The following is a 144,179-nucleotide window of genomic DNA, read 5'->3' on the forward strand; positions in this document are numbered from 1 at the left end:
ACTGACCTGCCCCAACATGTCCGGCGCGATGGGGAACGTGGGCCAGATGGCCGAGTACACCCCGAAGAACACCAGCCAGAGCAGCATGCTTCCCCAGACGGCCAGGTGACTGAACTGCCAGGAACAGGGAGAGAAGCAGAGTCAACACATGGCACTTCCTCCAGTCACCCAGCCCAGAAGTGTTCCCCTGTTCAGGTCTCTGTCGGTCTCACTCAGGCCTGTCTACTGCTCTTGGTTTTGGGCCAGTAGCACAGGTTGTTCAAACAGCATAAACCACTTCTCTTTAATCTTTGCTTCATAACAGGGCAGACAGATACACTTCTCAGCCAATCTATCTTATTTGAAGCTCTGAAAACTCATCAGATCTTCCTTGGAACCATGATTTCTCTCATCTAGTTCCTGTATCCTGTCATGCACATGCCAGATTCAACACATAAATCAAGGCAGCAATTTTCAAAGGAGCAGGTTAAAGTTCACATGGACAAATCCCTTATGGCAGTGTAAACATACAAGCCATAGCCATCACTCACCTTCCATGGAGGAAGATTCAGTGTTGTGTAATACACTACCACAATCAACATCTACTGATCAACTTTGCGCTTTTTTTGTTTTAAAGGTGTTCTAATTGATTTACAGATATGCAATGCAGTTTCCAGCTTTACTTGTTCTTTAGTCTGTAGACTCACTAAGAGAAAATAAAAGTGCTATTAAATGACCAAGAGTACATCCAGCACAAATTTCTTCTCAGTTGCATTAAAGAAAGTAATTTTTCCTACACACCCAAACTGTTTTTCTGTTCAGGATGTTTAAGTTGTTTTACTTTTATACTGCAGTGGATGGAACCAGTAATTTCAGTTGTAACAAGCAACTGAGCTCATTATTGGCTCCAGCTCTTTTGGATGCCAACAACTCCTGTAGCTGATGACTTTGGCTCCAATTCAGAGAAGTACCTGCATAAATCTTAATTACTAATTACATGTGAGTTCAGGAACATGGGAATGAATTCACATACTGGGCGCTGGTGGACACAGCGTGCTTGTTCAGCTCTCGTCTTTATACTTCCTATTGGATGACTGTGTCTGTTGACTTTTTGAACAGTATGTCTGAGAACCAAAGAAGTGTCTGAGTATTGTGTTCTGCTTGCTGTGAGATAGATACAAACTTCTGGAAGAAGGAGAAGATCGCTCCTAATCTGCAACTGCTGAACATCCTCCAGCACAGGCAGTGAAAACAAACAAGCAAGGAGCCTGCAGCACCAGTGCAGACTGGCAGATAGCTGGGATCAACTAGAAGCTACCTTACAGTAGAAGCATTCATATGACAAAATGTCAGAGGCAATGGAAAGAACACTCTTCTAGGCACTCTCTGAAAGCTGGAATTTTGTTCAACCCTGAAAGTTGCTGGGCTAATAATAAGCAAGACATGGGATAGGCCCCTTCCTGGAGAGACACAGTGGGCAGGAAGATTTGTTTTCAAACTTTGTTATTTATTCTGTTTCACCCAGGAGATCTGACCAGCAACTCCTTATTTAAAAACAAACAAACAAGAAACAAATGAACAAAAAAAACCCAGCTCCAAACCCCCACATAACAAACAAAAACCTCCAAAATACCACATACATGCTTGATTCAGTTTTAATGTGAAGAAAAGAAGAAACTGAAGGATTTTTTTTTTTAAACACTCAGAGGACAAGAGGGATTTTATCCTTTCAGTCTACTTATTTTTCTGAAGACTAGGAACAATTCACATCAAGATTCTGACTAGAAGCCCTGCCCCAGTGAGCAACTGTAGTGCTCAGCTCCCCAAAGATCAAGTACTGCAAGGCTGCTGCAAGAACTCATCTTTAAGAAGAGTCAGCACCATCACTGCTTTCTGAAAAGGACGTGATACCTTCTTTTGAGCCACAGCCTTCCTCTCACACAAGTGGACAGAAGGCTCAGGATAGCTTGGACTTGTGCTTCCCTAGCTCCTGGACTTCATGACTAAAACCAGTAAAAATAAAAGCAAGCAGAGAAACTGATTTCAGACACAGCCTTATTTTGTAGGAAGTGTATTTATGCTAGTGAAATGACACCTTTTTTTTTTTTTGTCTTGCTCAGGTTTTTCTTTCCATTTTGCTGCTAGGACAGGTTTCAAGTTTTGCAGCTCTTCATACTTTCCAGTTCAGCAGACTTTGCTCATTTTATGTTGTCTTTACCTTCTTCTCATAGTTGTCCCAATCATCTCATTATCTCAGGCTTTTATCTGCCCAAACTGCTTTAAAAGAGCTTCTGTGCTCTGGAAGAGCCCTCCTTGCCCTGCTTGAAAATGTTTCTTACACAGTCACCCCACCAACATCTGGACTGTTGCTTCTCCACTGATGTCTGCATTTACCCTGGAGACTTCATGTGCAAAAGCAGAACTGAGCCCATCAGATGTATTAAATGAATAACAGAAGACAAGAAATCAAGGTTCTTGCATAAAAGCTAGACAGAGTGTGTGGCTCTTCCATGTGCCCTGCTTACCTGCAACAGTTCCCACAGTGTGGTAAAGCAGTGATGGAGAAAGCTCTGTGTGTTTGGGAAAAAGCGTGCTGCGGTGCTCCACACAGGCCACATGTAACATGAAGCTACTCCACTTAACTTCAGCGGGTAGATTTTATTATGCATCATGTTACCACTTTTATCAAAGCCTTTCTTTCCACACTACCTACTGGATATACCAGGCTCCCAAACACTTTGACTGCATTATTTACTTAAAGCTGTCTGCTGAAACTGTCATGTTCTCCCAAGTGGCAGTGTCCCTCTAACTCTCTAGAACAAATTGCCTGTAACCAATCCACTTGATGATGGAGAAGCGGCTTAACTCAGTGTTGTAAATGTAATACTCTTCAAGTAACCCAAAGATTCTCTGTGTGTTGATTCACTCACAGCTGAAAGTACAACCAACATCAGATTCCAAGATGATGAAAATCACTGTTCCAAGCAACCGGACAGGATTTAGAAGCACATATGAAAAAAAGTTGATTCTAAACACAACTGTTGTGTGAATAATAATTATTTCTCTACAAAATGCCAGTGTTATAGAACTCCAATACCTACTAAATATTATGGTATCTTTTAGAAAGAAGTTTAGAAATGAGGGGATCATGATTATCCATCCCCAAGCAACTGAAAAGATACCCATCACCTGTCCAGGGAAGAGGAGAGAAGAAAAACCATCAAACAATTCACAACAAAACAGATCTAAACAAGCTCACATGCCTTCAATGCAGACTTGGATACATGCTTTTCTGGTGCACAAGGGATTAATTTAAGGATTTTTGCATTTTAAAATGTTGATACACAACACAGAACTAATGCATAAGCAACAATAAAAAACACCCAGATTTTATTTTCAGATGAGAGAATGGGGCAGAAAATATTAGCATCTCCCTAACAATTAAATGAACTGTACAGATAGCATTTCATCTTTAAAATTCAGAACAGATGTCAGCTCATTGATCTTCACAATTCCCCTGGGAGGAATGAAATAAAACATTTTACAACTAACAGAAGCAATGAGGTTAACAAGATCTAAGCCAAACCCTCCAAAAAAACTGGTAAAATAAGAATATGTGTCCTCAAAACATCTTAGTCTTGACGGCAGAGTTTCTTTGTACATCATGAAAACTGGATTCCCATAAAGTATCTTACTGATGTGGAGAAAATGGGACTCCATCAAAATCTTAAAAATTAGTGTTTCAGAGGGGCTAGGGGAAAGAAGGGGAGAAAGGTGTTGAAGGTTCAACACAGGAGCCCTCCCCTCCCTGTCTCTCACACTCTTCAGAGCTCATTGCCCTGCTGGATTCTGTCACCTACCAGTAACAGAGCATTTGCCCATTGCAAGTAAACACCTCAAATCAAGGAACCAACATAACTAACATCCTTATTACACTAAGTTTCAAAAAAAAACAAAAGCTCAACCAGTGTGAAGCCATCACTAGTTTTTTTTACCTGGTTCAAAGATGTTCTCAAAGCCCAGTAGTTTATCTGTGGGCAGACACCTTTCATTCCCTATTGCATTAATTTTGAAGGAGCTACAGAGTACAAAGGACTATTTTCTTGATGTATTTTCTTAAGCTATTACAGTAGTATGTTGATTTCATGCAAAATTTTCTCATTTTTAAGTAGAGATGTTGACAACACACTTTCAGTGTACTCTTCCCACTTCTGTCAGGCTGCCCGTTTTCATTACAGATATCATGTGATCTACGAGTTCATTCCTCTCACATTCTGTACTTAGGGAGCTTAGCAGTCTATCCTTACATGAAAGATCCAATTAAAACTCTGAAGTACCAAATGATTTTTAGTACTTCTTATCTGTATTAATACTCACTAGGGAGGAGGGCGTGCTAAAACAAAATAAAAGATACTGGAAAGTACTTACTCTAGTCCATGCAGTTGTTTCCAAGCCGGCTTTCAGACAAACAGTGACTACAACATACTGCAAGGAAAAAAAAAGAAAGAAGACAACTTCATTACTAACACACTCAAACTCCAAGGTGTTCATGGCCCAATCTCCCCTTTACACCTAAGAAGCTACTACCATTCAGGTAGCAACCCAGGAACTTGGCAAGGAATGGGGGAAGGACAGAGCAGAAACTATTGTTGGTGCATGTCTGGGAAAAGAAAATTAAAAAGGAAGAGGGAGAACCATGCATACAGCATCAGACTGATTTTATTTTACTCACACACTTTCTTCAGGTTTACACCATTTTCTCATGGTAAAAAAAAAAGGCTGGAAAGAAATTCTACCATTCAAAAATTGCTAGGATACACAAACTTACAGTGTAAACTATGTTTCCAACAAATAGATAGTCAACTCCCTGTCCATTTGTGAATACTGCATCTGAAAGAAGAAGATAAGAACAATCACATTTGTTATCTGTTTAACAACAGAATGGGCAAAAGAACACGGAGATTTTCAGGAGAAAATAACTGGTCCCAACCTTTCCTTTTTGGACATCTAAAAGCACTCCTAGAAGCTGTGAGGTAATGGTAATGCAAAAGTTGTGCTCACCCAGGTCTCAGACACGGTGCTCAGATAGAGCACATATCCATAGTCCTGGTTGCCAGAAGCTGGCCTAGAAAAAGGGGAAGTGCTCACCAGACCCTAACATGTAATTTGCCTGTAAGAGCTGAGGTATGTCAGTGTCACTTTTTCTGTTGCTATATCTGTACTGTACTGCCTATTGCCACCTCTAACAAAACTTATTATTTGTGTGCCTGTGATGAAAAAGCAGTAAAACACCAGCTGATTTGTGGTGAAAGAGAGCTGAATTAAGAAGAGCAGTGAGAGTTTCATCTGTAAAGGACACATATAAACATCGACAGTATCTCACTGGAGATGAGTTCAGTAACTGAGCAGTGTTCAGTCTCCACCCACCCTGTCTCTATCAAGTGTGCACAAGGGTAAGTACATACATGTTAAGCTATCATTTGAAAGTGCCAACCTTGGCAATACTTCAAAGGTCATTTAGTTTCTCTTAGCCCTTGCTGAACCAAACCAGAACACCACGAAAACACATTCAATCACCACACGAATGCCAGCTGAACTCATGCAAGAGTTTTCAAGCATTACTCAAGCATAGTAAGTACTGCTATTTTCACACATTTCAAGACAACTACTAGGGAACTGCATGAACAGCAGGGACAAAAAGGCTTAAGACAAAACCTTGGACTCATTCCTAAATACATACTGCCTAGCACAGTGACCTTCTACCATGACAGTAACATTTTGTCAGATTCATTTGCAAAACTTGATCTGACATTGTTAAACAAAGGTTGTGTACTCCAGGATCGGTACATTTTTAAGCCTATAAAGAAGAGTTCCTGACACCCTGATTTCTGTGGTGAAAACCCTGCCCAGCTTACAGGTAAAAACCCCCTATATATTTAGTCAGTGCAGTTAACCCAAGCTAATTGTTTTGTTTTGCTTCTACCGTGGCTGCTCGTGGCTATCTCCAAAGAACTGACCGGCTCTGAATATTTTCCAGAAGTTGCTAGCTCTGTATCCCTGCTTTCTTTTCAATATTAACTACTAAGAAACAGCAGCAAATAGACTAGTGACTAACAGTGCAACTGGAGCTACAGCCTGAGACAGCTGGGCTAGGAACTGGCATGGTTTCTAGCCACTGGCATCTCCCTCAGCCCAGCTCCTCCCCAGTGGCTTCAGGCATTTACCACATCATTCACAGAGACACACCAAGATTTAACAGTCACCCTACTCTTCCCTCTGGTGTCAATGAAAAAGGTGAAAAGCACTAGGGAATTTAGTCTTCCATACCCAATGAACCCTGCTGGTGCCAAAAGGCTGAGTCTGTTAAGAAAAAGGCATACCTAAACAGGTATCAGTTCTGATAGAATAAGCTGACATGACATGGCCATGCTCTAGTGTAGCATCACAGTGAACACGCAAGTAATTGAACAAATTTTCCCGTAAGTCTCAACTTTTTGAGGTTATGTTTCAATGCAGTAAGTTAATGCCTTTATTTTTCAGTGACTTCCATTACCTTTCATTCTGGGAGGCTACATGGTCCTGAAAGAAATGATGCTTGTGCTAATGAGAACAGCAGGATGCTCAGTGAACATTCATTTCTGAAGCTATGCAAGTGCCCATTCATGGACTACATGTACTTCACATTCTAAGGAGCTTGAGAGGTTAAGAACCATCCCAGTGTGAATGGCCCATTTTTGTCTCTGGCACTGAAATCCTTCTTGCACTTGGAAATGCAAAGAAATTTGAAAATTCAATATTCGTTCCTCTCTGGAAAACAAACTAAGCAAAATATTCAAAGGAACTCAGGAAGGTACCCTTTGAGCTGGTATTTCAGTCTTATAATTCTAATTGTGGAAATGAAAAGCACATTATCCTCTTAGGAACTAGAAAAACATCTATGGAAGACTATGTAATTTTAACTATAAACACTACAGATGTCAACCTGAAGTTGAATTTTAAAAAGAGCTATTCAAGATTAACATTTGTCATAAAAACCAGTGTAACAGAACAACAAAACTCCTCAAATCAAAACAAAAACCAACCAACCATAAAAGCCCCTCTCCCATGAAACTGAACCTTGTTTTAGCCCACGTACGGAGGAAAGGGAAGTCCCTTTCTTGTACGGTCCATCAGCCAGCGTGTGAAGTTCCCACTGAGGATATGATACTGACATTTTAATCAGCCAAGTAGAGAAACATGAATCTAACCCCCACAAGTACCTTTACCATCATGTCTCTGACATGAGCATTCATCTTCCCTCCCTTTCCATTTCTTTCACCTCCTCCCCAGTTAATTCATTCTGGAGCTGAGGTTTTCTTAAAATCAGCATTCTCCAGGAAAGAGTTTCACTTGTGAAAAATTTATGATTTTAGATAAATATTCTCTTCTCCACCACCCCTAAATTCCTCACTTGACCTAACCCTATTTCTTACTACCATCAAAGAACAGACTTCCCATGGTTTTTCTCACCCACACAACTATATTGGAAAGATAGGCAGGAACCATATGGGATTTACTGGTCCCTGAAATACCATGCAGTTTGTTAGCCTAAAAAGCAAGACTTAATAACCCTAATATGTACACCAAAGAGTCTAATTTCCCTGACATCTCTGACTCTTGATCCAGTTTACTTCCATTCCAGCCAATTCTTTTGTACAGTACTGCATTATGGAATGGGAGAGTTCCAACAAGATATAAAGCAAACAGTTGTAAGGCAGCTGCTGTAAGAACATTATTCAATAAAATGCTGAGATCTCAACACACTACCAAAAAAAAAAAAAAGAAAAAAGGCATTTTGTGAAACATCATTCAGTATTTGGGTAAGACTTAGCAAAGCAGTAGTTTCATTTTTCACCTATTAAAGTCACTGTATGAACAATAATTATTTTAAATTAGAATAATTTCTGAAAGCCACTAGACAACTCTCCAAGTTCAGCAGCTAAAGACCATTGAACTGTCTGGCAGCATTATTTCTTGGGGCTTGTCATGACCCCCCGTTCTGCAAACACACTGGTTCTGTAAGACTGAACATCAGTTACTGACGTAAGAAATAACGAAGCCCTTACCATGCTCCAGCACTTTCAGTGGAAACCAGAAAAGAATGATGGAATGGATAAGGGCATTGATGCAGTGACCCCAGAAAACCTGAGGGAAAACAAACCAAGCCATCAGTAAAGTCCAAAACTCTTGACCTCTCTCTAACTCCTAACAAACACTTCATTGTGTAGTTTAGAGTCAGAAAATGTTTGTCCTGAAGTGAAATACCTAAACTTCTGCAGGATCTATTTCCTCCTACAATTTCTGTTCTTTCACAAGAAAACACTGGTCCAGTTCCATCATTTTATTCTACCAACTTAAAACATACTAGGCAAGCATGCTTCAGCTTAAGACCTTTATTGAAATAAGGCAGACAGACGGAGTCAATTTTGTTTAATTACCTCAAAGAATCATTTTAAAAGAGCGATTCAGTATTATGAAATGTTCTGTTTTCTTTTAATGGACAAATATTTTGTGCTCCACAGTTTTTAACTTGCAGATAATGCCATTTTGCACAAACTAGAGCTTTATGTACTCCACAGTTCCCTCTGCAAACAAAGCAATCATACAGCTTCCTTGATTCAGGAGTACATTTACATGTGCTTGTTACGGAAAAGACAGAATACCAAATGCTGGCATTTTCCAGCATCTAAATAGCAAAGTGTAGTAAATGTGTTCTTCAAAACTCACAAGAGCTATACTAACTATGAAAAAGTGCCCTTTTTCATACGACATATGACAACACATATGTTAAATTAAATCCAGGAGATGTCATTGTGACTTATCAGAAGCTGTGAATTGAAAAATCATAATTGGATATGAATCTAAACTTGAATCAAAGTTTATGGATATTTCAGGACCAGTTTCAGGTGAAGTCACAGCAGAAAATCCTTATTTATAAACAAGGATGTTTTTCATTTAAATAAAAAATAATCCCTTGGAAAGAACTGGGAGGCTGAACAATCACTCTCAGTGGCTAGCATAAAGCAGAAGTAACAGTGTGAAATAAGCTATTTTCTGACATGAAAAATCTGGAATATAAGAATGCTTATGTTTGTTCCTAAAGTAACAAGGTTTCCCTTACCCTTGTGTTGAAACCATCTGCATTTTGAGTGATTTTGTATAGCTGAGGAAATCTAAGCATGCTATCTTGAGTACATGATCGTTCAAAAATTCCCAGAGTAAAGGGTGGCAGCGCTGTGAAAATCTGCAAGGAAAGCAAATACTAATTGAAAGCAGCTCTTAGTTTTAAGTGTATCTCATATAATGTTTCCATATCTAGACAACAGCAAAATTCCCACAGACTTTAGTGAAGACTTACTACTACCTACCATGTTATTTGACATCATTTTCAATGGTCCAAACATTAATTTCACCAATTTGTAACTGTCAAATATTGACTTATGAATGAAAGAAAAATGACAGAAAATTCATATTATTAACCAGTAAGCTTAAACCTGAGAAGTTAAGCACCATTAGTTTCTGATGTACCAGCTAATCCAGTGAGGGTCAAACACATCAGACTAAAAAAGGAAAGACAACACGTATTTTTACAAAACACCCTTGTGGGAATAGGTTCCAATATAGCTGCAGTTGTAGCCATAATTAGATATGCAACATGCTTAACCAGTGCTAAGTTTACAGACAGAGTAAATGTGGAAATCACATTAAAAAAAAAGAAATCTACCAAGCAACAAAGGCCGTTCTTTGTTATTGTACTTTGGGGATTCCCCTGGCAGGCATGAACTGATAGGAACAAATTAACTGCAGTGTGTGTCTGTGCTATGGGCAGACGCTTGGATGACCAAGCCTCGGAAGCTTTCCAAGACAGGCAGCAGGACACTCTGCCAGAAGCAGAGTAAATTAGCCTCCACTGACTTTAACATTGCTGCTCTTAAAGTATTTCCAGGATCCGAGGCGGCTCATTTAAAGGCATCTTGGGTATCCAAGTTTCTTGTAGTCCACAGTGCAGGCAGAGACTGAAAGTAACACCAGGGTGCAAGTCTGAACACTAAACTTCATTCACTTCCTTTTACATTAACAGTTTATATCAGAAACATCGCTTTTAATCCTATACATACGTATATTTTTAACAGTTTGAGAAGGGTTCTTGAAGTTAAAGAGGCAGCTTGGAGTTATGAACTGTTTCTAGGGCGTGTGCACATTTGGAGAGGGTGGGCTTTGATTCCCACCAGCAGCAAGCTGGCAGCTGGGGAGCAGACAAAGAACAATGTGGAAGAGCAGAGACAAGTGAGCATCAGTAATTACAACCCTCGGTCCAGTGGGAATTGTGTGCCTTTGGTCATGAAGTGATAAAGCAGATGGCTAAAATGGCAACAGGCTGAGGGTAGAGAACTGAAACTGAGAGCACTGGTCCAATATATTCCAAAGACGACCATGTTCTCATACAGCTTTAATGTATTTCCCCAGGTTTCTTGTGTTTATTGGGGCATTTACATTTTCACTTGAAGTAAATCTTCTAGTGGTTTTGATTACAAAGGCCAACCTCCAGTGTGAACCAGTGCAAAATCAGGAATTACAACGCTACTATGATTTCACACACTTTATACTTTAATGAGACTACTAATGAAATAAAGGGTTAATCTGCACAGAAGAGAATGACTTAACTAAAAGCACTTCAAAATCTAAAACCTTCAAATCATGAAAGTCCCTAATATCCTACTAGCACTTGATTCTCCATGAGTCCACACAATCAGTTCTAATTTTAGAAAATACCAACCTTAAAAAACAAGGTTTATTTTCTGATTACAGAAGATGAGTTTTATCCAGAAGCTTTAGGTAGGGTAGATAGATTAATCAAATGAGGTTTAAAGATAATAGATGCAAATATCTAAACATGAATGACAGAGACTGCATAACAGTCAGGAAATTAGGGTGAAGAGAATCAAGGCAATGATAAATCCTTGAATAAGTATCTTCAACTAGGAGTACGAAATCTTATGGAATATGGGGGCTAGTGCCATCATTTTTAAAATTAATGTGACAGAAGTTAAGTGTTTCCATTAATACCACTCAGTGATAATTTGCTGGCTTTTTCTGTATTAGCATATATTTGGAATGAGCTTTTTTAAAGAAAAAAATTAAATTCCCTCCTTGCAAAGAGATTCTTCAACACTAATGGTGTCCTAACAGCTTATAAATCCAGGCACCAGGCCACTCGTCAGTAACATTACAAAGGTACCACTGTCGAAAGCACCAACACAGGTCTATGGTATGCTACAGAACTTGGTTCCAGAGATCCTTCAGACTTTAATCTATGTGATTGATTTAAAAATATTACTGATTAAAGTAATAAAGTCGTATGACACAGTGTGGCACCCTGCAGGCCATGTCGAAAATCAGAAACCACTCCCAGACTGACATATCCTGCTCTCATTTCAAGTGCAAAATGCTGGTGACACAGTGATGCAACTTCTCTTTCTGTACCTAATGGAGCACAAGTCAACCCAAAGCAACTGCGTAACACTTCTCTCAGCATCTAACTCTACAGGGACTGAGAGAAAAAAGATTATTCAAAACTCAAAGATTAGGAGTATTTTGAGCATGAGCTGTCAGCAAAATATTCAGTGCAAAATACTGAAAATTCTTTCAATGAGGAAATTAAATTCTACCTAAAATCTGCAGAGTTTTATGCAGGTTATATTAGGCTAAACATCTGTTTTCAAGGTGTTCTCCCAAATTTCTTTTTGCAATAAGTGTAATTTTAAATGATTTTTTTTTCTACCTAAGAGTGGATTCAAAACGGCTTTTACAAACAAACTCACCTTTCTCGACACACATCTAGGACAGTTACCTGTGAAAAATGGAACACAACAAAATAATACAGCAGTCCCAAGCACTATCAAGTCAAAACATGTAGCACTTACCACATTATACAGACCAATGCACCATCGTTCAAATAAGATCTGCCCAGAAAATCCATTAACGAAAGCGAACCAAAGCTGAAAAAGACACAAGTTACAAAAAGCTTTCAATTACTTCTGCAGTACATGCCTCCATTTACAGCAGAGGAGAAGGATGTGGAGTACAGACCACCATCTGGTGACAGATGCTTGTCATGCTCTAAAAATAATTATCAGCAGTGCCAGGCAATTATTTTCATGTACTAAATTTTAAATACTGGCAGAGTACTCCTTGTTTAAAATAAAATACTCAGGCTATGGAGCAACTTGCTGTATTTACATCATAACTCTAAAAAAATAGATGGCATCAAACTATTACAAAATCCTTATCACTAGCTAATTAACATGCTTGAATCCAGAAGCCAGCCTCATTTCCATCATGGCTGGTAGACCAGAATTTTCAAGATAACTGCATTTTGATGGATGCTCTGCTTAACTTGTGTGGCATTTTTGCAGTCCCAGAATTCCAGTGATATTTCCTTGTCAGTTACAGGATCATGATTATATTATAATTTTATTGTCTAAATGATGCAAACATTATTATTTAATAAACTACCTATTTTGCAATTAAAATTGGAAGAGGTTGCAAAAACAGGCTGCAGAGTCTTTATCCTTTAACAAGTTTACAAATGCAACTGGGCAAGCCCTGAGCAACCTGCTTTGCATTTAATATTCACCCTACTTTAAACAGAAGGTTGGACTAGATGGACTTCGAGTTGCCTTCCAGCTGAGGGAATTCTGAAATGACACGATCCCAGGAAACAGCTTTAAGCTTCAGTGCATAGGTAAACTTTTCAGCATTTCCTTGGATGCAGCTTCTTTGAGCCTATTAATCTTGCTTAAGCACCTTTTTGAAGCACGAACTGCTGTACTGGGTTGGAACAAAGTTTCTTAGTGGGCATTGAAAGAAGCTTAGGAAACAATATAACAAAGAAGGGAAGGAATTATCATTTTCCAAGTAAATTGGAAACTGGAAGAACAATAGCAGTTTAAGGGCATGCTGAAACAGTTAGCATGTGAAATCATTACACTTATTAGATAACAAAAGATTTCTGTGAATTTCTGGCTATAGTCGCTTATAAAATCCACAGTAGACCATGTTACTTTGTTCAAAATTAATTCAATATTGCATGTGAGAACACTCCCTCTAACCACCCTCCTTCAACATATTTTGTGTTGCATTTACTTTACAAGTCCATGTTGCACTGGATGCACTAGGTATTTCAGAGCAGTCAAGTGACAATCATGTCCATTCCCTTCCCACTCCCTGAGAGCCTCTGGCAGTGAGTGCCAGGTATCTTTTCTGACACCATTCTGTCACTCATTTGGCAGCACTCTCCTACCAGCATCATTTATTCTCTGGCTCACTTGTGCAGTATTAGTGGCCTAGCAGAACACCTCAGAAAACAAGCAGTTAGCTGTACATCATCTGATCTCTGCTCTGCTCCCACCCAAAACGGATATAGAATAATCAGGAAAAAAAACCCAAACGAGAAGAAAATGAGAGTGCATCAAGACCTATCACTGTTTTCATAGATGCAATATCTAAACAGACCAGGACTCTAACATGGGACAGAGGCAACTTCATGGAAGATTAAAGTATTTACAAGATTGGAAAGAATAACAAATGGCAGTTCAATTAGGCACTGCTGCAAGACATGAAATTCACATGCTACACATATGAATTTCACATGCTACACAAAAGGAAAAAGTGAAACCTTTTCACACAATGCACAGCTGGTCTATGGAAATGTCTGACAGATGATGCTGTGGATGCAAAAGGCAATTTGAAAAAAATCACAGAAGGAAAGCTGGAGACCAGATGAGTCTGCCAGAGTACTACCACTGTTCACAAACCAGAGACCAAGTTAGCTGAATTCTTATTTCTCTACAGCTGTTCTTACAGCTATTATATCACCATTCTTGTTTAAAATTAATCATCATTAATCATCAGTTCTAATGCACTCTCAGTGTTCAAGTAAGAAACAATGACACTGATTGCAACTCATCTGTTTATAGCTATGCTTTGCACAGTAGGTCATCTTTTTAAAATTACTTCCTGTAATTTTTCAAACCTTCAGCTGCTCTTTCAAGTAGGGAATTTCTATTTATTTATCACTATATTATTCTGAAGTTTTCACTTTTTAATACCAGCTGCCTTCATGCAGCTTCTAGATTACAAGTGTCCTTGTAAGCTTTCTGAAGGGCCAACAGCTTCATTCCTTTAGCACTTAGCTGAAATGCACCAGCCTAGTATAAACTGCAAAATATTTTAGGTTTCCTTAAAAAAGTGCCTCTTTCTTTCCCATTGCCAAACACTCGTTCAATTAAAAAAGCCTTTAAGCATTCACCTCACCAGCTCTGTCCAGAAAAAGGACAGAAGACACACTCTACATCCCAACTTTTTATCATCAGTTCTATTGTATTGATACCATGAAGGAATACTCATAAAATCTTGCTCTGAGGACACAATTAAAGGCCGAAAGCAGTGCACTGGCCAGTCACACTCTCACCCTTGCAGTATTCCAGCCAGTTCTACACATCAGCACTGCAAAAGATACATATGAAACATTTTTGGTACAAAGCCTAAGGTCCCAAAAAGAAACCACAATTTATTTGGGGTGTTCAAGTTAGGAACTCAAGAGCTTCTTCTAAGAAGAATCAGAGCTTTATAAAAGCATACTCCTAGATATTTAGCAATAATGATATAGGCATTTATCATCTCCAGGCTTGTTGCAATTAATTGCAACGATGAATGAGGGCAGCAGTTCTAGAAACCATAAATAGCTCACAAATCAGAAGCCTGTCTGGCTTAGTTGGCAACCTGACTGTGCTCTGCTCAGTTTTCTAGATCCCACTGGGTAAAGCAAACTTCAAAGGCTTGGTAGCAAATGATGAGGCCTTTTATAACATTGGCTCGTGCTACTTAGGGAACAACTGCTTTCTGAAATCATAGCTTCCCACAACTAGTCCTCCAGCAACAGACATAGCTGATTTTCCATTAAAAGGGTAAAACAAAGCAGCCACACTTTCAGGCAAATCTAACATCTTGGATTCTTAGATTCACATTTCCCAACAAAAATATTAGTAATAATGATGACAGAATCACATAAAACTTGGGTTGAGCAAAACTATTAGGATGCCTTACAGAGCAGCAGCCAGACTGTCAGAGTCCAAGTGAAAAACACTCACTCAACAGACCAATTCCTTCTACTCAAGATGTACTGCCCTGCCACAACTGCATGGTGCAGAATTCACTAAAGACCCTGCTAATGCCACATTGAGATGAATCAGTCAATAGGAGAATACTGAGATGGCTGTGTCTGACTGGGGTAAATAGCTGTCACTGTCTTGAGTCTTCTGCAGCATCTTTCAACACTGAAAGAAATTTCTTCTATAGGAAAGTTTTCTCCCTATTTCAAAGGCTGATACAATTTGGATGGGCAAGAACTGACATTTACAAAGCTCAGTGTCCGGCCATTCCAAAAGTCCAGTTTCAACTATTTTCCTTTCAGCAGTATCCACGCAGGTGAAAATTAGAAGTGAGAACATTTCCAACACTTACACAAGTCTTCATGCACCACAGGCTCCGAACAGAGGGCAAAAGCTGTTGCTTTTACAACACACTGAAAAGTAATGGCTATGCTTGTTTTTTCCAGAGACTCGCACTACCAAATGCCAACTGACAGAAGGACTGTGGGATACTGTCTCATACTTCCTCAATATCTTCACATCAAGAGTATATCAGACACTCTGCATAAAATACACATTTATTTTTAAATTAACACAAGCCATAAGCTGCCATGCATGGTTTAAGGACCAGCTGTTTGTAGAGGGAGCATGGTATACCTCAGGGTCAGCAAAGGAAAAAAAAAACCCAAACCCTCCACCTCAATGCTCATGTTAACAAAATGTACTAAATATATTTGAAGTTGCAACAAGCCATGCTTGACTCAGACTCAGCAAGCTGGTAGGAAAACTTGCCAAGTCTGCCTGGCTTGCCAAGCTCCGGGGGTTTGCAGGGCTCAGCTCCAGTATTGCTATGAACAAATGGACCCAAAGTTATTAAACCTCTTTTCTGGCTGGAAAAAAGAAATCTTTTCGCTTTAACTATTACCTAGCTGCCAAAAAGCTGGAAAAGCTTATTTGTAACTCAGCTAAAAAACATGTATTTTTCTCCCAAGAAACAAGAGGTCCAATTTAAACGTAAAGAGATTCAGACCTAAGGCTGAAATCTGGGACGATACATTGTTGTGCTTTATTATAGCAGATATTGCAAAGATGTCAAACCAGTAGGTACTGTGCAAAAAGAAACTGGAATGTTGCAAACTGAAAACTAGCCCATGTTTCCTGCCTTGAAGTGTGGTTGCATTCTTTAAATAAGAAACCCCACTGCTGAAGCACTCGATGCCAGCTGTGATGTGGGCACTTTGCCACTAGAGAAAGGGGAGAGGGGAATAAATCAGAGGTCAGCAAAAGCCAACAGATGGTAATACTTGGTTAATATTGACTTCAGCTGCAGGCAAACTGAGGATCTCAAGGTAGAACAGTCCCACACTGCTGTTTTGAGCTACACAGCACATCCACCTGCTCTAGAGTGTATTTTGAGAAAAGATCAAGTGTTATTTTCAAAAAATATTCCCACTCGAGCAAGTTGGAAGGCAATTTTAATTGCATTATTGCTTCATGCATAATTACTGCAAAATTAATGCCCGAAATAGTAGGAACTAATTTATTTAAGTGCTCTAAGGCACTGGGATAGCAAATCATCTATTCTAAATGTGTATATTTATGAAGGCTTGATAATAGACAGCTTAACGAGTACTAGAAATGTTTTCCCAATTCTGCTAAAGGGCACAGAAAGCTAATGTAGTCAGGGTATCAACAATTGCCACAGGCACCAATTATAGCCAGACTGGATGCCTTTACTATTCAGAAATTAGTTAAATTCTCAAAATACCATCTCTCAGCACGCACACATTTTGCATGTTCTTACCAAATAGGCTCATTTACAGTTTGCCCAATAAAGCAGGTTTGTGTGTCTACTGTGCAGTTCATTAATAATGTATCCTGATTTAAAATCTCTCATTACAGATGTCTCTCTCAACACCAGCCTCTTATTCCTGCCCAAATGCTCACAGCCTTAAAATAATCCCTTCATTAGAGAATGTACAGCACCAATTTTATAATATAGGCAAAGTGTGTTAGTAATAAGATTTGACAGGGTAGGCATGGCTGTCTGAGACTCACTTCATTTTCTGAGGAATATTTCCCCTGCTCGTTTTATTCCCCCCAGTGTTTATTAATTCTTTGCTGAAAACAGATCGATATTTTACAACTGAAAAGCATTTGCTCTAGGCCTGTGCACTCCAAACAAGTGCCTGTTCAAGGTTAAAAATCATCTCCAGTCTTCTCTGCCAGTGTTAACAATTATTTTCAAAGTTTCACGCTGCTTTTGTCTCATTAAAAAAACCCTGTGCATTGACTGCAATGCTTTGTCATATAGATACTAGGGCAGCCACTAAAATAGAAATTTCCTGGCTTTAAACACTGACTTATTAAATAAGCCTGAACAGCTGTTATTTCTCCTATTCTATTTCTTCTTTTCCTGACTTCATATAGTTTATATTCCAGCATACTAAAGAGCAGAGATTTCATCAGCTTCATCTTTCTCTGTTTACAGAAGAGGTATTGCAGAAAATTTTACTCCTTCCTTATAAAAATTGTTTTTGTGCTCCTCTTCTCTAACTGATCAGATGCCAACATCCTTCCCCCAAAACACAGGTAACATTTAACAGGAGAGGCAGGCACAGAGCAGAATAGAAGGGGGAGAGGGCAAGAGGAGCCTCACACCACACTTAGACTCACAATTCTTAACATTTCAGTCCTCAGAATAATTCTGAGGACTTGAAAATTAAGTAAGAATTAGCAAAGATCCGGGGGTTTTCCTCAGTGGTTCCCATTAGAGAACAATCATGCTGCTTATCCCAGGAGTTTAGAGCATTGTGGAAAATACCGCACCTGCAGATGACAATGCAGCATACATCAAAGGACCTTGCCGCTAAGACATAAGAAGACTGCCTCTTCCAGCAACATTTGGTGCCAAATACACTGATAAATATGTTTAAAAACATGACAAACCATAGCAGGCCATGTCAATGCCTTTTGTTGGGCAGCGGTTTACTTTTTTTTTTTTCCTGGAGTTACATGAACACCAAAATCAGTGTGCTAAATTATCCTATTAATGTGTATGTCACTGGTAAAATGAGATACAGCCCATTAGAGCACATTTAACAGAGCTGTAATGTGACTTTTTTTCTAATCTTATGAAATCAAGTAGAGAAAAGGCAGGCTATTTCTGCATCTCTTTTGGTGCAAAGTATTCCAGGGACTTAATATTTGTCTAGCACACTAATTGCTGCAGAAGCAAGCCTATGATAATGCGATTAAAAATGGCCTGCCTTGCCAGAGGGCAGATGTACTTGCCAAAAGATGTGGTTAAACTTAGCAATTCTTCAGAACATTTCCCTTTTACCAATATAGACAGCTCTATTCCGAATTTATTTTTCATCCTTCCTTAAGTTTTCTGAAGAAAGCTGACACTGCTACACTAGGATTTTCGTATGTATATATGGGACACCCTTGAAGTCACAGGACTCACAGAGTGACTTATCAAAAATCAAATCAAAACCCAACATGACTCAGTCAAGCCCTACTAGGATGCAAAGTTTCAGCATACCTGCATGGCCAAAGGGGTCTAAACCCACAGCTAGAGCAAGGCTACCAGCACTGATGATGCTGGGAAATTGCCCATCGTTATCCTACAAAGCAGCCAGAGTGGCTGGCAGCCAGGCTGAGAGGAAACAAGGCAGGAGCCTTGTTGTCCACATCCTCCTCCCATCCCCAGCTTGAGGAGTGAGGAGGGCTCAGCTGCTTGGTTGGCAAGCTGGGAACATCACGCCAGGCCACACTGTCTGCTGCTGCCGAGCACTGGAAACTCGTGCTATGGACTCCCAGTGCCATCAGCCTTCCTTTACACAGCAAACAACTGTAAAGAAGGGTTTCCACTGACATAGACATCGTCCTTATGCACACAGCAGCAGTGGCTGCAGGTTGGAGTCAATTCAGTCATGTTAACATGTCTTTGGGGGGGCTGTTTGGTAGTTTTTTTGCCTCTTGGATTTACTTCATCAAGTTCTTTAATTGCCCTTGAGTACCAGCACATCACTGTGGAATTGAGAAGTACAATATGACTACTAATAGCTTAGGGTATCTCCTCAGCACATAATCATGACAGACTGGTATTGATACAAGTTTCACAAATGTGTAATTGACCCATATCACACACACAAGATAAGGACATGCTCTTACATGGTTTTAAACGATCTGCTGGCTTTTCTGAAGCTATGTGGTATCTTTAACCACCAATAATGTAATAGAAGTGCTTTGGATTTTTTATTCTTAATTTGTTCTCTAGTACTGAAATAAATGAAAAAAAGACAGAAATTTAACTGTTTACACTGACAGGTGAGAAAATGTCAACAATTTCAGGTAAATGATCCACCTGAAATTCTGCTTAGCACTTGGAGTCCACTAAGAAAATATATGTCCTATAGCAAGAAAAGCAGTATTTGAAATAGAAGATTAGGGAATTGTGGAAGAAAAGATGGTACTACTATAACCCAAGTAAGGGCAATGGAAAGAAAGCACAGAAACAGCTACAAAAACCATCAACCAGTCTGGTACTGGACGTAGAAGCAGAAGGAAAGCCAACAAAACACACAGCACTCCGTGAGTGAAGCTGGATAATGCCATGAGTCAAAAGTGAGGCTAAACACACCAAGGCTCTTCACACCTGGGATGTACACTAGGGCTCACTACACCTGAATAAAACACATCACCACAGAATGTAGCAACAAAATATTTCCACACCTTTCACACCAAAACAAAAACAGACGGAGACCAGAAGCTATAACACAAATCTGGCCCTAGAAATAAGCACAGAAAATGCAACACATCCCACTGCTACCAAACACTCTGTGTATTTGGGGAGAGTGGAAATGTAGTAAAGATTTTTTTGACTGTAGAAGCATTAACCCTTTAGGTGTAGAAGGTATCAGGAAGAAGCAGGATAGAAACTGAATTACACAAAGAAATGTATAGAATGGTACAATTCCTTTAGAAAATGGTACCCCTTTTGCTCTGAGTTTCCTTCATCTTATAGCATTGTGTAGCTGGCAGTTTCAATTTAACCTATATGTAGAGTAGAGTTACCAATCCACGTCCAAATGCATGCATTTATACCTGCATATGAGCAATGAGCAATGGGATGAAAATTAATAAAGAAATTAATATTCCTTTAATGTACTTAAAATATAGTTGTGCATTCTTATTTCCTGGGTATGAACCTATGCAATGTGTTACAGTAATCAAAATTATTTGAGAATTTCCAAGGACAAGATGCAATCCCAGTACTGACTGAATAAAACTGAGAGTGACCAAGACCATGACTGTTACTATTCAGCTCCTATTTTATAGGACATTTCATTTCAATTCTTTCCCTTCTTACTTTTATTTGCAGAAGTCCCTTATGTTACAGTTATAAATGCAGGTTCACAGACTTTGCTTTTCTTGTCACCACATAAAGGAATCCTTCTGCAGAGCTGCTGAATTAAGTGTAATAGGAGCAGTTCTGTAGCAAGGTCATTTTAGGTCTGGAACCGCAGTCCCCTTAGGATTCCCTGTTATGGCTACGTGAAGGGCCAGGTTTCCCTTGCAAGTCTGTTTTTCCCCCCTTCCTTCCTATGAAGTAAAATTCAGTCTCTGTAAGACCTTGAATTAAGCTACTTTTATCAAGGAAGTTTATATGAAGTTTCCTGACAGCTTGGAACCCAAGCAAAATAGCAAAATTAGCAATAGAAAAGCCAGACCACAACAGAAACTGCAGCTCATCTTCTGTCATACTGACAAGAGCAAACCTTTACAGGGGTAATCCCAGGAGCAGCCCCATGTTTCTCATTACCCACAACTCTATTAGCATTTCAGCACAGAGACATTCTTCTAGCCCAAAACTACGAGGACACACGATGCAATCTCCAAAGCTTCTCAGTACTTTTATTGCACTTGCTCCATTTTTATTAATACAACCATTTTCTTGGTCAGTGGGACAATCTAATAATAGACAGGACCTAGCATTTTCTTTTTGACACAGCTGCTTTTAAACATGCTACCCCTTCCCTTAAGCTTCAAAATTAGTACAACAAAAGATCCCCTGCTCTCCTTGCCTCTCTTCTCATGTAGAAAATACATACAATATTGGTAACTTAAGGCTACATTTATTGCTTTATGTGCTGGCAAAAGCTCAAAGAAGTAAGTACTAAACATCTTTTGCCAAAATACGCAGTGCATTGTAAACATGTGCAATCACTTCACTGGTAAATTACCTATTGATGTACTTCTCACTACAGAAATAATGTTTGAACTTCTTTAGGAAGGCAACAAGCTAGCTTTCCCTGCAATACGTACAAAGACATTCTTGGTGTGTCTTTAAATCATTTGCTGTATCTTCTGAGAGAGCTGTGTACAAAGAAAATCAAAGTAGCTAGGAAAAATACCTTAGTGGAGAAAAACCTATAAGCTCACACACAGGAGCAAAGCATGCACGTGATTCCCAAATTCAGTCTAAGATTTCATTCCGTGGCTTTAGGAAGGTATTGCACACTCACTCACGACATCAAGCATGCAGAAAAGACTGCTTCTTTTTATGAATGTCTCTCCTACAAAGGCTGGGTAATAAAGGAGAGACTATGGCAGACTGATGACGTTTGCTACAAACCAGTTCTTAGTTTCACAGCATTTTGCAAATTAATTTTTAACGAGAGAGAGAGAGTTAACTTGCACCATCACCTTCTTGCTGGGTGAACTCTTCAAGACAAATGACCACCAAATTGCCTCCAAATATGGGTCAGGGATGTATGTCTGGTTTCTCTATCTTTTTAACAAGTTCCTCAAAACCACAGTAAAATTACACACAATGAAAATCTGAGATGACACTCACAAGAATAAAGTCTATAAATGAGGTATGAGGTTTGAGCTTTGGCAATGCTCTAAGGAGCAACTCTGAGAATGAAGAGGCATTTGCCAACTTTTACACAACACAGAACAAAAATTATGAAGAAAAACCAGTTACAAGTTTACTTACAAATTAGCAAATACGTATAAATCATGAAAGATTATTTATTCGAGACCCCAAAGATATTTTTTATTTATTCAAGACCCCAAAGCTATTTTGGACACCAAATGAATTTATAACCCAAGTAGAATTTCCACAAACATACCTAGGTTAAAGAAAACAAGTGCTGCTAGCTCTAATACAGCAGAAAATGGGAGGCAGGGACGTGTACAGAAAGCACCCATGCCATGATTCCCTTGATCTAGCTGCAGTACACATCCCTACTGCTCCAACAGCAGCTGTACTTCTGAACTAGGTTCAGGTGCATAAAAGCACCTGAAGAGTACAAGAAGGGATAAATAGATGTGTTCAATTTCCAAGCCAGAAGAGTTAAATGCAGGGGAGATGTATATTTATTACCGCTTAAAGAATTCTCGGGACAGTGAACTCTTCAGAACACAGCAGAGGCTCTGAAAGACATTCTTCTGTATAGAAACCATGTATTATGCAAAAACTTGTCCAACTAAATCATAGTTATGGTTTCCCCCTTCTTGCCTTCTCCCCTCGTTCTAGGTAGGAACGGAATACATCTTCAGAAAAGTAGCTCTTGCAGGTGCAGAATGTAGCCATTCAACACCTGAGTGGAGACCTTTAAAAAAACCCCAAAAGAACCCCAACAACAAAAACACCTTCACAACACTTTATTTAAATGGAAGGAACCAGAAAATAGGACTAATCAGCTGTATGGGGAAACTTCTGTTCATGCCATCTTTCCTCCTTGGAGTATGTAAGAGTGTTCCTAAGATCTTGGTTACTGAGGAAAGGATTCAGCTCCCTGAAGGAGCATCTCAGTTCCACCAAGAACTGCAAATGCTAACTTGGCATAAGAGCATCAAGACAGTCATATCCATTCAAACAAATGACCCACCACAGCCAGGCGCCTATTTTTAGCAGTGCATTCATGCATTTCAAGCCCTAGGGAAGAATATGAACCACAGAGTTTCCAGGTACTCACCAAGTATCTACAAATATCCAGCTCTGTGGATTTTCCAGGTCTCCTGTGCCTTGCCTATGCAGTAATCTGCATAGTTCTATTCCTTTGTGCCTTTCTTGTTTACTCTTAAGCCCCTGTAAATGTCCTGCAACAATTATCTTGTTTTAAATATGATTTAACCTGCAGGTTTATCCATGAGAATGAACATGAGTTGGTGTTATGTGTGCCATACTGTGAACTTGCCATATCAAATGAATGCTCTTTATTTGCTGTCCAGGTGCTTTGCTCTTCATTTTTATAATCATGGGATACTCAGAGTCCCTGGTGCTCAAAAGGAGTCATATAAGCTGATTTCTTCAGAGAAGCACCCTGTTATATGAAAAATTACCCAAAAGTAGACCTGGCAATTCCTCACTTCTGGTTGCATCCTCCCTTCCATCTCTGGTTGCATCTCTAACAGTAGACAGAAGGGAAAGCTTGTATAAGCTTCCATAGAATCTAAGTACACATGGTCTGTGGCCTGTGGTCTGTTTCTTGGTAGATACTTGAAGTAGAGCTTGAAGTCTGGAAACATGGAAAACAACTGCACTGTACTTCTGGGGGCAGGATGGTGATTTCAGCTGGAAGGTGAAATAACTTCTGCTCCGTTTCAGAAGCATAAAAAATATTTTGACCTTAAAGAGGGCATGTTGATTGGGAGGTAATTCAGATGATTAAACCCAAGCTGCTGTGGCCTTTACTTAAGGAAATATTTCCTAACCTGTCAAATCCTCTTTCCCTCAAGAAGAAAATATTCAGTAGTCTTCAATTAGGACATTGTAGTATCTGAACAAAAGGAACATGTGTTCATGCTAAAACCTGATACTTATAAGACAAACAAGGCAGAGGATAACTCCCCAGGAACGATGGAAGGCACCAAGGACCAAGCATTTGTATGTCAGCACATTGCGAAGGTCTTCCAGCCTCATGCAGCCCAGGAAAATTAGAAGTGTCATACACACAGTGGCTCTGAGATTGGAGCTTTTCCTCAGTGTGTTATTTTCAGGGGACTAAAACCCCAACTTTGAATGGCAACTTCTGAATGACAAGATCACTGATGCAAGTAACCACTTGCCATCTTAAAATGATCTGAAGAGCTAACATTACAGCAGTGAAAACGGACTGGAGAGTGTTTCTGGAGATTAAGCAAGATGAAGTTTTGGGTTAAAAGCTTTAATTATATTTATAATTTACCTGAAAAACATGTAGATTACTAAGGTAAGAAAGTCTGACATGTAAATTCTGGATTTATTTCTCCAGTAGTGGCTGGATGTGGCTGTATGTAGTGGTACATTCTCTGTTGTTAAAACTGAGTGACTGAGACAGAACCCAATGTAAAGTGGTTTAAAGTTTCTTCTAATATTTGAGTAGTGCAAGTGTCATAACAAGCTTTTCCCCCACTTTTCAACCTTCAGAGCTGAAATCCCCAAACAGTGAAGTGAAGGCTATTTCTGACATCCTCTTTCCCCTCATATAGTCATTCAAACTATAAACAAATGTTCCCTTGCCTGCCATACCGGCTTGTCTACACAAGGAAGTTACAGTTGTTTAACTGCGATGGGATTGTAAATCCACTTAAATTGGTTCCAAATGTTCTGTGAATGCTCTAAGCCTGATCTAAACTGAAATGAGAGCCCAGATAGTTTGCTCCACAGATTTAAAACCTGCATTTAAAATTGAGTTGATTGTTGTGCTGCAGTATGGAAGACAATCATAAATGAAATGTCAAGTCTGTTGTGATACTCTGTCTGGAGTTGATACGACTCTTTCCGAGAAAATGCTCCTGAGAGACTGAAGACTGGCAGAGCCCTATGTAATACAAGGGTGGCTTGCTTTGTCCAGTTCAAGATGGGTCTCTGGTGTCTTTTGAGGAAAAAATAGCTATGCTGCGTTTTTCAGTTCTTCCAGAGAGCTGACTACCAGTCTCATGGACAGACTGGCTTGTGTCCACACTCCCCAGTGTTAGCACTTGGAGGAATAGTAGGTTGATTGTCTTATGGCCCTTTGTACTTGGTCTGAGTAGGCCACCTGTATGGGGCTTTTTTACAAAACTTGAAAGTTCTGGAAAGAATGAGGATTGTGTTTATAGAATTAGTGAGGTCCCATGTTGTGGATATAGGGCAAGATAAGAGGATATTTGAGGGTACTAAGCCTACCAATATGATTTAAAGGACTACATGTGTTGAGGGTGACAGTTCTCAGACTAGCTGTGGGCCATATGCAGTGAAAAGCATTTCATAGCTCAAATGGTTTTGCCACTGGATAATCTTTCTTATGACTAGATTAAAAGACTACTTCTCTTACCTCTTAGCACCATTGTTTAGGAAAGAATTTTTTTCCCCATCCTGGCCTCAAATCTATCTGGGATACCACTCTGTTTTGTATATATTGGTTACCAGCCCAATCTTCTCAGAGCTGACAAAAATCTGTTGTTACACCAAAGTGTTCGATATTGCCAATTAACCAGCTTTTTGACATGTTGAAATTTGTGGAGAGGCAATCCCTCTACTTTGACTCACTGGTGTCCTGTTCATAATGTTCCTTTCCCTTCCTAGCCAGGAAGGTCCTAAAAAATAAACTTGTCAACTGCTGCTTTATCTTCTGTTTCATATAAAGGCTTGCATTGAGCCCAATGTTTTGAACCCGCCTAAAACTCATAGTCAAAAGTTCTGGGCTGCCCCCAGAAGTACAGTGCAATCATTTTACATGTTTCCAGACTTCAAGTTCAGATACCAAGAAACAGACCACAGGCAAGAAAACATGTAATTAGATTCTATGGAAGCTTATACAAGCTTTGCCCTTCTGTCCACTGTTAGAGATGCAACCAGAGATGGAAGGGAGGATGCAACCAGAAGTGAGGAATTGCCAGGTCTACTTTTGGGTAATTTTTCATATAACAGGGTGCTTCTCTGAAGAAATCAGCTTATATGACTCCTTTTGAGCACCAGGGACTCTGAGTATCCCATGATTATAAAAATGAAGAGCAAAGCACCTGGACAGCAAATAAAGAGCATTCATTTGATATGGCAAGTTCACAGTATGGCACATGTAACACCAACTCATGTTCATTCTCATGGATAAACCTGCAGGTTAAATCATATTTAAAACAAGATACTGTACTCAAAACTGATGTGTCAGATTTTCCCCAAGGAATAACAGAAGAGGAAAGAGAATATTGGTAGTTACAGGCTTTAACTGCACTCAGTGTTAAGGTCTCTCACATGAGGTATAACACACAACCCACAGAAAAGTTTTGTTTGTATGGAAATTTAAAAACCTTTTGAAGTTATTTCTAATACAACACAATTATTTTTCTCAACACGGCACTAGGATTAGAGATATAACCAACAATTTCAGTGTTTTATAAAGCTGAACCATATACTGTGAAGTAAATCCATTTCTGCAAAGCAATTTGTACCTTGGTTAATTAAAAAAAATCAAGGCACAAAAGTACACCACAAAAAGCATATTGCAAGCTATTTCTCACGACTGAGAGGTCTCCTACTTGCCATAGCCATGGCAGACATATTTCTCTTAGCCTGCTCTGCATGCTTTACCATCCACATGACAAAGTTAGGGATATTACAAGCAAACTGTAAAGATTCCAGTGTTCCAAAAAGCCACCCAAGACAGTTGTATCACAGCAGAGTGAGTAGCTCGCCTTTTCACAATTACATTTTTAGTAATTCCTCCCACACCTTATACCAGATTAAGACAAAAACAAAACCTTTGTAAAACTGGTAACACCTATAAAATGATACCATAGTTCACGCTACAGTATAGTAATATGATCAAGTTACTTACATTTATGGAAATCTTAAAATAACCTCTTAGCTACACACAGCTTAGTTGTTGGTATTTGAAGGCAAACCCAAACCTTGCTCATTAAGACCTTTGTCTATAGAAGTAGTTAATTAGATGACCTTCCTCACTATTAAGAATTTTTTTTAATTTTAAGGTTTGAAGGTTCTAAAGTGTTATTAAGATCACTACCTTCCTGTCAGCATCAAAATACAAAAGACAGGGAAACAGCAGGGTTTACACCTCTGAAAAGGTGTGGTTCTTTCCTACCCTGGCACCTGGACTGTATAGAAATTCATCTGAGATAAAAGAACCAGCAAAGAGAAGGCACCTTCTCTCGTCTACAAAAATTAGGATCTAGAAGTAGTTAATCAGATCACCTTCAGTGTTAAAATACTTCAAAAGGAAAAGGGCTTGTGCTTAGCTTAGAGTGAAGAGTGAACAGAAGCTTTTGGCTTTTTTTTTCTTTGTTTTTTAAGCAAAGCAGACTTATAAGCCTTCTGCAAAGAGTTCTATAGTTGAATAATTTAGCCCATGGATGATGCTTTATTAATGGCATGCTTCAGACATTATCACCGGAAAACTGGATAGAAGCCCAGATGTCTGGTTTAAGACCATTTTTATTTCCTACATTTTCAAAACATTGCATGGGGCTTTAGCTGCACGACTCAGATGAACTTAATGAGAGTCATGCAGCTATGCCTGCATATGTTGCTTTGAAAATAGAGAAGCACTGGTTTGGGTCCTGCTTTTCTGAAGCTCTCCCTGGAGTGATTTAAAGGTGCTTTTTCCTCTCAGTCTTTTCTCTAAAGGTCTTCTACACTTCACCTCACCATGCCTGACAGATAAAGAGCTGAAAACTTTGGACACCTCATGTTTTTGAAGACTCCAATGTTCTGGCCTTGTGCGGTACCATGAAACCAAACAGTAAACTGCCAGGCAATTAAATTCAGCCCATCGTGTGTATGTGCTCAATTTAATTGCAATGGGTTACTTCAAATCAGAACAATGCTGGGGGCACTGAGCAGCATTACAACTTGGTATCAACATATGTCATTTATTATGATTGATTACCACTTACTGTAAACCATTTTAATACCCACACATGATCAAACTTAATACAGGTTATTCAGGTTCAAATCAAAACTTCAGTATATATATTGTATTACACACCACACATCTCTATTGGAAAGCCATGCCGTAAATCATACATTAAGGAAAAAGAAAACCATACATGATACATATAATTTACAAGCTATTTAATAAAATAATTTTGCTATATGTCTGTTGAGAGGCTCTAAGAATAATTTTACTGCATTCTCGTATTTTCAAATAGCTGAAAACACAGATTTTCTTATTTTCTTTTATTTTCTTTAAGCATGAGTATTAATCTTTCCCTTTCTGAGTTTATGAATTGCCTGCTAAAGCAAGGGCCCAGCCCAGTCAGCTGGCAGTTTGCAAATCTGCCTTCAGGTCCAAACAGATTAAACCCGGTAAAGAATCAGGACTTCACTCTAACCTCTCAAATCTGCAGTGACATTGCAGCAGAAGAGTAAAGGGAAATATGAAGACTCACTTTTACATTTTCAATGCTCGTATTTTATAGAAATAAATTATACATGACACCATGTAATACTTAGGTTTTTCTGAGAGAAAGAGCAAGCAACACAAGCAGAATCAATTCAGGGAAGCCTAGATGAGAAAACACATCAATAATGTGAAGAAAAGAGATCACCTGTAGTCGGCTAGCAGGAATAACTTTAGAGAACAAACAACTGCAGTTGACTTTCCTTCATATAGGAAAGACTGACATGTACACCAACACTAATGATGCATAAGCTACGCTTTTGAATTGTATTCATAATCTGTGTAATAATTACAAAAGCCATAACCCCCTAGAAACACCCTCCAAGATCCTCCTGATCCTGACCAGAAGTAACATGATAGAGACTATCCCAGGCACAACAATGAGCTTACCTTCATGTAAGGTTTAGCTGGAATGGCATCATCTTCAAGTTTCCTGCATCTCCTAAGACACCCCGCACCGCCCCCCCCCCCCCCCGGGTTCTAGAGAGACTCACTCTTACCGCACACACAGTACATCTTGTGTCACCCTTATGACAATCCATCATCCTTCAGGAATTCCCTAGCTGTCAGTTTTGGATATTATTAACTAAATTATTTAATGCACTGAAACACTATGGAGTAAGATCTTCTTATATTCAGGTGCATTAGGCTTTTGAAAGAGACTGGGTTTAAGTACATGTCCAAAAACAGGTTAGAAAGACAGACAAACAGCTTTGACAAATAATGTGTCACCAGTGCACAGAAATCTGAAAAAAGTATGAAATTGCCCCAATTCTTCCCCAAACAATAAGTATGGTATTTCCCTCCTAATTTAAGTGACTACAGTAAGCAAATGGTACTAAGGGTCAGTTTCCTTGTGTCTACCAATAAGATGGCCCTTCAATAAAACTCTGTCTTGCAACATTAAATCAATGCCATCTCAAAAACATGCATCCTTCCTAGAAAAAACCAAAATGCAGTATCTTCAAACTCTTCTTGACCTTTTTGTCAGCAGTTTACCTTACACTTTATATTACTATGTAAAGCAGGCATCAGTACAACAAAGAAGTGACCACAAATTATTTGTTGCTGAAAAAAGTTGTCATTCTAGGAAAAAAGGAAACAGTGAGATGGCCGAATTTTTTAACTTTCTTTTCAGCAACACCAAGTAGGAACATTTCATATTCATACCACAAAGGCAATTCATTTTGCTGCATTGGATCAATTTTCCTAAGGCTACAGATATCATTTGGAAGATTTTATTCGTACCATAAAATTCAGTAAATAATTCCTGTTTCAGATTTTGGGAAACAACCATCACAAACTGAAATACTGAAAATATTAATTGCAGTACCCTTGTTCTACTCTATTCCTTTTAAATTTTCATTAGCAACTGATTTCTTTTAAAGATGAGGAATATGGGAATTACCAAGTCTGACACACAGCAACTATAGTCTCCTGTTGTACATACAATGGGGATTTCAAAATAGTTTGGGAGCAGGTTTAAGCAAGAGTAATGCAAACATAGAAATAGCTCCTCTTTGAGAAATACATCAAGGATATAAAGAGATACGTGCATCCAAGGGATTCAGTTCAAAATGCTTGTCAGGAAATAGCTGAAATTCACTAATCATTGATAGAATATGCTAAGCTATTCATTTTCAAATGGAACTGTGCTGGACTTCCAGCTGTTTGAAACACTAAAGAGAGACCTGTAAGTTTGTTTTCATTTTGGCGCTATTACTACAACTTGTTCAGGTTTTTTTTTCTCTACTCCTCTTCCCCAACATAGTCAAACAGCTGTGACTGACAACTTTTATAAAGGTACCTTTCTGCTTTACAGCAGACATTAAACATTTTTACGGCTGGTAAAGCAAGACACCTTCAGGTGGTGCACACACAAACATGCACATTAAATTTAGAAAGAAGCCTTTCATGGTTTGGAGGGAAAAATCCTACAAGTGCGAAAAAACAACATGTGCCTTTCTAAGACAATGCCTTAAACCTCTAATTCTCTGATGTAGTTGCAAACAGTCTCAGAGGACACAGCAGTGAGCACCTGAACAATGCTGGTATTACCCCAAATTATTTTTCAGGACTTCCTAGAACAGTCTGGCAAAAACAGGTACTTCATGATTTTGGGGACACTGCTGCATGACCCAGGCACTCAGTGGGGAAAGTGTACAACCCTCAAAATTTGCACCAGCTCTTCAAGTGTTGACAAGAGTTAGTAAGACTTTTTAAATTTAATTTTTTACAGTGTTATCTCACGAGATTGCTGTCAGTACCAAACTGCACAAGGCAATGCCGGGGGAACTTCATATTTGCAATGGAAGCAGGAACTATTTAAATGCAATACAATAGCCATTTTTAAGGATATCATTCTTCATATAGTGTTAAGCAGGCAGTCATCTGCCAAAACTGCTTTTTGAAATGAGATAGATACTACAGGAGCTTATGTGACTGACACCAGTGGGGGAGGGAGAAATAAGTGAAGCCTGGCAGGTGAAGATCTGTTTGTCCCCATTTATTAGAATTAAATGGTAATTGCCTCTGTTCAAACAGAAGAGAGCAGATATTTGCTGCCCACCAGATTGGCTTCCAGCTATACCTCCAAATGGAGAAATACGATAATTAAAGTTTTATCTATCTTCATAATTTTTAACGTGACAGCAGATGTAGGAGTACTGTTAGACTTTATATTATAGAAATGTATGCAGCAGCAACTTTCCTTACAAACGAGAAATTTAACTATGGGCTTGCACACAACCTCAAGTGGAGTTTATTGTACCCAACATTTGTATCATTTATTGCTGCTTTGGGGCTGCAATAAAAATGTGCAGATTCGCATTTTTGTAAGAACAGAATAAAAAATTTAGTAGTGAATCTCAACTGGATACCAGTGTGGGTAAAGGGAGCACCTGAAACTTCTCATGACATGATTCCCCACTGACACACCAGTAAAACAAGTAGGAGGACAGAATCAGTCGACACAACCAGAACACCCACCCAAGAAACCAGAGTCAGTCACCAACACTCAGATTATGATGCAGTTAGCTACATGAAGAGTAACAGGCAATGACCAGAGGAATTGTTTCTCAAGAAGAGAGCTCTCAGGAGATCATAATTTACTGATCTGACAACCTGGTCTACAGGGAGCAAAGTCATAAAAAAAAAAAAAAAAATTAAAATCAAGCTTATGGGTAGACAGACTTTCACGCTCCTGAGTAGTTCTCAGTGAGCATGGTTATCCTAACAGTGAGCAGAAATAAGTCTCGATCACTAGAAACCATGTAGGTACCAGCCGTGTATTTGGGTCCCAAAACCAGCATGCTAAGAGTTGCATTATTCTGTGCATTATCCTTTTTAAAAAGCAAACAAGGTAATGACTTCATTGCTGAAGAGACAACAGCTGTTCTCCTCAGGACCGGAGATAGGTTAAAAGGGAGAGCTTTGTGCCCATCCAACAGCCACCTCCCCTTCCCCAGCCAAACCGGGCTTTACAAACCCCACAGAGACTCTTCACAGACCACCAACACATACTCCCCTTCCTTCACCAAGTCCAAGAAAGGAAGGTTTGACAGGCTTACTTGTAACTTTTTACATTCCCAAAAGCCAAATACGTAACTATTTCCAATCCTAATCCGTATTTTAAAATGTTGCACTCTCATGCCTTTCCTACAATGCTTTCTCAGCAGTATCAGTCCACTGGAAGAGAATGGCAACTCTCATGTCTCGCATCCCTTGAAGAACTATCCTGGTTTTAGGTAACATTCCTGCTTCTTCACCTAGATTTACTGCTCCCACCTTCTCATTTCAACTGAGCATAAATCAGGAGCTGCTTAAAAAGTAGTAGTAACTGCTTCCAGAGAAGTAAAGTCTGCCAGAACTTTCCCTGCTATCATTTTATCACTCCTCCATTGAATAAATAGCTTGTATTTTAGCACAAACCAGCTCCTCCTTGTTGCCCAGATGGCCTAACACACATTCTTAAAGATTTTCACATACATACACCCCACAAATCACACACCATAAAATCCAGTAGTTGCGCATGTATTTTGCTAAAATGACAGTCTCTGATGCCTTCTCAGTTTTTGAGAGATCACAGCTTCTTTATGTACATGACCAACATGTGACTGACATAGGGAAAGATTTTTTTTGTTCGAAATGTTTTTGGGATCAACTACCACTTTTCAGCTTCCTTCCCTCTTCTTCCTCAGGTCTGTGCTGGAATGTCTTTGAGTAACAGATACCCAGACAGTCCAAAAGTGAAAAATTGGTTCATTTTAAGTCTCCAAGCAGTTATGCCATGGAGATTACTAGGGATATCATGAACACCAATTCATGCCCTTCATTTGCTCCACCTCTCCATATCTTTTGTCTTTTCTGCAGATACACGTAAGCAAAAGCTCCCATCTTAGTTTACTAAAATAACATGTAAAGTCTGACAAAAGTCTATACCTCTGTCAGAAGAGCTGGTCCTTTCTCTTGTCCGAAGACTCCTGTGTACATCAGGAAGGTCATCTGGCTTAATTCTAACCTTAAAAAGTCCATCCTGCAGCTGTGCAAACACTAATACCTTGGCAGAGGAAGGAGGAAAGAATACACCCCTGGGGAGACATGAAGACCAAACTGCCCTTTTTGATGGCAGCACGTGTTAATGTCAGATTAAAGCAAAGCCCAGTTGTGGATTCAAGTGGTGGTGAAAGCACAGCCCAGTGACAGGTACAGCAACAGCCATGACACAGCAGGAGGGACTAGGACTTTCTGAGGGAAGTGGCACCTTGGAGGTGAGCACTGCACAAAGCTCCCAGTGGAGAAAGCTGCTGGGCCCCCTGCAAGAACATGGCGTGGTACCACCAACACAGACTGCAGCAGGCAAACAAGGACTAGTAACACCACTGTAGAAGTCATAGCTTGACATTTCCTATATATCATGCATTTACATATTCAACAACAGTAAACAGAAGAAAAACATGGGAAAGTAGAGCAACTCAACAGTCTATCCCTATACCGTCCATTAATCAGGACATACTAATGGGCATAAACACAGTTCCGAGTAGCACAAACCCACATGTCATTTTTAAGGCTAATGAATAGGAGCTGACACAAAGCACAGGCTGAGTGTCACATTGCTTAGCTGCTCCAGACACCTGTCACTCCTTGGCGACAAAAGGCAGAAAAGGTCAAGAAACTGTTAGCAAAACAAAAAGGGAGACTCACTCTTCTACCAAAATTGAACTTGACAGGAACCATCATCACAAATAATGCTGAGAGGTTGAGGTGTTACTGGCTACTGAAGGTTTAAGATTCTGCTGCTACTGAGCTATCTATGTATTTTAGTCAGTTACCATTAATAAAATCAATCTGCATTGTCATTTACTAACAAAGGTAGCATTATTTGGGGTTGGATGAGAAAACACAGTTCTGGATTTTTTTTCTAACCTACTAGTATTTATGCAGTTCATCCAAATATATGTATAATTTTACTGAATCCCTGCAGAAGCTAGATACAGCTAAGGCTAATATATTCCATCTCCTCACTTTCCAAATGCATTAATGCAAAAGCAATTAAGGAAAGAAATCCAGCAAGAAGAAAGAAAGCAAAATAATTTTGTCATGTTTAAAAGCTGGCAGACCAAGTTTTGACCTTCTTCACTCTTCTGAAAGCAGGAAGCCACCAGTGGTTCTTCATGTCTTTGTCTTGATGGAACAGAAATAGATTGCAACATATATGCAAACATGCATCAAGAACACTGAGCTCTTGTTTTTCCACAGAATGGGCCCCTCTGCCTTCTGGGGTATAGTTTTGGGGTTTTAGCTTAAGTCCATGATTACTGACAGTTACAGTCCACATTTAAGGATACCCACAAACACCTGTTAAGAAGATGGTTATCTCAGTCTTTAAGTGTTAGTCCTGAATCTCCTCTCCCTTGTCTGACACAGACCTCATTACACTGGGCTGTGAATCCTGGCTCGGAAATACCAAAAAACCCCATTGGTCCAGAATGCCTTTACTTCACAGCAGTTATACTCAAATTGCCATGGCTCATGAAAGGAATCAAGTTCAAAATAGTGAGGATGAGGAGAAGTAACAAACCAACATTATGAATTGTTAATGGAGTATCAGGGGCAGGAGCTACAACTAATTTTTGACATCTCAGTAAAGAAAAGTGGATAACTCAGAAGTAACTATCAATAAATAGCATAATTTGCTATTTCTAGTGCATTTTAACATGTTCTAAATGATTTTGTTGACAAGAGATAGAGGAGACATAAGGAGCTACAAAAAGCAATTACACACTCTTTAGCGCACAGAAATAACCACAAGCACATCAGCAATCATAGCTATCTCCAATGACTCCACATCTCAGTGCAGAATGAAAAGATAACCTGTTTTGGACAGGTAACTCAAAGCTGTTACACCTGCTAGAGGCTGTCACACAGGCCAATGCTTCCTAATGCCTATTCAATCAAGTGACACAGGATTCCCCCATCAGAAGGGAGACTCCCAAGGGCACTGAGTGACAACACCTTTTTTTAATGTCCCTAGCCACAGAGCTCTATCTCCTTTACAGGGCAGATAGCGCTTGGGTCAAATACAGTCAAACCACGGAACTGGTTTTACAGTAGAAGAGGCTGTAAAAGCACATTTGAAAGCACCACCTATGCTGCTCCAGATTTACTCTGCATACTGATCATGGAAGATATGATACAGTTTTTACCTCTGACCCTGCTATAGTAAAAAAATTTGGTTCAAGACCATGAAGTTGGGCAAACAAACACTCCCAACTTACACTAAAGACTTTTTCTTTGACAAACTAAGATCCATTTTATTTTAAATTCTTCACATGCGTTTTAACTAGGTTACAGATGTGTTTTATGCATCCCGAGATAAAACAATCTCTAGTGGTTAATTAGTGAAACTGGATAGAGGTATTTTTATCATTAGTGCTCATCCAAGTAAAATGGCAAAATTATTTTCTAGCAGTATTTAAAAATGGAATCTGTATTCAGTTAAATTTATTCTCTGTCCTAGCTTCTTTGGGTCATGAGCATATAAACCCAAGAAACCTCAAAATAATCAGGACCAGCTCAGCTCATGATACAGATACTGGAAAGAAATTTTATATTCCATAAAATTTGGTGACCCTACATTCCTGAGGTAGCATTCAGAAGGATTTTGGAGATGTCTATGAAGTGGTATTAAGACACCAGGAGTTATTAATTCATTTATTACATGCATCTGTACTAAAAGGACTCCCTAAAAAATTTGACCTTTAGAAACATACTCTAGTGGTGCCTCCAAAAATGCCAGAAAAATGCCCTTATCAACAATTAGAAAGGAGAAGTTGCCAATGAGACTGCTGTTGGACAGGAGTTCAGGTAAAATTAGCTTTTTTGCTCAACTTGCCAAGAATAAAGAGGCAAAGTATGAGTAAAATGCTTCAAGATGATAAAACTGAACACAAAACAGAATGTTTCAGCATTATGATCGAGTCTCAAAAAATACCTAGCTGTGTAGCCTGACCTTACTGCTGGCAAGCAGCTGGCAGCCAGGCAGACTTCAGTTCAGACAAGGGAAATGCAGCCCAGCACACTTCTTGTGCTCACACAACAATATCCTAGCACATGGCTTGGAACAAAAACTCATCTTATTTCCAAACAACCACCCGGAAAGTAGACAATGCAATTACTTTTCAGTCACTTCAGTGAGACCACTCACAGGCAAGCCACCACACATTTCCAAAAGTGGGCTCCAAGCTGAATTCCACATTGTGAAATTGCACAAAAGCGTGACTTGTGAATCACTATTATACCTTGTCTGCAGCATTTCCAAACCCTCTGTCAGTCCAAAAAATGCTTTACAAAGAGCTGTGCAAAAAGAACTGCAGCAACCCCCTTTTCACACCTATGCTGAGCAGTGTTTTTCAATACGAGGGTTAACATCTGAGTTCAGCTGCAGCAGATACAGCTAATTGAGTAGAAGTAATTCTGCTTTTCTCTCCCCTGGAAGAGCTAAAGTCTTCCAAGCTGTATTAAGTCACAGAACGCACACACTTACACAGCCATTTTAGCGCCAGTGCCTCAAAGACAAATAGGAGAATTAGACTCACTGCTCCAATTTGTCAGCAGTCATTGGCACCAGGGCAAGTCCTCCTCAGTCTCCTTTGTAAGCACTGTGTATTACTGTTCTTAAAAACACTGATCTCTCTGGTGACCAGCGACAGGACCCAAGCGAATGACATGAAGCTGTGTAAGGGGATGTGTAGGTCGGATATCAGGAAAAAGCTCTTCACCCAGAGAGTAGCTGGGCACTGGAACAGGCTCCCCAGGGAAGCGGTCACAGCACCAAGCCTTACAGAGTTCAAGAAGTGTTTGGACAATGCTCCCAGGCACATATGTCTCTTCAGGATATCCTGTGCAGGGCCAGGAGTTAAGACTTTGATGATCCTTGTGGGTTTGTTCCTTCCAATTCCAGATATTCTCTGATTCTATGAAAAGCAAGTAAATTGCTGTAGAAATGCATTTTGAAGATTGCTATTTAGAGCAATGAGGTACAGGTAAAAATGGAGAAATCTCACATCTTCAGCATGACAGCCCCATGGCTTATCTAACAAAAAGCAAAACAGACAAAAACCCCTGCTCCACATACACAATAAGCATAGGACTTTACTTTGCTCTCAGTTATTCCCATGCAGATGAGGAATGTCTCTACTAAAGGACGTCCATTTATAGGGGTATAGGCCAGATAGAAAGAAAATCGGCACAGGCCCAAAGGATATATTTGTGAACAGATGTACTACCACACATGCATTGATGTATCTTAGTGTTGGATTTTTAAAAAACTCTCTCAAAATCACCCCTCCAGTGCAGCACAGCATTGATAAACTCAGCATTCCAGTGCTAAGCACAAGTAATTGCATTATAAGGTTAATTTGCACTTTCAACATCAACATAAATCTAAAATTTAGCCTTCTCTGTACCAACAAGTAATGTCATATGCACTGAATTAACCTAGATGAAAGTGGTTTTTATTTACAAATATTTTTTATTACAACAAGAAGTTATCCAATACTGAGTCAGAGCAGTCAATGTTTTTCAAGTCAGTACTCAAAGCCATAACAGAAGTTATCTTTTATATGACAACTTTTAGCTTTTGGAAAGAGAGTTGGACTGAAACTAACAACAATGAACTCTTGAATTTCAAAGCTGGCTTTGTGATGAAAAAAACCTAGACTTGGATTTTCCTAAGTTTCATAATATAGGTTTATCTTCCCTAGTAAAAGCTTCTTCACATTAGGCTATCTCTCTTCTAAAAATGAACTTTTATTTTTATTGGTGACATAGTTAAACTGAAAAAACTTTTACTGATGACAGGATTCTGCTTTAAAGAACACACTGCTCTGGAAATGACTAAATGTTTCACATTGAATGGCCTCATATTTAGAAAACAGCATTATCATTGCTTTTTTATATGCCCACCAAATTATGAATTTAAGATTTTTTGCACCAAATTAAGCATACATTTTACCAAGTAAAAAAAATATCACTGTGCCTTTCATATTCCTCTTATGTAAATGTCCAAAACAAATTGATCCAGTCACTCCACATACTCTGTGTCCAATAAAATATCAGAGTAGATCTCTTCTTGAGGTAATCTACTGCAGTGTGTACTGAACCTGACAGGTGTTTCATCTAGAGATTGTGAGACCATGCAAAGGAATCTGATTTATCATTTATAATATCTGAATGTTAAAAAATTACAGGTTGTGTTGGTTGTAGGGCATAATCAAGGCACTGCTCATAAATTCAGAGCAACGCTGATAGCTTTCATCATGCTTGGAAAAAAATCAAACCCAGCTACTAAATAGCTGGGTCAATTTGGTTTTCAGGGAAGATGGACTGCTCTCCCATGATTCACTGTGCAGTGCATAGCACTACAAAAAGAAAGGAAAATTAACATGGATTTATCTTCATGACTGATTCCTTGGAAACTCTTGGGATTAACATGCTCAATTAGGAAGCCAAAAAACAAGAAGTCAATCATGGATTAAAGTTGATGAGATCAGCCTATACACAATGCTGAATTTCTTCAGATGGGAGGGGGGGGTTGAAATAGAGAATAAATTGTCAGCAGCAGTATATAAACCAGGTACTGTAAAGAATTTGGATATATTTTTAGGAACAAAAACCAAAGCACTATCTGGACAATTTTGGATTAGGCTGGCGAATTGTATTTTATGATATTCCAAGAACTTTGGCAGGCTCCTTGTAGAATCTGTTTCCTGTAACTATTGCTACTAAAGAATGTTTTCTTGAATTGGAGCCTGCAATCAGCTTTTTTGGTGGGCAGGAAGGGGACAGTGTTCTGTGCTGCCCTAGTTCTTCTCCATGTTAAACCCATGATGAACAGTGCAAGAGAAAAATAAGCACGTATGTAAGACCTGTTTTTCCACAAATTATTGAAAGACAATGCTTTGTTTCACAAGCTTTGTTCCTCACACTGAGCTCATTCCTGTGCTTTTCATGTCTTCCAAGTTCTGTACTATACCCTCCATAAACATTCTGCACTTTTTGAACTGATTAACCTTACCTGAGGTAAGAGGTTTGGATTTCTTTCCTTTTACGCGTTTCAAAAACAAGTAAGAACAGAACAGGACAAGAAAGATTCTTTCTCTTTCTGGATAGGAATCAGTTACCTTAACACAGACCTCTCAGTACTGCTGCTGTAGACAGGTGATGTCACAGGTCCTATGACATACCTGCCAGCCCCATACTGCTCTCCATGAGCCCAGAGCATCCACAAAAGTTATCTACATGGATACTACATACATTTCTCTCAGGCATTTAAACCTGATACCAATCTTAAGGACACTGAATTCCACATTTTGTCTACCTGAAAGGACCTGTCTACAGAGAGCAAGTTACTTATTAGGGATATGTATGCAATTTTGAGATTCCAAATCTAGATTCCCAAATGATATAAAAATAGAAGTCACATAAACACACACATTCCTCCTTCGCTTCACCATGATAAGAGCATTGCGCTAAGCTTTCCACACCGAGTAAGTAACCGAGTACATGCACAGAAGTAATGATTATTAAATGCCTACTGGCGTTTGAAGCACTTGAACAGGCAACTGAATAGTTTGAATAAGAAGACAAGACAGCAAGCTGCCTGTATTCTTGTTATCCTTGTTACAAAGGTTTGCTACCAGATGTTCTTATCCTTAATTTAACACTGGGGGAAAAGACTGCTCTTATCTTTTAAGAAAGTTGCTTTATATGACAACAGTTTATATGACAACTTCAATCTTCAACTTACTGCAAAAATCCCCATGCTTAAGGTGTTCTATTGCCTGGCTGTAACCTAAGAGTGGTAAAGTCAATTGGAAACAGAAAGCACAGAGATGTAGGTAAAAGTCAGATCACATAAATCAGGGATAAGAACACAGAAGCATTAGAGATGTGTATTTTTTAGTACCATATCAGACACACTCATTTCTGCCTACCATTTGGAGAAGAGAGTTAAAATTCCTGTGCCTGCTTTCCATATTTTTTTAAAATACTTGTTATGTTTGATGGGAAAGCAAGAAAACAGGAAAAACAAATGCAAGGTCTTATGCAGCAAATTTGATGTGTGCTTTTGCAGCCTGTGCTATCAGCTCGCCTGTGGTGACCATTAAGAGTGTGTGGAGCACTTAACAGCTCTCATTGCCAGACCTTGCTGACTCACAAAATTACCTCTCATTAAAAAGCATGTTTATCTAGATATTGTGTTTACTCAGAGCTTTTGACACTTGAAAATTCAGCTCTAGAAGAAAAATTATGATCTTCGTGTTTTGTTCTTTAATATGTTTATCTTGTTTGTTTAACACTGCTCACATGTTAGACTTCCCTTTCAGCATCTACAAAGAAACAGCTTTCTAATCTAGGTTTACAATTTATCTCTGGATTCTTAAAGCAGAAATTAAAATAATGCAGCAACCAGGGCATGTACATTATACTCTACCCTTTCCACTTGCAATTCATTTCTCTGTCATGGCCCTACACTGTCAGACCTTGACACAGGGGCCATCTATCCACACCCCTGACTCAATCAGTGCTATATAGTACAGAAGTGCTTTGTATTAAGTACATTTCATAAAACCAACATGCTCCAGTGAAGTATCGAGCACATTTTTCCTGCACACTGAGTTGGCCTGAAAGGTATCTTCCATGCTACTGTTTCCACAGAACCATTCCCAAAGGTCTTGAACTCTTACCTGATATTTCTGATACCACCTTTGATCTTGCTGTGTTTCTACTTCTTCAAGCATGACATGAAAGCAATGTTCCTGTATTCTTTTACATTTGAAATCAGCTATATTTCAAAGCTCTGATGTCAACAGGACAACTTTATATCATCTCCAGTTAAATGTATCTGCTCAACAGATGTGAAACAGATCTTTGTTTCACTACTCAGTTTGAAGCCAGCTACATAAGTAATTGAACAAAACTGTATTTTGTAAGGATGCCCAGGTACTTGTCTGTCAAATCTTTAAAAGCTGAAACCGGGTCACTGATCTTCTGCTTCAGGATGATGCTGAATGGTTGGCTTTCCTTAGAAATGGATCTAGTGCACACTGCTAGTGCATCCAGACATGGGAAATACAGGAATGGACACCAAAGAGAGGGCTTTATATTTGCATTTCATCCCTGCAGCCATCTTGGTAACTTTCCATGTAGATTCCCCTGCCACTCTTAGGACAGACCCAGCATGGATAGTCAAGAGTGGGGAAGAAGCAGCAAGTAATCTATCAACCAGCTCTGTGGATGGAAAAGCTAGATTCTGCACCCCCCTTGATAACTGGGTCCGTAAGTAAGGGAACCTCAGCTTTAGACCCTGAAGCACCTTGGCAACAGTGATACACAAATGTTCAGGAATGGGGCTAAGAATCACACCAAAAGGACTTGGATTTCCAGGACCTGCTTCTCTGTGTGCTTTTTATTTATACTTCACTTAGCTTCCTATTTTCAAAAATCAAGGGGAGGAATCAAGAGAATGGCAGGAGGATAATGATGAATAAATGGTAAAGGAGAGACCAGGCCAGAGAAAGGAGAGGAACATAGAGTTTCCAGCTGTTAAGCCAAGACAAAATCTTTTCAGACTTCACTAAACTTTGTTGATTTAAAATTCACCTCTTGAAAAATATTAGGAGGGCCTTTCCAAGAGAGAGGGAAAATACGCTGTAATCTCCATTTCCCCTGCAATCACTAAACCACAAGGCCTGATGCCTGCTATACCACCTCTCTAGCTGCATGGAACTGTCTCACTATGTGCACACATTTTAGCCATCAAAGCAGATGAAAACAGTTCCTGGGCCCCTGTCTCTCCACAAAGAATCAGCCATTGCAGAAAGGTAAGCATCAGCCTTAATCCCCTTTCCTAGGAGTAAAGCCCACAGTAACAATTACCTGTGTATACTTCCCACAAAACCCCAAATTTTGTATTTTAATCCAGGACCTGAAAAAAAGCTGATAACATTTAATGTTTCAGAGATGCAACACTTTGGATCCTCCAGGTTTAAGTGTACATAACTGGTATAAAGATGAACTTCTAATGTAGGAGGGGTTTTAGTATACCAACACTGGGATGCTAGGAAAAGAGATGGCAATATGCTCTTCTCAAGCACTTATCATTGTTTAATTAAGTTACATCTTAATGTCTTAACTTGCATGCCTCTGCAAGTTGTGTCCAGATGTTCTGCACGCCAAGCTAGACCACCACCTCTTCTTTCTCTCTGGTATATGCAAAGCATCAGGGAATAAAAGTTATGATAGCCCCAGCACCTCACTGCTGCAAAAGCCATTTATATCTATTCCTCAGGTGTTAAAACTTCATTGAAATAAAACAGATACAGTAACAAAGGTATAACAGGCAGTCATATTCATTATGTGCTTTTGATTTCAACTGTATAAATATTTACTCAGTACAATCTTTCTGAAGATACTTAGAAAGTAGCTCAAGTTAAAATCCCTGTTTCATTACTATGCTAAAAGAATATTCCCCATATACCACATATCCAAGCAGAAAGTACAGGTAAATATTAAACTTGTCCAGAGCACTGGAAAACAATGAGGAGCATACCATCTGCACAAGCAACAGTGCAGAAGTGCCAGGCATTTAACTACCATTCTCTCAAGTGGAAGGATTTATTCCCTTCTGGAGTGTCTCTTCCATGGGCATCATTCCATACCACAAACAGATCAGCACAGCCAAGCCCTACAGCACATACACAAAACAACCTCTCTTTCTTTGTGTAAAGCTAAGGAGGGAATTAAAGATCTCTCCTCTCTACCCTGTATCCCTAGGATACCAAAACTGGTATCTCTTGGGTTTCCAGACAATTTGGCTAGTTTTAAACAGTTTTGGAGGGGAAGTTCCTTAAGGCTGCTAGTAAAGGAAACTCACCAGGGAAAACCAAACTGAGCTCTTCCCATTGCTGCAGATTATTTCTGTCACTTCAACTCCCTTGCTCCCGACTTCTAGGCAGCACAGGCACAGAGAGGTAACCGAGGTGCAGAGCTGCATCTTGTAAGACATTTTGCAGTGCTCAGGTGTTGAATGCAACTGACTCATCCTCAGTCATGGACATGAGGAAACACAAAAGCTCATTTGGCTCAGGACCATATGCAGAAAGAACTGAACACAGCCTAAGACACTGGAGGAGAACCTCAGATCTCATATTCTCAGAGCGGATTTGGATTTTATGTATCATATAGAGATATCTGGCTAATAAAATTCCACCCTAGGGTAAAACAATTAAGCTACCTCAGAATGGAAGTCCCAGAGAACTTCACTTGTATTCAACCCTTTGCACAGCTGCTCATATAGGAAGGCATAGTTTTGCCATACAACATTTGATACAGAACTTAATTTACTTGTCAGACTTTAGTAAAAGATAAAAAGATACATGGTGCTATAATAAGCTAGAAGCAGGACTTCCAAAACTGATTTTCAAATTGAGAAAAGAATCCTAGAAGGCAATCGTGAAGCTGTTAAGCATTTTCTGAAAAGTTCAGGGAAAACCCCAGCAATTGCCAGCCATGCTCAATAAGAAACACACTAGAAGAGTTCTTTTTGAAGTTATTTATATTTCCTTTGCACAATAACAAATATTATTGTCATCTCCAACAGCATGTAAAAACCTTTAATAAAAACATGAGGTACAGGATAACTCTCTTGCAGTAGACTAATGCATGTTGAAATTTTAACAGACAACAGCTAATTCAGAAACAGCACAGGAGAACTGGCACGAGTTAGTGGAGAATATTTCTTCTCTAACATCATATATAAAAGATGATCAAACCCCGAGGGAGTCAGGTATACTGACCATACTGACCATTATACGACTTACTGAATAGCAAAATATTACTCACCCACTATCTCCTGCAATTGACATAACTACCACCTAATTATAAATGTTGTAATTTTCTGATCTGTTAACCTCATTCATGGCTGCTCAACTGTACAAAGAAATAGAAAATCTAATATATATGCACATATATTAATAAAACTGATGAATATTGTGGAAATTGCTGTACCAAGTGATCACCTGATACTCAACTGATCAAACCACTGACTTCAAGTTCCTTGAGTATTTCTAGCTAGGCAACAGCAGATTGTAAAAATCCCTTCCTGATACATCCTAAGTTCAAGACTATGTTCTGCAGCATGATAACTACACTCCTATGTAAGCACACTGAAATGCAATGGTCGTAACAGTATTCAGCCCTCTTTAAAATCCAGTTTCACTACTTGACATCTTCCAGCAAATTATTTTCAAAATACAGTTACATTTTAATTATTAAATCAAATAACCTGATTAATTTTGTAAATAAATGTCATTTACAAAATTATGTTATCTCTTTCCAAAAAACAAGGCAAACTAATTTCAGTTCCAGCTAAACTATGGTCTTTGTAACTTGGAAGCAACAGTTATACTTTTGCATAGTTTATTATTTGCCTGTAAGCTTTCCCCAATTCTATTAAACAAGCTTTTGATTTAAATTTAGGCCCTAAATCTAAGTTTTTATAAATATAAGCACTACTTGAAATGTTTCCATGAATACAAAGATGCTTTCAATAAGAACATTTGCACAGAAGAAATGAACTTTGTCTCTGACATCTCATATCCAAGGCTTCACAGTACTGAAAAACCTCTGGTTTTCCTTAACAAACTTTAAAAGATTCAAGTGAACTAATTTGAGGAGGGAAACTGAATTTAAAGTTGTTAAACATGGAAAAAAAACGGCAGTCCTTTTAGCTCAATCCCTTTGGGTGAGCTTTTCTATTTATAAGAGATGATTTAAGGAATAAGCACCAGTAGGGACCCATCCACTTAGTTACTCTTACCTCAATAATATACAAAACCACATTTTTGTAGAAGCAGTACAGTATGCATTTGGTAACTCGATTGTAACTCCAAGCACCATGGACCAACAATAGCTTCTCCAAGTAGGAAAACTGAAAGACAGAAAAGAAGTACTCACATGTATGAAGAATTGCTAAAAAAATTGGTTGAAAGTAAACACCTGACCTCAGGAATATATCCTCAAATCAGCTATAAAAGCTGTTCGAGAGCAATATTTAAACCGCTTAACAGATGATATATGCAAAAAACAATTCTTAAAATACTTAAAGCTAAAATCTTTTTTCAGCCAAACTTCTGAAGGTTTTAAAAAGTGGCTTTAAACAGCAAAACGTCTTCAATTGTTACTACCATCCTGATGGCAAAATCAATGTTTGAGGGCTTACAAGGTTCAGAATCTCCTTTCCTTATGTAAAATTTAATAATTAAAACTGTCTTGAGCTGAAATAAAGAGGAGAACAAAAGTGGAAAAACAGATGCATTTCTAGAGAATAGATACTCATATTAACATTTTCTGCCCACAAAATGTATGTGACTGTGTGTTATATAAAATATTCTGTAAAGTGGCATTTGCCAAAAAGAGCAAGTAAATAAATCTTGTACAACTGTGTATCTTTTAATGCTAGTTTGAACCACAGATGGAGCTCAAATTCAGAACTTTTGAAAATGGACTTTTATGGAGCCAGTGTTGCAATCCAGACTAGGAAATGCATAATTCTCTAGTCTTGGCTTTGTTAGTGAACCTTTTTATGGCTGGCAGCATTCCTCTTCTGACCAGTTACAGACAGCTCCGAGTGATGACTGTGTTTACTGTTTAGCATGTGTGTCCCTGAAGGGATCCTGGACACTAACATAATTATTTGCTTTGCTTCCTTTTCCACAAAGTGACTTGACAGGAAAAGCTTGACTTCCTAAATTTAGATTCTGGATCATTTATTTTAACCAAAACTTATTTGAAATTGAAAGCTACAGTAATGAGTTAGGACTGTCCTGAGGCGCTCTGCTCCCATGCTTTCCAGCAATGAAATCACTGAACCACAAATCCTGTAAGGACAGCCCCTCTCCCACGCATTAGCAACTCAGATTTGTTAGGATACACCAGCAAAGAAGGAGAGAAAACAAAAGTGAACCAGGCTTCATGGCTCTCTGCTTAACTTGAGCTAGAGCTAAAACTGGGACACTCCCAAGGGAGTAGCTGACCTATTAGACCCCTAATGCCTCAAGTTAATATGCAGGATAGCTACAACTTTCCTCATCAAAATCACTAACAAAACACAACCGAAGTGATGGGAAACTTGCCACCATGTCCTTACAAATCATCCCAAAGCTCTTACAGAGAATAGTCAGACAGACCCTGAGAATTCTCTGCTGAATCTAACAAGTGACCATCTTGGACGTGGTCTTCTTGAAAGCTCAAGGCAACAAAAAATCCTACCAATTATTGCCCTTGTCTGTGCTCTCATGAAAATAAGTGCACAGCAGAGCACGGAAATGAAGATACTCAGAGCCTAAAGAACGCACTGAGGCTGCTCACACAGGTGAAGAGTCCCATTAAAACAAAGCAAAGAATTAAATTTGCTTTGATGCTGAAATCATGCAAATGCACAGCTACTGGCATAGAGCAGTACAGACAGGGGCTCTACCAGACACTGCCCTTGTTTGGCCACTCCTGTATTTACAGAATTTTTAATCAGCAGGGAACATTACGACCATGTGGCCAGACTACCTGTGAAACTGTGCAAGTTTTTACAGCCGTCTCTCTGTCAACCCTAGCATAACTTCTTTTATACAGAGATTATTTTCTAGAATCTATCTTGACTAAATGATGAGGTGATGGCATGTTGGGGGTTTTAAGACAGTGAAAAGGCATCCGCAATACAAGCCAATTTTTCCAAAGAAGAAAAGTGAAACAAGAACATTTGTTGAAAAAAGCAGCTTCCCTAGTTAAGAAAAGTCCCTAGACACCAGATGTTCTCTGGATTAAGATGATAAAGCTATTTACTGAGAAAAAAAGTTACTAAAGTCTACTACTGTCTCTCTAAACAGTTAGGTCATTTGATTTGGGAATTCTCTAAATAGAGGTCACTGGTGCAATATCATTTCAAGGGAAAAGGATGATTCAAACAGATGCTCCTTGCACCTGTGGAAGCTATTTCAAGTGGAGTCAGACACAAGTCGGCTTTTTATTTTTGTTTGGTTTAGGCTTTGATTCTCCCTGGAATCCTGAATGAGCCTATATAGAGACTCTCTCTTCTATAAGTGCCTACTTCTGGCACCACTGCATTTGAAATACTGTTTGAACATGAGGTGCTACATTATAGTGGTCATCTTAAATTACTCAATAAGAACATACTCTGCCTTCAAGGCATGCACATACAGTAATGCTTTAGTGGGAGTTACATGTCTTCGCTGAAAGAAGTACACTCCACAGAGATCAAGTTTTTCTTTTGAACACTAATTTTTTTTTTTTTTTAAGCACATACCACCACACACTATTAGTCTCCTTTACTAGAGGGATCTCTTTATATATTTTCTAATTTAATCAGTACAAAGTTCTTCTACACAATCAAAAAAAACACAGTTCCACAGTGTTTCACTAATTTTTGAAAGCTGCAATTCTGTGCTGGTGTCACCAGCTTTTATTTCATATTGAACTAGAAAGATTCATTGTTATTGTCAGTAACTTGCTGACCGGAATTTAAACCAAGAGTTCTAACACTGAACTGAAATACAGGGGGTTTTGTTAATGCAAAAGCAACACATGAACGTGGAATTACTTCTCCAGATTTAACACTGCTGCGACACAAAAGAAATTACATGTGTAGGGACTTCTACAGACAAAACCCTTGCTGCTGCTTATGCTTAGTTCCTAAAGTAGAAGTAACAAATTATTTGAGGAAGTCCAAGTAAAGAGCATTCCAGTAAGTTATACAGCGGAAGCTATAAATAATCCACTGAAATTAAAAATGTAAAAGTCATTACAAGATACCAGAGACAATGATTATGGCAGTTCCTATACTGGTATATATTTGGAATATGGCACTGTTTATGACAGAAAAACTTGGTAAAACTGCCTAAAATTCTCAAGATAAATTTTGTGAAAGGTCTCAGTTACTCAAACCTGAAGCAAGAGTGTGCTTCATCAGAGCTCAGAACAGAGCAGCAATACAAGACTGCCACTTTGCTTCTCAGCAGTGCTAACACAATGAACAGCTATCTGTGCATACAGCAGCATTATCCCTGCTACTGGAAGCTATCAAAAGATGGTAATATTTCATGTCACTTGGTAGAACATATCTGCCTACACCCTGCCAGAAGGGAATATCAGCTGATGCTCTGGTCACTGACAAGACAGGGGATTGCCTCTGCTTCATGTCAGCTCGATCTGGTTTTGCCCTACATCAGTCTCACATACATAGAGCACCTCAGGTATAAATAGTATTCAGAGGGTATTCAGCAACTATAGCATCTTTTTCCTTCCTTATTTTTCTTTCCAAGTTTTGATTCTAAATTGTGGTTTCTTCAGGAAAAAAAAAAAAAAACAAAAAAGGCTTTTAACTCCTCTTTTTAGCTGAAGTAATCAGTTCTGAATTTGATGAACTAGCTTAGGACTCACCCAAGTAACATTCAAAATAACATGTAACATGAAAATGCTGGCCAGCTCTCTAGAACTGTGATCAATTCTTGGATGTAATACAAGGATGAAGGGGAATTAAAGAGAGGAGACACCTCAAATTAAGAGCTGCCAAACAGCCAAATTCCCACACACCTGGTTATAATACCTACTCACAGTAAGAGAAGAGTTTGCATCAAGACAGATAAGTTACCTAAAAGCATATTAACACATGCACCACAGAAAGTGCTTGCCCCTGATTACTGAAGAACCAAGATACCGTACAGTTGTCAGGAGGAAACTAAAACTTTGAAGAGAGATGGAGCTTTGCCCTGACGAATACAAAATCATAACAACAGATCCCCAAAATATATCCATGTCTATGTTCTAGACAGCTGCCTGGAAAAAGAAACAATCAGAGATGCTTCTAGGTCGAAGGTCAGAAGAAGCCATAGAGCACTACATGGCTGCACAGTGCGGTTCTCACAGGATGATATGGAAGTTGTTCATTCTTGCATCTGACCTGTGCAATGGCATAATCCGAGCAATTGGTTGCCTGCATGCCCTCATTGCCACTGATCCCCACTCCAACGTGAGCTGTCTGGATCATTCCTACGTCATTGGCACCATCCCCAATGGCAAGTGTTATGGCATTGACGTGTTTCTTGACCATGTCTACTATTTCAGACTTCTGTAGAGGAGATACTCTGAAAAGGAGAGAAAAAGGTGTCAGTTTCTCACATGCTGAGCTATGTGCCTTTCCCAAAAGAACAGCTGTAACCTACATTTAGAAGTAATCAAAGGACAGTTGCTGGGAAGTTCCTTTATTCAGCAACTAAGCTTCAGAACCCATGCCAAACTATTTCAGAAGAAAGAAGTGGCTTTAAAAACAGTTTTGCATTTACCTACTTGCTGATAGTTGATGCAAAAGAGACCAAATCTATATGAAAGGTTTCAAAGCTTTGTTTTCCTTACCCAGCCCTCCTAACTGGCATAACACCGGTGGTGTTCTATTGGGAACACTGAAGTGAATTTCCTCTTCAGCTATGACAGTTTACAGATTAACAGCGCAGGCTTCCCTGCCTCCTGTCATCACCATCCAGGAGGAGAGAGACCACTAACACATTCAGAGACATTTCAATGGTTTGCAAAAGATACTGCAGGATTACTTTATTATTAAACCAGTTCTGTTTAACATCTTTATCAATGATCTCAATGATGGGATTGAGTACACCCTAAGTCAGTGTGCAGATGACACCAAGTTGGGTGATCAGTTGGAGGGCAGGAAGGCCCCGCAGAGGGATCTGGACAGGCTGCATCAATGGGCCAAGGGCAGTTGTATGAGGTTCAACAAGGCCCAGTGCTGGATCCTGCACCTGGATCACAACAACCCCTGGCAGCGCTACAGGCTGAGAAGCCACGTGGCAGAGAAGGACCTGGTGGTCCTGGGCAACAGCAGCTGAATATGAGCCAGTGTGTGCCCAGGTGGCCAAGAAAGCCAATGACATCCCAGCCTGGACCAGCAGTAGTGTGGCCAGCAGGACTGGGGCAGTGATTGTTCCCCCTGCATGCAGCACTGATGAGATCACACCTTGAGTTCAGTTTTGCGTCCCTCAGTTCAGGAAAAACAATTGAGGTGCTGGAGCATGTCCAGAGAAGGGCAACGGAGCTGGGGAAGTGCCTGGAGCACAAGTCTTATGAGGAGTAGCTGGGGGAGCTCTGATTGTTCAGCCTGGAGAAAAAGAGGCTTGGGGCAGGGGTACACACCTTATCACCCTCTACAACCACCACAAAGGTACCAAAGGTACCAAAGTGGGGGTGTCTTGACTCAGGTAAAAGACAAGAACAAGAGGAAATGGCTTAAAACTGTGCTAGGGGAGATTTAGATTGGATATCAGGAAAAAAATTAAGGGAAAGGGTTGACCAGTATTGAAACAGGCTGCCCAGGGAAGTGACAGAGTCACCACTGCTGGAGGTATTTATAAGTCATGTAGATGTGGCACTGAAGGACACAGTTTAGCAGTGGACTTGTCAGTGTTAGAATTATCTTGAAGGACTTTTCCAACCTTAATGACCGTATTCCCTCCTCCAGCTGACGTCTCCATTTGCCAGGCCATCATTCCAATCTCAGAATATGCAGGTCAGATCAGAAAGCACAAGACCGCTTCCGGATCTCACATACGTCTTGTGTGCTGGTGCAACTCTGACCTCAGTGATGATGTTACTCAATGCCAAGTCAAAAACAAAAGACTGACCCTGTGACATTTGAATACCCTTATCAGATTTATTGGCACTTACTTTAACCTGATCATTCTCTCATTTTATATCGGTTTCAAGTGAATAAAAATTCATGGAATTCAGAGTTGAACTAGTCTAAACCAGGCAAAAGTGGAAAAATACTCAGGACCAGGTTTCTAAATTGGATAAGACACCCAAAATGCCCTTTTGTCATGGAAAAGGTGGATCAGGTTACCAAATCATATGAGGTTACCAAATCATATGAGGTATTCTGGAAATACCTACATGTAGTTTAAATGTTTCTATTCTAACCCCATCTGTACAAACAACCCTAATTCCTTTCCCCATCAGTTTTAGTTAAAGTTCCAAATTATTTTGTATTTCCTTAAATAAAGCTTTAGACAAAACTTTTCCACATCTCAAGTCAGCCACATACCATTCAAAAAAAAAAAAAAAAAAGAATGTAACTGATATCTAAAGGCTTTACTGTTAAAATAGGGGGAGAACAGGGAGCTTGGGGAATAGAGGAGACAGAGGTTTTTTTACCTCTTTTTATTTTTTTTACCTTTTTTTTTCAGAGTTTACATCCTGTAAGAGCAACTTACATAGCCCTTTAATACATCGATCTGGATCACTGCTGATCAAAAAAAAGCAGAGTTACCTCGTTCAGCATTATGCTTTATGGCCTTGGTTTTGTTTAGTAAATACCTAAATAGGTGTTTTATTAGTAAATCACTCTTAAAATAACTTGATGAGTAATTTGAGGAAAAAGAAATTTGCTAGGTTCAAACTTCACATGTGAACTAAACAACCTGAAAAACCTAGCAGCTGTCCTGTTCCTAAAAGCCAAATACAGGAAAAAGTTGACTAAACCATAAAATTTACTTAATACCATTGGGTAGATCTATTAAGCCACTCCACTACCTGGCAGTGAAAACACCAATTGGCACAGTAGAGGCCCAGTTAAATTACCACAACAAAACCTCAACACACTTACCAACCTATGGAGCACAAAGGGTGTTTGTATTTAATTATAAATCAGCTCTGAGTATCATCTACACCAAATTTTAACTTTTCTCTCACACATGCACACACGCTCCTCCCTCTCCCCCAGTACTCACCTAATAAAATACTAAAGCATGGAGCAAGGAGTCAAAGGGACTTCAAGTCATAAAACAGAAACTCCAGAGGGACTTGGAGCCAGTTGTGGAGAGTTTGGATTGATAAGAGCACAGATCCCCATTACCAGCCCCAGGGGTACCTCCAGTACACAGGACCATATACTTTTGGCAGTCCCTTCATGCAATTACTTCTTCACAGCAAGGTACTGCACATATCTGCTAACAGCCTTTTCAGACATACACTTCTCTTGGAATTTCACCTTATGCTCATTTACTTTTCAGTTACACAGCAATAGAAATAGCTAAGAAGCTCCCTGTTTTCAAATATGCTTAAAAGAGCAGGGGAAGGAAAAAAGACAAAATGTGAACAGCATCTCTGACTCTCTAGTTTAAACTAGCACCTTGTCTACAGACACTTCAGACATGACCAGAATGTGGCAGAGATGCTCAAGCTTGTTCTAAGGCAGTTCAGCTGGGACACGTCAAGCCAGCTAATGCAGCCTGTGTTCACTTCTGTGCCTATAGCGTAGGTGTGGTTTCAGATTTTAAGTCAACTTTGCCACTAGTAACCCATTATTTGGCAAGTCAGTGGAATGTCTCTATAAAAAAGGCATTTACCAGCTACATAATATACACAGAGTATGCTTGTACTGTCTTGACCAAATGAAGTTAATTATATCCACAGTTATGTAGCACCCAGTTAGTGTTTAACCTCCCTATATGCTTAGTAAGGCTAAACTGACTACCAGAAACACTACTTTTAAACACCACAAATACTTATGGACTTGGTTTAAGATGAAATCTAAGACAAGATGTCAGCACAAAGTGCTACTTGATTATAGCTGTTTCTCCTAAACAGCAGCTCTATAACAAGCACCCTCTTTGACACCTCACCAATGAGTACAGCCCACAACTCCAGAGAACATATTTTGCTGCACACATTACATTAGCTATAAAAGCTGAAAATTGAGATGATTACTGATTTCCTGAGGGGTTTTACATCCCTCCTCCTCCAACTCACTGACTCAGCCTCCAAACCTCTTCTGCTCCTTGTAATCTGTTTGGTACCAACACATTGCATTAGGTGACATTAATCCCCTTAGTCAGATGATCAGAGCTGTGGTACAATTCTGCACATTTGCTAAGCTGTCTACATGAAGAACTGAAGATTATAGCACAGGATACTATTAACCTGCAGCTCCCCCAGGTATAACCAAGTTCTCAAAGATACGGACAAACGCATGAGTTCAAAGTAAAAAGCACAAGGAAAGAAATAACTACTTTGAAAAAAAAATTCTGCAATTACAGGCAACTATGGATACGTATCATTTGACGGAAGATCCCTGGCTTTCACTGCAGAGCTCACTGCAACAGTATCATTATGAGGATGTAAGCCTTGCCTGGCTAAACACCCAAATAAGAATTAAGATATGAATAAAGCATCAGCTGCCTCAAAATCTTCTGCTTATTCTTATATTCATTCCCAGGTCAGATTGCAGTGCTTCTTATAAAGGTTCTTTGAGTGCAACTCAAAGAGTTCATTAAAACATATTCACTTATACAGAAATTATTCTTATTGTCTCTGCTCAAAAATGTCTTTGACAACAGATTGATTCTCTCCTTTACACATACTTGAGGAAAAAAAGAAGTCAGGTTTCAAGTACCACAACTGTAGTGATAGCTACAGATCTGATAAGACCAAGTCTTCAGATTCTTGCTCAAACTCCTTCCCTGACAATCTGAATTTAGCCTACACAGGCTACAGAGAGCCTGAGGTCAAGACTGCACCTTTATAAAGTGCCTATCATTCAGCATCTGACTGTGCAATATAAAGTGTCCATGGATGATGGCAGGGCTACACAAAGTTAAGCGTCAGTCATACAGCAGAGCTGCTCCTTGCCCACCTCTGGGACTTCCTTCTGGTAGCCTTGCTCTCAAGAAAGTAAAAGCTAATAGGGAAAATAGAAGGTTCTTGTCAGTCTCAAACCTTAGTCTTTATCAGCACCTTAAAGAGATTAATACAGAAAGGTTTTCATCCTGAAGAAGATGACTGATGCCTTCATATCACACTGCTTACTCTGTAATGGGATGGGAAGAAGCAAGAGAGGGCACAAAGAACTACCCCTTGTGAAGAAGCTGGGAGAGAAATGGAGCCCAGAGCCAGGGATTCTCAAAAAGATCTAATTATCCTTTGATTACTTAAATTCATAAGGAAACAGTGGAAGGAGGCAGGAGGTGAGTAGTTTTCAGGTAACAACATACTATATTGTTACTATCAGTAAATAAGGTCCCTCTTGAACTCAGAGGAAGCTTAAGAAAAAAACAGCAAAGGGCACAGCACAGAGCAGATGGTTTTCAAAGAGGATGTCAGTGGCTTCCCACTGATTTCTGCTGATCAGGTCCCAATGGCTTTACACATTTAGTTTGCATTTTCTTCTTCAGCCTGAATACACTTTTTCAAGCAAAATTCTTACTCGACATGTTTTGTATGTTCAGAAAAGTTATACTTGTATGATCTTGTCTTAGGTCCAAGGAGCAGGGAGCTGGACTTACGGGTCCCTTCAAACTTGAGATATTCTACAATTCCACTCAGCATTTCACTGGGAGGTTTGTTCTGGGGTACTTTTTTAAGAGAACTTAAGCAAGATGAAAGATTTTTCAGTTCAAATTTTTCCATCAGGAGCACTTTAGGGGACAACCAGAGCAATTAACAAATTCTGTCATAATTTAGTTTAGAATTTTAGAAATTTAGAAAAGTTTCACCAAAAAAACAAACCAAAAACCAACAAAACCCCCCCGAAAACTACAAAAAAACCACCAAAGCAACAGTGAAGTGGTGATATTTTAAAGCAAGTATAAAACATTTTATTTAGAAACTCATTTTGGTACCAAATTTTTAAAACCTTAAAAGTAGACGCAAAACATGAAAAGATCAATTTTAACCAAGAAAAGCAATGCAATAGAACTTTAACTTAAGGTTTTAATGTACTTCAACTGATTTAAAACAATCAATTCCATTACTGCACACTTTCTGCAATCTACAAGGCTATCCCTCTTATTCCCAGAGTCCATCTAATATATCAAGATGGATCAAATATGATAGGAAGGACACAGCACAATCTGTGACTGTGTCACACCAGTCAGCTACACTCCATGAGATATTGTCAGTAGGAAGTGATAAACAGTTTCTTTAATTCTGTCCTATGCATACCTGATTTATTGCAGTTACAGATGCATGACAGCAACTGATGGCAACTGCAAACAATAATTCTCACACAAGGCCCTTAAACCACAGCTGCATCACTGCAGATGCTTCAAAGTATACAGACATAAGCCCTGATGGGAAATAAAAATGCAGTATTTCAGAAAATAATCAGCTTTATTTATTGCATTCTAGTCTAAAGGACAAAATAAAGACAGGGTTCTGCTATAGAACTAGCCAATGAGACTATCAACTGTTTATAAAAAGAGACATGATCAATAAAAATAAAGTAAGTAAACCTTATTGGAGTCCTTTTATTTATAAATTATATAGAGAGAAAAAGATTAGGTGATTTTTAAGAGATCGGTTTATATGCAGACCATCTTACAAGGCCACGAAGAGAAGCAGTCCCCCCACAAGCTCTTCCATACCCGAGCAAGGCACAGTTTGACACATATTCTCAGCAGTCTCCTCTGCTCTGTCCAAGTGTGATGGGTTTTCTGGGGATTTTTTTTTTTCTGGGTCCCTTCCACAAAAACAAGGAGACTAGAGCATTTCTGTTGACGTTTGCACACTTTCCAGACCCCCAATTCGATACAAAATACTCTGAAGACACTCTTACCCATGCTTTTAAATTTTTAATGCTCATTTGTGAAAAGAGGAAGGCAAGGAAGGAAGCTGTTTCAAGTATTACCTTTTTCTGCTTCCATGCCATAACAGGCATAAACACAAAGACATTAATGTCTTTAACATGAAACATGAAATTGATATCCTACTTCCTTGAAATGCCTTGTTAATGCAACACAAAAGGCCCTTAAGAGTTTACCTTTACTGCAGTGAACATGATTTTACCCTGTTCTATCATAAAATACACTAGTACTTCAAAAAGCTCGGTGACCTCATCTGCAGAAAAGGCAGATGAGAATTAGCCCAGAGAGCTGAGAGCTATGAATAATATTGTCATAAGTGTAGGCATTGGTTCCCAGAAAAATAAGCAAGATAAATTAACACACCACTAGAAGTAATGCTCAGAAAGCAAGGAACTAAATATAATGACATTGTATTTAGCAGTCCTTAATTACGCAGTGATTTCTCCTGACACACACCAGCCTGCAGATTTCAAGCATGTGTCATCCAAACAAGGGTTAGGTCTGAACTGCCCTCATGATGACCTGAGATATATTGGATAATCTTACAATGATACAGTAACCCACAGAAGAAAAGTGAACAGAAGCACAGATCATGTTGACTCCAAATGTGCCTTATATTGAATGCTGTACATTCAGTAATTTCTCTGAACTTCCTTCCCTTGCTGACAACTTTCAAAGGACTGGCTCTGGTGCAGTACTTATATTTTTGGAGACAGTACTGAAGGAACTGATGGGATAATTTAATGTTCAGAAAAAGCACCAAAGGAATTCATCCATCTACATATACGTGTCTTCAATGGAGACATCTCTATCTGCACTAATGGAGACTGCTCTATCTGCACGCCACTCTCCTTCTATAGTCAGAGAGAAACAGGCATTTCTAGGGCGCAATTCATCTGGCTTTAGACATGTATTTTAAGGTTGTAGTCCATCTCCTCTTAAAACTGCTGCTTTCTCTCAACCAAGGTAGAGAGAGCTGAAGGTAAGTGGCTCACACGAAAAAGTAAAATTTCACAGGATGAAACCCCTCTTTTACATTACTGCAGTGCTAAATAACTTTAAATTTATCAAGTGCACAAGCTTTTCCTCTCCTGTTTTTTGGTAAGGTAGAATGCCTGCTTCCTCCTGACAGGGGCACCTGATGCTGAACTGACATACCTTCCCTACTTCCAAAATCCTCACTTCTTGACTGTGCTTCCAGCTCTGGCTATTACTTTTCTATAGCCCCATCTCTTTTGAACAGACAACCAGAAGTCTTACCAACCTGTACTGGCTTCTGTAAGAACAACCTCAGCTTCATCATCTTTTGTCATTTCATCTGCAGTCTCATTTTTCCATACTTAATTTTTTTCCTGAGCAGACAGTCCTTCAAACTGCTTCACTCATCCAAATTGATCAGACTGGTCTCAGGTCTACTTTTTAGTTTTAAAGATTTTTACATCCTATTTCACCTATCATCAGGAGTCTCATTTCATATTATAAGCACAAAAAAAGTCTTCCTTCAGTTTTTCAGTCTCACTGGTGTGCCAGCCACACACTTTCTGAGCAACATATTTTACCTCTACATTTCAGGTTATCCAGAACAGGGTTTTTTTGATGCCTAGCAGGGCTCTAAGTCAAAACACATGCAAACACTCCTACATACATGCTCACAGGACATGGGGCAGTTTTTAAATTTAATGGTTACCAAAGCAGTTCCTTCTGCATCACTTTAGATAGATTAGATATGCCTTCTTAATATACAGCTCTCTATGTAGTTATAAAGGCCCTGAATTATACAGTCTTCTGAACAGGAAGAACATAAATACATTTAGTGTCTTTTTACCACAAAAACAACGATGTTTTTGCTAATTATATGGAGGGTTTTTTTAATATATGTATCACTAGAGGATTTCTCACTTGCATTTCATATTTCAATAACTCATTTGCCTTTCGCAGTTGCCACTGAAATGATCTTCAGAGGACAAGGGCTAGGAAATTACCTCTTTATAAGCTGGATTCAAGGTACTAAGCAGTGTAACAAACACAATGTTACAGGGAACACAGGGTTAAGTTTCAAGTCAGCATCTTCTTCCTCTTTGATATCCCTCCCTGCATGTTTCTGTCTTGATTGCCCTTCCCCCAATCTGCTTTATGGGGCAAAGATTAAATAGGGAAAATCTAGTTTGGAATACAAATTATTTGGAAAGTGATGAGTTGGCATAAACACAGTGTTGAATGAGAGACTATTTTGCATTTTTAACTGTAGTGGTCACTAGCGGCAACTATATGATTTTTAAATGAAACTAGTGTATCAAATTAATTTTGAGCTTCCCTCACCCCAAGCTGATTAAGGCACATTCATTTGCATGCTAATCAGCCTGAGCAGTTCTCATGCAACACAGAAACTGGTCTTTTTCTAATGACAGAGCAAAGAAATTTCAGTCTGCAAAACATACAGATTAGTGCATTTATAACTTTGAGGACATGCACAAAGAGCCAGCACCCGTGCGCTTCACACAGCAGAGCTGTTTACCAAATTTTGCAACACATGGTGAAATTAAGTGATGACTGACACTACATCAATTAATAAGCACAACAGCCCATTTAGCGAGGCTCTGCCCCATGGTGAAACCAACAGATCAGTTGGAAGAGCCAGGGTGAGCACCCACCTCAAGAAGCAGAACGGCAATACTGTGAGAGCATCAGTCACACCACACAGGCAGTAATCACGGAATCATTAAAGTTGGAAGAGAAATCCAAGATCATCATGTCCAACCATTAGCCCAGCTCTACCAAGTCCACCAATAAACCATGTCCCTAAGCACCACGTCTACACATCTTCTAAATACCTCCAGAGACAGTAACTCAACCACTTCCCTGGGGAGCCTGTTCCAAAGCCTGACCACACTTTCAGTGAAAGTTTTTTTCCTAATATCCAATCTAAACCTCCCCTGTGCAACTTGAGGCCACTTTCTCTTGTCCTGTCACTTGTTAACTGAGAGAAGAGATAGAGCTGTACCTCCTTTCAGGAGCCTGACGGTTGCTCTGCTCCTCCTCCTCCTCTAACTACAGCTCAGAAATATAAAATAAAGCAGCTTTGGACACCATTACTGTTGTTTCTGTACTGCTGCTTTCAGGATCATATACCTAAGAAGCAAACTACAAACACTGACATGGAAGGAAGATGAAGGGATATGTAGCTAGTAGATTTGAGAGAGTTTGCTATTTCAGCAGCACTGCAAGCACTGACAGATTTTTTTCATCATTCTGAATTCTAGTAACTCTGCATGATTTATTTTTCTCCCTCTCTATGAAATGTTTCCCAGAATTTAATAGAAGAACACATATAAATGATCAACTTGCAACTGCATGTTACAGTTCAAAAGCCTAGCATCTCTGAATTACATGCTCCTGAACAGATAGACACAGTCTGGAGCAGAGTATTTTACCCAGTAATTATCATCATCACAGGGCTGCAATCATGTAGAGGACTCACTATCCGAAATGAAAGTGCCCCATCCATAAAAATGTGAGACTTTCAATTTCAAAACTATCAGTATACCTGAAAAATCATGGTCATCATGTATCAGGGAAGAAGGGTGAGGTCCCAAATTTTCCATTACACCACCACCAAAATGCAAGGTATTTCCTACCATTCCCTTAAATTTGTCTCTCTTGAACAAAATGTCTGCAGCAAAGCCCTTAAATCATGAGATTTTTAAAAAAAATTACTGAGCTTCTGTTTTCCACAATCTCTCCACAGCTAGGGAAGTTGAGCACCAGGGTGTGTCCACTAAGATTAAAAAAAACCAAATACTTTTATATAGGAAAGCCATTGACAACTGAAAGTATGACTGGGATTGCCTCACTCTTGGTCAACAATTAAATCTGTGCTCTGTCCAAAGCCAGGTTAGGTATTAACGTGCAGCAGAACATTCACAACATTCTCACTACTCCCAAACACAAGCTGCAAGAAAGGATCTTGACATTAACCTCTAGCCCCAGACTCAATACAAGCAGAGTTCCAGAATATTACTCTTTTATTTTTCCTCCTTCCCCTCCTCACTCTTTTCTTAGCAAGGTCAGTTACTCACTAAGCCCATGGTTAAATCACAGCATTAAAATACAGATCCAGGGTAAGGGGGTGCTTTTGTAGTCTTCAGCCACCACCTATACTCTAAGTTAATATGACCAAATTTACATCAAGAAGATACAGTAATAACATCTCTGCACATGGCCAGCCATTAACAGAGCCACATTCTAGGGCAATCTGTAATCCTCAAACACATGGTTCAATACATACACGTATCTTGTTTAAGACACAGAAGTGCCCTGTGGTTAGTGAAAACAACACTGGTAAGTAGCAGCTGCCTCTGTAAGAGCAAAATAGAAGAAGAGATGGCAGAGTGAACACAAGACATATTGGTCTCCTGCACCCGTGGTTGCCAAGCACCTTCCAAGGATGAGGACTCTGTTGCAGAGGAGAGCACGTGAAACCGAAGCTGCGCATCACAGGCTGTCACACGAGGCATGAGCACACCCCTTGCTGCCATAGTGTGTGCAATTGCTGGGCAAGAGGAGGCCAACCTGGTCCACTCTCACCTCTGCCACACTGCCTGAGCACGCTGTCCCCAGAAGCTTGTGCAGGCATTTTGGTGCAGTCAGGGAGTACTTCCACAGTACACAATGAACACACACCCTCCAGCGTCAATACTTGCTCCTTAGACCTCTTATTAACAGCATATATATACACAGCCTGAAACATTTAACACACAAGGAAAAGCCTCACAAAACTCAATTCCCTCTTTTTTTCCAAAACTTGTGTTGACTTCAGAATTATGTCCCTTGAAAGCTCCAAGCTGGCCACCTTGGTCTTACTGAAAGGGATCATCAAGAGTTTTGACAAAAAACGCATCACAGAAATTGCAGCTTTGATTTCCTGAACGTGACTTAACTGTCAGAACTGCTTTTCTTTTCCACATATGACTTGTAGTTTCTCATCCATATGCCTAATCACAGGATCACCCATACCAGTACAGACAGAGCTTAACAAAAGACTGGGCTGCATGGAGTACAGACAGTCAAAATAGTGAAAGTATTTTGCTTAATATAACAAACTAGGCCAAAAATTTTGTCTCCTGAGTTAGGCTAAGAATATAGAACTAGAAGCCAGGTCTTCAGCATGTCAGACACCTTCATCTTTACAAAAAGAACACAAAATGCTGCAGTTCCTGTTTGGTAACATACATGTCCATGTTTCACAGGACATGCTTAATTAGTACTAAGTTTCCAAGAGGAATCATGCCTTCCACCACCCCTTTTACTTACGGGAATAAAGATAGACATAGGAATAATTATACATAAGGAGCTTTGAAGCAGCAGAGAGAAAATAGGTGCATTTATGTCAACTTTCTCCTGAAAGCTGGCAGAAGGACACTGCCTTAAAGGACCTTCTTTCCTGGACAGAAAACCAGCTTTGAAACATTCAGCAGGCATTATAATGAGCCCTTTCCTATTAACTTGTGGTCTTTTAAGGTGAACTGTGGGGCAACTGTTAGGCTGCGTGAAGTACCAGCACATTACTGGGGCCAGAGGAGAGCACATTTCTTCCATATCCACTTCTTTACTGTATCAACCTTAGAAGAGAGTTTTTCTGCCATTGCTACAATGATTTTTAAGCACTGGGCTTCTTTAGACCATTAGTGCCACAGTAATACTGAATTTGACCACATCCAAGTCATAAGTCTCAATGGAATTTGAAGTATCAGACAGAGCGACTTCATTATTTATTGCTCATGTAACACCTAGATCACCCATAGCCTCAGCTACAACTTGAAGAGCTAAATAAGCCAGACCACATGAAACATCTCTTTAAAAAGATACCATAAAAATTGAGACAAAAAAGGAGTTGCTAGAAGTTGAACTGTATTCACTGACACTCTTCATGACTAAAGCAAGATTAGAAGCAAAAAACCTGGGAGGAAAAATGATGAGTTGCCCATGCTGAAAAACTCGCAGGCTCTATAGGAAAGAGAAAAGCAGCTTTTGTGAGTTAGATAAGATACTCTTCATATGTACCACAGCATATCAGTACAGCTAAGCTGATGCTTTCTTTTTTAAATCCAGCCATGAAAAGCAGGTCAGCTTACAGTAATTTCTGTCTAGAGAACAGCTTAGAGCCTGTGCACGCACACCTGACTTAATAATATGGCTTTTGTAGCAGCATGCAGTCAACTGTCAATTTACACAGCAAATTTTATCTTTTAGTTAAAAGCTAAGATTTGGAAGACTAAAGTTCACTTAAGTCTCTTTATGATATATCAAAAGTTGAGAAGGCTATATGTTTCACATACTGGCAAAATTCAAGTAACAGCAATTCATTTTCAAATACAACACACTGAAAAATCCTACAGCCAAACAGGTATTGAGGTAAAAAAATGAGTCCCACATTCAAATATGACCTGGCAACTGGAAAGCAAGATCTTAAGATACATGGCAGAAGCAGAACACAGATGTGGTAATGTGAAAAGTGCTCAAATTCAACAGACTCAGCAGACATATAATGAATGCCTTCTACAAGCTGGCCTACCCTGCAGGATACAAGGTATGTACGTAACGCCTTCAAACAAACCACGCCTGAGAGCCTGGGGGGCGGAGGGGGACCGATGGGGGCAATACACAAGAGGCTTATCTGAAACCTCCTCAAATCAGATGTGCCAATTGTTTGGGTGATGACAACTGCGTATGAGAATCCACCGTAAGACTTCGCGTGGCACAGCCAAAGAGGCTCGGCTGTCTTGCTGGGCTACCAGCACACACCTTCAGGGCACTACCTTTTATTAAAATAAGGTTTAAAGAGCGATTACACTTTGTACACATCTATACTATTCTCTACACCCTGTTTCTCCAAACAGGGTCACAATAGCCTTGCCAGAAGTTTGCTGGCAGTGATGTGCAAGGTATAATCAAAACCACAAAACTCCAGGAGGTCACAGCTACTCTAACCTAACATGAAAGTGTTCCAAACACTCATTTCATGAAGATGGAGAGAGATTATATGAGCAATTCTTCTGTGAGTATAATGGAAAACCATCAAGATCACAAACTACTAATAACCTTTAAATTCATACTGGACTGTGACTTAAAACCCAAAGCTAACAATTTGGATTAAAAAAGCCTGTAAAAACAGATTGAATGCCAAAAAAAGTAAATTCCTAAATTTTCTGAATGTAAAAACAATCCAAATAATTTACAAAGAACAGAAAAAACTGCTTCTTCTCCACATGCACGTGGGTATAATAGTAATGTAGATGTCCTGCTATTTAATTTTTAGGGGTAGAGATTTTATCCATATTCACCTTGTTCAGTACAAACAACACAGCAAACACAAGCCAACATGTTGGTGCAGGGCAGAGCAATTAGCCTATGTGAAGACCCAACAGTTTTTAATGTATTAGAGACATACCTAACACATCATACTTTGTATAAAGTATAGTTCACAGGAATAAGGTCAAACATTCAGTGTCAATGAGGCAAGGGTCAGAGGTACCATGAGGTTCCACCCTGCTCAACATCATCAGTAACCCAGATGCTGACAAAAGGGATAACCTCAGCAAGTCTGAAGATGATGCTGAACTAGGGGGACTGGATTACAAGGAATCAAAGGGCTGTTAGTGAAAGGAACCTTCAGAAAATCAGGGACTGAGTGAACAAACCTCACGGAGTTCAGACAGAGAAGGGCAAAGCTCCACATCTTGGAAAAGAATAACCCCATCTACTGTTGCAAGCTTGGAAATGGTCAGCCCATAACCTGGTTATGGTGGGCATCGGGTTCAGTGTGAGCCAGAAAAACACTTTTAGTGTGGTCAAGGCACACCATGAACTAGGAGGCGTCCCAGGACACAAGAGTTACACAAGGGGACAGAGCCACAAGTTATTATCAGCCCTGTCCTCAGCACAGGCGAGGTAACATCTACAGTACTGTAAAGAGCCCGGCAGAGAATTACTAAGATGGTCTGGGGTCTAAAACACATAACATGTAAGAGGAGGTTGTGTCACCTGGGCTTGTGCAGGTAAGGGGCAGTTTAACAACAGCACTGTACTACTGCATAACACGGAGTTACCTGAAGAGTTTCCTGTCGCATCAAACAACGAAACACGGGCCAGTGGCCACAGACTGGAAACACCTAGACGTATACCTGAAATCTCAGTTTAGTGACAATGAAGGCTCTTCCCTACTAAAAGACTGAAACAGTCCCTGAAGAGGGTTCCCACGTGATTCTGTCACAGAATGAGGCCTGGGTTTCACACAAGCACACTTAGCACACATGCTGCCTGGTGTGCTGAAGGCCTCCAGTGAGACACAGCATAACTGGGCACTGCAGTAGAGAAGTGACCTCATCTCCTTCCCCTGCATGTAGTCGTCATCCCATGTTATTGGAGCATCTTCCCCAGGTAAACAGTCTTCTCCTTCCAGCCTTGCCTTTTCCTCATCCATCAGCACCATCAGAGCACTCCCTTTCTCTTGCCTGAATAACCCACTGGTATTGAAGTCATATAAATAACTTTGTGCACAATTTCTTTAACTTGAAATTTTTGTATTTTGGCAGTGAATACATTAGACTTGGCAACTTTTAATTTAACTGTTCTTTGGGTAGACACTATAAAATGTCTTGGTTATTTTTATGCCATAGACTTTTCAGTTAAAAAAAAAAAAAAAAAACCAAACCAAAAAGACCCAGCTGGCATAAAAGCCAGTCCAACAGAAGAAATAAACATATCTCCTGAGAAAGCTAGACAGCCAGTGTAGACTCAACAGAAACTGCTCTGATCCAGCAAAAAAGTTTCACATGGGAAAGATTATTTGCAAGATGCTCAGCTCTCAAATACTTGCACTTTCAGCACTCTCCACATTACTATTTCCAAATCTATCAAAAATTAACATTTTCATCTCATTAGTTCATAATGTCTGATCATAACCTACTTCTCAAAGAAAGACCTTGTAGTAACAGACATTTCTAGTTTCTTTCCCTTACCTTTGCTAGATAAAGGAAAATGAGACCTAGATCTAATTCTTTCAATTTAAGAAAACTGGGCGGGAATAAGTAGTAGAACTGAAAACTCACTGTTAGCCTTATTTTTCTATGAAACTTAAGCATGTATATTTGAATTGAAATCTTCCTAAATGCAATATCACATATATTTACAAGGCTGACCAAAAGAGAGAGGGTTCAAGAAGAACAAAACCTTTTTTAATTGCATTGGGCCATAATTATCATAGTCAACGTTAACTTCTACAATAACATTTCCCAGCCTTTTATATCTCAGACACACTTTTATTCCTTTCTATCCCTTCCTGTGCTTCACTACTTATCTGTGACATTTATAAAACAGCATAAGAAAGACATTAGGAGAGACACAGATGCATTTTAAGTGCCTCTTTACTCAATTTAGTAGCTGACAGTAATCACTACAAACCCAGTCAAAAAACTAATCCTTCATGGAATTTAATGAGGCTTGAATAAGGTCCAGATGATTAGTCAGTCCTCTGTAGAACTGGGTTCTCCCAAGAAGTTCATGTGAAAAAGTTTCCAAGGGAAGTTACATCCACATGTCATGCATAAATTATGAATATTCAGCATTAGCAACTGTCTTAGCATTACTATTCCCAGCAGATTGTGCAGCAGGAGATAAAGAAATCAACTTAGTTGTGCATGCTAATCTATGAATGAAGCAAATCATCACAAGAGCCACTGAGATCCTTTTCCCCATCTGTAGCATTCACACAGTTGCTAAAAACGGAAAGAATTGAAAATAAAAAAAGAGGAGGGAGAGGAGGGACCCTTTCACAACGATGTGGCCCAAACTGGAATAATTCCTAGTACAAACAGGCTTGCTTTCAAATACACGTGGGTCAGAAGTAACAGCACAGCTCAAAGCAGCGGCAGTCATACTGTTTACTCTCCTTTTGACATAAAAGCCTTTTCCTCTGTGAACAGCTCTTAATGCAGAAATATCTAAATGTATGCTAATGCCCAACAGAGCAATAACTTCCTTTGATTAATTCAACAGTACTGAAAGTACCACAAAAAAAGATCAAACCAAGTATTATACAAACAACCCATGTCTTCAATATGGTATGTGTCAGCATGAAAGCTGAAAGGAGTTGAACAAGCCAGCTACTAATGTCTTGCATGGCTCTGAAAGTGGCAGTGTTCTTAAGTGCTTGCAGATAAAAGTGTTTTTCTCAAGTTGTGACATCAATTTATAGAGCTCTGAAATATAATGAAAGCTCTTTGATTTAACTTGATTGATGAAGCAAAAGCACTTCTGGTGTCTTCAGAAAAAGCATAGGAGTTTACAATAAACACAAGATAATTAACTAATTTTGCAGCCAGTTATTCTCCTGAAATCATAATTAGAGAAAACAAACATGACCTCCCACTTCCCTTTTTATGCTGCTTTAAATTCCTTCTTCTTTCTTCCATTTCACTGACTCACCTTTCTTTTAACATCCTTTCACTGGAGAGGTTCCAGTGACAGACTTCTCTGGCACTACTTTAGGGAAGACATTTTCAACTTTCCACTAGTCCTGATACTCTGTTTCTCTACTAAGCTGCTGTAGTGTTTACAGAAGAACACTAAGACACACACACAAAAATAAATCTGAACCAATGGTGTCTGACTCTTTCAAGTGTGCCATGAGTAGTACAAAATCTGGCTGAAATGTGTTACGTTCTACCCTTCCAGAGTTCAGCACAATGTCTTTCTTTTTTTTTCTTCCCTGATGTGTATTCTCTAATTGGAAGTTATTTAACTGCTAGGAAAACAAATCTCTGGTTATATTTAACTGACCATGTCCCAGATGAACTAAACACAAAAGGATAAATGAATTGTTTCTTTAGGCACAGACATTACTAAGTCCACTTCAGGGGACAGGCATAAAGCTAGAGGAGAGGAAGATATTTTTCTCTCAGGATAACTGGTATACTCAACAACAGGAATAGGATTTAGAAATCAAATCCACTGTTCTGTCTTCTTCAGTGGGAGATGAGTAGCATATTTACCCAAACTTGATTTCAGGCAGGCAGGAGGAGGGGGAAAGCTGTGGTCTGAAGAGGACACTTAGCTTAAGCCTGCTTCATGTGGTGCCTTCAGAATGCACACCAAAGCCATTCCTTAAAAGCATCTACACATATGGAGGCGTATTTCATGCATCTCAGAAAAATTCAGGCATAACAGCTACTCATTCATCTCAGTCCTGATCTCACCTTGGAGGTGACTAGCTGGAAGCCGTATGTTTACAGGCCTTCAGCACTTCAGTTGTTACACAAGGCTTTGGAATGAATCATACTTCTGGATCTAGGAATCTCAGCTCTGTGTAAGGAAATTGCTCACCTAGGTCCATAAAGGCAACAACTTTATAAACCCACAAAATATAAATTACAAAACTCTCCATTATGCAAATGCATAAATCCATTGCGTACCCTACTCTTTAGTGACAGCCCTTTTCTCTCAATCAGATAAAATGAACCAGAAGTGAAAGGAAAAAAAAGAAAAACCAAACCAAACCCCAAAACCAAACCAACAAACAAAAAAAAAGAAAGGGAAGTGGGGAAGAACAAAAATGTGAAAGTCCTTTCAAACAAGGACCCTCGGTCTGAAAAAGTCAACTAAAAGTCAATATACGGAAGGCATATTTGATGGGGAGGAAGAGGGGGAAGAAAAGCAGTCAGGGTGTGATTATTCTTAACTTCTTCAAATGCAAGAACTTGATAGCATCCAATTAAATTACCAGGGAGATTTAAAAGGAAAAGAAAATACTTCCTCTACACAGTACATAACACCCTCTGTCCAGGGTGAGATTACAGACTAATCTCTAATTGAGATTAAACACATTCAGAGAAAGAGATTTAAAATTTATGAATGAAAAACAATCAGTGAAGGATTATGAAAACAAGATGCAGATATAGCTGCTGGCAACAGAGGTTTCATTCACTAATTATACACACATTCCCAAGGCAGTCACTGCTGGTCACTGTTTAAAACTAGGTTAGATTGGGTCTGGTCCAACATTTCACATTCACATAGGAAAAGCAGGCTTAAGATCATTAGCTGACAACTATAGCAAATGTAAATTTCTATATGGATTTACCACTAGTTAAAGAACAGCTATACTGCAATATCATCCATAAAGTTTGGAGACATCCTACTAAAAAGCTCACGGAAGAGAAAAGCTGCAATCCAGCTCACCTTCTACTTCTAGAACTGCAATGAATTGGATAGCAATTTGTGCAGTGAATTGCAGACCTGCAGTGGACTGGATAGCAGCTTGTGCAGTGAACATGATGCATTGTCATGATGGGTAACTACCCCTTACCACTTTGAATGGACAGTGAGAAGCCTACTTTTCTATGTGTTTTTCTTCTAGGCAAAAATAAATCAGTTACCACTGACAGCATACAGCAACTTGAAAGAAGTTAAACATATAAAGAAATTTTGAAAAGTTGCAGTACTTGTGAACCTGGTTTCTTTTTCTACTCTCACTGTGTATGTCTTTCTGAGAAAGGGCTGTTCACAAAACAGAAAAGCCAGCCTTTTCACAAAACCTCTGGATTCATATGGTTTATCTATCATCTCCTTACCTCATATTTTGCCTCTTCCATATCTGGCAGACCGTAGGTCAGTTATTAAACTTCTGTGTTGCAGGGTCCCTTTTGCTACTGTTCTATTCTAGGCTTAAGTAACTCTTCAGTTGTAAATGGGACACTTGAAGGCTGCAGCAACTTTTAAGAATCCAATCTTATGACAGTATAATACAGATCTTAACAAAAATATCCCAAGATAACAAATTTTAATTAAATCATCAGGTACAAAGAGAATGAAAATACCTAATTCTATTTCATTGCATGTATACCACAACTGCTCCGTTAATTCAGCAGTGAGAGACAAGAAGGACGTGTAACAGCAATGAACATTTTTAAAAGAACAATCAGCCTTTAACAGACTTTAGCTACTAGTACTCAGGAAACTTTCTCAAGAAATCAAAAACATAGGACAAAAGTAATAAAGCACAGCTACCAGTACTCCTGAAACTTCAGACAGCTAACAAGGAGAATTAAATTCTTTTTCCATGTACTTAGGTATTTATTGATACTTTTGTTCCTGTGCTTCTTGGGTGGCAGTTGTCTTAAACACCTATTTGAGCTAACACACTTCCAGAAGGCAAAGCAAACAGGAAACACAAAGGGATAGGGAGCAAAATCTCAAGGAGCTCTCACAGGAGAGGATAACAAAGATCTAATTACACCAAGATTTTCCCCTGCAAGGACTCAGTCAGACATCATGTACATGCAAAAAGACACCAAATAGTTCCCCTTAGCCATTCCTGAGTTATCCTTCAACATAAAAACCAATCTCAAAACCAGCAAAAACATTAAAACAGTATTTTACCAATTATCCAAGATAATACCTTTATTCTTATTTGAAGTGAATGCTAACAGCAAATACGCTGTGCGGCTCAAATGGATGTGCTCACCTGATCAGATGAGGGGTAAGAGTCACCACTGACAGGAAAGAAGAATGAGAGGGCAGCAGTTTTGGTACAAGGCAGAGGATAGTCAGAACATGTGGCCTCCAAGTGTCTCATTATAAACTGTTCCAGAAGTATTCTATAACAAAATGTTGGGCACCACTGCAGAACTGAAAGGTTTCTATGTCATTGGTTTGAATGATCATTACTCCATCTGAAGAGATGTCAAAGGGCTCTTCAACCTACACATAGGACAACAAAATTTGCAACGGACAAACTAGATTTTTCTGCTACATAAAATTTCCTATTTGCCTCCTTTGCTACTGTTTTGCTTGACTGAAATTGCTCAGCTTTATTATACCAACTTTCTAAACAAGAATACTTGGTGGAAACAACCAATTACTCTACTGAAGGATATTTTTCCGTCTGCTACATGTATTTGTTAAAAGGGAAAAGAACCTGTGAGCAGCTTTGCTTTCAACACAGCACTATGGAAAGCAGACAAAAAGCTTACTGCTTCCTGAATACAGGAAACAAATACTCTTCTCAGTGCACCAAAATCCCAAGGAAGCTTCCAGCTGTGAAATAAGGGAGCTTGATGAGTTCTGGAAGAAATCTACCAACTAACACCACATTTCATCAAGTATAACACAAGATGTTGAAGATCAGTTTTGTCCAGATCATTTTTCTCCTGTTCTGGAAAGAGAACTACAAAGTTTGCTTAAACCAAGTTGTTAGCACAAAAGATGACTTTTTAAAAGGGCAATACATCTAATGCCACAGCAAGCCTGGAAAGTGCTTTGGCACATCCATGTTGCAGATATGTTTGCTGTCTCCTGAAATCTCATTCCATTTCCACTAAAACTCCTGACTTCTAAAACAAAGAAATTGATAGAAGTCAAAGTTTCTCTGAAAGTTTAAGTAAGGAAACCACACCAGTCCCAAAGGGATTAAAATATGGAGAAGTCAGTTTGATCCAGAGAATTGAATGATCACAAAAGAAAGGGATTATTCCCATTGTAATGTTTACACCAGATTTTGGCTGGATTCTTGCTCACATTTCTTTAATTATGCCTGTATAAACAGAACTATTACACATCCCATTCAGTACCATCTACAGTTTAGGGAAGAGATGTCTGTAAAAAAACTATTTCTCATTAATGAAACAGCATCTTACAAAGGGTCACTGAAAGAATGAGAAGTCATCTCCACCAAGCAGCTGAACCTCACAGAGCTGCAGGGTTCGGTGAGAATGACCTAAGCTGCAAGCACGTTAATACACAGTCAGCTTCCTTCTCAGCATCCTGTCAATACCACCAGGGGCTGGTCCTATTTCATTTACATATGCCATAAAAATCTTTCCTGGAGAAGAATATTACATTACCGTATGCAGATTCTTAACCAGGAAACTGAACTTGAGGACAGCACTCATGAGACTCAGCTCTCTTAAAAAAAATCCCCACAACATATCTTGTAGGGAAGGAAAAAGGGATAAAGCAGACGGTAAGTTAGCAGACATTTCGCTGCACTTTTTAAAAAACATTTTCTGTTCATAAAGCCAGTAAATATCTGCACCAAAAAGAAAAAATTATGCAAAAGTGCAGCAGTGTCATCTTTTTATTCTGATACATGAATGAATAAATTAACACCAGCATTCCTCACTGCACCAGCATCCTGTCAGACAGCTGCCCTGCCAGGAGCCTCCATTCTCAATGTCTGCAAAAGCTAAGCATGATATCCTGGCCAGTTTAGCCCTTGGGCCCCTGCTAGAAGATCCTGTTAATTATGCCAAGGTCTGTTAAAGTTATGTACAGGGTTCTCTCAGTACATGTCTACTCAGCTAAGACTAATAGTCCTCCAATATTTTTAGTTTGTCTGGTCTCCAAATGAAACAAATGAAAACCAATGGAGAGATACCAAGTGTCCCTTCAGCAACGGATTTAACACCACTGAATTACTGAAAAGAATGCCACAAGGAAATACAGGCTTTCCACTTCCTAATGCACAGCATCCCTGGATGCCCATACTGCCTGTCTGGACACGGAACTAATCTCCCATATGCTCCTACTGACTTGACACTACTGTCTACAACAGAGATTTATACAGCTGGTGTCAAGGAGTTCATTATCCCCACAGATGGAGCACCAGGCTTTCAGACTACCAGAAGCCTATACCCCAGGGCTGAAGTGGATGTGAGAAAATGAGTAGTTCAGTAGAGTACAGCATGATATGAAAGGAAAAGGAAAGCAAAGGGAAAGGCCAAAGAAGGTGAGAAAGCAGGCACTGGAAACCTCTAAGATACATGCACCCAAAATCAGGAACTGAAATATCTACAGCTTCCACTGTTCAGGAAAAACCCAAAGACAAGCTGAGGGACCTTTGCAAGAAGGAAAAGAAGGGAAAACAGGGATAGGGGGAGAAAAGGAACAAACTACTAAAAGGTCATGACATGAGACGTTGCAGGATTTAAACACAGACTGAAGCTATTTCCTGTTTTAAAACTGAGAGAAAGTATTGATTAGTATCAAGGAGACTGATTTAGGATAACATAAATCACACTTTTCAAGAGTTGAAATGTCAAGAATGTTTTAGCTTTTAGAAAAGGATGGGGCTTTGGTTTTTTGGTGTTCCTTCAGTAATAGCTAAATAACAGATTAATGAAGTAGTAGAAAACAGTTGTGAGGTTTTGTTTTTTTTTTCCTGAGGGGGGAAAAATGGGATCTTGGTGGCAAAGCTAGTTTGAGACTTTTGGATCACAGTGAGTGCAAAGATAGTTTTCAGTGAAATGGCAAAAAAATCCCAAATGAAAACACGTATCTTTTCCAGGCAAGAAGTGCTCTATTTGTTGTGTTTGGTCTTTTTCTTTAATTTAGGTGCATTGGTATGTGAAAAAAAAAAAAAAAAAAAAAGAAAAATTAAACACAAATAGCTTTGCATTGAAATTTTTTAACATTTGTTTTCATCACTGAGTTCATATGTTGTTTGCTTTGTGTCCCATTCCTTAAAGAGTTTTTAAAAGAATGTGGTACCTATTGTCTACCTTTCATCTCTGCCAGTCCTCTCCATAAAACAGTGCTAGTGCCCATTTATTCCAGCATAAGTAATTTCCTCTGATTTAACTGCACTGTAGTACTTGTAAAGATTTCCCTCAATCACAAGTTACCACCACATTTAAAAACTGCATCCTTTTATCCCCATGTATTTGCCACATCACCCCACACATACACATATAGATAGATGGGTTTTGTCTATCATGACTATGCCTCATCAATTTAAGAAGAATTTGATCATTACCTGGTAATATAAAGTTACGGAAACAAACAACTGAAATGGCCCAAAGTAGTCAGAGCTTTGAGCACTAGCTAGTGATGCAAGACAATAAAACAAAACTATACTTCCACGTTCTACCATGGTCTCCCAGTCTGATATGCAGCAGCAATTAATTCTCCTCAGACAAGTCCTTCCTCTGTTATATTTACTCTGTATAAAACACTGGCCTTGAGGCAAATTACCTCAATGTGTTCACAGGCCTCCTTGCAGCTCACTGAAGTGTCTTCTGTTCACTGCAGCTCATGGCTGGACACACACCACTTTCGTCAACGCATCTGTGACTACCTCAGTCTTTTTATCTTTCAGTGCCTTAATATTACATGCCTTATTAAGCTGTTACCTGCCACCAACCAACACAGACTATCAGATTGTACTCTGGGAAATGGGGTTTTAACTCCGTCTGTATGAACTCTCCAAGTCTCACAAACCGTGAGAACTCCCTTGAAGGAGTTCTGCTTTCCCTTAACACTACTTCATTTTGATAAGCAAAATGACATTTATGAACACACTTGACAAGAACACTGCTCACATGCACAGGTCCGTGGCTCCTTCCTTAAATCACTGCCATGCCTCCAACCCACTTGTACTGCCTTCTGATCTACCATGCCTATAAACACATTTTGCCCTCACTTAGTAGCAGAAGTGAGGTGTGGGTGTGTTGGGACGATCTAGTTGTAGAAGCACGTTCCTGTGTTGTGGTGTGTGCATATCCCTATGCTATAAATCCCACGTGTGGAGTTGGAAATGTGGAGGTCTGACCTGCACATCAGCTCTTGAGCCCAGTGGTCTGCTTTCTCTCCCATTAGCCTCTAACTACTTTGCATAAAAGCCTGAGCTCAACAAGCTTTTCAGACCCAAGTCAAGCCACAGGTGAACACTCATACCTTACATGGATCCACATATCTTAAAATGGTATGGAGAGAACTCTGAAATTTGCAGATCTGGTGGAGTTTGAAGAAGGGAAGGAATTCCATACAACTTAAATCTCAGTGGGCTCATGTAAGTTCTCTTAGAACAAAAAAATTACAGGTGCTGGAGATCTAAAAAGGGCAAGTTTCCAATTCCTTACATACCTTAGTTCCAGTCTTCATGCCTTCACTTTCCATACCGGAAAGTAACAAGTTCTGGTAAAGCAATGCTTGTTCCTTGCAAGATTAAATTCATCATTCTTACTTAACAGAAAAAAAAACAAAACAAAACAAAAAAACCCCACAAACAAAAAAAAAACCCACAAACAAAAAACAACAAAAAACCAAACAAACAAAAAAAACCCCAACCAACGAAAACCCGTAAAAAAACCCCAAACAACCCAAACCAAGCAAACTAAAAAATCCAAAATGAAATACCAAAAAAACCCCAACCAAAAATAAACCCCAAACCAAAATCCCCCAGACAAATAAAAAAACCCACACCACAACAAAAAACAACAAAATCCAAAAAACAACCAATTAAAACCAAAAGCCCCACAAGTACTTATGATCCCTGTTTCCACTACTGAAATATACATACATTTTTATAAGAATTAATTACAATCCATAAAACACATTCTCTTTGTTCTACAGTTCTCATGCAGGTATTTTTCACACATATGAATCTACTTGGATCTCTTCATATTTCAACCAGGCCTTCTGTTCTTTGGACTAAAGGAGTTTCATTGAAAACAAAAAATTAAACCTCTGTTAGAGATCTTTATAGTCAGGCAGATTTCAAAGTCATGCAAGTGTTCTGAAACAAATAATCTTCCAGCAGTATATACAGCTTTCCTTTTAACACAAATATAACAGGGAATCCAAAGCCCACTCCACTGAAATACTTCCTGGTTCAAAGCCTGATGTTCCATTCAGCCCATTAGCCAGGCTCAATGCCCTTGGACTGTGGCACACTAAATACACTTTTTTTCCCAGCCTTCCTGCAATTATTCTGTTTTAATTTCTTTTATTGACTTGGCTGCTTCACAACTTTTGATCTCCACCTTTGTTCAAAGCTTGGAAGCACCAGTTATATGGAACAGCTCCCCGGTGGTCTGAAATGAAATGAAATGAAATGTATCTCCTGGTTTGCTGTACTTGTGCCCAGTTACATAAACCCTTATCAGCAGCATTTAACCGTTCAGTACAATTTGGAAGAGCCATCTGATTGCATCCACCTGCAGCTCCAGTCCAATCCTACACTATCCCAAAACACCAAAGAGTACCACAGAATCATTTTGTGAAGCCACATCTAAGGTAAGACTCATCCAAGCTGGACTGGAACAAGAAGTGAAAATTTGGTTGGAGTCCCCTCCACTGCTTACATACATACCCCTTCCCACAAATCCCACCTGTTACACATGATACGAAGACTTTATTTAAACTAGACAGTGGTGGTAAATATATTCTAAAAGCACAGTTTCGGGTTCTATGCTGTAAAACTGTGACCAGGGCTGGGTCCATGGAGCCCCTGCTAAGCTTCCTTCCACCTCCAACGAGAAAATTCGTACAATCAAGATATTTAGACTAATCTCTAATGCCTTCCCAGCTCAGAAACATACTCTTTTTTAACTGATTACAGACCTGTCTTAATCGTGGTTGACTAACTCAATCTATCACAACATAAAGCAAAACAGAAACTTACTCTTTTTTAAAACCTAAAAAAATAAAACCCACAAAAGGTTATTACCAAAGCTGGTAAATATTTTGGCTGGAAGGGGAAGTAATGGTGGGGGATGGGCCAGATACTTGTAACAAACCAAGTGCAAAACCTATTTAAGTGAAATAAATACCAGAAGAGTCAATGGAATAACCTTACTCTTACCCATACAGTTATTAGGAAAAAAACAGTAGCCAGCTTAGCATGGGCTTCCTTTTGCTTGTGTTTTCAAGCCTGCTATCCATATTTGTAGCCAGCTGTTACTGTGCCACAACACATTCCCCTGCTAAATCCCACAGAGGACTGCTCTGTGTGTCACACTTCGAGAAGAATTGTCTCAGACAGATGTCAGTTCTCACATTTCTCAGTACTTGAAGCTGGCATTGAGGAGCTCTTCCCTTGCCTGGCTGCCTTCTCTCCTCTCGCTGGTGGGATCTCCTGTGTCTGAGAATGCAAGTGTCAAAGCAAGGCCAAAAGATGCATTAAATTGATTTGTGTAAATTGGTCAAATTAGGAAACAAAACATTTCTGCTGAGGGCTATTTCCCTCTGGGTAACAGAGCGCTGTTTACTCTTAATTCCATCTCAGCCATTCTGGAGCACAGACACTATTTTGTTTTACTAATTCAGACAGCAGCGCTTGGAGTGGGGGCCTTTTGGGGTAAGAAGTTTTGGGGGATGGAGGGCAGTGGAAGAAAGTAAGGGAGACTGGAATTGTAGCTTGTGCTTTCACTGCTTTACACCGTGCACTGCAGCTTCCTGGTGAAAGAAAATCAACTCCCTGCTATTCCTTCTCACTGCTGCAATAAAATTCAGGCAAGTTCTCTGCATTTCATTCTGCAGTGTACACCTGCTCATACTGCATGTAAAGGGGATCCAGTGTCTTCCTTCCCAAAAAATTCATGCAGACTTCATGAGTCTTTCTCCTTGTGGGTATGAGAAGCACTATATGCTCTTTCATTATACTGTAAGCAAAGATACTTTCACCATCCTGAAGGAACAGGCAAAAAGCAGGATTACCTAAACAGAACTGAATAACTTCCAGCAAAATTTTCTGTAATGCTCCTGTAACTCAATACAAAAGGACAGTCAATTTCAGTAACATGTAACTAATAGTAGAAAGGCTGAAATTTTATGTTATATTCTACCTCATTAATTATTAATTTGCTATGAATAAAGCTGCACCAAAGAAAAATGATTCCTTTCTTAGAACCCACAAAGCAAAATTATCTTCAGCAGCTTGCAAAGCACTTGTACACAAATAATTTCAGGAACTAAGCCAATACTACAACAGAACATGATGAATTCAACATCGTTCATTGGAAGAGAAAAACATGAAGTCCTGAAGGTCCATTTACACCCCCCCCCCCCCCCCCCGATCCATTTATTTTAATTCCCAGACATAATGGAATAGTTAAATCCAGAAAACACACAATGCAAGTAATTTTGCAAATAAATATCACATAAACAGCAAGTATTCTCAAAGACTTTCTTGGAGTTTTTGCTTTGGAAAGCTATTACATGAACTATCAGTTTTCAAATGGATGAGCATTAAAAAAGGTCTCCAAGACTCTTCAAGATGGTTAAACCAGTCAATTGACCATTAGAAAGACTGCAGTTGAGCCCAATCTTTAACAGAGAAACAAGTTCAAGCCTGCAGATAACCACCTCTGCCATTGCACACATTCTACACATCCTTTCATCATTAGGATAATGTGATGAGGTGATCAATGCTCACTGCACAAACTTGATTTAAAATCCTAATCCCACATTGCATCAAGCACTCAGCATCTAATAGGAGATGTTTAACACCTCACAGAATCAAGTAGCACAGAGAATTTTATTAGTGAGTCTTTAAACCACATCTACAGCCAAACTTATAACCCCAGATGACACAGTTTGACACCTGGTAGAAAAAGGAGAATGAAGTGGAAAACTCTGAAAAATACAGGGAGAACAAGGAAGACTAAAGGCACCACACATGCCTGCCTGACAATCTGCTAGTTCCTTCTTCTTTTGACATGCCTTAAAACAGGAAGGGGTTTTACAGCTCTGCAATAGCTCAAGTCCCTCATTAGACCAGCACTCATGTAGCCTTTTCCCCAACATATTACCACACAAACTGAGCACTACCCCCATGTCATCAAGTGAAATCAAGTGAGTGGCAGAGCCTCGGATGTTTCTAAGAGCTTTATTATTGCAAAGATCAAGGAAACTTGAAACATTCCTAGAGAGGACACAACTGCCATTTCCTGAGCAGGCATTCCACTCTGATTTGTAGTAGTGGAGCAGAAGAAAAAACAAATGTTCACTTACTCCTATTTATGTGGTATCAGTTACCTTTAGAGAATCACCTTGATCAAGGGTCTAGGATCCTCTACACCCTGGCAGCTGTCAGTAGTATCCGCAGATCCATGTCCAACGTTATGTATCAGTGGCTGCATTCACACTGGAGTGCAGGCTCTCTTGAGTTCATGAAAAACTGCCCCATCTCTATCTTATTTTTAACCTTTGTGGCAAAGACAAAACTCAATAAAGCAACAGTTCCTTTACAGCCTTTCAGATCACTTTGTTAAGTCACACCGTTCTGGTATCAAACCTATCAGAGCTTTATAAAACTTCTAAAACTAAGTAGTTGTTCCAGTTGAAATATGTTTGGGAAATACAACTAGACTGTTAGCATTAAACAAGAAAACAGATAAGTAACCTGATCTTTTAAGTCATTATTCATCAGGGTTGATTTCAAGGCAGATTTGCATTTGTTTCTTCTACAAAGAAGATATTTAATACACAATTATTCTGAAAGACTTAGGGAAAAATATTATTAGTACAGCTCAAGAGATGCTAAGAAAACACAAACAAAAGGGAGGATGTGGTCAGCAGGAAGGGAGAGACTAATTCTCACCTGTAAAACCACTTTCGGATAAATACTATGCCTGGTAATTCAGTATGCATGATGAGGCTGCCATCCTCAGGGAATCAGGGAGCTATTGCAGCTGACTTCCAGAGAGGATTTATGCCTGGACCTCCAGAGAGTAACTCATGTAAATTAATTCCTCAAGAACCGGCTAATAAGACAAATATTAGAATACATTAAATTGTCTTCCATGTTATCTTCCTTAATCACAGTCACTCCCAAATGTTAGACTAAAACTAGATTACAGGGTCATTCAAGTCTTCTAGTCATAGTGCTGTACAGAAAGTTCTCCAGTACATTTCAGAGCAAAAGGCTTCTTTAACATGCTGTCTGACAATTACGCACACAACTCAACTGGCAGTACAACCAACAGGAAGAAATGGAAGCTTTTTAACGTTTAAAGGAAGACCTAATTATTTCCCTTTCAACTGCCACAAGAGTACTAGTATAGTTTGATCTTATCAGGGTTAAAATGTTACATCTAAGATCGGAGACAGGCCACAAGAAATACAACCATTACCACCACTTCTGATTTTCAGTTGAACTTTCATAGTTTCTCAGTTTCAGGATACAGGGATAGCTTCCATGCCACTTAAACTATTGCTCCTTTTGGTGAAGGAGAGGGAAGTCAGAAAACCCCACAAACTTGATTTTAAAATTCTGTTATGCTACTTTTCTTCCATGCTGCACAAGTAGCACAAAGACTGTGAAAAACACATTTAAAAAAGCAGAACCTCTTAAATAAGCTGTTTAAAAGAAAAAAAGAAGTGTTTGCACACATTAGCAGTAGACTGTCTGTTCAGGAGCACTCAACATCCTGAACTCCAGATAATGCTACCATTTGTTAGAGAGAGATGGTTAGTGAAATCGAGTTTAAAAAGGCATTCACCACTGGATTGCTGCCAGATGCCCATAAGAAGCTAAACAGTTTAATCACAGATAGGCCTGGGTTAAATGAACATGTAAGTTATTTCAGAGTGTCTAACAGAAAGGTTACTATAAAAAAAAAAAAAAAGAGTGTTTCCCCTACCTGTGGTAAATTCTGAAGCTATTGATAGTCAGAATTGTCTACTGACACACCTAAACTCCAGTCATCACCAAAACAAACAGACCTCAATTTGCAACCTGTGATTTTACTAGCCAGCAAAACCCAGCCAACAGATCTGAATGTAATCATAAAACTGATAATCCATTTCCTGCAGACAAAGTATTTACTTTGCACTGAGCATTCAAAAGGCATCTGTTGTTGTGCTAAAAGGAATTAACAATTCAGAGGAAAATACACAAGTCATAGCAGAGGAAAATCCATAGAGAACTTTCCTTACAGTGAGATACTTAAGGAGCTCAGTTAAACATATCAAGGTTCATTCGGTTATATAATGGAACAAATTCTCTTTGCTGTTGTATAAGGTCACTGCTTTTCTATCTTGCCAGGCAAATGTCATGGAAAAGTCACTAGCTGGTAAGGCTGGGTAAGATTTTTTCTTTCTAAGAGCTGTAAAAACAAGAAGCTACTAGAAAGACTTGTTTAAGTTGTGGTACATCCACTATTTCAAACTGTATTTTCTCCAAGAAGCTTTCCAACTCAATTACCTGATTCAGTAATTACTCACCACCTCAATACCGTACATAAATTATCAATATTTTGACAATAAATCCATGCTTAAACCTTGCTTTTTTTTCTTCTGACTTAACAGGAGTGCTTTTATTGGGCACAAGGCTTATTCTATGAGTCAAGAAAATGATGTTGTCTGTTCTCCGTGTCTCATCAGAGAGAAGCTGTCTGCTGTACAGCTCACGCTTTATGTTTCCCCTGTTGCTTCCATCACAGGAAGTTCCAGTACACCTATGACAGACCCCAGACTGTAGAGACTGGATCTCCCCAGCAGATCCCAGGCACAATAAATACTCCACAGCACTGTATGAGCTTGTTCCAATCTCTTTTTTAAACCCCTGCCCACTCTATGAGTGTATAAACTACATGCAGAACTGCAGAAGTCTTTTCAAGAACAACTTGTTTGTTCACCATGAAGAGGTTCCTAAACTGTAGCCTGGGATTCTTCAGTTCAAATCTACTCTGGATTCTCAAGCTGGAGCCATACTTCATGCCTGCACATCTAAAAACAAAACTGGAATCTCTACTCCTACCCTCATCACCTTCTAATTGCTACTGCAATTTTTTTTTACTTCTACAAATCCCTTTTTCTCACACAACAATATAAAATGCTGCTTCCAAGATACCAGCATTCGCTATCAAACTCTGACCTCAATTAAGTCTTGATTCTCAATATTCTTCCTGGCTTGCCTATTAAATCTTACAAACCAAGTGGCCCATCCTTTACTTCAGAGGCTCATCATTAATCTCTCAAGTTCCCCAAATACCACTTTTCCCAAGTTTACTCCCTTTCTGCTCTCTGTACTTCCCATAAGCACCTCTGTAGGCACTCCATTCTCCAGATTTTTTTTCAGTGCAACAACCCCTCTGTGACAAAATACACAGAAAATATTTGTGATTAATCACATGCTTAAGCATGCAGTAACTAGGGTTCACAATGACATTCAGAGTCATCCTGTAACAACTGCAAGCAGCACAAAACCCATCACATTCACCGGCTGTCTTTCCTATAACTGGTTTCTTGGCAGACGTTTATGAACTGCCTGATGCAAAATTTCCTGCTGGAGCCCACCCAAGTTTCATCCTTTGTTACTTGAAAGTTTATTCCCTTTTTCAGTACTGGCAAAACTCAGTATCACAGCACTTCTGGAAATTATTGGACAGTTTGTCAAATGCAAGTCATGAAGAGATATTCTGACCCATTGGTAAGGCACACTGATGGCATTAGGACTTAACTCAAACCAGAAATCTGAAAGGTTTCATAGGAATAAATCCTCAAAATACTTGAATTATTTGACAGAAAAAGTGGAAGGCTTTGAAAAATATCTATAGAAAGTCATTTTTCAAAAGAGTAACAGCAAATGTTAAGTACTTTGCGTCAGCTTTGTCTGTCTTGATTATCTACGTTCAATCAGGCAGAATATAACAGTGGACGTTTTGGAGAAAACCATCAAATGTTTTATATTAGAGCGTTTAAGCTTACCTTTACAATGTGCATGATCAATTTTAAAAGTGCTAACATTGGATTTCCTCAGTATTACACGTTTTATTAATGTCATTTATAAAACAATGCATTCCCCAAGTTGTAATAACACCAAGCATCAGTTAAAACAGCAACTAGTAAAATGTTTTTGGCAAGACTGACAAGTATAGCACTAGCAGATCCAGAAGTGCTCTGTTCCCTGAAAGCTAATGAAGTTCTGAATCAGGACCCACTGAAAGTGTATCAGTGCTCTTGACTCCGCACAGCAGAGCACCGAAAACAACAAAGTCACCTACTTCTTGCCTTCACAGCTAAAGTGTGTTATAATAAAAAGTACACTGGAGATCATTTGCTTGCTTCTCTGAAATACCCCACAGGCACCGTGCCCACACACACACAGACTGGGGAGGGCAGAACAATTGGTCTCTCCCCCCTCCTCCAGTGAGTGCTCTATAAACAGAATAGAAGAAGAAAAACTTGGTTCACTGAGCCACTTTCTATAAAATATTTTGAAACAGTAGTTTGCATAAACACCAAGTAACAATAGGCTGAACTGCAGTTTAGCTCAGGGCATAAACTGTGATAACTACCTCTTTGTGAAAGAAACTTAAAAACTAGTTTGGTTTCTGAAGTATTAAATGTCCTCGCTTGTTTTAAGTCCTAAGGGATACGGCCCCTCAGCATCTCTGCAGAATCAGACCGCCGTTTAGAGTAGCATGGTCTTGCAAACAATAGCCTTGGATTTGTGGCAGTATTTATGGCTCAATTTTAATTCTTACCCATAGTCTTCAGCAGGAATAAATATTCAACACTAATTACAGCTGCCAAAGCACGTCTCTGAACTAGTACAGCCGAGGCAGACACACAGCCAGGTAAAACATGCTGAACAAACTTCTCTTGTATTAAAAAGATGCCAGCTCTCTCTCTTCACTAAAACACACTTTTTTTTAGCTGTTTTTATACTGTCTTCTAAGACTTAACCACTCCATATTTTGTACTTGTTTTCATTCCATCTGAGCCTGCAAAAAATCCCATTTAGTGTCAAATTCTGAATTTAACTCATAAGATGTTTCGCCTCCTCCTTTAAATCATTAGTAAGACAATCTATCTGAGCTTGATACTTATCCTATAAGTACTGTTCTCTGCTTTGTAGCTCAAATTACTGCCACATCTACTATTTTTGCTGAAAGTCCTTCAGCAAGCTTCTAGTCCATGCAATATTTAGGCCAATAAAGTTGGGGATTTTTTTCCCAAGCTTTACAAGGAATTGCTTCCAAATGGCTTGCCTGAAGTATTTGCCACATGCAGTATTTCTCAACCTGCAAAATATTTTAATTTGATTTTTTTAGAAGGAGATAGTATGCTCTTTCATTTACTCATACCAGCAGTTCATCTGTCATAGCTCTATTAGTTTCAAGTCTACTAGAGATGTACCTTCCAGTGCTGGTGTTAATATTTTATGTAAGGATGGATGCAGAATTAACATTGAGGACTCTTACTGTCAACATACATAGAGCCAATTTCTTTGCAGCAGATGCTGGCAAGCAGATACATACAGCCTGGCTGGAGAAGCCTAGACTTCACACTATGCAGTTCATCCTGTTGAAGAAGCTGGTGGCAGCTGCAGCTCAGCAGCACCTAAGCCAACTAGATATCTTACTAATTTCAGAGCCAAACAGCCATTTGCTCCTGTACTTTAAGATACTGGTGCTGCATTTCTTTATCCTATCTGTTGCCATCATCAGCCTTTCAAAATCCACTCGCTAATTTTATAAATTAGGTAGCTAATCCTTCTATATTTAAAAACAAAGCTGCTCTTCATTTGCAGATGTTCTTTCACTACTATTGTGAAACACAAATTCCCACCCACGTATCTGTGGAACCACTCTGTTGCCTGTAGCCATCCTGGAACAAACAAGATATTAATACAGCCTCTCACTGCACAAAGCCTGCAGGAACAGGCATCATCACACCCCTGAGCTGAGGAAGGCCAGGTGCCCCAAGTCTCCATAGCAAACTGGGAGCACAAATCAGGTATTCAGACTTCTGAAACAAGCACCACAGATGCAGAGCCATCCAGTTACTTTTACTGCTCACTGTAAAGTCTTTAGAATGGGAAATGCAAGAAGGTGAAATAGATTCTCAGCTGTCTCCAGCCAGAGATGGCATTTCTACCACTGTATCTGCACTTCTGCAAGCTGACAACTTCAGCATTACAACTTGACTTCCACATCATCACTGAGATGCTTCTTCTAATTAAGGTGCGACTAAGCCACATGCAGACTCCACTTTTGAATGTTTGTGTTAAATTGGAAGAGATGTGACAATTCCATTGACTTAAAGAGTCAAATCCATATGATTCGCGTGCCTTTATAACACATTACACTATATAATGCATTTAACAGCCTTTATGCTGCTGGCACTTCATGTTTAACACTCCAACAGGATCTTCTCATAACCAGGAATGAGATATCTTCACCAGGAGATGTGTCCCAGAGCCCTGGTTTCACTGCTAAAGAGTCCCAGGTAAAATATTTATTCATGGCACTGTCCCTACTGCATGAATGGTAAGACAAAAGCTCCCAGTATAGGAATTCCTAACAAACCATCCTATAGACCATCTTTGGAAGAATTACTTCGCACTCATACCTCTTCCTTTTCTCCTCCCGCCTTACACTTGAAAGAGTCGAGTGAAGAATTATCAATAGTTTGTATGCAGTTTGTAGGTTTCTTTAAAACCACTAGAATATAGAGGAACAAAAATCCTCTTTTGTTCAGCAGCTTTCCACTCAATAAAATTCCCCATTTGTCTTCCCTTTCCTAGACTTCTTTCCTCTTGCTAATCAGTGCCAGCTTCCAATTAGAATTGATAATAGAATAAAGTCTTTTTATGCTTTTCAGTCATCACTACATAAAACACCATACTATAACCCCCTTCTCCACCCAGTTCCTTCTTCTTCTCAGAAAAAAAAACCTTAGAATTAGTTGTTTTAATCCTTTTTGTATTCTCAGTCCAAAACCAAAATTCTTTCCATCCCTCCTATTCTGGACTTGGAGTGTGAATACTGAGCATGAGCTGGGCTTGTTTGCTGCACCTTCAGCTAAACTGGTGTTGCCACCACTGTTCCTGCTCTCCACCATCTCATAAAATATTGGCTTTTACTATACATATCCAATAAAGGAAAAAAAATTGATTTTCCCTTGGACATAACAAGCTTGCAACAGCATCACAAGGTCAGCCTGTCAGCCTGGTATGCAAGACTAAAATCCAAAAATGAACTGAAGGCCCAATGTGAAGAAGGTGGAAGGTATATGAGCAAAAAGGAAATGCAAACAGTGATTTTAGAAGAGGAAAATCAGATATAAAAAGGAGACTATGATTGTGAAAGATGCAGTTTGTAACATCTGGATACTGCCATCTTATTACATTGCTGTGTTTGTGTAAAATGGCTGCACACCTTAAAACATCAGCACAAGTGTAGAGAATCCATGCCAGAATCCCACAATAAAAACATCTCTGTTCTTTGAACACAAAAACACAGGCAAAATAGTAGGGAGGCATCAGGTGTCACACATTAACGAAATGGATTTGGACCAGCATGAAAACTGAGCAAAGTCTCCCAGGTAGGCTGAAGGAATCCCTTCCCCCCTTGTATTGTCCACTCTCCCAGCAATTTGTATTTTTCAGCAAAGCTGTCCAGGCTCATTGCAACTCTCTGGAAGTTAAGAGGTCCCAGAAAAACTGCACTGCTGTGGAGAACATTGAAATGACAGACCTGCCTCCATTACACCATGGCACACCTGGGACTGAGACAAAATGCTCAATTCTTTCCTGTTTTCACAGACTACATCTGATCCTAGTGTGCCAAGGTACAAAAGTCTTCACTGTGCTTTACATACTTTAAAATATGCCTGTTCCTAGCTGCCAGTCACTGAAAGAGGAACAAGTCTGACCCCTTGTACCACCTGGGGTCCTTCATATGACCCATCTCTAAGCAAAGGACTGCAGAGACCAAGCACTGGCTTCACCCCAAGAGATGCCTGCAAAAAAAGCTAGAACTCCTGGAACACTTGTTCCCCTCTTAGTATAGCCATGAACCACACATCGGGAGCCAACCTTTGATTAGAGGCACAAATACCATTAAAACAGAGCTCTAAATCAGTGGAGCTTTTTATATACTGTAATAGATCCCAATTGTATTGAAACATTAATATTAAGCTCTAAGGACTAAGGATATGGTACTGGGTCCAGGACACATGCTTTTAAAAGGTCCCTAAATGCTTGTACATCTAATAAAGCACAAAAGCTCTAAAGAAGCTGCTGCCATCTGTTTTCTAGACTTTGACATTTCTTTATGATCCTCTCCCTACTCCCACAAACTGTTATTTGGAGACAAAAGAAGAAACCAAAACCATAAAAACTAACACTAGGACTGCATTCTTGAGTCACAACACTCCTCTTGAGTACTGAAAGAATCTCCAAAACATGGTACAATAAGTTGCATGGTGGGCAGAGTTGAAGCTTTAACTTATCTTTCTTTATTCCTGACATTTAAATCAGACTCAATTTCTTTTGCATGTAGTTCTTCGCAGTTTAATGTGAATATTTTTATTACCTGCAATTTGAAGTAAACATATTTGTTTTAAACCAACAATTTGAAAGTAGTGGTTGAAGAGGAAAGAACAGTTAAGTGCCAGCTTTCCTTTGATCCTCAGGTCTTCACAATTGAGACAGGCAGGGACTTCACTAACCACATCATGGATTAGGTTCAGAACACCTTTTGTCCACGTCATATAAAACATTACTCTTTTGGATAAGCAAAAAAATAACTTAATGATACCAGCAGTAATTAGATCAGGTTTATTTTAAAAATCAAGTTATGTTTAAGCAGTTCTTTACTTCACTATTTTCCAGTAAAATCAGGTGCAGAGCCTGTTTTGGGGAGGGCTACAACAACTGTGATATGCTTAAAGGGCCCCCAGCCACTGTCTATTACTTACAAAAGCAACCTCCACCTTCACCTTTTATGTTAGTTTAGGTTACCATCTCAGACAGAGACAGTCTACACTCTCCAGTCCCATCAGGACATCATGTTAACTGCTTTAAAAGCTCATGTAAAGACCCAGTAAGTAACAGTGGGCACTGACACCCAAGCAGCACACACAGTACCTGAAGGTTAATTCCTCCCCAGCCTGGGACATGAATTGAGCAGCCTTTTCTCTGCAGGGAGTACTCTGATGGCTGATCAGAATCCACAACACTGAAGATTCATATACATCCTCAAAACAACTCGTTAAACATTAGAAATGGTACAGAGAAAGGCAGAGATGGGATTGACCTTCTCAAAGAACACAGTTTCTCACAGCCCAGGAGCTCCACAAGCACGGCACACTCACAGCAGTGTACTGCACAGCAACTGCTGGGTCCAACAACCTCCAATGGGACATGCCCTACTTTTATGAGGTATGCCAGCCCTAATGGGATGCCTGTGTTCTGTCCATATTGATCTTCAAGTTAACCACACCATTAAAAAAAAAAAAAAACAACCTGATCACAGGAAGAAAAAATATCTGCAGTTTCCTGTCCACACAACCTGCATGAACCATGTATATACCTGTATACATATCAGCTTATAAACAAGAGAACCATGTGTAGCCATTTGTTTTAAAAACAGCTGTACGATATTAACTCTCTAAATGTGAAGGCACTTGATATTTTAAAACTCTAAAGTCCAAAATGTGAATAGAAGTCACCTTGTCCTGGGGAGAAGAAAATCTCTCAAAGAAGCGTTGCCATACAACAAGGTACTGAACCTTTCATAAAGACAGTGTGCAGTTTTCAGAACAGCTACTCAGTCATTTGAAATTACTTCACCACATCTTTGACTTACCAAAATGCAAAAGTGCTAGTGGCAGTACTGCGCAATAAAAGGACAGCAAGTCACTAGGTTTCTGCCGTGTACCCAGAATACCAGGCACCACAGGTATCAGCCACTGTGTAGTGACTGAGCACTGGAACAGGCTGCCCAGAGAGGTTGTGGAGTCTCCCTTACTGGAGGTATTTAAGAGCTATCTGGATGCAATCCTGTGCTGTGTGGTCTAGGATGGCCCTGCTTGAGCAGGGAAGTTGGAGCAGACAACCCCACTGTGGTCCCTTCTGTGGTTCTGTATCACCCCAACAGCCACAGCAGCTGAACAGGGTTTTAGCTGACCACGTACAGCAGGACAGCCTCCCAGAACAACTCTACTGTTGCAAACAAGCACGAAGTGGGCTACTTAGACACTTTTTCTTAAATCCCCACTAGTTACTTCACCCATTCAACAAGACAGACAAAACCAGCAATTCCCATGAATGTGCTAAGAATGCCTGAGCTCAGCAATTAAAGTAAAAACATTCATTAGATTTTTACACTTGGGCAGAATAAAACCTAGTTCTATGTTGCCTTTAAAAGTCTACCCTAACAAAACACCCCTGAACAGCTTAGATTTCCAGCCCACACATGTTGGTTATCAGAAGAAACAGACATGAGAAACAGTGAAGAAGAAAGCTTGCATACATTTCTTCCTTAGATTCCTAAAACCAGCTGTACTGAAAAAATAAAGCTAAGTCAACCACCCAGCACCAGCAGAGGGACAGTCACAAGCACCAGGGGTTAAAAGCAATTGTGCCTGATACCTTGAAGGGAACTATTTACAAGTGTTGCTTGATTTTATCCTTCCAAGATGAAGTTGGAACTTCTCACCCACGAGTAATGCAGCTACAAAAAACATCTTGCAAAGTAGCAAAACAATCCTGCAGTTCCTTGTTGCTCTGGAAGTCATCCCCAATTCTAAGTTTAACTTAGTCACAGTTCTTGCTCCTGCTATACCAAAAGTCTACAAAGACCCCAATCTAAGCAGCAGAAAATCCCACAGTATAGCTACATTCTATTTATAAAAATTAGAGCCAAATCAGGTCTCAAAATATGGCTATATTAACTCTGATGGTTTTATGAACTAGTTCCTAGTTTTGACAGTTTTAAGGATACTTGTTGGAGGATTGGAGAATAGCACACAAAAGGTCCCACAAATAACCCTCAACAGAGCCAAGAGATGCACACACACACACCTGGTCTGTGGGCATTGATCTCAACATCATCACCTAGTCCTGGACACACTCATACCACTATGGCAGTCATTCCATTTCCTGACAAAATCACTGACCCACTGTTCCAGGAGACCCATCACACCATACAGACTAGACGTGGATGACCTGTCTGTACAACTCAGTGCCAAGGCATTTGGAAGTACCTCATTTGGAGGATAAGGCACGTAGAGGTAGAAAGTTTTGGAGAAACTTGGCACTGACTTGAACACTGAATATACCATATGTAAAAATGACCTTCCACCTTCTGCATACAGACAGTTCTGAGCTTAACATTTCACCGGATGAAAGACTAAAGCCAAGTGAAAGGACAGAGGAGCGAACCACAGCAAATGATTCTACATATGTAACAATCATAGCAGCCATTCTTGAACTGCAGAGCACTTCTTAAGACCTTTCAGCCTCCACAGAGACTGCCAAATCCTGCCTCCCCACTCATCAGGATCAGTTCAGCCAGCAACCTCTGAATGCTCAGCACATGCTTCTGAACAACAAGAAGCTCTTTTGCAGAAAATGACAGGCAGTTGAGTTCTCAAAGATGTCTTCAGCCCAGCTGTATTGAGTTTGTAGCTTGTCTTCATTTTGGCACCTTACCACATTATTTCAGGTTCTGGGTTGTTTTTAAGACTCCTTGGTTCCCCCTAGGAGGGCTGACAAGTAATAGCTCTTTCAGATCACATGTAGGCAAACAGCCACAGGTAACACCCTACACAGGTTTAGAAGCTCTGATCAAAGTGTTCCCTGTAGGAACTTGAATTTGTGTGTTTACGTAGAAAAGAAAAGGTTTATGCAGAGCATAAATAAAACAATCCTAAGAATGCACAAAGACCACATATTATACAAAGTGAGATATGACAGAAGACCTGTGAGATGGAGCAATTTAGAAGTATAAGAGTGTGCCATGACATGGAAAACAGTAAGAAAAGGGGGATATGAAGGAGAAAGATTTGAGATCATAATTTTCACTATCTATTACTATCATCTATTCTAGACACTATTGGAGAAACAAGTTTGAAAGAGTAGAAGAAAGATGCATTCAACACACATGCCAAAACAAGATATCAAAGCAGCCTTCCTAAAACAGGGAGGAGCTACTTAAACCTCCTTTTTCAGAAACAGCATAAGAACAGCCTACTGGTGAACGCAGAATCCAAGTCTCTACCGTTTTAACGCTGCCAGTGGTGTTCAGAACACAGAGCCCTTAAGCTGAATGGTAGTTCTGATACAGCAGAAAACGAGCTTTTCTTCAAGTTCTTTTGCAAGTACAGGTATTCCTCACACATTTTCTAGCTTACCTTTTCTTAGAAGTACTAAGGAGAATTATTAGCACAGAGATAAGATTTTTATTTTTCAAAAGGATGAGTTTAGTATTGCTCTGCATAAGCAGGTGAACATCCTTTACAGACTGCAAAACAGAGGATTCTGCAAATAATTATTTCCACTATCTCTGGGCAACTGTGCAAAGGAAAGTCTAAGCCCCACAAAAGTTAGCACACCACCAACGTGGCTATTTTGCTAAATCACTTCCAACTGGGCAGCCTTGTTTGCCCTGCAGAATATGGTGGGATTTATTCACACAGTTAAAGAAGTGGCAAGTCTATAGATCTACACATTTAAAGTACATAAGCTGGCCAAAACCAGCACAGCCCATTGGAGCCAGAGCCTCTTCATTTCCCTACTCATGTGAACAAACTCAGAGTTTGCTTCCTAGTCTAGCCTTTTGAATCAAATCAGGTTTACTCTATTTCCCTCAAGCATAGTTTTGGTTTTATTATCATGACTTCAGAGGTATGAATAGCAGAGAAATACATTTAAGCCTAACCATTCTTTTCAGTGTAAGGTCAAATTTTTCCAAATATCTAGTATGGATTCAGCTGTGCTCCTACTGAACTTAGACATACTCTAGAGTCAGCTTCCACCAACACTAAGCACTTTTGGAAACTTTGACCAGAGCTGTTTTACCAGTTCAGTGTCCCACATATTACTACAGTGCCCTAAAGCCCAGAGTCCTCATGAAGGCAATTCCCTGCAGTACTAAGAAGCTTGCAGAACAGACTGTTCCTGCCTCTGTAATTTTATATCTGTACTTTTAACAATGGAAAATACAATATTTAAGCTGATCCTGTGGGATAGAGCACAAGGCTCTGTTGGATCTTATGAAAGGAGTAATATTACAGTTGGTTTGAGTCTTGTTTCTGAATGCAGTGCAGCACCACATATTCTTTAGAGGCCTTTGTCTTCTGTACCTTCATGCATCAGGGTTTCAGTGAAATTCAAATATTAAACTTGGAAGACAAAAATAAATATTTCAATAAAAGCAAGGACAATCCTCAAATCCTCTCCCAGGAAAATTTTTGAGATCTTTAAGACTACCCAATATTTAGAGAAGAAAATTCAGAATAGCAAGCAATGATCAAGATAAGGCTACCTATTTCTTCACAACATTCGACAAACCATTACAAAAAAACAGAAAAGGTAAAATACTTCCTTGCAATTGCAGCCTGGTGAGCAAGGAATTAAGAAACTTTTCTACACAGTCAGAAGATTTTACAAACCAGTTGCAAGGTTGCCATAAGGCACCAGACCCTTGGCCTCTATCCAGCCTTATGGACCAGCAGGGAATTCCGTAAGAGGAAACATCAGTCACTCCCCAGCAGACAACATACTGCTCCGAGAGCTCAGGAAAAGGGTATTTGGCACAGCAAACAAGTAGTAAGAACGATGGACAACTATGTCAAGATTCTGGTTGTGCCAGAATGCCTAAACAGGAAAAAACTGGCATTACTGAAGTCTAATGGAGAATCAGAGTGTCTGACATCTTTGGTTTGGGAAGAAGCTTTATATGAGACAGGACACTGAGCTGCAGTTAGCCTACAGACCTCATCATATTAAGAAACTGTTCTTACAGATACAAGTGCATACACCAATGAATGTTTCTGTGCACTGTGTCAGAGACCATGCATTACATATGCCACACAAGCCATCTTGAAAGAGTTCAAACGTTTTGGTGTCAGCTAAGATACAAAGTTAATTTACACTTGCACTGGCAAACTGGAGGAACTTGGGTAAGCCTGGAGTCAACATGCACCACCCTCTAACCATAAAAAATACTGAAAGAAAACAAATACCAAACAAACACCTCCCCTCCAAAGAAAGACCCTACATCTTTTGTTTAAAGAGAGTGGTGATAACACTTCCGATACTGTTTTTACAAAACAGATGCCTAAAATGAAGGGATACAAATAATTAGAGGTGGGTTCACAAGCAGAACTTTGCTGTAGTACCTCTGAATTAAAACCTGGTGACCTTTAGCATTCACACCATCACCCTCAACAGCTTTGCATAGGAAGTGAAGAATATTATATTCAATAAAGAAGTCAGGGGAATTTCAGTGAGAAGAAAGTAATTGTTCAATTTGGAAGCTGACCAGAAGACAGGGGTTAACACACTAACACTTGTGGAAGGAAAAATATACCAGTACTATGAATTTCTCATGGAACAGAAGGTATTCCAAACCACAGTTTTATCTTTCTTCTAAAATAGCATACGTTCCAGCAGCATAGTTTTTTCTCATGTGCAGTATCTATGGAATGTTTCTTTTCCAATTTGGGAAGTGTAGCGCTAAACATAGCACTGCTGGCTGCTTCTGCTCAGAAACTGAAGAGACCAGAAGCAATTTGGACAAGGTACTGCAGTATGGTGAAGAAACAGACACTGATACCATTTGGAACTGCTTGTGAGTATTATCACCCCACTGCTCAAGAGACAAATTTCACTTGCATTTGACAAGATAGATCAAGTGAAATGCTAAGACTTCAGTCACCTAAATATTAGGCTCACAATGCAAAATGGTAACAAATTCATTTTCAAAAGAGCAACTAGGGTAAACACTACTTGAAGGAGAAACTTATTAAGTTTTTATCAGGACACGCAGTATTTTTCCTACAAAATTGTTTCCAATGAAAAAGGTTATTTTAGCTGTATTCATGCCTTTCCTCCAACCTTTTCCAAATACTTGGTGCTAAGTGGATTTGCTAGGAAGAATTGTAACAGAAACAGGAAGTTGAGGTGAAGCAGAGTATTTCAGGAACAAATTTTTCATTCATAATCACAGTTACGGACGTGCGAACTCACTCAGCTGGTCATCCAGTATAAACAGAAACTGAACACTGAAACAGATACCAGATCTGAACTGACATACCCAAGTTTAAAACACAATACAAACTTAGTCAATCAGCTGAGTATTTTTCTTTAATAAATTCAAACAAGCAAACATTTTGCCAAATTGGGAATAGCAGTGGAAACTGGAACACTGGTTCAACTTAGAGATTACTTTGAATTACTTCCTCATCTGAACCACACGACAAGTAAAGCAAAATAATTCTAAGAATAGGAACAGTCACAATAATGGGATGAAGTTAAACAGCAAGAAATGTTTGGCCATATAGCATGAATCATTCAAATTCAGGCTGTCAGGCAGTTAATAGTTACCCAAGGGAAAGAGCCAAAGATGTTTCACCTGTGTCATTTAAAAAACAAACAATACCAGTTAAAACAGTATCTTTAAGTACTGTTTAAGTGTAAACAGTAACTTCTTCCCCTTTAAACACTAGCTATGCATTTGAGTAATTTGAACTCTGAGTGAGGTTCATAAAATGTCATAGCGCAGAGCACCAATTAAAAAGAACAAACAGAAGTCAAAAACACGCAGCAGAAACTCACTTTGCCAGTCAGAGGACAAAATAATTACCAAAATTTGTAAGACCGAGCTCTCCTAAAGTTTGCCTATACTAGCTTTCCAGCACAGGACTGGTGACATTTTCCAAGTTAACTTAGCTCTTGCAAAGCAGCCAACAGGCTTTTAAGAAAAACAATCATAAGAAAGTCCCAGGACTGCTTTACACATCCCTACATACACACTGAACAGTTTAGGTGATCATTTCTAATCATCTGTGACTATTCTTTATTCAAAAGTGCAGATAGCACCATGTAATGCTGCAACTCCAAACCTTCCTCCCACTTCAATTATCTACAAACACTAAAGCTGTCAGAATGTCTCCTCCCTCATGGTTTTCAAAGCCATGAGATGAATATTGCTGTCATGAGTTGGCAGAAATAGAACAAGAGAATGAGCATTGATTATTTAGTAGGTGACAGACAAGGGGAAACATAAGATGTACATACAGGAAAATGTAACACATCCATAATTTTCTTTGGGACCAATTAACATTAGAATTGGCTTGCATACTCTTAATCAGGATTGAGTTGCAATTTTTTGTCATGAAAAAGGGAATCTCATCTAATGAAAGCCAGCAAGACACTTTTTTTATCCAATAAATAAATACATGCTGAACTACAGCACAGAATAATCATTTTGTCAAATACTAACACCAGCAACATTATGCAAGTTGAGGGAATAAATATTCAAGAAGTATTCCAGATGTTCATTTTGTGAGCTATGTTATTAATGTCTCCTCCAAATCATGACGGAAGACCAGAAGCACCCAAAGTATGGCCTTACAACTTGGAGTGCTGAGACAACCTCTCTTGTTTCCTCATCTCTCTTCCCTCCTTAGCTGATGAAGTGACACTAATAATTAGAAACATGTACTCTTCACAAGCTGCTTTTTTCCCTTCCTTCTCCAGCCTTCTGCTTTCAATTCATTAAACCCCTTCCTTTTCAACACCCAAGCAAGAGACATGCTAGTCAAAGGGAAGGCTCATTTCAGAACATTTAGTGTCTGTTCTCAGAGTGATGCCTGTGGGCTCATGTCCTCACCCCAGCCTCCCTGCATGCTACATGCAATAGCAACACAGGTAGAACAGGGTTTTGCTGTTGCTGGGGGGCTGTTTAAAAAACATGTATTTTCTCATCTTGTTTCTTTTTTTACTCAGCTCCTAACCATTATCACTACGACTCCAATACTGCTCAAGGTACTGAAAGCAACAGTTTGTGCCGCTATCACCTAAAGTTGGCTGGTGAGGCTGGGTAGAAGCCCTCCAGTCAGTGTTCAGATGCTGAACAACAACTGCACACACCTTTCAACCTAAAAGCAAGCAAAAAATCATCCTGATGCAGACATGACACGCCAAGTGCCCTTGTAGAAACAGCAGATAGTCCACAGGAATTGCTGTTGCTGGATTTCCTCAATTTCTGTTCATGCTTTATAGACACCTCTTCAGAACAGGACATCTGATCAAAGCACGGCAGTAAAGCTGATGGATTGTGCAGCAATTGAGACATTTTTCTTTGTTTTCCTATCGCCTGAAACCCCTCCTATAAGGGGATCAACTCACCGTTCATTCAGCTGAAAAGCTGCAGGATCTAAGTGCACTTATGGAAAAGAAACAATATCCCAGCATCATTACCTCAAGCATTATTGCAGAAATGGTCAGTAACACAGGCAAAAGAGAAAAGAATGACTCTGAGGCAGCCCAGCCTTGGGTTCCCAGCCTTATGCTATGCATCTCTCTGGAGATGCTTGTTTTGTTGTGCTTACATCTGTGAAAAAAATTAAACAAAGGACTACTTCTGTTGTCCAACAATTAATTTTAAGTACTGAGTAGTTATAAACTGCTTGGAATTACTTAATCTCTTAAATGCTGATGGATTGCTCCTTCCTGATGGATTGCTATTTAATATGGGATTAAACCCATACAAAGGCAGAGTCACTGCCACCTGCAAAAAAGTTCTATTCAACAACAATAACAAAAAGTTCCCAAAGCAGAGTCATAAAAATGTGTTTCTGAAACACCACATTAATTCAACTACAAATACTTCCAATTCAAGGCAGGCTCTTCAGCAGAGAATTAAATATAAATTTAAAATTAAATTGACTTTTAAAATATTAAATAATTAAATATTAAATGCCATAACACACAAGTTATATACTTCTCTCCTACTTTTATATTCAAAGCCAAATGCAGCAATATGCTGTACCTATCAGCTGGTGTATAAACAGTAGATGAATGATAACACTCCATTTTGTTATTAAAAGAATAACCTCACTTCTACTCAAGCCTTAACATTTTGTGTCTCACAAAACATCACTAAAAACAGGTCCATTAAAGGAACATTTGAAAACCAGAGACAGGCAATCATCAACTCAGATCTCATAAATGAAGTCTTGAGTTCAACTGCCTTCCAAACAACATTTACTTCCAGTGAAAAGTAAGTTTTGCTTGCTCTTGACACACTGACATCTCAGTCAGTGTGAGGAAAGATAATGAGATCTGTCAGTCTCTGGAAAAACTTTTAACAAACAAGGCTTTTTCTTAAAGAGTTGTTTGATTTGATTTTGCTAGCTTTACCAAGTCTCTCGAGGGGTGCATTTTTCTCCACTGTGCCAGTGGCCTGCTAGAGACACTGTAACAGTGGAAGACTTAACCCCATCAGAAGATACCATCTTTCCCTCTTAATGCAAAAAGGAGCCAGGTTTACTACAGTTTCATTTTAAGAGATTACCCCTGAGAATCAAGTTCAACTACAGTTTATGCCTAAAGCCCAGAAAATGAATATACAGTATGTCTTAACTATATTTAAAAAAAAATTTTTTTGAATGGCAAATGCAGCTGAAACTCCCCAGAGGAGATGAAAATGTTTTAGTAAATTTATGAAATATTAAGCCCCATGAATTTATGCAATGTTGAGAATAGCAAGGCAACTCCTCCTACAATGGTTAAACATCATACCACTAAGTTAAAGAGCCAGATCCCCCTCCCAATTAACATTTTTGTTTGAAGACTAACTCTAATTTGAAATGCCCTCTTTTTCAATTACATTTTAAAACATTTTCCTGTGAAGTATAAGTGCACTGCCTTATTTGACAGACAAAGTACTATCGAAAATAATCCCGAGCAGAAAAAAAAAATGTTTTTCTTGCTTCAGTATCAAGCACCTGGCAAGTGAATGGAAGGTTCCTGCAAAGCCTTAAAGGTTATTAAAAGCATTCCTCTTTTTCCCTGGGGACTTAAAACTCAATTATTTTCATTCCTCCTTTTAAGCTATGAAATTACATCATCTCTTTCCCCTTTGATTTATACTTCACAGTATTTTTTCCGCATTGTTCCTCAATTTGCTAATTCACTAATAAATAAAGCCCCTGTTGGCTCCCCTCATGGAATAATGAAAGAGGAAATGTTCAGTATTGCATGTCTCTTGGCAAAACAGGACCATTATTTATATTCAGCTAATTACATTTATTTTATTATTTTATAATATTGTGTAATTTTAATAATTTGCAATTTATTATTTGTTTCAACTACATAGGTCTTTGACTTAACTCGTCGAATCTTCAGGAAATAAACTAACAAAGTGCCTTGGAAGGATCTCTGCCACAGCATTGTGATAGAGTAGGAAAGCAGGAACTTTCTATCTGCTCTGTGTTCGTTAACTTCGTCACAAACAGAGCACAACATCAGGTCAGTTCCCTTCCCAGGCACTTGGTGCTCTCAAAGCCCAAAGTACCTTTACACTGGCCCTCTTCCTGGCCCTACATCGGGGCTTGTTGCATTCAGAAGATGGCTGCACTTGTGTTAGCTCCCTCTGGTAAAACACCTGTCACTCCACAAAACAGCTGCAGAAAGGAGATCTCTGCTCTAAGACTTCATGCCTTCTTCCTCTAGCCCCCTGCCCAAATTTTTAAAAATTAATCAACAGTAGATTAATTGACAGGGACAGAAAAATTGCTGTCACTGAACACTACAGGGAAGAGCCTGTCTCATCTTCATTCACTTCTATTGCATATTCATACAAATTTATAGAAACCCCTCTGAGCCTCCTCTTTTCTCAGCTGAACCCTTCCAGCTCTCAGCTTCTCCCTGTAGAAAAGATGCTCCAGCCCCTTTTTCATCTTCATGGTCCTGCACTGGACTCTCTCCACTAAACCTTTTTGCATCTTATGTTAAGGACCCCAGAACTGGACACAACATTCCAGATGTGACCTCACCAGTGTGGAGAAGAAGGATCACCTCCCTCAACCTCGACCAATGCTCTTTATACTACAGCCCAGGGTAGTGCTAGTCTTTGTTTTGCCACTAGGATTCATTGCTAGCTCACAGTCAGCTTGTCCACCAGGACCCAAAGAGCCTTCTGGACAAAGGCGCTTTCTAGCCTGGCAACCCCCCCAGTTTAAGGGGTTGTAACTCCCCAGGCATAGGACTTTGCATTTCCCCTTCTTGCGCTTCATGAGATTTCTCTGCTCAATTCTTCAGCCTGTTGAAGTCCCTCAGAAAGGCAGCCAAGCCATCAGTGTTATCAATCACTCCTCAGTTTTGTATCATCTGTAAACTTGCTGAGGACATACTCCATCTAATCATCAGGAAATTAATGAAGATGTTGAACAGCTCTAGCCCCAGTATTGTGCAGTACAGCAGTCCAGAAAACAAATGCAAAGAAACTAGTCAGAAAAAAAGCCCAAGGGTTCATCTATTTCGGGTGCATGGACAACATTGCTTTTGCCATGTGCACACATAAAAGGTAAGTAAGACTGCAAAAAAAATAGTACAAAGTCTCCATATAGTTATTTCCCACAAAGCAGGTCTTGCTTCTAGAATGCAAATAAAACTTCCTGCCTGCCTAAATCAACAATCCCTTCTAGGTCACAGTTCTCCACGAATATCAGCAATGAGCACAAACACACACAATCCTCAAAGCCACATAATCTTTCAAAGTTAAAAATGATGCAGCCTTCCTGCTACACAGAAAGAAAGTAAGCAAGCCAGCTTTTGGTTTTCATTTTCTTGGGGCTCTTATTTCCTTCCTTCTGCAGTAGTCATGGCATAGGACCACATCTGTGTATGGCTAAATCCACAAACGGCAACAAACTCTGCTGTGACTTAGTAAAGCAAGCAGTAGTCTAACATTTTAATGAGGCAAATTGCACTGTTATCACATGCTCACATAATGCACAAGTAGAAGTCAAGACAAACTTAAATTCACCCAGAGACCTTCTCTCGAGCTGAGCTGAAAAGTCACACAAACATTTTGATTACAAATGACCACATCCATACCGCTCCTTCTCATCAGCATCTACTATAACCGGGCAATCAGGCACAATGTTTCTTCATGATCTTTCATCACTTCATAGAAGAGATCGGACTCAGCTGGGACTGACAGTGGCAGAGGGCATTATTTGATGACACAGTTTTAATGAAGGACATGCCTCCTCCTCCATAGGAGCAAGAAAGACTCGACAAAGCAAGCTGCTCTCCATACTTAGTGTGGCAGTGTGCACACTAAGTTTTATTCATAGGCTTCACACCCATTTTGTTACCCAAAAAAGTAATGGAATTCCTTACCTGCAACAAATGACCGCTTTGCAGGAGAGTGCCAAATCCAGAAAGCTCTGCCTGACTTCAAATGAAAGGGCATACTTCAGTGTGTGGCCATCAATAATCAGGGCAATATCATTTTCCTTGCCCAGTGACTCCCCCAGACTGGTACAATGTTGAGTCAGAGAAGCTCTTGTTGCCTGAAGGATAAACAGAAAGAAAATATTTCTTCCTAATCCAAGAAAAGTGCATTCAAACTACAGCAAGGTATCTCCAGACCGTGCAACAGAGCACAGCATACACGCACCCAAAGTGAGCTAATGTGTTAACAGTATCTCGTGCAGACATACTGACTTGTGTCACAAATCACCAAAAGCTGCCTCTGCTTTCCTAGGAACACATCTTGTTTCAAAGCAGACTCCAGCACCTTTACCACACAGTCCTGCATGATGCATGTGCCCAAAGCAGTTGTGATACAGCCTTTCCAACTGTAGCCCAAACACATCAACTTTCCCAGGCCAAACAGGTAGGAAAAGAATCAGGCCACTTTCACACAAATGGGAAGGGTGGGGGGAAAGAGGGAAAGTTGCTTTGCAATTCATTTTCTCTCACCCCACTCATTAGTATGGTAATCAAAACAAACTCACTCTGATTCACTAGAAAACTAGCCCCCAACTGGAGGCAAATTTACAGATTAAGTCAATGAGTATGACAGAGAACACAATCCAGCCATTTCAGACACAGATTACCTTTTTCACCTTCTTCTTTACAAGAATGACTGCATAATTCCCTGTTTCCCCATTAAAATGTGAGGGATTAGATTTATGACTTCATGGCATGCTTTATTTACACTGTACCTGAAAATTTAACACAAAGTAGATGACTGTGCTTAAACCATTAGAGACCAGTGCTGGGAAAATAAGGATAAGTCTTCAGGGAAGAAAGCTGTTTTATCTAGTTCAACACTACTATGCAGTGACAACATTCACAGGAACTCCAAGGACGGTATAACGGATACAGGTTGGGTAATGTTATCAATAATAGAATTTGATCCCAAGAGCCCCTGCCCCTGGGATCTTGGAGTGTCATTTCTTTTTCTTTACTGCTTCCTTTCAGTCTTGCTCAAACATTTTTCTTGCTCTCAAGTGCAGAATTAACCCCTGTCCTTCTCCTGAATGCACACACAGGATTAAATGCTTCTCTGACTATTTGAAACCAAGGGAGAACTCCCTGCCCTTATTCCCTGTCTAGCACTTGGGGCACTTCAGAGGTAACACCCTCATTTTTCACCTGACCCAAAGGAGGGTGAAGGGCCAGGGCCCAACTGCTCCCCCCTACAGACAGAGGAGAATCTGAGGGCAAGCTCAGGAGGGTTACTGAATACCCATCATCTATTGCTCAAAAGAAAAAGCCACAGAAAAACTTATAAAAGGTGATATTTCTCATCAGTTGAAATTACTAATCTCTCCCTAGCTTATTGTCATGGCTATGCATAAGCTTCATCCAATTCATGCCCTGGTCACGGAATTTACTCATCTTACATATAAGATGACACAGAATTAGTAACAGGGTTAATAATACTCCCAAAATGCTATAAATCAAGGATTACAAATCAGGCACTTCATTTTGCCAGCACTTTGTAAAACTCTCAATATACTCTTGCATACGCAGGACTAATTTACAACCTAACAGCTTATACAGAGAAAAGCATGAATTATTATTTCTGTTTCTTCCAACTACTTAAAATTGCCATGTAAAAAAACCCCACCGAACTATTGCTCCTATAGGCCAGTGCAATTGAGCCAAATAAACCAGACCCAATGTCACTGGGTATATAATGAAGACCTTCTAAGTAAGCAGGGGAACAAACATTTGGAAACCATGGGGAACTACATCCTTCTGTGGGCAACTCATTACCGGTTACTCGAGTAAAAATCCCTACTTTGATCCCTAGCTTTTACTCTGTGCTTGACATCAAGGGGTAAGTTTCTTTGAGTCACATCAAGCAAGAGTAAATCAATCCTTTATAAGAATAAGCATGATAGAGCAGAAATCAATAGTAATCCTAAGAAAGTATCTGAATAAACTCAGGCCTGTGGAATACCCCTGCCTTTTTTACTGAGTATCTATCAAGACTAAATGCTAAGTCTGTCAGGGGTTCTGACAAAACCAGAATATTAGAAACAAATACAGCAAGCCTTTCACTTAGCCATAATAAACTTGGTTTTTCTTCCGAGGCACAGAGCATCCAGCTGCTCTGGGGAAACCTGGAGAGGTGCCTGCCAATGAAACCTTGTGGTAGTGGCATATCAATTTCCACCAAATATTAAAAATATGCAGCTTTACTTAAAAGAAGGTGCAAAAACTGAAAAGTCCATCCATTTAGTAGCCCTCATTCAGTGGGTTATTCTAATAAATATGGACACTTCATAAGCCAGTAGAGGACATGTGCACGTGTTTAAGCTGTCAGTTGAATCAGAGTAACATTATCAGTTAGACCTTTATAAGGGCTTAAAAACTCATTCATAAGACCACCAAGTGTCAGAGAACAAATATTGAAAAAAAAAAAAAATCAGACTGTAAAAAGTCAACTACAGAGCTCAAACTGAAAAAGCTAAGGAAATCAGGTTTTAATTTATTTTTATTCTACTTTTACACCTTTGACATGATGGGTTGACTAGTTTCTAAAAATATGAACAACAATTTGACATAAATGCATTTAAGGGTTAATGTTATGGCCTCTGTGCTCGAGTTAAATTCAAGACATAGTGCTATATTCCATAATAAATCTATCCCACCTGCTCTTCCTGTTTGTTTTTCCATTTCCATTTTAACAAGCTGCAATCATAAATATAAACCTTGAGCAGAGCATTTACTTGCATTACTGCCTTAAAATAAACCTTCAGATTTTATTGTTCTCTCTGTGCATAGTTTCCATACAGAATATGAAGTAACATTATTAGTTCACTATTATAAATCTTCATAGCAGACTAAATTTGTTGACAGGCAGAAAACAAAAACATCCTGAAGCAGAGTTTGTGTGGTCTTCTCTGGATTGCACTCTCAGGATCTTTAACAAACCTTGTGATAGCATGCCTGTATATTCTCACTTCCTAAAACCTCAGGAAAAATCCCTGCTGTGCCCAGCTTCATATTTGAATTACAATACTGACAAACATTCTGGGATTTACCAGGCTATTATTTTGTAGGTTAACAGAGCAAATACTAATACTTTTCACGTGATCCTTGAAGTCAACTGGGAAGTCAACACAATCAGAGTTAACTTAATCAGAGCTCTGCTGATTTCACTAAAAACAAGAGCAGACTCCTCATGCTGCAATAAGAAACATTAGGAACATTACCGTATAGGTTATATAATTAGATCTTAAGCATGCTTTTTTGTGTGCACCATGTGCCTTTGGGTAGGGGTTTTTTGTTGTTCTTGGGGGTTTTTTGCTTTGTTTTGGTTGGGTTTTTTTAGAAGCATGGCACCATACTGCCCATTCCCTCCCACCAGAGCTTTGCACACTAAGAAATGCTGGTGTGTGAGGCAACTCAGTATCTGACACAGAATGACAGTATCAGGTACTTGCCAAGAAAAAACAGAAGTCAGAGGACTTGCAAAAACTGAGTGCCCAAGACTCCAGCAGGATAATAGCCATTCCCATAGCTTATCTTAGAAAAAAGCTCATACCCAGAGAAGAACTGGACAGTTATTTTAAGATAATCGACTCCAAATCTCCTGTTCTCTTTCCTCCCTGGAAAGGCTCACAAAGTCACTGAAATGACAGCAAGGGATAGAAAGGATAGAAATTTGTGCAGCCACTACACTCACGGTTCATTGTAAGCATACAGCCATACATGGCCCACAAGGAAAGAGATCTCAGGAAGAGAAGTCAGTGGCTAGTAGCTTCATGTAGGCCAGAAGTCATCTTTAGCTGAAGAGAGCCACTCACTTCTGGATCTGTGACCTCTGATAGACATAGCCCTGGTAAGGCCAAAATCAGCCCTACGTTCTGGCTGCCCACATTTCATGCATCCTCAGTTGGTTGGAGCATGGTGCTAATAAAGCATACAGGCCAATCAGTTTAGTGTTGGACTCAATGATCCTTGTGGGTCCCTGCCAACTCAGAATATTCTGTGATTCATCCTCCTTGAACAGCCATTCCTCCATCTCAGAAGACCTAACATCACCCTCACACAACAAGTTCCTGCAGTAAGAGATGTTAACCTTACACATCAGTTTAACTGTAAGCTAAGTCAATCACATGCTATTTGCTACTGTATTTATCTAGAAAGTACTGCTAGCTACAGCAGTTCGAAGCGTTTTCCAAGTTAACTTCTTCCATTATCCTATAATTAATTTCCAAGCCACTAATTCTGATATGAGATTATATAAATTACACAATCTGCTAACTCACTAGAGTACACTGAAGTGCCAGCTCAACTGGTTTTACCAATCTAAGAATTTACTTTTTACGGCTTCTGTTTTCCTTCCTATGTGTGGGTAATCTGAATCATCAGATGTAACAACTTTCACTGTGTTGAAAAAAGTGGTTTCAATCAAAATACCAGCCACATTCCCTGCCCCCAGTGTTAAATGAAAAATATTCCAAGGAGAATTTCAGAATTAAGCAAGGAATCCACTGCATAACCCCATTCAAGATAATACTGGCCACCCCTTCCACTTCATAGGAAATTTTCCACTGTATCTTAATTGCAACCTAGAAGCTTCACCACATTCGGTGAATCTGTCTAGTTGCTCTGCCAGAGAGATCTGTAAGGACATCTGGCAGATGCAAATTTACAGGAGACTAGGAATAATCGACATAAAGGCAAGAAAAACTAATGTTTAAACCAAAGCTGGCAAAACATAATAGAACTATTTAAAGCAACACCTGTTGGCCAGAAGAGTCACTGGAAGTGCTTTCCACAATAAATAGCACATATGCAAGAGCTAACCTTGAAACCTGTCTTGAAACCTAGAAAGAGATACCTAGAAAGATTCTCACTTTTGCCAATCTTCCAAGTTTGCTACCAAACTTGACTAGGTTAGCAAACTTACTTCAATTTCCAAAAGCAGATAGGCAACTTCCAAAGACCTGGTTATAAGGAAGGGTGCAAAGCATATTGCCACAAAGCCTAGTGAAGATTACTTTATGTTTATGGCAGTAGTCCAGCTACAAGACTCGTTGTTTTGTTCCTCTGTTCCCTCTCTTTTGTGATTCCCACAATTGGTAAGTCTTCAAACAGTTGGTTATTTAACCGCTTCTGTGTACTCTCAGAATTTAGCTAGGGGTGGAAACACCAATTCAAACACAGTTGTGTTTGTTGGGTGCAATGTGTCACCTGCTTACATTAACTGATACAAATGCCATGGTTTACGGCCAATAAAATGGATACTCAAAACATCAGTAGAATTGAAAATACTTAGTTACTAATACCAGATGAGGCAGTGCATGTTGAACAGAGCAGGCTATATTCCTGAAAATACATAACCTGTAAAGTTCTTGTATAGCCAGAAGCAGAAATATTAGCAGGGAGGTTGTTTTGTTTACTAACTCACTGAAAACAGCATTATGGAGAGATGACGCTGACAATTACACATTTCTAAAGCCCAATCTTAGGAGTTCATCCCTTCCTTAGCTTTACAGGAAGAAGAAGGTATAAGGACACTCTCGTTGAGAGCCAGGCAAACTTTTAAAGTCAAAGACTAACTGTGAATACTTCACTAGTTCACATTTCAAAAGAAATAGTACCAATATCTCCCAGTTTGGAAGAAGCCTGAGTACTTTCAAAATACAGGATTCACTTCAAATTCAACCTGTACACACAAAACCACTTAGCAAATGGATCATGGAAGATCAGATCCCAGCTGCATACCTTCAATTTACTCCTTTAAGTAAGATCAAAACTAAGAGAAAAACTAACAAACAGGCCCCTCAATAGCTGTTGCTCAGTATTACTGCAGTGCTCAGCCTATGTCACACGCTGATTTAAAGAGATACATAAGAGCACACAGTGTGACTACGGCACCTCACAGCCATTCCTAAAACATGTCAATCAAATGACTGTCACTGATCCAACACAGCACAACTTGATTATTTATTAGCACCATGATTCTGCTTGATGAATATGATCTCCTACCATGCCAAGAAAAGCATCCTACGGAGAACCCAGAGATATTAGATGGGCTCACTCAGATCATTTTCATAGCTTTGAATTTAACTTCAACCTGAAATTCCTTCAGTTAGCCAAGGAATTTAAAATGTCTCAATACAAAGAGTCCTTAAACTGCATAGCAAGTGTCAGGTTATCACATATTAAGATCAAACCTTGCCCTCAGATATTAGATAAACTGATCATATCAGCATTTTTGTATCCAGGGGCAGCTGAAAGTCCAGATGAATTCAACCATCAAGAGCTATAACAAGTGCTGTAGAGAATGATTCAAGGATGTTTCCAGTTCTGCAACAAACTTATTATGCAGGAGCCAAGAAACTTGGTTAAATAGGAAGGAAAATACACCCTGAAGGAAATTTGTCCTGTCATCAGTACATCTATCTCCAAGTGTGTTCCACATAGTTTAAAAAGAAAAATAAAACAGATCTTTTCACAAACTTTGATCACAGAAAAATAATCTCCAAGAGTGTCAGTCAGGTATACCATCTCAAACACATATGCTGTGTAAAGGACTGCAGGTACTTCAAGTACCTACAAGATCAGTTCGAGATCATGGTAAGGAGGAGTGTCAAAAAGCTGACTATTCAAAAAGTACTCAAGCAAACTTAACGTAGCATGCCAGATGGCTGCACACTAAGCTTCAGGCTCTCAGGGAAGAAAAGCAGCACCTTTAATACGGAGTATGTATGAAGTCTCCCCTGCAACCCCAGAGCTGGAGAGGCTTTGGGGGAAAGAAGGAAAGAAGAATTAGGAGCAAAGAGAGGCTTTTGCCAAACTAAGACGTAAAACCGATTTGTTCGACTTCACTAACTAGTCATCTCCCATCTTGCAGATTAAATATCAGGCAGTGCATGCTCCCAGAAGTGGTGATCCTCTTATCTTAGCCCTCTGAAATAAAACCTTAAGTTTTCTGCAGCATTACTTTTTCCTCACATTAAAGAGAGATGCTGATAATAGCAGTGGTATCTTAAAAATGCCAATCTTCACTGTAAATCTTGACTGAAATACTGATTCATTAAAAAAAAAAAATCAAGAAAAGTGACAAAAGTCTCAGCATTCTCAGACCAAAGAATTTACATCCTAAGTAGTCATCCAGTGCAACATGGTTGCCAAAGGCACCATCTTGAAAGCCATGAGTCTTTTGCAATCCTTCTTTGAGTTCTAAGAGGGCAAAGCTTGCAGCATAAGAAACAATTGTAGAAGCAACTGCAGTCAAAGGGGCAATTTATCAAATGTTCTTCAAATGCTATGGAAGACAATACCACATTTGTTCAGTTTGACATTTTTTAATATTTCTAACTTTAGCAAGAAGCATGTGTAGCCTGGGACAACCAAGGATTTCAAATATGATAGCCATAACCCTGTTCTCTTCACACTAAGAACAGCATTAGGCTTATTACACGATTTTCATTTACTCCAGAACTGCTTTATGTAGGTCACTCTGTCTATTGCTTTCAATATATGTTAGATATTTGACCACAGAACAGTTTATGGTGCACATTAAGATAGTTTATATCTCATACCACAGAAAGGGCAAGAAAAGATATGCTTGTTCTGGACACCAAAACATCTGCGCGATTACTACTATCAACTCTACTCTGCCAAGAGGAAGCAGTCTGTTAGTTTTGCTAACAAGCTAGAATGATTCAGTGTCTTTATTTTGATATTTTAGCTTTATTAAATTCATTCAGCAGAACAGACTTATTTCCTTCTACTTTTTCTCTTCTGAATATAATAATCCAGCTTTCCCTGGAAGCAAGCAAAGCAGAAGCCAGCTCTTGCTTAGACCTTCAAGAAGTTATGTTTCTGCTAAGTAATTTCTCAAAGACAAAACCCCACGTTTCAACCTGATGGATAAATCTTCAGATCAAGGAGATACCACAACCTTCTGCTTCAGATCATGAAGATCCGGGATTCTCTGTTACACTGTCTGAACCACAGATTTCTGTGTTGCTGTTTTAAGCTGTCACTACATGTCAATGCCCACAAACAGCTGAGGAGAATTCAGGCAAGAAAATGACACTGGTATGTGGACATACAAGTCAGTCTATAATTTACCCCACCACCACCCAGAAAAAAAGGGTATTTTCTCCTTATATAAAATCGCAGGATGTTCTGGGTTGGAAGGGACCTTAGAGATCATCTAGTTCCAACCCCACCCCTCGACCAGGTTGCACAAAGCTCCATCCAGCCTGGCTTTTAACACTTCCAGGCATGGGGCACACACAGCTTCCCTGGACAACCTGTTCCAGTGTCTCACCACCCTCACAGTAAGGAATTTTTTCTTAACATGTAATCTAAACCTACTCTTTTACCGTTTGAAACCATTCCCCCTTGTCTTGTCACTATATGTTCCTGTAAAAAGTCCCTCTCCAACTTTCTTGCAGGCTCCCTTCAGGTACAGGAAAAGAATTAGGTCACCCCCAAGCCTTCAGGTAGAATGCATTGAAGATTCAGATCTCTGCTACAGATACTGACTTTTTCATATATTTATGCATCTATCTGTGTATGAGGTTTTTTTATATACACAAAGTGTACATATATTATCACTATTATACGACCTTGGCTGCTATAAATAAAATACAGCCATCCTGACTCAATGAGATTAGAACTTTCCTGAGACAAAGAACAGCCATCAATGCAGCCAGGACTACACTAAAGGAGTTTTATCATTGCTAGCAAGTAAGGAATTAATGTTTATTAATATATAAAAGACTGAACACTAGTCACAATGAAATACAAACCAGATGACAGAACTCATCTCTCCTCCAGAAGAATGCTATACATAAGAAACACATAATACTGAGTAGATTGAGTTGTACAAAGCAGGACTGCCTCAACATGATTTTCTCATGATGCAGTTACCTTGCCAGCACAGACATATGCATTGTGTCAAAACCAGTGTTCACTACGACAAAATTATTTCATATTTTCAAGTCACATTACATGTGTAGTCCGGAAAAGAGAAAGATTTGGTTTTGCCCTTTCATGTAAGGTAACATCAATTTGTAAGACATCAAAATAAAGCTGGAAGGACAGAATTTCCCTCTCTAAAGACCAATAAAATTTAAATAGGGCTAGGGAAAGCTATAGCTTCAATTATTTGTAGTCTTCCACTCTTAATTTCCTCTACAAAATCCCCCTTAAAAAAAACCCCAACCACTATTAGCATCTGTGCAGTTAATAGTTCAGTTGAATGGTAGTGTAAGTAACAGAGGCCATACCGCTGTCAAAGTTCACAAAGTTCTTCCCATACTTAAGTAAAAGGAAACTGCTTTGAGAACTAAGCCAAACAGCACACTATAAACTCTAAGCTACTCGAGACAGTCCCACACATACAACAAGCCAACCTGTCATATTAGTCTTCCTTTCAAGTGCTTGTGTACTATCAAATCTGTTTCTCCAAGCAAATCTGAGAAAGTTCCAGAGCCACTGATTAGCACAGGCAGGCTCTATAATAAAACTGAGTTTTAAGAAGCAGATTGCTTTTAAACCAAGTTGTTTCCCTGAAGCCCTGGTTTTGATTTAGAAACAATACAGGTATTGAGCAGAAATACGAGAGAACTCGCAGTTCCTGAAATACCCTTTGAGATTTTACTTCTACCCTAACAGCATGACAAGCATCAGAAGTTACTCACACTCCTTGGACTATGTATTTTTCCCTTTTACCCAGGGCTGACTAGGCAATAAAACAACACACAAAGGAGTTTCCAGAAGGATCTGATACAAGCTGTACCTCCATTACCTTACCTATTCCCCAAGAGCCTCTTGGAAACGGAGAACATGTACATTCATCGATTGTTTCCATCCAACTGGGATCACTTTGACTCCTTAAAGAATTAGGTCAGGCTTCCTGCCCTTTGGCAGCTGCTCAGTGGTACACAGGGTGCAAAAGTCATCCTGGACGCTTCATTCCTTGCCTTCGTCCCATCTGTGCTGTCTCAGAACTTCTAATGAAGCAGAACCCAGCAAGCAGACAGCAAGGCAGCATTCTCTTCCTTGAGCCAGCCCTGTTGGCAAGCAACTGGAAAGAAGGCACTCAAGCCTGACCATGCTTCTGTTTAAGACAAAACAGCATCCAAATTGCCCCACAAGGGCAGATGAAGGATACGGAACATACTGAACAAGGAAAACACTAGGCATGCCCTGAAGGACAGGGGCCTTGGACACTCCCACACCTGGGAAACACAGACTGTCAGAAGAAGCAGAGCTCAAAAAGCTGGAACAGCAAGGATAGGAAACTGGATTTTCCTTCATGTCCCAAAACTAAAAGTAAGAGCTCTATACATCTGCATCCAAGCAGAGGACAGTAGCAGGACTAAAAGTGCTAACCTTGGACTACAGTTTTTTAAACCCATAAATTACAGTGCTAAAATACAGGCACACATTAGGGAAGGGGAGAAACACTATTGGGTTACACTAGCAAGATGCTAGGAAACATTCCTGCTAAATCACAGAGATCTTCGCTATCTGAACACTTCTAGAACTGTAGGATCAAATAACTCTCATTCAATAACTGAAGAAAAGTAACAGGAGAGCTATCCAAAACACAAGCATTGGCACCACATGTAAATTATGAAAACTAAAGAATTTAGTGTTATAAGATCAGAATACCAGAAATCCAGATAGCTATATATTCGTCCAGCTGATACAAGACCCATAACCAAACTAGCTACGAAGCATTAGATCATGAAATGAGAAAAGCATGACAAAACTATCCAAATGGTTGTATGCAAGCCAGCCTGTTGAATCTACTCAGTAGTTTTGCTCAAACAAGATTTGTCATGATGTAAACTCTTCTGTTGCAGTTTGATTACAAAATTAGTACTTCACAACAATAACATCAGGTAAATACCTCAAAGACTGTCCAGCTTTAACATCATTGTCAGAGAAAGTCTGAAGATTAGATTTTCTAATGGAATTCTACCAAGATCAATACATCCTCAATGATCCCTACCTTCAAAACACCAAAAGAAATGCAATCCCTCTGTCTTGCAATTTGAGCACAGCACATTACAGTGACAAAAGGACAAAAACTGCTGCCCAGAGAGGTTGTGGAAACCCCATACCCAGACATATTCAATAAAGGCCAGGTTGATGGGGCCCTGAGCAACCTGATCTAGGAAATGGAACCCCTGCCCATGGCAGAAGGGGTTGAAACTAGATCTTAAAGGTCCCTTCCAACTCACACCATTCTACAATTCCATGAAAAATAAAAAGGTCTGAAAAAGCAAATATAAACAAGCTTTCTTAGAGCAATTAATTTTAATTTAACTGGCAGCAGATGTGTGAGCAATGACAAACTAGTTGTGGCACAGATCCAAACCCCCGCTCCTGCCTTCAGTTCCACCCTTGAAACAGGGCACAGGGCAGGCAGCTCCTCTAGCCCATCCTTCACCACATGGCACAAGAAGAGCCAGCAGCAGGATACAGCCTCCTCTCACCTCCTCAGGTCTTTGTAAAAGTGGGGCCTGGGTGTATGGACCAGCTCACCACAGGCAGTCCAGAAGTTGCCATACAATTGTCACTTTTTATACCAAATTTTACTTCAATTCTAAGTCCAAATAATTTCTGTGCCTAACTTTTAAAAAAGCTTTGCTCCTAGACCACGGCTTCAACTACTCAGAAGAGACTAGGTTTAATGATAAAAGTGAATGGCTGGAGGCTCCTAAAGAGCCTGAAGCCCATCTAGAGGATTTTAAAAACATAAATATAACACAATAACATGAAAACATGATAAAACATGAAAAGCTAAGGGTTTATAAGATATTATGGTACAGGGCATCAAGATCTTTCGGAATATCAGACAGTAGCCTGAGATTATTTCATACTACTTGTCTCCCTTAAATAACAATACCTTCTCAGCACAGAAGGGGAAGGGTGATGTGCATGAACAAGCACACCTCTCCTGACAGCAGCTTCAGAGAAGCACTGCCTGGTCATGGTCTGGCCTTGCATCAGCCTTAGGTAGTGGTGGAAAAGGAAACAAGCAGGACAAAGAGCAGCTTTGCCACTGGCCTCCTTGAAGATCAAAGGAAGCAAAAGCCTCCACTCAGCGGTTCCCTAGTCATTTTGTTAACTAAGATTATTAAAAAAAAAAAAAAAAAAAAAGGAAAAAAAAAAAAGGTAAAGTCTTGAATGTTCCAAGCACTTCCAAGTTGCACAGGAGTAGAAAAACGGCCTTTGCTAAACACTGTCCTATTTAATACTACGTAAGGTGACATTAAAAGGCCATTTGCCCTCGCCATCACATCACATGTTTAAGGCAGTTTCTTCACCCGCCATAGCTCAGCCAGCACTGAAATTCCAGACACACTGCAAATCTGAAAGATTACAAGTGTTCAGCTGACAATTCAGTGTCTTCATACTTTCAAAGCTACACAGGAGACAACAATCCCAGGGAGTGTGTTTGAGACTAATGGAGGTGAGATGCATTTGCTTGGTTCTGTGACTGAACAGTTCCATTCAAGCACCGTTCTGTAAGAGTTGTCCTGATGCTGGCACTAAGGATAGCTTTCAAATAACTTCATACAACTATTTTAATAATCTTGACGTTCTAATATTGGATATAATCTATGGGAGAGATCCCAAACAGATAATTACTCATTGAAACAATATTAATATTATATAAGGTATGTAATATTATATATTAAGATATTAAGGTCATGTAACAACTGGTTTCAGCAATTTAATACTTTAGATATAAAAAAAAAAAATTCTATAAAAACCTTCTCCCAACCAAGTCAACAAATGCTTTACTTGGGGCAATGAATTCTAACAAGAATTGGAAATACCATAAATAAGCAGTTTTTCAGACTGTATGCAAGACCCCTGAAACTGAGAGATGCTGAGCCCCCATTTATCCCAGCCTCTCAAGTGTCCAGACACTGCATTCCTGCCAAAACTAATTCCATTAGCTGACAAGATGATCACGTTCACCTATCAAAAAAATTCTACGTAAATACACTAATTCAAAAGATGGCATCATAAAGATTTCCAGAGCTCCGATGCCATGGCAGAGAAACACACAGATAAGGTAACAATACTCACAACTCCAAGACCAAAATGTTCATTCTTACATCATACAGGCTGCCTTTCTGACTACGTGAACTGAAATCATACCATGTGGGAACAAGGGATCTAGCCACAATGACTTTTGACACTGAAATTAGTTAGGGCAGAACACCGTCCTTTGGAAGACACTAGCAGAGTTGAACAATAGAGGGTCTATCTTTAAATAATATGTAACAGTAATTATCCTGGACTTGGCCAGTGGTCCTCTGCTACAAATACATCTGTACTTTAATGCTTCGAGCTTCCTTCAGGCCCTAGTTAACCTTTGCTCATAAAGCATGATATGTTCCAAAAATGCTTAATGGAAAAGAATATTGTAACCAGCCAACTGCACGTCTGAACCCAAACTCAAGGTTACTGAAACTGCATTTGTGAGGCAGCAGACACAGTCTTAAAACCACACTGGCCATTTTTACAGCAGACTGTATTCAATATCTTACTAGAATAAAAAAAACTCCACACCCACAAACTACCAACCAAACAAAAAACCCCACAAAACCCAAGAAACACCACACCAAACATTTTTCTTCATATTTTAGTCCATGTTATTTACTCTATTTAGTTCATAAAACATGCAGTTTACTGTACTTCGTATTAACACCAGGCTTCTGTAGAGCACATTTATGTAACAAGCTTCCCTACCTTAAAACAAACGAACAAACCCCAACAACTATGACAGCAATAATGAGTGTGTGTAAATTAACAGCCAAAACCAGGCAATTAAGCACAGGCTTCTGTGATGAAAACTAGAAAACTAGAGGCACTCCAGGACTTTATGTTCACTGACAATTGTTCAGTAGACAATGCACAGCAGTTAGGTCAGTGGACAGGCAAGGTGACTAACTCCCAGTGCAGAAATTAAGGCAGACTAAGTAGGAGTGTTTTGTCTCTTACAAAATTAAAACATGTGCTAGATGCATGCTTGGTCCTACATGACTACCATTATTTTGAATAATATTTAGTTTGAGAATTTCCTCTACGTGACCACCACAAAAAGTTATACTGAAGATCTATGTTGCTCTTGGGAGGTAACCCTACTAACACTCCTGTTCCACATCTAGAGCAACAACTTCTTATTGCCTTCAGCACAGCACCTTAACTCCCAGTATACTGACAAACAGCAACAATTCCTTCTTGGCAAACGTACTTTCTAACACCTTCTGCCAGAATTACATCTCTGATATGCAGATTTCCTTACTGAAGGTTCATGTGGCTCCTGGGTGCTGGACAAGCATGAATGAAATGATTTGTCACAAGATCTACTTTATTTGTAATCTCAAGTAGCTAAATAATTGCCATTTCTTAAGAAGCTTCACATACCTCCCTCATACAAAAAAATCCCTCCAAAAAAGCTAAACAACCATCTGTTGCCTTCTCTCCTCCAAAACCATCACACTGGATTTCTCCATTGTCCTTGCTTGACTTCACAAAAATGCTCTGTCTACCTACATTAAAGTTTCAATAAAATTCCTAATATCAGGTAGTGAACCACAGAGGAAGTGAATCTTCTCCTAGCTACTCTATACTTTGCCAGACTCCCACAAATAACCCATTTTATGCTTTCCTCTAATAAGAGGCTTGCTTATTCCTTGCAGATTTAAAAGCAATAAAACATTAAAATTGACATGTATTTGTTGGCAATTCCCACTGTTAGGAATGATTGCATGGTGTAATGCATCTAGAGGCCATAGGCCAGCCCGTACACAGATGTTGGTTTTGTTTAACTTGAAGTTCTCTATAACATATTATAAACTAGGGCTGTACAACACCATTTCAGATAAGCACCATTTACAATTCAGCTCTACCTTCAAATTGACAAAGTTTTAATTTGGCTGATCCTAGACCTTACAACTTAGATGTTCTATTCCCATATACAGTTGCTGCAAACTGACATTTCCTGGACATCCACAGGTAGCTCAGGAAGCAAGAGCACCTCTGCTGCTGCCCTGCTCACTGGTTCTAGTTCTAGAAAGAACTGGAAGCAAATCTTATCGACACAGCATTAACTGTTGCCCACCACAGACACTGGTATCCACTCAGCTGAGAAGCTGGACACAACATCTGATTTGCTTCCATCATGACAGCTTCCTGCATTTTTACTTTTTTTTAAAGACAAGAATATAAAGAAAGCCCTAGGCAAGCTTCTCTTTTCTAGGCAAACAAACACCATTCCCTGAAGTCAACACTAACTTTTCAAAGACCTCTTTTTCCCTGAGTTTTAAAAACACACTTAGTTTCCTATCAGTTTACTCTACACATCTGAAGTTTTTATTAAAGTTTATCTAATAAATATGATACCCACTTCAATTACTAAAAATAATTTTAGTAAGAAAGCTCCACAAAATCATCAAGATTATGTTTCTCTTTTAAAATTAAACCACCAGAGTAATTTCCCTAAAGATTTATTTTACTAATATTTACTAAACCTATTAACTCTGTCTATTGAACTGTAGATTTTTTCTGTCAAGCCCTGGATAGAACTAGAAATCCCTTGAGAACCTGGTAGTATTAAACCTACTATAGACAGACCAATTACGTTTTAATAACTTGAAAAGAAAGTACAAGTTTTCAAAAAGTCAGCCAGTTAAGTTGTGAACCCATCCCCCCTTCCTTATGTTATTTACAGGTAAGTTGTGAAATTTCAATTCTATAATCCAGACAAGTATTACCTTACCAACCTGCATCTTACAAAGCCCCTTAACCATTAATTGGCTTTATTCATCCACATTTTCCTGAGTTCTACTAAACTCTATATCCAAAAGCACATGCTCTGCTGACCTTCCCCCTCTGCACCCCGAGAACACAGAATTCTTGAAACCAACTTTGGTCACTATTAGCCATGTAAATGGTCCCCAGTTATACTGCAGAACTGTCTTTCTACAAATAGCCATATCTTCTTATTTCATTGAACTCTGTACTCTAGCTACAAGAACTTGAATTAGTAACAGACACCAAACTCCTCAATCTTTCTAGCCAGAGGAAAGCTTCAATGTGGCTAGCTTGAAAATCCAAAGTACAGCACAAGCATACATAGATACCACCAAAACTCTGCATAATGGAAGCTTCAGGAGGACATCTGAATCACTTCAGGTCTGACTAACACTCATTCCCAAATCTCTCCAAAAAACCATTATATTCTAGCACTTCAGAAATGTGATTTTTAGGCCCAGTTAGAACACAGGTTATGATAATTTAGGATTTGGGAATCAGCTGAAAATGCAAGATAGCCAAATCAAGTTCTGTCTCGAACACATGGAGAGGAGATTGCAAATACTATTTAAGGTGTGTAGACTGTAAGCTAATTAGAAGACTTAGTAAATATGAAAGAGCAACACCAATCCTCTAACATAATCCTTTAAATATGCCAGTTAGACAACTAGAAACAGTGAGAAAATGCACCTTGACACATTTTTCAGTTAAACAAAAGCTTACCCCACTGTAACAAAGTTATGTAAAAACCTTAGTGATTCCTCTGATTGGTTCTACTCTGTGCAGAAGGTTAAAAAGCAGAGGGAACACATACTTAGGTATTAAATTCATACAGCTGGAGAATTGCTTAATTCTAGTTTCTGACAGAACAATCAACCCAGAGAAATTCTGTGGGACACTTTCTAGCTTCCACCAGATGTAAAACATCTTTTTTTTCCTTAATTCCCCTGTGAAGGGAATTTATTCCTTTATGTGACTGATGAGAAGACTTGGAGTAATCAAGCTTCAATTACAAGAATGATTCTCTAATTATTACGAGAAAGGAAATAATCTTAAAAAAATTGTTTAACGAAGTAGTAGTAAGTCAGTATTATAGGGACCACAGATACCTGTATCTCTGTTTTCTGAATACATGATCAAGATATACCATGTCACCCTGAAGCAGTTACTCCACTGTCTTCGTTAAGTTAACACTGCAGATGAATAAATCCTATTACTTTAGGCTGGCTCCACACCAAGAAAGGAAGACTGCTTATTCTTAAAACCCCCAGACAAACTTGCATGAACAAGGAACCCCTCCAATGAAAGCAGAAGACCAGAAATGAAAGTATCTTGAAGACGAAAGGACTATTTAGTCCTTGCCCTTCAATACAAAAGACAAATTTGAATTCTTTCTACAGATGTGCAGTATTAGCCATGTCAATCAAGAGGATTAGTACCTGTAACTCATCTATACATCAGACACCAGCTTTGTCTTATTCCCCTAAAAACACACCATCATGCTTTAATATCAGAAAAAAACCTGCATTTCATGGGTAGCTTCTCATTTTAAAAAATCCATTTAACACTTGATTGCACATCCTTATGTTTCCACGGCCTCTTGTGCTTAATAAAAATAAGCACATCAGTACGCTGCAGAGAATCCCATCTTCAAAGCAAACAGATACTTCCCTCACCATCCAGCTGAAGCCATGCTTCTGCTGTTACCTACGCACCAGAAAATAGATCTGGATAATGCTCTGTGATCATCTATTGATATAAGCCTTCACATACGTGAAGATCATTAGCAATTTTAAGAGAAATAGTGTTCCCAGTCATTTTCCTCTAACATATGAGAACTCTTACAAACGAGACAGCAAATTTTAAATGGAATTCGGGGAACGCACACTCTTCCTTTCCATTTTTATGTAATATGATCTATTCTGTCCTATAGCACGGACAAGGCATCAGCCCCCATCTGCTAAATACCAGCTGCCTAAAATCGTCTCTTGTCAGAAATGACCACTATCAAAACTTAAAATATGAAAGGAAAAGTAACTTTGAAAATAGTGTGTTTCAGTTTTTCAAAAGCGTTCCCCAGCCTTCTCACCCCACAATTTCCAGCTACAGAAAGAAGAGTTATTTGATAACCTTTTCTTAGCACTCCTAAGAGTCCTTGCATTCCTTCAGGTCCAAGTACCCCCACTTTCGTCCAAACCAACTAACACAGTGCCAGAAAACACTAACAGAAAAAACAGAGCCACAGATAAGGGAGAACAGTCATTAATGAATTGCGGAAAGCGAAAAGCAGGATGAAACAAAAATACCAGCTCAACTCATTCACCACTCACAGCTCAAACTTATTAGTATTACTTCCTGAAAAAATGGTAATCTAATACTTAAGTTACACAGTCCTGTGTGTACTTAAACCTACAGGTCTAGGTAACACCTATATTCTTTCATGTATAATTCTACACAGTACACTCAAATCAAAGCAGCTTTTCACATGAAGAGCTGTGTATTTTCCACATCCATACAAATAACTTTCTATGCAGATTAGCAAATACCTGGAGTTATGAAAGATCCTATTTGTTCCTCAAAAACAAACAAAAAAACCTAAATCCCCTCTACCTAATGTTTTTGAAGACTTAGCTGATTACTAGACTCTGTTCCTTATGTAACTACTTATTAGCCTGACGTCTATTTCTAGATTAAGAAAAACAGAAATTGGAGCAATAGTAAAAGCTTTGTACAATAGAAAATGTATTATTTCCCAAGTTTTCCTAATTAGCTTCCTTTGCAAATCCCCAGTGGTAGACAGAAGAGCTGATTACAATTCCAGGCTGAGTGGTAACTGGAGTAACTTACTAGCCACAAGACACTAGAGAACTGTTGCAGATGCCCCTCTGAAGGGGAGCTGATGTTTGGCTCAAACTGAGCTTGCTCACATTGAGCAGTTTTCCAGAACACTAACTTTGTCTGAATGCATGTGGGCAGATGACAGCATGGGAGATAAAAGCCCCCGCCTCCCCTCTAGTGCAACACACAAGATGTAACCTCCAAAGCACCTCCATGGCATTAGCAGTACCAGGCTTGTTCTTGTCTTCCCAGCAGTACCTGCATACCTTATTACCTTTTAGTACAGCTGAAGCACACATGATACCAAGGTTTTGGAGCATTTGGAGTATTAGGTAACATTTTAGTCTGAAAAGCTGATACTACTTTTAGGCCCATTCTTTGGGAGTAATCAGCATGACATCACTGACAAGGCACAGACATCCCTTCTTCTGCAAGAGAATGAGGATCCCAAAAGCAACACTCCCTTAGTTTCTCAGAGCTTCACAGCCACTGTCTCCTGTAATTGTGCTCGAGTTTGAAACACAGATTTACGTAAGAAACTCACATGGTGCATATGCTGAATAAATTCTGTAGGTGAAGGTAATACCTTTCTGTGGAAGCCATAATGCTATGCAAATCTTTCTGAGAAGTCTAGTACAGAGGACACTACTGGAACCATACTCTTTGCTCAAAGACAAATGTGCTGATAAACAATTATTTTTAATGGTCTTCTGCTCATGTTCTCTTCTTTTACACAGTTTGAGTTCTCAGTGGTTATTAGAAAATGTTTTAGACAATAACCCAACAAAATCTGCTATTACTAGCATATGGCTAATTCCAGTGACCAGATCAGAGTTTTACTTCTTAGGAGATACATGATTCCCAGATAATATCACATCTACAGATGTATCAGTATTAAATACAATGAATAATGATGCCCGTTGAAGATCTCCTTAATATTTTTTAACTCTTAAGGAGTGTGGGAAGGAAATGTGCCCACTAAGAATGAAGATCATGAAAGTCGCTGGAAAAATCTAATATTCTCAAGATTAATAGATCTTCCTTATAGAACCTTCATAGTAACACTACCCTACAGAATAGCTAAAATAAACCACAAAATAACCAGTTGTCCTGGGTTGCAGTGTATTCTATTACTATCCTCATGAGCTGTTGAAACCAGGAGGGGCAGTGTTTCCTTGCCTCCTCCCTCCAGACTATCTTCTGCTTAATGGGCCCATCAACGCCTGGCCTCCTGACTCATCATCCTATTGTGAGATGCTCCACCCAGAAGGAGGAACCAAGCATCCCATCCTGGATATAATCTGAGATTCCGAACACCACAGACACCCTTTTCCACTGGATTCCCAGAGGACAGGAGCTACACAGCCACCACTGGACCTTCTGAGGAAGGGCAGAACCTTCTACAGGACCACAGGTTCAACAGAACCACACCCATCACTTCAGGAGGACTGCAGCCACCATTTTATCGAACTGCTACCGCCACCCTGACTAACAGGGTGTCAGGTTGCATCCTGACTCTGTCAGTTTAACCCAGTGTTTTCTGCCTTTTTTTTTTTTTTAATTTCCCTGTTAAATTGTTATTCTGACTTGGTGCCTCCCACTTGTTTGTTTTCAAACTAGTACACCAGTTTTCCAGGTCCCCACTCTTCACTGTTGGAATATAAAACACAATTGCATGTAAAGCTTCCCTGCAGATACTAAGACTACTTGGGAAGTCAAAACGCTGACTACGGATGACAAATTACACTGTGAAGCTATGCTTGTTTTTTAAGAATACTACAAAATACCATGGTGGCACAAACACGTACATCCCAAGAGTGAAGCATGCAAAAGGTATACCTGAGCAAGTGGAAAAGCAAGGAAGGCCAGCTTCTGCTTACACTTTTAGTTGTGTCTTTTCAACAGACTTTGCTGTTACTCACAGATAGGTGAATAACCCCGGACAGTCACTCCTGCCACATGAGTTCTGCAGAACACACTCACAGTGTAACTCCTTTTACATCAACAGGATTACTTTACAGCAAAATACTATCCACAGGTTCAGAACTGGGTCCCTTCAGTGTTGTCCTTCCACTGCTGTTAAATACAGTCCTATGTGATAAGCAACTGATACACTTCCCAGCTCTTCTTACTACAGGATTTATGGGGAGAAACACATTCAACATTCCTTGGTTGTAACATCACCTCTCTCATTAGAGGTTTTCCAGCCAGGAGCATTCTGGTCATCCAATTTCCCTTCTTCAGGTACCCTTCTCACTGCTCCCACAACTCAAAATTCTACACGATGCCAATGAAAGAAATTTTTCCAGGCTAAGAGCTGCACAATAAGACTTTATGGTGTTCCAATTTAATTAAACAGAAACTGAGCCCAAGAATTACACTCAAAGTAAATCTCATGCTCAAAATATTCTCATTTTAAAAAGCTTTATTAGGAAAAGAAAAAACAAGTGAGTACATGTATGCATGTGGTAAAGTCTGTAAGGAATAGACATTTGCAGATTATTATGCTAAGTTTCAAGAATTCAATTGAATCAAGCTAGGGATTAGACTTTTCTATTCCCAGGAGTTCCCTGAAGAGAACAGAAATGATTGATTTTTTCCCTGAAGTGCATGATTTAGAAAAAAATTTATCTCTCAAAACCAAGCAAAGACAGTTGTTCGATCACATCTCACCTGCTGCTGCATGCCAAGGAGCAGAAGTGGGAGGGAAAAGTCACACGGGGACTGCACAAAGGGGGGAGTGTATCAATATTTAAAAGCTCTAAGCTCAACTTGGATCTTGTAAAAACTCATTTTTAGTATTAATAGATTTCAAAGGTGGAATATATTAAATATAATGCTACAGAATTTCAGTGTGAGAACCTTTGATTTTAGGCTCAGTTGAACAGAAGTCAAAATTTCTGCTAGAGGTGCAACAGAAAATAAGTATTACTATGGAGATCTCATGCTGAAAAATTGGCAATAAATACTTAAAGACACCTTAGAATAAAAGAATTAGAGGCAATTGTTCACAAAACGTAAGTTCTATATTCAAACATATAAAATTCAACTCTACATTTAAAATGGCAATAAGAGTACTTCAGAAAAAAACAACAGACTTACTTTAGACTGAAAGCAAGACTGATGCAATGCAAAGAATTTTTGATGAACCAGTTCAGAAGCTCCACAAGTTTGTACTCATGTTTTAGAAAAACATAGATTATCTGAGCTAAACCATCAGTCACCTTCAATATTCATGATGTATCATGTGATAACATTTTCTTTACTTAAAAGAGCAGCAACTATATATCAAAACAAGTTTCTTTTCTGATATGCCATGGTTCTCCATTTCCTTTTTTTCTTTTTTTTTCATAGAATCATAGAAGAGTAAGAGTTGGAAGGGACCTTAAAGATCATGTAACTTCAACCCCCCTGGCATAGGCAGGGGCACCTTCCACTTGACCAGGCTGCTCAAAGCCCCATCCAGCCTCGGTCTTGAACACCTCCAGGGATAGGGAGCCTGCAGCACTCCAGGTCAGGTCTCATGAGAGCAGAGTAGAGGGGAAGAACCACCTTCCTCAATCTGCTGGCTGTGATTCTTTGGATGCAGCCCAGGATGCCTTTGGCTTTCTAGGCTGTGAGTGCACATTGCTGGGTCATATGCAGCTTTTTGTCCAAACAACCCCAAGTCTTTTTCCTCAGGGCAACTCTCAATCCATTCTCCTCCCAGCCTGGACTTGTGCTTGAGACCACCCCAACCCAAGTTCAGCACCTTGCCTTTGGCCTTTTTGAACTTCAGGAAGTTCACACAGGCCCACCTCTCAAGCCCATCCAGATCCACCTGGATGGGATCCCTCTGCGTGGCATGCCTTCCCTCCAGTGTGTTGACTGCACCACACAGCTTGATACTCAGCTTGGCATCATTGGCAAACATGCTGGGGGTGCAACAACGTGTTCTGAAAGCTTCCACTAGTTTTTATGTTTACTGATAAATTTCCAATACTGTTCACCTGAGCTGGATTCTGTAACCAAAGTTTTCTACACACAAAGTTATTGGAATCACATCAAGGCGACTGGAAAATAACACTAAGCCAGTGAAAACTTTGCCACAACAGTATTACCCCTCTTCAACCAGATTTGCAGATATCCAGTAACTCCTCTGATACTCCAAGATGCAGGCTTTGCATCTCCCATCCAGTCAAGCTGCCAATTCTGAATGCAAATGTCAGATGCTGCCTATTATAGGTACTTTCATTTGTCCTACAAATACCTCTAACAGAAATCAGATATTGAAGTGATATCCAATACTGATATGGACATTGAAACACACAAAATGGAATGATGTCTCCTGGGAAGATCTGTGTATAAATATATGATTTTTTTATTTAATTTTTGCATATATATGAGGAGCATGGCAACCATTTGCAGAAAAATTCTGATTTTAGGTCTCAAAAGTTACAGTAAGCTCACAATGCAGGTGTGGTTAGAGCTGTTCCATGCAATACTGAAGATAGAAAAAAACAAAAAACAAGTTTTCTTCAAACACATTACTCCTGTATCTATACCTTAACTCTTAACTATCTTCCCGATGGCATGCTGCAGATTTTTGCAGTTTGCAGCAGAATCAAACCCATGGACCTAAGAAGTTGCTTGTTCTGAGATTTCAGTTTGATTAGTACAGTTTGTGACTGAAGACCTCTGGAGTACACTTTACACAATACACCTGTGTTTTAGCATGAATTGTTCATCTTGCTACCCCTAGGGGTAAGCAAGAGAAATTCAATGTGAAAGCTTGACAACTTTCCATCTTGTTAGCAACACCCCCTTCTGCCAAGAATTACATCAGAATTTGCTTACTTACATCTAGCGAATCTTCATTGACCAGGATGAGAGACATACTCTGTGAAATGAGTCTGCAAGAGTACCCTGCAAGAGGGGAAAAAAAGACAATAGAACACAAGGATTTAATTTTTGGAAAAATTTTTAATTTTTTCAGCTCAACCTTAAGATAAGCATCTATAAGTCAAATGACAATTCACTTTTGGAGCAATTACTCCAGTCAGGCAGACTGCTGGAAATGGTGTACAGGACACACTCCAACACGACAGATTTACTAGGAACACAGGTGGCATTCTATCTGCATTTTCAAATACGTCACTTGAGATGTTTTAATTAAAGAAAACACTGTGTGAACTAGATGCAGTAAATATAGCCTGTAGCCCTACAGCAATTTTTTTTCTTTTTTTAAGTCTACATGAAGGCAGGTTTGCCTTCAGCACCTTACAGGAACAGATCTGAATGCACAGTTGCATCTGTGCCAGATGACTGGAAGTGCACACGTGTTCAGTTGATGCTACTCAGTTCCCTTAACCCACACAAAGCTTACATGAGCATTTTTCACTCCTGAGTGCTCACTGTGGAAGGTCCTGAGCTTCATCAAGTAGTACAGATCAATGACATTCACAGAGCCCCTACCAACTCCTCCTACAGGCACAAGGTAATTGGACTAGATTATTCTTAGTGTGGGACTGGGACATGAAAGAATGAGAGTGACCATAGTCTGGAGCAGCACCCAGAAAGCAGTTCTGTACATTTCCCAGGACACCAAAATTCAAAACAAAAACTCTCAAGACAGAAGAAAACTCTTGTTTTTATGACAGTTTAAGCATTTACAGAATAAACATCTTAATTCTGCTCAAATTAATGGCAAGAGACAAATGCAAACTCGGATCAGGCTGACCCCACTACATTATCCAAAAGCTCATGCAAGTTCATTTGGGATTGGCATAGATCATGTAAGCTTCATAAAATAGCAGAGAATTAGTTTATTTGAAGCACACACCTTTTATTGCTCATCTAAGATACATAGGAAAAGGAAATACAATAAAATTATTTTTTATTTCTAATGTGTTTTTGTATAGAAATTAATTACAGCAAGTTTAAGAAATTGTGACCAAATAAATTGGGATCTTGGGAAGTCTCTTACTTTTCTTAAGCAGAGACTGGAGGCTATTGCAGTATAAGAGTACTGTCCCAGTGAAGAACCACTGCAAGGCTGCCACTGCACCAAAAGATGAACAGCACAGTCACTGTAAAAAGATGATATCTTACAACAGCAAGAGAACAACTGAGGCATGAAATCATCTGTGGGATTCTTGGTTCCTTAGAAAGGCCATACTGGGTCATCAATTGCAATGCAAATAATGTCCTCAGGCTACAGAGTTTTTATAATTGGGCTAGTTTTGTAGGTATAATCCAGGGTTAACATGTCTGCATGACTTCTGTCAAGAAAGTAAATCCCTCTTGTTCCTTTGTGGAAGACATGCTTGTATCATAGCCAAGCACTCTCAGGCAGCAGGTTTGATTACCTGCAGAAGTTTAGTTTCTCCTCCATTTTCACAGCTGTGTGGACTATGAACACAAAGTGCAACCTTTAATTTCTGCTTCAGAGAACAATACAGAATGACTATGAACTCACACCTGTTAGGAAAAGGACAAAATATATTCTAATGACATGCAGCCTATAACATGAAAGCTTTCCATACAGCCTCTGATTCTGCCTGTGAACGAGTCTTAGGTGGTAGTATAGAACTGAGAAGCAAACCTCCAACAGTCATAGACAAAACACTGAATTTTCTCTCAAGTCAGTTTGCCATTTTTAAAAGCTAGTTCCAGGCTGAAAAAAAACTTCCTTATTTTGACTGAGAAAAAGAGAATATTACAAATTTAAGTACTCCCCACCATAACAGGGTTATTCTTTCCCTAGGCTAAAGCAACAGTCTTGTGCAGTAGGCTGTTACAAATTCCGCATAACTAATTCAAAAGGATTTTCTAGTAGCATTTGATTAGAACAGCAGCTGTAATTTCTAAGCCACTGCTCACTGCTTCACTTCACCTCTTCCAAAACAAGCAAGATGCCACTCTAGAAGTCAAGCTGGAAGAAAAAAAAAAAAAAGGTGTGGAAAACAGTTGCTCTGCTATGCATCTTGGAAATCATTGACTCAGAAGAACTTATCCTGCAATTGAGGCTATTTTGCATCTTGCAAAATATTAAACAGAAAGATCAAGACTGGAATAGGAGAATGTAAGTCAAGCCTAACAAGGGTTTATAGGGGATCTATACATTATGTACAATTTCAGGACTAAGATGATGTTAAAATCTAGCACTACTATAAAAGCAAAGTAGCTGGCAACTGTAAGAGTACAAGTAGTAATTTTAGACATTTCTAGTAATATTTTAAAGTTTTATAATAGTTTTGTAATAGTTATTACTGGCAATACTAACGTGGCAAGCAAAAATGCACTCTAAGGTAAGTATTTTTGTCAATGCTTCTGAGTAAAATAACATCAACTGGTTCAAAGCCAGGTATAAAATGTCAACCCACACCTGTAAGTTGATATCTAGCTCTTTAATTTAAAAGTCTGACTAAAAGTCCATGAAGCAGATGAATTGGGTACTTCTGGGACTTATTTTCCTTCAAGCGTCCTGGGAGAAAGATTGTTTGAACCAGAGTTCAAGATCATAGCCCACAGGCACATTCGTACTGCAGGCATACAGAATCCAGCATCTGAGGCAAGAATGGTTATCCTCTGTGTTTAGAGAGAGCGCATATACCCTGCTCAAACTGTGCATAGGGATGGGATATAGGCAAGTGTGCTGGCATGGCTTCAGTCTCCTGAACTGAAATAAAGCACAGCTCACCAAGAAGTGTTCTTATTTCTGAATTGGAAAGATATGTATGTACTGTTAGATGAGTAAGGAATCAGCAGGATACCTGCATCCAGAGGGTTACAGTCAATAGTTCAACACTCAAATGAAAACCAGTAATGAGTAGTGTCCCTCAGGCCAGTCCTGGGACCGGTACTTTGGTATCTTCACCAGGGACAGACAGAGATTGAGTACACCCTCAGCAAGTCTTGAGAAAACATGAACCTGAATGGTGCAGCTAAACAATACTGGAGGGAAGTGATGCCACCCAGAGGGACTTTGATCCGCTTGAGGAGTATGCCTGTGAGAACTAATCAAGTTCCACAGGGCCAAGTGCAAGATCCTGCACCTGTGCTGCAACAATCATAAATATCCATCAGGACAGACTGGGGGATGAACAGACTGAAAGCAGCCCTATTGAGAAGTATCTGGATACTAAGTGATGAAAAATTGAATGTGAGACTCCACCTAGAGGATTGTACACAGCCCTAGGGCTCCCAGCACATGACAGACATGAATCTGAGTGCAAAGGAGAGCAACAAAAGCAATCAGAGGGCTGGAACATCTCTCCTATGAGAGCAGGCTGAGTTGGGGTTGTTTAGCCAGAAGAAGAGAGGTTCTGGAGAGACCTTTCAATATATAAAAGGGACTTTAAACAAAGACTCAGAAAGGCCTTTTACCAAGGCCTGTAATGGCAGGTCAAGGGCCAGTCATTTCAAACTGAAAGAGGGTGTGGGGTATGCCCAGCTCCTGCCTTGGAGGGATTGCATAACCTCCCGGCAAGATCCCCTTGGAAAAGGCAGCACTTTCGGTGAGGGTGAGAAAAAACAGACCCGTGATCCTCTGGGAGACCCTATGTAGATTCTTTGCAACCCATTGGCTTCTACCACCTCACACCCACCCTTATATCCCCTATAAGAGCTACCCTATTCTCCTTTAGAGATCAGACAGCTCGTCCCTGGCCTCCCCTTCGAGGGGTGTGGGACAAATAAAGCTGCCTCACGCGGAACTGCCAAATGAGCCTCTCGTCTCTCTCCTCCTGGTCTGGCCTGGGGTTGCCTCACAGAACAAGAGCTGAAATCACTCCCTCTGAAATCACTAGAGAGCTGACAGCCTGCTGAGACAGGCATCCCTCTGTGGAGGCACCCCAGCGGCTGAGGGAACACCGCAGACCTCTGGAAGACTGTCCCTTGCTGGACACTCTCTCTGGGTCGGTCACGGCTTCCTGGGTCTGAGCCACAGACCCCAGCCCGGCTGCAATAGGTAGGTTTAGACTGGACATAAGGAAGACATTCTTCATGATGGGGGTACCAAGACTGGAACAGGTTGCCCAGAGAAGTTATGGATCCATCTCTGGAAATGTTCAAGGCCAGGCTGGATGGAGCTTTAAGCAACCTGATACATGAAAGATGTCCCTGTCAGGGAGGGAGCAGGAGGACTGGACTGTATCTTCAAAAGGTCCCTTCCAACCTCATGCCCAAAAAATTCTAAGGCAGTGCTCGCAGCTATCAATGCACACCCTAGGCAAGAGCATTCAGCTCAACTGTAGGAACTGATTCATGGTTCAGGGAAGGACACACTTGAGTAAACACTACACTCCTCTTCCCAGAAAACAGATCTGTTCCTAGGGAAGTTACTGGCTGGAAATACAGCAGTTCTGGTGTTCTGTGAGTGTGCTGAGCACCAGGATGGTGGCAAATAGAAATCTATCATGGGTGTTTTTGTCTCACTGAAAGGCAAAAATGACCCAGAGTCTGTAGACTGTTTGAAGAAAAGAATGAAGCTACAAGAACACAGTTAAGCCTTCTACAGTTGTTTGCAGGTCATGCTTAAAGATGCTTCTGAACCTGGAAGTCCCTTTTTCAAGAGCTAGAGTTCAAATGATTGAGCAATATTAAAGCTTATCATGAACACTCTTCCTCATCTGCAGAACTACTGACTGGCACATGGCTGAATGGAAGGCATACAGCCACCCCACAGAAGGTCAACCATTACTCTCCAAAGTAGTAAAGAATGTAATCCAGAGGCAAAGACAGCAAATTCTGAAAACCAAGGAATCAAGAGGAAGCTGGAAGAACAAAGTACTCCAGCTCCTTGACACAGCTGCCAAGAGCTGAAATATCCCTCAACGTACATGCATATCCATACAGCAAGCAAGAGTCAATAAGAATAAACACAATGAGAGAGTGAAAATACTTTTTACTCCCCAGAGAGCATATTTATACCTGAAACATATAGTGCACACGTGGATTGAGTTTTAAGTTGAAGGTTTATTACAGTTTTATTGGGTTACACACAAAAACTGGAAGGGTGCCACATGTTTATACTTTCAAGCCAACTTGAATACGAAGCTAATTAAGTTAGATTTTTATTACCAAACTGTACTTTAAATGAAGGGATAATTTAGACGTTTTAAGAGAGATACATATTCCTCTCAAGTTGCTATAATAAAAGAAACAACAAACCAACCGTTTTAGAGAACACTGGAAGTTAGTCTCCTTCAGAGTCTTCAGAATAAGCTCATTTACTGGTGTTCAAGGTAGCTGCTGTTGGTTAATATATCAACTTATTTCAGGTATTTACATCAAAATGTGTAGCTACATTTTTTTAATTAGTCAAAAGATGATGTTTCCCTTCTCAAGTTAACTACTGCTTGTAAAAAAAGCAAAATCTGCAGATAGTGACTCAAAGCAGATAACTAGCCTTTAAACAAATTGTCTACTTAGGCCATCCATTGTATTTCTACTACAGCTGTATCAGTTCAGCAAGTAATTTCACCTCTTGGTACCACCTTCAGCATACAAAGATACATTAAATTTGATCTGGTTTTGAGAAGCACACAAAAATTCTGCTCAGTCAAGCAGACTGCATTCTGAAATTTCACTGAGTCAACCAAAACAGAAAAAAAATTTTAAAAGACCACAAACCAAACAACAACAAAAAAGCAAATGCCCAAAACTTTGCTAAAAATAATCTAAATACAGTTACAGAGCACCATCAATAGAAAATTTTGAAGTCAAGATGAGTCTGAGGAAGCAACCTATGCTGTTGAAGTTCCTCTTAACCTACACCTGTACATCTAAACAGACTATGTGCAAATCTAAATACAACTGTGGAACCTTAACAGCATATGTTGCCTTCTGTTAAAGGAGCTATTTTTTCAGTCCTTTGGAGCTCATATTGACTTCAAGACTAATTGTATGAATAATGCACCCAATTAAGTATTTTACATTTAGAACTGCACACAGACAGGTCTGGGTGTATTTCAGACTACTCCTGCTACAACTCTGATCCTCTAACTGAACTTACTTAGGTGAGACATCAGATCACCAGAGTCCAACTCTGTCTCTTCTCATCTCTGGGCAGATTTACCAGTGACAGGGAGAAAAATCATCAAAAAGAACGCAAGATCATTATGGCATTGTATGGCCAAAGATGCCACATTTGGGACGTGTGGCATGACAGAGTGTGCTTATATCAGGATACGTTCCTTTACCAAGTCTTTACTAACAGATGTGCTGTAAGGTGACAGCAGGGTCAGTTATTTCAGCTTGAATAACCCACCTACTTTCACAGACAATTTGGAAGAAGCTGTAAACTATACACACTTTGCATTTTCGTATTTCCCATTGTATCCCAAACTCAATTCAAAGTCTAGAAAAGGCAGTCAGTAAGAAAAGAGAAAAAAAAGCTTTAAAACAGTTTCTGAAACATTAGCCTGGTTGAGTTCTCCTGTTACCATCACAAAGCAGAGTTACATATATTCATTCCATTAGAACTGCTTTTAACCAAGAGCAGAAAGGTCCCTTTTGCATTAAAACAAAAGAATATAGCCTGACAACCATAGTGAAAACTTCACTGCAAAATCCCTTCTCCAAGGCTGTGCCCTGCTAACGAGGAACCATTCTATAAACAGCAGGCCTGATTCTATTTAAAAACCCACACAGCACACCTTGCATGTAACCTGAACATATCAGACAAATTCAGAGTAACCAGAAAGATGGGTACCTATATTGAGAGCTGTTTCCTGTTTGTCACCTGTCAGAATCCATATCTTAATTTCTGCCTTTATTAGTGTGGCTATTGTTTCTGGAACACCTGCTTGCAGGCGGTCTTCAATGGCTGTAGCTCCAAGAAGCAGCAAATCCTGGGGAAAATAAAGAAAACAATCCCTTAAATTCTTTTAAGATAAACCTCTGTTTGGAACATACTCAAAAAGAAATTAAGACAGCATGTTGTATCTCACTGCTAATACTGCACTTTGACTAGCAATATACACCACAGTAAATTTCTGGTGGGGCTATTCTACTTCCTCTGCACACAATTCACATTTCAAGAGGTACAGAACGGAACAGAGTGTTTTTGATCAGAAAGATGGCAACATTTCAAGAATAATTAATTGAAGTTATAAAAGTCCAAAGCTAGCCTACAGATGAACATATATACTAGACCATTCACTAATCACCATAGCAACATGATGAGTAGTCACAGTTTATATATTTAAGCTCACAAAACAAAAATTATTTGGCATCACATCATTTAAACGAATGTCCGTCTATAAAAGGTACATACAGACTAGATACAACCACTCAAAGCAAAAATTATTGCAACTACTTACGGATATAATCATTACATTTGTGTAATACAAGTGGTATGAACATTAATCAATCCAAGTATCTCTAATCAACATACAGATGTCTGCCAGAAAAACATGTCTCATACAATGAATTTAATACTCCAGAGTTATCCATATACTTAGGCAATTCTAAAACAATTGTTTGAGGAGATCTGGCTACATTACCATTAAAAAAAAAGACGGGCAGAAAAATAGCTAAGAAATAAACCTTGTCAAAAGGTACAGTTTACTCAGATTTTACCTCTAAAAGCATTTTAATGATTCCTTACACATGCAAAGATGTTCAACTTAAATTGAAATAGGTTTAGGTACACTGTATCATTTCAGAAATTGCACAGAAAGAGGTAGCAGGGTCTTTCAGTCCCCTTTGGAGGGACTAAAATTATTCAACAGAAATGAAGACAAATGAACAGAAATAGTAAGGAAAGTTGCTGTTGTTCAGCCTGGGAATGATGAGGCTTCAGAGTGACCTTACTGTGGCCTTCCTATATAAAAAATGGGCTTACAAGAAAGATGGATAATGGCTGTTTACCAAGGCCAGCAGTGGCAGGACAAGGGGTGATGGTTTTAAACTGAAGGAGGGTATATTTAGTCCAGACATAAAGAAGGGACTTTTTTTATGATGTGGGTGGTTGAGACACTAGAACAGGCTTGCCCGCGGAAGTGGTGGACCCATCCCTCGAAGTGTTTCAGGCCAGGCTGGATAGAGATTTGAGCATCATGGTCTAGTGAAAGGTGTCCCTGTCCGTGGTGGGGGAGTGTACAACAAGCCCCTTCCAACCCAAACCCTTCCATGATTCCATGAAGAAGGCATTAAAAGCAGCTCCCATTTGTATAAATCGAAGCACACTTAAAGAACAGAAGGGCAAATGGTTATCCATACAGGGTGTAAGCTGGCATTAAGTCTTGACAAAGCTTCATTTTTGCTATGAGAGATTCAGCTGGAAAACGCAGCAGAATCAACTCATACAAGTCATTATGCTTTAGTACCCTATAGCCTCCCAGTGAAACATCAGCTCTGTAGTGCTGTATTTTCCCACTGCTTTTCTTATTAAATTGTCTGCTTTCCACATTGTCCCTCCCTTCCCCTGCCCCTAGTCCTGGCCACACCCTCAGGTTCTCCCTATTGGTTCCAGTACCCCAACTCCACCCATGTACCGCTCTGTGCCCTCAGAAAAACCCCCTGCTCCCTGACCACGTAGTCTCTCTGCCTCTGGGAACCGGCTGATCATCATGTAAAATAAAGGTTCCTCTGAGGTAGCTATGCAGGGACGCTTGTGCCTCCTTTATTGTCACGGTGTTGCAGAGCCAACAGCTAGCCAGAGCAGGAGTGCAGGGCTGCCCAAAAGGGCTACGGGAGAGCGGAACAGCCGCCCTCCCCGAAGCGGCCCCGCTGCGTTCTCTGGGAAGGCTGCGGCTTGCTAAACCAACGCAAGAACTAATCCACCGCAACACAGCTCTGTCAATGCAAGCAACCTTTGAAGGTTGCAACCGTAGATTGTCTTTTTTTCCCTACATCACTTGTTAAGGAGTTACACATGACAGCATAGGGACCAGCATGGCTGAGCTACCTGAGCAGAGGAGTTACTACAGCACCTGCTGAAGCCCTCTCAGCATATGGCTGGGGAAGGAAGTCAGTTCAAATTTGCCTCCACACATGCACCTGTACTGTGATCCAGCAATCTCAGCACTCAGACTGAAAAAGTAGCTCTCTTGGTCTCATTTGATCCCGTAGATGAAAAAAATCCAGCCTGTTAAAATACAATGTATTTTGTGTTGCAGCCAAAAGCCAGTTTATCTGGAAGCCCAGCTTCTTGGTAGGACCAACAAGCAAACATTAATAGGAAGGCATACAGTGGATAGTAACTGACTCCAATTCTACAACCCACTCACAGGTTCCCTTTTTTCTTAAACCAGATACTAAATTGTGAAAAAGGCAGAAAGTAGATGACTAAAAATGCACTAAATCTTGAGAATACATTTTAAAGTACAGCAAAAGCATTCAAGGCCAGGTTGGATGGAGCTCTAGCAACCTGGCCTAGTGAAAGGTGTCCCTGCCCAAGGCAGGAGGATTGGTACTCAATGATCTTTAAGGTCCCTTCCAAACCAGGCCATTCTATCATTCTATGATTTTGCCCCAACTAACTTAAGTAAACGAAAGAACCTAAGCAACATTTTAATATTAAATTTAATTATTAAATTAATATTAATTTAAATTAACATTAATTTTTAAATATATTGAAGTTCAAAACATGTTTTAAAGAAACCACTAAATAAAACTAAATACCTGGAGCAAGAGGGAAGAACATGAACCCATGTAGGTTAGCAGTGCAAGTACCAGCACTTCCGAAAGCAGCAAGACCAACGAGACTCAAAGAAACACTGGCCCCTAGTGTTGGCATTTTAACATTTCATTCACTGTGGGATTAGTGTTTCAAGTAGGTTCTCTGATACCTACTTTCCCCTTCCAAAATTAAGAGCTCTGCAATTTGCATGGAGTGCAGGTTTTCACCCTTTTTTTAGCCCATGCTCCTACAGGCTTTGGTGAGCCGTACACTGTGCCTACAACAGCCTTCAACAACGCTGAACTGTGAGTGCTGTACTAAAAGGAACAGATCTCTTCATGCACTAGTACATGGGAACTTGGTGCAATACAATGACTTACATGTATTATCTTTATCAAGTTACACCAACCTTACACAAAACAGGATGATTTTTAAAAGTGTGAGAAAAGCGTTTATAAGTAGAAATTATTTTTTATCTGTAAATTTGTCTCAGATTTACAGATTAAAACTGTGGACTGAACAGGCTACCAACTAAGAAACCTTTCCAGTTTCTCATCTATGAAATTAACAGTTTATTTAATTGTGTAAAGCCAAAATTCCACTGGAAAATACACATGTAAGGGAATCTGCATCCGATCATCAAAAAAGTATGTTTCACCTTTTCAATGATCTCATAGCATTCCTCCAGCTTCTGAGTTCTGTCTTTCAGAACTGTACTGGATTCATTGTAGACATTCAACCACTCTCTGTAAGACTTCTCCGAGAGATCAGCGTAAGCAATGCACAATGTCCTCAGACCTACAAAACAGAAGACAGCCATTACCCACAGTAAAATTACATTGAGTATCATCAAATCATTCATACCTAAGGAACACTAAATTCTAACCCTCACGCTGGAACAACAAGAGTGTCTAACACACACTGTTAAACACTGGATTCCACAAAATCACCCTGCACATTTTTTAAAGTACTTGGATTTCCACAGTTGCAAACCACAAATCTGGTTCATTTTGGCTACCAAAGTTGGTGCAAATCCAGAAAGTATTGGGCAAAAACTTTTTACTAAGTATGAAAGCAAGCTTGACGTTCATGTATTTTTAGAAAAATCGTACTGAAGAATGGGCTACATACTGTGATTGGTGATATTAGTCAAACACCCTGCACAATCCATGCTTCTTTTTAGCAAGACTGTGCTGTCCTTCAGTGTACCAATGTAACTCACACTAATAGTGGGAGTTACATGAGCATAAGATAGTGAAGTGGGTCCATGAAGTATGAAAAGCAATTTATTAGACCACTGGCAAAAATTAACATAGAGAAGTAATGATTTTGGTTTGGTTTTTTTTCTGTCACGAATCAAGCAGAAAGGAGTGTGTGTGATAAAATAAAAAATACAGAAGTTCCACTACTGGGACCACGGGAGTCTGCAAAAAAAATTTTTTTTAAAAGCTGAATGTTATTTTCAGATTTTGGAAGAAAAATGCTGGTTCATGGTTTTACTATAAATCAGGTATCCTATGCTATCACAGAAGAGGGAAAAAAAGCCCAGTGCTTCCCTGTGAACAGAGGTGCTACATCAGTCAAAGGCCTTACAGACCATTTCAGACCATCTTTGATGTCTCAGTCTACCAGGCTGCCCAGCATGTTCTGCCTCGTAAAGCCAGAGACGCTGGCATCCGACTTCTACCCTGGTAAAAACACCTCCAACTCCAGTGTAACTGAGCTGTTCTGGGCAACACAGCTCATACCCTTTCCCTTCATCATGGACACACAGAACACTGTCCTTTCCTTCCAAATTCCACTTCCCTATTGAAATCACACAGAAGTTGGACAAAACCCTCCTTACACTTGAAGTCATCCTACAGCTGTTAATTTGCTAATAACACACTCCATCTTGATTTATCTTCATGATCACCTCAGTTGACACCACAGAGCTCAGACAATGCAGAATATGCTGCAAATAATTTCATAAACTGAAATCTCATGGCATGCTGTTTCTCTTACCTTCCGTTGCGAAGTATTCAAGATGGCACAGTGTTTGTTCCATATACTGGGAATCTTTTGAAAGCCTCTCAAAAATTACATTATCCTATTAAAACCAAATTCATTACAACAGAGTAAGTCTACATAGGAAGTTGCTATTTGTGTATTTACAAGCTCAAGAGAAGCAACCTGAATGGACTTGCTAATATCAAAACCAAAACTGTATTTACAATACATTTGGGGTTTAGAGACTCTGATTTGAAAAATTAATCTGGATTGTGCCCAGTGGCAGAGATACTGCTTCCACTTTAAATAACAGGAACAGAAGTACACTCTGCCCTCCTCCCCTTTTTCCATAAAGAGGTCCCCATTACTGGGCAGTACAGAACATTTCTCCATAGATTACTAAGCCAATATATTGATTTTCAGAGAACACAAATGTCTGGTCTTATTCAGTACATATTGCAGTCCCATGCAGTAGTTTCCTGCAGTCCTTTCTAGAAAAGATTCCCACTGATGTTAAAAATAAAAGGCAGAAACACTGATCATGTTCTACCACAACATTCCCTCAGAAACGGCCTTCTTCTGTAGCAGCTTTCTTTATCACTAAATCAAAGGACAATTGAAAAGGCCTGGCTAAGAGCTGTAATCAAAATATAGCACCATCACCCACATAACTAGAGTGTGGATTTTACTCTGCAACTACCAGAACAAGTTCTACAAACATATGTAATACAGAAACCCTACTTTTACTCAGACATCTGCTCTTAAGCTAAGTAAACAGGCCTACATCTAGCGCTGATTACAGACAGGCATACAAACCTATTTATTATGGAAGCAGCAGGACAGAGGATGACTACCAGAATGTGGAAGAGTTAATGCAGAATAAGCAGTTAGCTTACAGCTCACATGAGTGGCAGATGCAGCATGTCAGTACATCTAGGTCTGCTCATACAGAAAACAGCATGAAACTCTGTACTACAGAGTCTCCTGCTCTCCATCCCTTCCAGTGCCACACTCCAAAGAACAGGGTGAATTCAGGCATGGCATGAACAACAAGCAAGTTCCAAGTCTGTGTGGCCCTGTTAGACATACAACTGTGAACTACCACACAATGGCAGGGGGCTTAATTCCCTTCCACCACACCAGCATGAAGCCAGCACATCTTTATGAAATCAGGGGAGGTAAACAGAAGCAACAGAGCAGTGAACACAGACCTATATGTCATGGCAAATTCAAGTAAACCAGAGCATCTCAGAGGTCAGGAAGAGTTTTCCCTGTTGCAAAAAGCCAGCTCCATAGTTTTCCACTGAAATTAGAACCATTCTCTGGCTGTGGACAATGCTAGTTTTGGAGCCTTTGTACTGTGCTAAGTTATTGCTCTTGTCAGTGAAGACAAAAGCACAACATGGTGCAAGTCATGATGACAAATAACAGCAGGTGCAGAGATGCACGAAAGCCAGATCAAGAGCCAAGCACTTGAGAACAAATTTGAGTGTTATAAATTCAGACAACAGCATTTAGTCCAGCTCCTGAACTCCTGCTGCACAGCTGGGTAAGCCCTGGCTTTGCTGAAGTGAGGGTACTGCTCCCATTAATTTCAGGATTTCAGCTGGGTAGTAGAAAGCCTAGCAGTCTTCCAGCCTACAAAAGGAGTCAGAGGAGGAATGACAGCTCTCTTAAATCACTTGGCCCTAAACAGAAAACCAACAGGTATTCTGTATGAGACATGGAATGTCAGCATCAGGCACAGCTGTTGAAACAATAACTGGCAGTGTTCTCCATTAGGCAGCATAATTACTTACAGCCCCTTTGCAGTAGAGACGTAGCTGTCCTGCCGGAGTTCGAACGATCACTGACATTCTCTTCCTGTTGCTATTGAAAGAAAAATAGTTGCTTTCATTAGTCAAAGTGGTGAAGAGTAATTCCTGTTCTAGCCAGTGAATTTTCTCAGATGTGTTTAGTGCATCTGAGATCAAATGGGATATAACAGCAGTAACTTAAGATCCCACAACCCTTGACCACAAGGAGAAATATTAAATTGCCTATTTTGAGCTTCAGCCCTATGTCTCCCATTGGCAAGCACTTCAGACTTAAACCCAGATGCGAGCAAGAATTTGAAAAAGAGCAAGATAGTATAAAATCATCTTGGAAGAAGGGCAGTCACATTTATTCTCATTATTCTCTCTCAGTTTTCCCTTATTTCTCAAGCAAAATTCCTTTGGGGACTCTAGAAATGGAATCTTTAAGGCTGATCACATCTTTATTATAGGCATAACAGACATTGAAACAGCCATCCACTGACAAGGGCACTTGTTTAACTTCCTAACTCAAAAGCACGCAAAAACATCATTGAAAGGAATCATGGTATAGACCAGTTCTTGGGCTCTATAGATTTTTATATTGGTCTAATCAGACCCACATAGTTGGGATTAAGTAGAAGGAAGTGAGACCCCTCGAGCAAGGACAGGGCAGTCAAGTTTGGCATCTATATTAAAAAAAACCCTAATGTAGACGGTAGCATACTGTACACCAACATCTAACAAAGGAAGGCAGGCAAGGATAATTTCATTTTTTTTTAAGAAATTTTGGCATTTTGCTTATCAATCTCTCCTTTAAAAGACCCACTGGAAAAGATACTCAACTTGCAAGAGGCAGAGGCAAACAAATCAACTCTCATTAAGGGAACCATAAGAACATGTGGTTTCATGTATATCTTTTCCTTAGCAGAAGGACAACTCCTAAGTATCCTCCTTCCTCATTACCATTTTGCCAATGTGTACAAAACACAGTGTTGAGCCATCTTTTGTCTCCTCTTGAGGCTGCTTTGAGAAATGAAGTCCCTTTTCAGAGCTCAAGAGCCATGTGTATTAAAGCAAGCTCTTGGCATGATCATCAGACAAAACAAATCTTTTCTGAGGCTTTCTAAAGAGGGGTTGGAAGGACAGCAATTAGCTGTGCCCAGAATGGCTGCAACATTCTAATGACACTGGGAAACTTCCATGTGCTTTTTGAAAACTAATTACAGGAGCTCCCTCAGTGGCCAGGTGGGAAGGTGCTACACAGGGGAGAATTAAGACAGCTCTTTTCTGCTGCATGCAAGCTGTGGCTACTCCTGTCCACAGACACCAGGGTGCTGGTCAACTCGCCACAAACCCTCAAAGACTCTTCCAGTGCCTTTTCAGATACTTACCACAAGTAGCTGAAATAGCTACATTCTGACTGGAAAGAGGGAAGTACTCAAGAATAATCTTCAAAGCAAGTCAGGACACAAGAAAAGCTGCCTACCCAAATCATCCCTACCTTTAGTTTTACATAGTCCTTTAGAGCACAACCAGCCAACTAAAAGACAGCAGAGAACAAGAGTTCAAGGCTTTAATCCCCAGCAAGAGTAGGAAAAAAACAACAGAAAAAAAAGGAATGCTAACTAGCACCTAGCACCATCCAAACTGGCCTAACTTGATCAACTGACAAAGAGAAAGCACCTTGTTATCTCCAGTGATTTAGGGGACTGATTCATCAAAGTTTCTTGCTACCCAAGCAATGCCCATCCTAATGAGCCTGACCAATTAGGAGTGCTTGCAATGTTTATATTTTCATAGCTGGCATGGTTCTTAAGAGGAGGCACTTCCAGGTGCAGTTTCCATCTACTCAAAAAGCAATCTGCAGAAGCACTATAAAAGTGCAATCCTAAAGTATGTTCTTGAAGTAGACAAGTGACAAATCAGGATACCCATGAGTCACAGCAAGATGCTTCCAGGCCAGCAACTTCTTAATACATGAACAGAGCTGTAGTGGCAGGAGAAAGTTTTATGATCACATGCCAACAGCCACCAGTTTATAAGCTCATTCAAAGTACCTCAGAAATAAGATGATGAAGGGGCAGGACAAAAATTAAGGAAGTTCTGCTTTTCTACTGTATCAGCTGTACCTTTTTACTCTCAATAACATTTTTTCTAAAAAAGTTTTTGTTACCCTGCATTTCACATATTAGAGGAAAACTTACCTGGAAAACTCCAGCACATTAAGAATTTCAAAGGTTTTCTCTTTCCCCAGCTACAAAAGAAAACAAAAGAAATCGGGTACTATTGTAGGTACAATCTGCATTATATTCTTATACGTGCTAACACGCAAGCTGATCAGGCGTCTGTCACACATCCCAGGGTAAATAAATATGGCAATGGCTCCCTCCACTGGTTAGAGGATGCAGAGCCCTATTTAATGAACTTAATTCAACATCCTGTATCACTGTGGCCCCCTTCATTTACTACTGCTACATCATTACAAGGAGTTAGTATCTTATCCTTTTTGATTAGGCATGCTCTGAAAGCCAAGCTGCATGTTTAGCTCCCAACAGCCATCAACTAAGAGACATATTAGAGGCTGTAGGCATTTTTCCCAGTTAAAATAAGCATGCCCTCCAGGCATTACAATAACCTTTGACTGACCTCACTTAGTACTTATATTCTGTGAATTCACAAGCATATTAATTATATTTTTCATTGCAAAAAAAAAAAAGAAAGATTAACTGAGGAGAAATTCCTGTTATCTGTGGGGGGCTGAGCAGGAACAACCTGAAGAAGGAGAAAGATTTTAAAACACCTGCCATTCCTGTTGCATAATATACAAAAGGAGCAGTAGGAATTTGACCAGAGTCTTAGAATTCCAGTGATATTGGTAGCATGCAGTTAAAGAAAATGCTGCAAAATGTAAAATCTATACACATGCAGTATACACATGCCCAGGGCATGTATCAACTTCCCCAAGATTAAAAAGCATCTCCAAACCATTTTACGTGTGCTGCCACTGATGTAGGCAGTAAGGAGAGACAGGAATCTCTGAAAGTGACAGCTTTTATTGCTGGCTATAGATTAACAATGCCCCAGCTTTGTATTATGAGTATACAACTAGGCCAGGTAGGCCTGGCTGTTCCTGCAGAGGAGAGAAGCATTTAGGTGGCTCTAGATGACACTGTTTATCCTAAGCTCTTCCCCTTCAACTAAGAAGAAGTTTGAGAAATTGTAGAAAGTTTGTGACAAGTCCTAGAAGAAATGTTTCAAGTGCTTAGCTTGGCAGTGCACCAAGAAATTTGAGAGGGGACATACCTGACAGGAAGGACAAAAAGACGTTCATTATTCTTAATAAGCACCCTACTAGCTACATCTGTGTAAATCCAGAGCCACTTTAGCTTAGACTACAACTTGAGTCCGAATGCGGCCTCATGAGTTTGAGGCTGCCTGTGTCAACTGCAATCCATTAACTACGCACCCCTGCATACACAGCTTGTCAAGCAGATACATCTTCTACTGAAGATCTTACTCAGAAGAAATGGAACATTTAGAAGAACAGCAGCCATTAAACATAATAGTCATAAAACCTCCCAGACACATGAATTTCCTTCTAATGTGAGTGTTCCCATCTGTGCTTCCTGGACAAGGGAACTGTTTTTCAGGCACAACTGCTGTCATTTCCCAAGTAAACTTGCAACTTCCCATGCCACACAGAGAGGCAGAGGACTTGGCATCTTCAAATAGATTAAGACAACTTTTCTCAGTGTGCATAAGCCCTTTGCATGTAGGATCCTGAAGGCCCTGGAAAAGGGCCCTCACAGAACCAGGGAGCACACCTTTATGCTCTGCATGACCTTGGCAGCCTGTGCCATGCACATCCACCGCTTACCGCATCAATGATAACAGAATGGGGAGTCCGTCCTGTGAAGACATAACCAAGTTTTTTTGCTCCTTTTACTAATGCTCCTTCATCTGCCAAAACAAACAAACAAACAGCTTGAATTTAACCTGGTATGTAAAAGAGGCCTCCAAAACCCATACTTAAATACGGCAGATTGCCAAAACAGCATCCCCTTTCCCATATACTCCCATCCATAGGGATGCCAGAGTAGCTCTGCACACTCTTCCACAAAAAACATTCAACATTTTAGTCCTACAAAGGCCATGCAATATCAACTACACAAACCTGGTACTCAATCTGTATAAAATACCCTGTAACTACTGAAGCATTGAACTCTTTTCTTGTGGAGGTGCCATACTTTTCCACAAGGGAAAAATACCTGCTCTGAAAGCAAGATCAAAGCTCTGTTACTCTAACTTCCCACAACATGCATTTAATCCATTTTCTGCTGTGAAGGCACTAAGTTCAGGTACTACAGAAATACAGCATTGTTTTCTGGAGACTGAACTGGGCAGTGTTATTAAGAGCTCAAATAACAGAGCTGCAATCAGAGCCAACACCTGTACCTCCCGTAGGTAATTACAGAGCCTCCTTAAGGAGCAAGTGTCATCAAGCACAACTGCCATACAGGTGGATTTAGTGCCTAATTCAAGCAACCCTCATGTCTCTACAGCTCCCTTGGTCTCCTCACGGTTCATCCTTCTGACCAGAACTTCCTTACATGAGCTCTTCAACCTACTTTTCAGACACTCTATTAAGACATAAACCAGAAATGATGCTGCTTCATCACTCAATACACCACTACAGCAATTCTAGAAATATCTTCACTAACAGAGAAACTCAATGTTCCCCAATCTGGCCCCACCTAGCTCCGTTAATACCACTGGGCTAACTGAAAGGAGTAAAAACCAGTGAAGTGCAAACCTGAATACGGCCAAGATTCTGAAAGTTTTGGTTGTATTGTGCCAGGTATCAGCACTGGATAGCTTCCTATCTTGCTCTAAGCAGATAGTAGATCAAGAAAGACAGTTTTTAGTCATGCCAATAAAGTAACGGCTCATGCAGAAACAAATCATTACTTCCTACGCACTCAGTCTTTTACTTTCACCCTGCAGAAAGAGTAGAAGGTCTCTTGAGAGCAGAAGGAATCCTAAGCCCAGCCTATCTCTAAAGAAACATCATGGACTACATGGTTTTGTAGGAAGCATTCAAAAGCAGTGTGTACTGATTACAGAAGATGCCAGATCTACTGCTAGCATCGTGGGGGACATTTTGCTTTCAAAATCAATGACCTTTGAAATTACCCAGAAATTTATGGGCCTTCCTTCCATCTACCTCACTCCTTCAACTCATTCCTTTCCCTCCCAAAAAAGAAAGCAAAAACCAACCTGGAGAGGAAGCCTGGTAGATTATTGTATTTCCTTGTCTCTCAGGAACAACAGTATGACACACGGCCAGCAGTGTGAGGAACTCCTGTATATGCACAGCTGTGGGCTAGACAGGACGCCAGGAGAGTGAGGTTTAGCATTACACACAGACTGAGGAACCTGTTCACTAAACTGAGACAATCTTATATGCCACAGACAAAAAAAACCCCAAAACATATTCTGTTCTCTATTTATAGCAGTTGTTTTGACCTCAGAACATCAAGACAGCACAGTTCAGGACCAGCATTGATGAACTACAGAGCTAATGGTAACGACCTCGTTTAACTTGCAGAGAGCTGAGAAGCCAGAGTATTCCCCCACCCCACAAACATAAAAGTATTACTTCTTTAGCACCCCAAGCTTCATATAGGCAAAGACATCTGCCACAAGATGATGACAATCTAGCAACAGGAAATACTACTAATGGCAACTTCCAACAGATTGACAGCAACCACACCAGAACTAAACTTGCTGCAAGTGCACCCTTAATGATGAACATCCAGAGCTGAGAGCAGCTGAACAGCCAGTAGAAGGCAACATCATGTGTCCTTCCAGAGGAATACAGAACCCAGCCAAGCATAAAATTAATCCATGGCCCCTACACATTCAGCATCATGAGAACATGCAACATAAACCACTGTTTCAAAGTGCTTAAACAGACACCATGTCTGCAACTCAGCAAAGATGCTCTGGCACTTAAATCACAGGCCTCTGATCATCCAACCCTGGCAACTGCAACCTTTAGTGATGTGAAATTAAGTCCCTCATCCCATTCTTCCCTCCTTTCCATCCCTGCCTCTGGCACAAGATTTATAGTCTCACAGCAGTCAGGAACAGCACTCAGATGCCCAGCTCACAACCTGGCCTACTAACTTCATCCACAATTCGCACAGATCTTTAAGATGCTTGGCTGAAACAGCTGAAGTGAACACATGGCTCTCCTTCACCAACTCTGCTATATCCATAACATCCACAGGTGGTAGCATCACTGTCTTGGATCACAGCAGCCATTTGCTCAGTGACTCAGACATGAACTTAGCAGTTCTACCTTTGCAGAAAGCCCTACTTGACTTTGCAAACTCTCAAAGAATTTCTGCATATAAAAATACCATCTAGTTTCCAAAGTTTCATTAGCATAGCATATGCACTGGCAATATGAAGGTTTAATTAGTAGGAAGTAAATTATTATGAAAGCCACAAAACCATGTCAGCTGGCAAACATTGTGTCAATGTGTGTAAACAAAGTAAGCATATCAGAAAGTAGAGTAATAAAAAGACTAAAGATCTAAGACCTATATTCTTGTTTTATTTCATGTACTTTTTCATGAATATTTTCAATGTAACTGTTTCCAAATTGTATGGTCACATATCACTAAAATAACAACAGCTGTAGCTTTTGACATGCTGGGGTACAGAAGCTGTGCTCAGGAAAATGAACATATATTTACACACTACTATCTGACTAAGTCCACAGCAAATTACAGTCAAGTGGTTACTGCTGTTCCATTATTACCAGTGAAAATAATGAAAGTTTTATCTCCATGTCCAAAGGCACAGCCTGCCAGATTCTCATTTCAGCATCTGTTGCTGTAGACCTTTGATGTCCTTCTCACACTTTTATCACCTAGCCCCTTAACAAGCTTTCATAGTATGTGTTCTATCAGCTGGAAACAACCTGTCTCCAGTAATGACATGGATTTTAATCCTTCCTGTGTATGCATTTATGTTTTCAAGCCAGCAACATAATTTGCTGCTGTCTTGGTATTTTCACAGCTCACAATGTATTACAGGGCAATCTTCCAATTCTGTTGCAACCAGCTTATCACAACAGCTCCTCCACACAGCTGTCATTTGTTTCCTTTCTATAGTGTTCCAGCACTGACAATATTTGTTGCACAGGCATGAATCAGGGTAGAGCATTCAAATTCTTACTTTGGACCTGTGAACAGAAAATCTGTTAATGGCTTCTATGGCAACGTATCCCTTCCAATAGGCTGAGCTGAATCCCAGCATAGGACAGAAGTCCCACAGGTTAACTGATTCTGCTTTATTACTTATTTTCCTCTATCAACTCTCTGACATCTCAGTAGTGAAATTCTTACTGATGGTCTCTGTGAGACATTTCTTGCCTGTTCATATGTTAAGGTCAGCCTTATTTCTTCCCACCCCATTTTTTAGTTCTCTATCTATCTGTAGTTGGAACAAAGTTTCCATATTTTAGTCTCTTATTTATCAGTCCACAGGTAGTTCTCATTTTAAGTGCCTTCCTCACTCATTTTTCTCCCTGTGTGCCAACAACTCTGGGTGAAAGCCATTGCTTCTTCCTCTGGGTTTTTTGCCCAAAGATCCATGAAAAAATAGTGTACAAACATCTACACAAGCAATATACTCCACTGGCTGAATTACTTTGTTTGCTGCCCCTATCAGCTGAGAACCACATACACATTGCAACCGTCTCCTACTTCTGGAAGCAGATTGTTATCTACAAAGCACTATCCTCAGTGAAAGCAAAGTTTAGCTATCTAGTAGGTACACCACTATCCATTATCAAGCAGACCACTGGTCAAGAAGCTGTATCCCAAGTTTTCATCTCTTCACAGCTCCCTTATTTAGAGGAAAAAACCACTGTGACAAGACTCAGTCTTCTGGGGAGCAAACTGCACTGTGCAGAGATTCATATCTGCACATGTGACACACATGTCTTTATCTGGACTCCTCACTGAAGACAAACTATTTTTCTCAACTGTTAAAGAGTCTGATAAAATTACAAGGAAGTTGCATGTGAAGTTAAAGATATCTTTCATCTTTCATTTTACTTGTAGCAGTATCAGATCAGTGCCTCCATTCACAACATTTCCATGTGAGCAGGACTGACGGTTTTTTGACCAAATAGGCTAGAAATGGCCAGTGGGATATTAAAGCACAGTCTAACAACCTGAGAGCTTACTACTTTGCATGTAAGTGGCACATTTTG

Source organism: Coloeus monedula (genome assembly GCF_965178545.1).
Source record: "Coloeus monedula genome assembly, chromosome: 3".
Lineage (NCBI taxonomy): Eukaryota > Metazoa > Chordata > Aves > Passeriformes > Corvidae > Coloeus > Coloeus monedula.